The following is a 130,912-nucleotide window of genomic DNA, read 5'->3' on the forward strand; positions in this document are numbered from 1 at the left end:
ATGCACTAAAGTATTTAAAAATTAAAAAATAAAACCTGAGTAAGGTGGCTATGCTTGCTGTTAAGTGTCAAATCTGGAATCGGTCAACATGCTGATTTCTGCCAATATTACAAACCAATATTTATTTAGTAAACATGTAAAAACATCAACCCTAAGTCGAAGTTGTGTATTTAGTTCGTCGTGTAAATATTATCTGTAAATAATTTATTTGAGAAAAAAAAAAAAAAAGTCATTCCCCCAATAGTAGTTGGCAACTGTCACCATACATAGATTCTGCTCTGTTGGACACATGAGGGTCCATGTACACGCACTTATTGTCTGGAAGAGCAGTTTGTTCAAAAGTAGCCTGCTGACAGCTTCAGCTGTCTCTGTGGATCACGTGACCTGGCCTTGCAGCCGTCCACCAAATGTCTTTCACCCTGACTTTGAGTGTGGCCATTGCGACAGATAGTAAAACATTTGCCTGTAGACGTGATCAGACGCAGCTGCATTTCTGTGTTGTCTCTGCATCTGCAGCAGCCCTGTTGTTTCTTCTACCTGACAGACTCTCAGTTTCTGCCCCATTACCCCTGATTAACGGCCCATAGCCAGCCGAAATGGTGGAGTCGGGGCACAAGGTTGACTCAGGCCTGCTGGGGTCCTCCACAGGGTGTGAGGATCAAACTGGATCAACAAGAGCGAACTGTAGAGGGATAACGCAGCAGAACTTAATTTAGTCCCTTTTGTCTGTTTCAGTGCATGGGGTTTTAATATGAAACAGATCAACACTGTCTCATTTGTGGAAGCACAGGTGGCGAAAGTGCAACACATCCATCATCTTTCCGTTCAAGAAGCACACATATCTGCGAATTTAAAAAAAAAGAAAAAGTTCTCGGCAAGGCGCTATCACATAAATAGGATGGCTTTTCCTGCAAGCTCCTAAGAATTGTAAACTAGATGTCTGGATTGTAATTTTCTTTTCACCAGAGAATCAATAGATTCTGCAGCGTGCCTGACTGAACCTGCTGAAGCATGCCTCTCAGCCTAATGGACCCACAAGTTCCCATCTGTTAGTGAAAGAGATCTCAGCGGGTCCTCTCCCCTCGCCGTGTCCAAACACAGGATACCCAGCACAGACAAAAATCTGATGACTTTTATTGGAATTCCAAGAGTCGGCTGGAAAACAAGTGCAGGACGAGCGTGTGGCCGTTAACCTTCGACAGCGAGGAGCAGAGAAACAGTTTTACAAGCAAATGTTACCAGATGTTTTGTCACTGTGTTGACTTGTTCTCTTTGTCGCGACCTTGCTGTGTCCAACTCAAATACCACACCTGTCATCACTATAGTTTGAGCATCAGGGTGCCATCCCTTTCCTCTGTCGCATTTTTCTCTTTTGCCTGGCCACAAAACACCAGGGGAATTTATCAAGCAGATTAGTGGGTTAGCTGGCTGTCTCCCGGCATGACTCAGGTTCCCCAGGATTGCCTCAGTGACTCAAATTTAACCATAATGGATCAGGGGCAACGCATTCTGCATGGCTAATCTGGTCCAGAGCAAAATAAAACCATACCAGTTGAATCCTCCTTACAGCCTGCCAATCTACCAATCCAATAACAGGGAAAACTGAGTCCTCACACCTACAGGATCCTGACATGGACCAAAAATATTGATTTTACAATAGAGTGACATGATGAGCAATAGAGACATTACAGATAAGTAGAACCACTTTGTTTAATTTTTTCAGACAGAGGACACATTTTTTTTACACCCACAAATGTCCACTCTGGGTTTGAAACAGGACTTCTGACAAACAGAGCATAAATGGTGATTGTGTTTGCATATTTTATGCACATAATATCAATTAGTTCAGTAAATTATGAATGCATCTTTTTGATTAAGAGCTCACTGAGTGATCGCCAATGTTAAGGCCCAGACTGACCAAACAGAATTTAAAGAAATTTAAAAAACAAGTGGTAGCTCTGCACCTCTGTGGGAGGAGATAACTCTCCACAGCAGCAGGCTGCAGTAGTCTTGTCATTAAAAAGGGACACCAGAAGACTGACAGGATGGATTCAGTATGCTAGATAACCAGTTTGCACATTGACACACAACCTCAGGGTTTCCCACACATTAATTTATTTCTGGCAGCCTGCCACAATCAAAACATCTGCTGCCATGTATTGATTTTTAATTTTTGGAGCTGAACTGTTCATTAGGAGTGCTATTAGAATATAAATATCATTCAGTTATTTAGCTTGGTGTGGCACGGCCTTTAAGATCAGTGAAGCCAGAGAGACAGACAATGGTGAACTAAGTTATATAGCCCCCTTAGTTTGTACATTTGTTTTGCTTTTCAATCTCCATCAAACATTTAGGGGCCCCAAAAAATTACTGCATGAATTAACATACCATCTCAGGTAACAGAGAGCTGCTGTGACAGTTCAGCTTAATTTGACCTATTACAACCTGTGAAGCAACTGTGACATAATTCAATCCTGTTGCATTTAGAGAGGCCCTGTCAAGGTTTGATTATTTACACAGGAGGCGCAAAACTGAACCTGTCCATCATTTAGCAGCAAACCTCTGAACAGAGCAGAGCTGCTTTATATCAGGTGTCTCCCGTCACACAATCTGTATCCATATCCTTTAAATGACTGTGGTAACTCTGGCAGCCAACAGCTTTGTAGAAATTCTTTGAAGGTCTACAGCAGTGATACTCAACTTACGGCCCACAGGTTGAATCTGGCCCTGGATAGGGTGCAGGGTGGCTCCCCAACCATTTTCTAATTCACAATATAAATGAAGTAATTCACACTGGGAATTGTTTTTGTACTTTTACGATACATAATGTGCCAGAGTGCATAAAACAGAATCAAAATAGAACTTGTTTATAAAAGAAATGCTAATGAAGGATGTCCCACACCACATAACAGAGGTCCTTGCTAAGATCCTGATGTCCTAAAATCCTGGAAAAGTCCTGAATTTCAAGAAATGTCAAAAATCCTGGACACATATTCAAATCCCAGAAATGTCATAAAATCCAAGAAAGGTCCAGAATTTCATGAATATCCAAAAATGTGACAAATGTCCTAAAATCTAAGAAATGTCCTAAATCCTATAAATGTCCTAAAATTAAAAAAATACAACTATACTGTCAATCCTATCTTAAAATCTTAGAAATGCCCTCAAATCCCAAACATGTCCTAAAATCCAAGAGTTCTCCTGAAATCTGAAAACTGTCCTAAAATCCAAGAAATGTCCTGAAATCCTAGAAACATGTATGGGGTTGCTGCAACTGGCACCTGGCCTCCTGCGGTTTTGCAAAAATGGCCCCCAACCAAAGGACGTATCCTTGGTCTACAGCATTTATTTTCCTTTGACCTTTGTCTATCATCGCCAAACACAAACCATTCCCGACACATTTTCCTCTGAGCTGCATTAAAAACATCCCGCGATGGTGCATTATGAAACACTGCTCCTCAGCGAGATGGAATATCCCTCTGTGATCGGGCTAATGTGTTGTTGTCTGCTGCTCCCTCTCTCCTCTCCGCCTCCTCCCCAGCCTCTCCTCTGTGTAAATTATGAATGCTTCCCTTCTCCCGGAGAGCAACAGCTTTAACCAGAGTACTGGTATTTAACTGAACATTTAAAACATTAGCCAGATACTTGGAGCGTTATGCCATCAGTGACAGAGGAGGATAGATTGAAGAAGGGAAACAGGAAAAAGGGAGGCAGAGGAGAGAGGATAGACATGGGAAATACGTTGCGGTTGCTCATAAAATGGTGAAAGCAGGAAAGAAAACATGCTCCCTATGACCGCAAAGGGCTTTGATGGCACTTGATGAACTCTTGTGTGTGGGCGTGGGACAGAGACAGATTCAGGGACGGGGAGAGAGGTAGGCACCACAAGGACTTTGGCTAAAATTCATCACCCACATAGATTAATTCAGTGTGTTGTTTGGCGGCTGCTTTCATTCATCAGTCTGCTCTTAGTCCTGCTGACTAACACCACCATCAAAAGCAGCAGTCAGCGGGAAGACAGTCTCTGCACTATTTGGTTGAAATCTTATTTTCACTCTTTCCAGTTTGCTATCAGCCATCACTCACTGCCAGAGCTCTTTCACATGCTTCATGCTCTTATTCTGCAATTAAAATTACGATGAAATGGCAGATGAGGCTTCCACAACATGACATATTTTGAGCACTGAAAACTACAGTGATGTGGAGCCACAGAGGGCCCACATATCTCTCACCTGTATTGTTAAATCAGGATATGGACAACAAAGCAGAAACAAGCAAATCAACCCACGACAAGTGACTGATTTCAAAAACACACACTTTTGGGATATTGCTCCACAACACATAGGAGAGAAAAAACATTTAAAGGACCAGTGCGTAGGATTTAGGCAGATATATTAGCAGAGGGTGAATATGATATAAAAAGTTCTCTTTACTGTATAATCCAGCCTGTTCTCACTACAAACTATTCAAATAGTGCTGCTCTCAGTGTTTTCAACATACAACCACGACACCAAAAGCCACATTTCACATCAAACCAGAACGTGGCTAGACAGCGTCAGATGAGAACGCACTTTAGACAGAACCAATGGCGTTGTTATTATACGCCAGATGGCCAGACAGCACCGGACACATCCAAATGCAACGCACAAGGGCAGCGTCACTTGAGAACATAGCCAGTAATGTAATATAAGGAGTGCGAGTGTCCAGAGTTGCCTTATCCTAACCATCATTACAGTCATGTTTGTTATCATGTGCTGTTGTGTAAAGATAAGGACCATGCAACGTCATCCCACCATGTGCATTTGCTGACATGACCTATCGCTTCATAATGAATTGGCACCTGGCAGGGACAATCGGGTTTTTGTGTCTGCCACCATAATTAGCATCCTCAGTGTCTCTGATCAACACAGCCTAGGATATGTCAATCATTAACAGCAAAGTTGTTTTTTATACAGTATCATTTTTTGTGCAGTGTCAAATACTCACACTCATACCACTCTGCATACAAAATGCACTTTTCAAAATCAGGCTATAAAAATATTATACATAAATAAGGTTTTCTGTTTTCATTGAGTTTAACTAATATCAGTCCTAATGATAAATATGAAATATTCTGAATTTTCTTTCTTTAAATGCCAGGTTTTTGTCATGCTGATACCATGATTTCAGATGGAAAAAAACCTAAATAAATTATTTTTTTTGTTGTTGTTTGTTTTGTTTTGTTTTGATTGTCACAGCCTGGCATACCTATATCTATGATTTGCAGCAACACTGATTGCGATAGTGCACCTAGTGGAAACAGCATGTGCTTACTTCATATGCCAAATATGGTAAAATTAGTCATCAGGTTTAAAATGGTAAAAAATTACAAATTCCAAGACAAAAGCCCAAAATAACATCCAGAAATAATACAATGGATGCGTTTATGCTCTGATGGCTGAGGGATCAGCTCATGCAACTTTGAAGAGTAAAGTCGACCATAACAAGCAAAGCCAAAGGAAAACCAACCAGACCTAAACATACTAAGAGAAAAAACACGCCCTCACAGAAGCAGAAAATCTTTAACTGAAGCTGTAAATGCAAAGCTAACACATAAACAATCTCAAGTCTCTGCAGCGCTCAAACAGAGATCCTATCATATTCATTATCAGCATCCCCAGCGGGCTTTAAAGTAGCGTTATCACTCACCGTGGATGGCTTGTTTTCATCAGGGTGCAGGCTGCAAAGCTTGAAGTTGGACGAGATGGGATCCAAAACAGATATTTCGTAACGTGCTCGCGGTAAAACCGAGTTCGCGTGACTTGTTGCTCGCGCTAGCTATCAAATCCGCAGTTCCTGCTTCCACCGAGTTAGCTTCGCTTAAGCTAGCTGATTAGCCAAATCCTCACTTGTTTTGTGGACTTCCTCCTCCTCCGACTGTGGTTTCTTTAAATATCTTGCTTTGGATATTTCCTTTGACATATTACTTATATGACGTAATAGCTGACTTTTTTATATTTAAGCGCAAAGTCGGCATATTTATAAACCACAGGACTTGTTGAAGCAGTTGACCACAGCTAACTTCACTGCAGAGAGCAGAGATTTGACGCAAGCGTCAATTTTAGCCCCGCCCACACTCATATTCCAGAGCTTTGATTGGTCAGAATACACGAATGACATCTCCAGGAACAAATCATGTTCACAACCGTTAAAAACACTAACAGGCCTGGGCCAATCAGGAGTGAGAAAGAAGTAAAATTAATATTCAAATACTAAAACTAGATAAAAAAAAAATAATAAAAAATCATTGTTTGCTAAATATATCTGTATTGACTACAATGAAAGACTTATAACTCAGATTCATAGAAATAAAATGAAAAGAAATCTAAATTTTATTTAGCAGTAGTAGTATTTAGTAGTGTTTTTAGTATTTTATTACATATGTAACTGTAACTCCTGCTCCTCTTATCTGAACCGTAATTTACACAGTCCATTGGACCTATCCATCCGACAAAATGTTGTCATAAAAAGAAAAAAACATGCATGATTTCATTTGTGTTAGCAATATCAAATACACAGATAAGACCTATTTTTGTCCAAACTTTAATTGTGGATCCAGCCAACTGATTTTGGATTAAGCAGGACAGTCAACCATCAGGTCTTGCAGACTCAGACATAACTGTGAGATTTAGGATGACATGTAAGGTCAAGGGGTTAAACGTGTGATATAAACTGTTATGATTGCAGATTTGCGTACTAACAGTATGAAAGTATGTGTCACAAAACTATTAGAGTTTGCAGAGGTGGTTAAACTCAGGCTTATGTGTTTATATTGTGGGATTTTGGTGGAATTAATCAGCTTTACTTCAGCAGCATTCTTGCATTGGTTCATTGGTTCGTTTGCATTGGGAAATGTTTGTGCTGCACTCTGATGCAGACATCGAGGGAGTGAGGGTTTTTTTTCTGTTGAAGTTTGTGTTTGTGATTAGCAAATTTGAAATTTGTTTTGTATCAAAATTATACTGTGGCATTGCCTGCCATATGAGTTTTCTTGTTACACAGTGGTACTGGCATTTTTCCACATTTTCAAACAGGTTTTACCTCCAAACCTCCTGGAAAAACTGGATGAAAATTGATCTATATTTCACTTATAATTAGAAAAGAGTGATTAATGCAATTATTAAGACAAAGCATTCAAACTTTTTTCCATTTCAAGCTATATTTTTGTCCACTTGGGGGCAGCGCAGCAAGCTGTAAAACAGAGAACTGACATATTTTCAACTTGTAAAGCAGATATGGCAAAGCAAAAAAACTTTCCATATCTAGCAGACACAGACCACTGTCCTTTTTTTTAGTTGAGTTGTGTGTCTTTCCTCTTGATAAATCCTGAATCCTGTAATCACTCCCCTGTAAGCTTTGGTTTGATCTTCACTAACTGTGTGTTTGTGGGGCTTTAAAAAATAGACATTTAAAATAAATACTTTTATTACTTACAAATACACTTTGTCTACTGCTTCCACTTGATGCCTCGGGGCCCGACAGACCCCTCACCTCTGCTCTGTGTTGTAATGAGACACAAGTTCCAGTTTATTTGCACAAAGCTCTGCAAACAGGAAGAGCTATGAATCAGCAAATAAGATAACTTGTCACAGATGTGCTGGTGGGCAGGTTTGATGGTCAATTAATTAGAGGACATAAAAAGCCACTTCCTGCAGGTTTCAGGGAGGAGGGGGTCATTGTTGTAATGGGATCAACCTCTCCATAGAGTTGGTCGAATTACTTGAGTTTAATTTGATTTGGGTGTGTCTGGCCTTAGCATGAGACTCCGAAATAACCTCTGCACTTATCACAACTACTGTAAAGAGCCTGCATAACTTTTCATTTGGTCTGAATCTCCTGTTTCTACAGTAGGTAACTGATATTCTATTATTCCTCCTTGACCTTTAAATTTGGGACTGCTCCTCAAGTAAACACAGTAATCAGGTTTCCCGGCCCTCGGCTGAGCCTAATTGAAGATACTCGACTGAGAACTCAATTGTGTAAGTGTGATTTAGTTAGTGCTTGGCCTAATTAAAGTCCTGGAAATGACCTCCAAAGTTCTGTGTGGCATTAATCAGCTAAGACACCTCATCAGCCACCAGAGGAAGGTCTGCAAGAGCCTGCACACGGCATTAAGTCCGCGTGTGTGTGTGCTGTGAGACTGATTTCCTAGTCTTTAACCTCCGACTCAGCTCTGACAGGATCAGCCACACTGTGCTCTATTGACAGCCCTAATCCTACCTCCGTGTTCAAACCTCCATCGCCTGCCACTATCCTGATACTGCACACGTTCCTCATTTCCCCCCGACATGTGGTCCATGCACAGGGACCCGGGTTGTTTTTAGAGTCACACCCCGCCATCATGCCCCTCGCTTCAGAGACAGAACTGGCTTCCCGCTCACCTCCTGCTCTGCAAACGTTTGCCTGGCTCCGCCGAGGTAATGCATGCGAGTTTTGATTAAAGCGCTCCCTTATGTGTTTTGGCTCTGAGTTGCTCAACCATTAACGCCTGTGCCATGAACAAATGGATTGTGCTGCAGTGCCAGGGCCCTGCCTCTCAGCCTGCTCCGACTCTCCTCCATCCACACACACGTTCAAAACTGCACCTTTTAATGCTTCCTAATGTTCTTCTTGCCTTCGCTTGACCTCCATGACCATATGTTCACTTGGAGAACTTTTGAGATATTTAGCAGCTCTTTGGCCATTAAGTGATACTTTGGGATAACTTCAGGAAGACTCTTATTCCGAAAAGTTCCAGCACAGATTAATTCAAATGCCTTTTTAAGGACAGCACAGGTGGAAGCATGGTTGAAAAGATTATAACTTTTATGGAGATTGTCCTCAAAAGAACGACAGCATGGACAAATGATGTACTTTGTTGGTGAATTTGGAGGATGTGTTGTTTCTTCATTAGATTTAGATCTCTTAGGAGGAGGTTAATGTGTTGTTGGTCTGAAATTTCTGGGAGAGAAAAAGAAGGTTGTTTAATTCTTCCATGCCACAGATCACCTGAGTCACCAAGAGAAAATGTTGGCATTGTACATGTCTGCAAAGCACAAAAATGTTTTGCAGACATGTAAACATGTCTGTACATGCAAAAATGCGTTTTTTTATATGTATCATATCAACATTTCTTAAGTAATGTAGTATATGATCTTTGTCATCTGTCAAACTGCAGCCTACAGTTCAAGACCAACAAACAACAAAAGCAGCTTTGATTTTGTGAGTCATTGCTGTGTTTCCAGCAAATCTTTAGACACCCAACGTGGGTGTTTTGTAGCGACCCATTGCTGTTTTTCCGGTGGCAATCTAGACACGAAAAGCAACTGTTTTTTACAGAGACATTGCTGCTTTCTTGCCAGGATAGTAGCACAAAAAGTAGTTTTCTACCAAGGCATTGCTGCTTTTTCTGTAGGGATATTGTCACAAAAGCAGATTTTTTTTACAGAGACAGTTCTGCTTTTCCCGTTGAGACCGTGGTGTGAAAAGTGATTGTTTTTTCATGGTTATAGTTATTTTTATATGGACATCACAGTATTATTAGAAATGTTATATGTAATTTATGAACAAGAACCAGCTGCCCTGTGTTTAGTGTTTGTAGCGAAATGCTCATTTACAACAAGTATCCACTGTGGGCGTTTTGAAAAGAAATAAAATATTAAAAAGAGAAAAAAAGCATCCACAAACACATATATAGAAACTGATACATTGCAGGTTTTCCTTGCTGTATCCAAACTTAACCACATGTTAACCACAGCATGGTTGAAACATAGAGTTTCAACATATCTGCAATAATAACATGCAAATGTAATAAATCCATTGTTTGCACAAAACGTACAATGCCAAAAAAATTTCTGGCAATTTGGGTGCATAGATTTATATCATATTTCATGTGTGTCTTGTAGAATTTACTGTAAAAACATGAGTGAAGAGATGCATCAAAATACTTATTTCAAAAACATGCCAAGACAACTCTACGTCTCTGTGCCAGAGCTTTGTTTTCTTACACCTTGAAGGTTGCCAGTTGTGAAAAACATCTGGATCTTAATAGTAAGCAGGTTAATTTCCATTGACATAATCAACATATATCATTTTAAATCAAACATTTTATAAAATGTTCTACATTTTTTGTCCAATTTAGTTCCTGACACACCTCACAGACTCAATCTGTCAAGAGTTAAACCCAGAGAGGTCTGTCTTTCTACCTTCCTTTGTGCCCCGGTGCTTAGCTCACTCGTTTTGTCTTATCGCATTTTCACACAGTCCCCTCTGCAGCTTTGACAATTTCGAAATGCTGCTTTTGTTCGTCGAACTTGAAAAGAGAGAATGAGAGGAACGAGGCCTCAGAGAATCACAGTACCATCAGCGTTAATGCAGGCGCTCTCCATCTGCTGCGGAAAGCATGTGACGCATGCCAAGGAGGCACTGGGCACCGCACACGAAACCCTCTACACTGAAAGTTACATGTGTTTATATGTGTGTGTGTGTGTGTGTGTGTGTGTGTGTGTGTGTGTGTGTGTGTGTGTGTGTGTGAGCACATGCGTGTAGGTGTTCTGGACTTGATAAGAGCTTACACCATTGCTTCGCTCAGTGGAATCATGTCCAAAAACAAATCAAATCAGAGGCGGGAAGTCGTCAGATTTAACCACCAGTTGGCTCTTTATGGTTTGAAGCAGCGTTTCCATCCAACTGAGCAGGAGCTGCAGTAAACTACCAGAGATGTACACAAGGGATACTCAACTGGCTTTGCTTGGGGGGCACTTTTGCAAAATGACAGGAGGCCAGGGGCCAGCATACATGCTTCCAGGATTTTGGGACGTTTCTAGAATTTTAAGACAGTTCTCAGATTTCTGTACATTTCTAGGATTTCAGGATGTTTCTGGAATTTTTGAAGATTTTAGGACATTTAAGGAGGTTTTTAAGGTTGGGTTTTAAGACTTTTCAAGGATTTTAGGAGATTTCTTGAACTTTTTGGATATTTTTAGGATTAAGGTTTTTTTTCTAGGATTTTAGGACATTTTTCAGATTTTAGAATATTTCAGGTATTTTTGGAAGTTTCTAGGATGTAAAGATCTTTCTAGGATGTAAAGACCTTTCTAGGATTTTATGACTTCTCCAGGAATTTAGGATTATTCTTGGATTTTCGGACAGCAGGGGCTTAGCTCTCTTTCAGGCACTTTTGATAAACAAGCTTTTTTTGATTTTGATGCTCTGCTCCTCTGGTGTTCAGGTAAAGACGAGACAGATTGACAGATATGACTTGTGATTTTATTGGCAGTGTTTCTGATAGTGAGTGACTAGAGGGAGAAAGAAGGTGAAAAAAGTGGGAAGAGAGAAAACAGGGATGGAGATGATGAAGAGGGTGCGAGGAAAAGGAACATTAAATCATCAACGGTCTTCTCGCACTACTTTAACAGGACTTCTTAGATTTCTTTTTCTTGCTTTCATGCATGACACCGATTCATAAAGAGGGTGCTGCTAATATGTTATGTCATAGGAGACATGGAAAAACTGCAGAGCAAAGTGTTTCCACAGCTGGCTTCATGCTGGGGGCTCCACGAGGTGGACTGTGGCCACACCACAGGATCCACCATCAGTCACTAACTACACATGCCAATCATACGCTCTGCTGCCTCCTCTGTGCCAATCACAGATTTGATCTCCTGCCCTCATTTCTATCTTTCTCTTTTTAACATAAAGCTGCAAGCAGCCCCAGCCCAGTCGCCAGAAGGATATGTTGGCATTGCACATTTCTGCAAACAATAAATATGTTAAATTTGTACTTTTCTACATAAAATCATAGTTTCTAAAGTGACAGGGAATGTACGCTGACTTTGTCATCAGGAGGTGTAGGGATGGTATGTCACCTAGTCAAGACCATCATTACTGCATTGCTTTTTACGGGGACATTGATGCGTTTTCCAAAAGCCAGTGGTGGCTCCTCCGATAGGTGAATAGGGGGCTGCAGAGGGTGTGCCACCCAAAGGGGGGAAACCATAATCCCCCCAAACCCTCTGCCCCCAATCCAAATAAAAAATGACAAGACAAAAACCATCCAGGACGCAGCATAAAAAAAGGAAAAAAAGAAAACGAAATATGCAAATTTGTAAAAATGTTTATACTTTCATTGTTCTTTATTAATTATTATGATTTGTTAGCTAAGTTGTTTATTTGTGTTTAATTCTCATGATCTCTTGTTCTTGTTAGTAATAAATAATATACTATGAGATAAATACTTTATTAATAAATAAATATGATTAATGTAAGGACAAATACTTGATGAAATATCAAATATAGAGCCAGTATTCTAAACTACGCATGTCTCATATGGACCCTGTTATGGAAAATGCTGTCTATCCATCACTATAGTTTGAGCCTAATGTATAAAAATCTTAAACTGTTCACTTGTAGACTATGCATTCGCATATTTTTTACTTTATGAAAATGGTCTGACATCTGCAGAGTAGAGATTAGTTCATGAGGAAATAACATGAATATCATCTTCAGTAGAAACACTCCTCTGTGCCTAAACAGTGAGGTAAAAAGAAAGTATGGTACTGAAAGTGCTGAGTGTAGCACAAGCTAAATGTTAAACACCACATTATCTTTTGGGACCAAACATGTCTAAAACAGAAGCATTAATATTTATGAGTCCGCACTAAAGGCTCTGCTCTTTATCTCTAAGTATTCACTAAGTTCTGGTATTGATCCTGAGCAGAGTGCTATCTGCAGAGGTCACAGCGACTGTTCAGACCTGAGAGGTCACTGCTGACAAATTAGTGTGTCGATGGGTCAGTGAGAGGGGTCGTGAGTCCGCAAGAGCAGGTCAGGGGTCAAGTTTGTGCAAACATAAACTCAGTGTGGTGCAGCTACTGTCAGGAGCTGTGCACACTTCAGTTGTCTTACATAGTGGTGAATAAAGAGATGACTAAAATATGAAAATAAGGCACTTTTTCAAATGTGATGCTGCCTCGAAATTTTATCTATTTATTAGCGTCCAGGTTGGCCCATAAAAACGTCCCTGCAGCAATGTATGACAGGGAAGAGGAGGTCTTGGCCCAGATATGTGCTTGCTACATTGGTTCTCCTTAAATATTGGCTGATGTTTCCAGAGGCTTGTCGTTGAATGGTCTGCTTACTCACAGACATGTCACCCACTGAGCATGTTTGGGCTGCTCTGGATCGACTGTGTGTCCCAGTTTCTGCCAGTATCCAGCAACTTCACCAAGCCATTGAAAAGGATCAACTCAACATGGAGATGTGTTGCACCACATGAGGCCAACAGTGATAGCAACAGATACTTTCTGAGGTATCTGTGACAAAGAAAGCATCTCTGTCGCAGTAGTCTTGTGGAATCTTGATTAATGTCTTTTTTTGAGATGAGACTGCACATTTTAGAGTGTCCTTTGTATTGTGACCATCCCAAGGCACACCTGTGTACTACTGATGGTCTTTAATCAGCATCTTGATATGCCACACCTTTCAGGTGGATGGATTATCTCTGAAAAGATGAAGCAATCACTAATTTTGACATATTTGTGATCAAAACTTTGAAAGAAACATATCTATTGAATACATCAAAAAGTCTTTGACAACCTGTGAAAAATGGAAGAAAAAGAAAAATTATGTTAAAAGTTTTGTTCAGAGAATTTATTTCATTTTTTTTTATTTACAGAAGAAAATGACAATTACACACCATATCTACTCTCTACTACACCATTAAAAAAAAATCTTATCCATCTCCAGTTCTTTTACACTTCATCAATAAATGTCATCTAGCTCCACTTTTGTTTTCCTGAATAAAAAGCGGTGTAAGTCTTTGCTTGTCTTACTTTGTGAGGTTGTAATACAGTGTGTAAATTGGGTTGTGCAAAAGAGAAAGCTGCTTAAATCTACAGTGCGAGCCGGCAGTGTGCAGATATTTTCTATCGCTCCATTACCTTCCTATTGATTGAGGGGCTGGATTTGATGTGTTAATCCGCTCTCCCTGGTGAAAGATTCCTGTCTATAGAGACACTAAACACACACACACACACACACACACACACACACACACACACACACACACACACACGCTCCTGCGCTGACTGAAAAAAGTAATCAACTGAGAATTCTACAAGGCTCCTCATTCACCTCGCAGTCGTCTGAAAGCCTTTGATCAAGAAGTGCTTAGGTTTCACATAAACGGTTGGATACCTTTCAGAGACCACGCTAAGCACACAGCTACTTGGGGGATTTAGCCTACTTTAATGCCTGTTTTCAGAGCTTCTCTGTGGTATTTGAGCCAACACGTTAGCCGAGGTGCACGGCGAGTTATGAACCGCCACACAAGTCGATATCGTAGAGGCCAACAAATGTTGTCATGAAATATTGGCGAAACCTAAAAGGCTACTCTTTGTTGGTCGCCAACAGAGCAGCGCGCCATCAAGTGCCTTTTGTCAGCTCTTCTTGATGTCATGGCTCGTCGCATTAAAGCATGCGGAAAGGTGAGTCGTGGAACCAAATGTATTGAAGCTAAGCATCACAAATGAGATCAATACGTTCTGTAAGATCCTCTGTTTTCTTAACAGTATAATAATATAAAATGAAATCAAGAAGCTTGCAGGTATAAAACATTTCAGTCACTGATGCTGCATCAATTGAAAAAAAGAGATAAAAATAGTTATTGGTTCAAAATACATCCTGTTAAGTTTCTTATCTATGTGCCCTTTAATTGTCTTGTGAAGATTATACACTTGATGAATTAAAGACCAACAAATCCTTTATGTGTGAAATCATGGATGGATTACATTACAGGCCTATCAGGCACAGGCCGAGGGGCCCAAAGTCCTTTACCCGCAAAATGACACCCAAATTAACACATAACAACCAGGAAGAGACGCAAAAAGAAAAAGAGATGTAAAGGAACCGTAAAGAGACACTAAAGAGCACTGAAAAGGGACAAAACAAGCCAAAAGAGACACAAAATGACCACAAAAAGACACACAATAACCTTAAGATACATAAAATGAATACAAAAGAAGCAAAACCACAAAGAGACACAAAATGACAATATATTGACACAAACCAACCAAGAGAGACACAAAATGACCTCAAAGAGACACAAAATGACTAAAATGGTGGACAAAACGACCAGAAATGTCCAGAAATGACCCTAAAGATACACAAAATAACTACTAAAGGAGGCACACAACCAAAAAAGAGACACAAAGGTCGATATAAAGACACAAAAAATGACCAAAAAAGACTTAAAATAGAGACACACACTGAAAGACCCAAAATGAACCCAACAAGCCACAACACAACCAAAAAGAGTCAACTAACCAAAAAAGACACTATGACAAGACATAAAATGACTACAATAAATTCAGCGGCAAACTCTTCATACAGTCAGTGTGTGTCTTCCCAGTCCCTATGAAGTAGGGGTGGTGGGGCCTTTTTACATGTCTGTGCCCCAGGGCTCAGTGTCTCACAATCCGCCCGTGTGTCCTGTGACAAATGCCCTTCATTTCCAGACACTGTGTCCCATATTTGAGCCGTCTTACGTACTGACGAGACATCTTTGTTTGGAAACAAGTCCTGAGACGCTGTGAGTGAAATGAACCGTTTTGAAAACTTATCAAATAATCATGTTTGTGAGTTCGTCTGCATGTACTTTATGCTTGTATGTGTGTGTGTGTGTGTGTGTGTGTGTGTGTATGAGACCGTACAAAATCCCTCACTGACGTCTGAAACTCTTTGTCTTCTCATTTACTTGCAAGTTCATGAATATGTGTCCCCATAATGTGTTGACACGGCTGTGATTAAAACAAATGCAATTTTTAGTGTACACATTGTCGAGCACAGTTGCGTGTAGCGTTGATTAATTTATTTCTTCTGAGCATCCCGTCTCCTTTATTTAGTTTAACACTAAATTTCCAAACTGCAGAAGTGCAAACATTTGACTCCTATTTCTGCTGTTAACATACAGCAGGCTTTCTTTAACCCTTTAACTTCTGGATCGACATCAGTATAGCTGCTTCATTTAAACCTCTGACACCTGAGAAAACTGGGTTGATTTCTTTCCAAAGTATGGGAATGACATAATTAGCAACTTCGCAAGAAATCTGCAAATCACCCAAAAAAGTCTGTAGAAGGTGGCAAAAAATTCCATGCTTTTCTCCGGACAGAGGGAATCCCTTCACTTACAGCAAGACAACATCAGAGTTATCTCTTTGCCAAAATGCACCGCTTTTCCAGTGGCCGGTGCAGTATTGACCAAAAAAAAAGCAACACTCAACATGAGAGCTTCGCCGCCCCCATGAATCAAAGCGCAGAGCAGCGAAAGGTTAAAAGCTCCTGGGGCCTGCAGACACATTTTTCAGGGGGGCGGGTAATAGGATCAGGGCTTCCATAACTCCCCAGAACAGCCAATCCTCCCTCGTTTCTGCCCGTTTAGCCTTCAAAGAGAAAGTTTGTGTGTCTGTGACGGCTGGTCAGGGGGTTAAGAGGAAAGTGCATTTTTTTGGTCACAAACTCAATTTCCTTGGTGAGCTGAAGAGGCCATGCTTTAAAACCCGGAGCATAAAGCCTGTTTAATTTGTCCCACATACAGTATCCTCCTGAACCTCTCGCTCTGCTACACAGTCCTGATTGCACGAGCCGAGGAACCGGCAGCAGAAGAATATCTATCCGGCTATTTCTCTCTGAGTCTTGACCCTTTGTAACTATAATAATAACACACTCTGTATTCTTTCATGCTTTGGTGTCATCCTGTCTTCATGTTGTTATCTTAATGTGGAAAATTTGTCAGCGGAGGAAATGAGGCCAAACAAATTAACCCTGTTTCTCATTGTTAGCAACTATGTTATTTTACATGACAGCACTTAACAGTTCCCATACATGCTGTGTTTTACGGCACACGCACTAATCTGTAGTGTTAGGTTAACGGAGAGGAGGGAGCCAAGAAAATAAGCAAAACAAACAAATAATTAATAAACTGACTAACCATCCCACACCCACAGGGATGTCATATGTTGTAAAGCTCTCTGAGGCAAATTATGATATGTGATAAATAAAATTGAATTGTATTGAATCTAACTGAATTTACGTATAAAACTGATCTCTGAACAATGCCTGCTGACAAGCCAGCAACCCAAAATAAAAGGCTATGGGCCCTGCAATGCAGGTACAGCTCCTTTTTAGGAAGTAGTTTTCTGGTTTCATAACACAAGCCTCATATTTCAGCTGTTCTCACTCCGAACTCATCAAATTCGTCTGCTCTGACGATGCTTTCAGAGTACGAGCATGATGCTTTAAGCCACCTTCTGCGTCCAACCTGAACGCAGCTGGATGGCGTGAGATGGGAGTGCGTCTGGACAGAACTGGTAGCGCTTGAGGTTCAGTATCTTGCCCAAAGATACCTAAACATGTTGACTGGAGGAGCTGGGGATCGAACCACCGGCCTTCACAGCAGGTGACCCACTCTACTTTCTACCCCCTACCTACCTTTGCCTGTCTTGTGTCGTTGTCTTAAGCTTGGGAGGATTTCTGATTTCAAGACACAAAAAGTTGAGCCTATGTCGTGGTATTTGATGTTCTGTATATCGCCATAGATGACGTAGTTATAAGTGTCTAGTAACTTGTATGCTTGTAGTTTCTTGGGTGTGTAAACGCACAGTTGCTCCACCCAATCTGAATATTTGTCCACTTGCTCACGTCTTCTACACACTCACTTAATGGTAAACCAATTACAAATGTGGTCACCACTTGTCAAAGTCAGTTTTTTGGTAGCATTTGTGATCATCGGTGGTTAATGTCCTTGTATAGCCTGATGAATTATTGCACTCTGCCATACTTCTGCATGCTCACACTTATGTGTCTCAACAAAATTTGCAAACTGTAAAAGGTTCTGTGGGACTAGAGAGAACGAGATGGGAATACACACAAAACAAGTTAACAGACCACAGCAGATCCCAGGAGAGGTGTGTTGAGTGTAGCGGTACATTACTTGAATGTTTGAGGACCTCTTTCTTTTACAGCCAGCCTTAGTCATACCTTAGTTTTCCAATTTCCCAAAATCCACTTTATAATACTGTAACTGTTAAAGAAACAGTGCTGGGAAATACGTTTCATTCCGAGAAGATCAACAATTTCTGTGTGTGTGTGAGAGGCGGAGCTGGATTCAGGATGTGTGTAACAAAAAAAGACACAAAATGGTCGGAAAAAGCAGAATCAACTCAAAAAGACACAAAATAACTACAAAAGGAGTAAAACAATCACATACAGACACAAAATTACCAAAAAATACACAAAGTGAACTCAAAAGAGTTGTTGTTAAATAGTTCACTTTGTCAAAAAAGACACAAAATGACCTCAAAGAAAAACAAAATAAGAACAAAAAATCAAGAAGGTGCAAAACAAGGTGCAAAAAACAACCAAAAAGGAGACACAAAACATTAAAAAATGATTAACCCCCCCACAAAATGACTTTATAGACCCCCCCCCTCTCTGCTGAGACCTGAGGAAGTATTTTATCTGCATGAGGCTTTGACACTGTGGTGATCTGGGCTAAAAGTAACACAACTCAGCGTGGCCTTTGTGTCGCATACACGCCTCCACAATGTGATCAATTATCACCGTGCCTGCGAGGCTACATGCCCGAGTGCCTGAACTGCTCGTCTCATGACGGGGGCAAAAACATTTTAGCCGTCATCACTTGAGCGAGGACACTGTCCCGGATAATTAAAAGAGCTCCATTGTCATGCGGCAGAGCTGCTGTTCCGATGCATGCAGAGCTCGGATCAGATGACGATGACAGGCCGAGTGTGGAGCCGAGCCCGGGAGGAGGTGGCGAGGGGGCAGGGTCCCTGAGGGTGACCTCGGCCGGGCTTCGCTCACCAGCTGCTGCCTGAAACGGGACACCTGAGCCCCTCTGCTGCCATCCACCTGGATCACTTACCTGACGCACACATATACACTGTGCTGCACACACAGATGCAAATGCCAACAGTATTCCTTTCTCTTACTGTACAGTACAGTCATTACGATTGTGATGTGTTTAAATTGTTTTTAATGACATTATTGCACGTCCGTCCATCCTGAAAGAGGGATCCCTCCTCAGTCGCTCTTCCTGAGGTTTCTACCATTGTTTTTCCCCAGTTATAGGGTTTTTTTGGGGGGAGTTTTTCCTTAGTTGGTGTGAGGGTCTAAGGACAGAGGGATGTCGTATGCTGTAAGGCCCTCTGAGGCAAACTGTGATTTGTAATAATGGACTTTATAAATGAAATTGACTTGACTGCAAAATTTTAAGAAAAAAATCAGAATTTCCGAGACTGATGTCACAAATTTAGTAAAAGTAAAAGTACTGTGAGGTGACTATGTGGTTCTTTGGCCCCCCAAAAAACAAAATAACCCCCACAATTTTTCTGACTTTTGTTCTAAATAATTTGCAACTTTATAGACTCAGAGCATATGCCTCTGAGACCGCCTCTGAAAGTGCTGTGTTTGTGCAATTGGATCTCAAGTTGCGTTGATGTATTTGGTGCATTCACACCTGCACTTTTCACATCACACATGTTAATACCATATGTAACACACTCCAGTAAAATGACTGCTGTTGGTTCCCTCAGTGTGGTTTCAGTGGTTGCAAAGAAGTTGAACCATCTTAAACTCAGACAGCGGAGAAAATATCCACGTTTACATTGGAAACAATGGAGGTGGCTGCGGTTACAGCTGCTCGCTTCCTAAAAATCACTTTTACAGCATCAAAGACGACAATCCTCACTGGCTTCACACCAGTAAATATGACCAAATGCATGCTGGTTTGCACAACCAAACTCTGTTATAGTCTGCTCTAACCACTTTTACAATTTCTTACATTTTATGTGTCTCTCAGTGTTATTGCACAGCCAGGAAACACTTGAGAAAGCCATTTTTTATTCCCTCTAAGGTTTTCTAAATAGGGGGTGTGGTAGGACCCAATTGCAGCACAACAGAGCAGGTGAGTAGTTGGTAATGACCTTATTTTTGGGAGGTTGAATGGAGCAAAGGTGAGTATATGATAGATTGATTTAATTGTATTATTGTGTCATGCATAAACAATATGCCCAACACAAAACAAACCATCCTGACGTTTCTTCAAGGCTTTAGTGACAAAAGTGGCCAATTTATAAACATTAAAAGTAAACAACAATACAGTTGAAAAGGTTAAATGTCGTGGACCAGCATCACCACAAAGCACGGTGAGAAAAGAGCAGCAACGTCCACAAAGTTTATGACTGGTTTTAAAGGCCAGGCGGCATTGTGGGCAGCAATGCATCACACTCAAACAAACCTCGCAGCAGTCAGAGAGAGGTGAAGTACTTGACGGCACATGTAAATGATCCTCGCTGATTACTGTGGCATCCCCAGAAACAAATCCATCACCTGATTACACCCAAACCCTCTATGGCAACACACAAACTGCCATACATGTCGTAGTTATGAGTGCGAGGGTTTCTGTTTGCGTACATACTTCACACAGTGACCCCCACGGCACTCTCATTTGTCACAGCAACACAAACCTTAACCAAAGTGAAGGAGTGCAGAAACCCCCCGAGCCGGGTGGGGAGTGACAGAATGGGGAGCGACGCTACATAAACACACGCAGGGCCTTTCCCAAACCGGACCCGCCGCACTCCCGCTCCGTCTCCGAATGTCAGTCTGTTGGTAGTCACCTTCACAGTTGGATGAAGCTTCCTCCATCAGGGCGTAAGGTAACTACAAGCTTTGAGGCAAACTTCCCTCTCTGTGGAGGAAAAAGAGCTGTTGTAATATTTCATAACCATGCAGAAAAATAAAGCTTGTTCCCATTTTATTTTCTTTTTAAAAATTTGATCTGATATTTTTTTACTGGAATATACTATTCCTTTGCGCTTGGAATTAATGAATGGATAAATAAGTAAATAAATTAATACATTAAAAAAAACATACAAATAGGATTTCATAGTCCTGAGATTTGTCAGTCCTGAGCAGTTTCTGTATCACTTTAACCCTTTGTAAGCTGAATCAACATCAGTTTTCATGTGTTGCGTTCAGACGCCTTTCACAAGCTATTTGACCCCTTGAAACCTGAGCAAATGAAATGTCACACATATGCAAGGAATTAGTAAAATGCAACAAGAAATTTTCTTAAAAAAATGTTTTAAAAAAAGAGTGGACATCAGAAAATAATCCCCCAAAAAGGAAAATGTTCTGAAACTATATTTATAATTATAATATTTTTATTTTTCTAAAAAAATATATATTTAAAACAAATCCTTTTCTTTTCTTTTTTTTTTTTAAATTTTCTTTTCAGGTAATTTTCTTGTGATTTTTTTCATCTTTTTTTTTTTTTTTATTTTTGTGCCATACATGTTTTGTCTTACTTTTCTTTTTCTTTTGACTCATTTTCAGATAATTTTCTCTCAACTTTTTTTTGCTAATTTTTGGGCCATTTCTTTTTAAGTTGCTCGTTGCTTTCTTCACATGTTTTTGGAGGAAATCAAGCCAGTTTGCTCAGGTTTCAAAGGGTTGACGTGGTGGAGACACAGAGTGAAAGGGAGAGGGTATGGGGTGGTTTGGGAAAGGCCCACAGTGTTTTATGTCATAAACAACCCCACTCCCAAAAAAGGTTGAAAAGCAAAAATGCAGTTGACCAAAGACACAAAGTCACCAATAACTCAGATTTCCCATCATGCTCTGCTATCCTTACATCAATCCCGAGTGCGCTATGACCTGCTCCACCAAAACACACAGTCTGAGAGGCGACACTGAATCAGTATGTATCCCCTCATAAAGGCTCTCCTCGAGGCGACTTCATCACGTTGGCTCCCTGCAGTAACGCTTTGCCTCCGCAGCCTTGGGTGATAAATAATTACTCGTCGCAGCCTCGACTTTTCTTCTGTGGTGTTTGCATGCTGCCCCTTCGCTCAGCACTGTGGCACTCTGACAGCGTCAATTATTAACGAGCTGCTTTTTGCCTCAGTGTGTACTCTGTGTGTGTGTTTGTTTCTGTGAGAATAAAAAAACGTCAGGTTGCACGTGTGAATGTGGGCTGACAGATGATAACACTCAAATCACTTCCTGTTTGTTGTTTGTATGAAGTCTTTGTGTTTGAGTGTCAGTCGAGGTTTCTGAAGGAGAGGAAAGTGAGCCAAAGTGTGAAGAGGTGGGTGAGTTTTTCTGCATGAAAACAGCCAGTGTGTGTGTGTGTGTGTGTGTGTGTGTGTGTGTGTGTGTGTGTGTGTGTGTGTGTGTGTGTGAGGACCTCTGAGCATGATGGGCCAGTGTCTGTAATGAGTGGGAGGTAAACAGGGCGAGCTCTCATTTATTCATAAGGCAAACAGAGACAGTGTGCAGTGAATGGGAATAAGTGTGTGATGATTTATTTAAAGCTATTTGTTTCAGGCCACACAGGCTAATTTCCCTCTACAACAACTAAAACTCTTTGTACAACTCTGTCCCTCTGTGTCTCTGGTTATACTCCTTTGTACTGTGTCACAGTAACAATTGTACCATTTCACTCTGGCTACCATATTTTAATGTTAATAATGTAAACTCGGATTGGCAATAATTGTTGCACAACGACCCAAAAAATCAATCATTGCAACAAAAATAGAAAGAAGTATAGAGCCTTCATACTTAAAGGGACAGTTCACCCCGAGTTGCCGAGTGTTGGAGATATCAGCCATCGAGAAGTCTGCATACTCTCCATAATGAAACTAGAGCTATTACTGTGGTCCACTAATTCTGTGTACATTTAGTCTCTTTTATATTGTTATACAAGATGGTATATCATTTTATCATTTTCAACATATTTATCTTTTCATCTACTCTGTGCTGTTATCCTTTTATTGACCTTTTATCTACAGTTTAGAATATTTTATTTATTTTATTTTATTTTATTATTATTATTATTATTAGTAGCAGTAGTAGTAGTAGTAGTATTTTATTTATTTATTTATTTATTTATTTATTTATTTATTTATTTATTTATATAACTGATGTTGCAGGATCACGGACAAATGTGATTTCGTTTTTTAAACTGTTTAAGAAAATGACAAATAAAATTTCCCCTCTATCTTCTTCTTATACCTTATTTATTTATTTCTTTGTATCAATAGGCTTTATCCTTCCTCTGGTGTTGACTCACTCGTGCTAATGTTTCCTCAGTTCCTGCTTTTAATGATGAATCTTATGCCAGTGCTTTACTTAATTACAAAGTCTCTTCCAGTTTATTAGAAGTTACCCATGGCATATTTGTGTTTCGGAAAAGCAGAATAACATTTGTGTACGTGCAAACGCATTAACATGACTCCCCAAAAATCCTACATACTATCCGTGCATGACTGTGTGACTAAAAGGTTCCAGCGCTGAGTGGCAGGGCTGACAGAGCCTCCACTAACAGGGCAAACTTCTCCTCCCCCGAGGACGCTCGGTCTCTACCCCTCAGACGATCTGGCCGTCTTGTTTAGAGTTCTGTCACCCTGCTTTTCATCCAGGAGAAGGAAAATTTGAGCTTAACATGAACACATCTTTAATCATGTGTCAGGATCAATTATCACCCTTTTGAAAAGCAGCAGCTCTTTTGAAGAAGGCCCTCTTAAGGAGAGATGCGTGAAAGCTTCGAAAGTCAAAACACACATGTCTGGAAAGAGTCCTGCTCCCAGACAATCTTAATTGCTAATTTTGTGTGTTGTCTGCTGTACTCTGGGCACAGAAGTGACAGTTCAAAGAGCGGTCCCTCGCTTTATTACTAGCATGCAAACCATTGGTGAAATGCCTTTTCATCACGGACAAACAATTGGTCATTTTCATGAGAATGTCTTTAAACTTAAAACCAACAATTTTGCTGCAGCATGGCTAAACATTTCTTTCTGTATGTGCATTTTTTTGCAGGCCGCAATCCGTCTGTTCTGTCACAACGAGGAAAATCTGCAGTGTGGTTCAAAAATAAAGTACATCAATGAAAAGTGCCGCAGGAAAAAAGTTTCCCCATTTGAATCAATGAATCAAACTGTTCACGCGTGTTATGTTGTATGTTTAAATGCATGTATGTTTACAGGCCTTGGGACTGAAACACAGGTTTCTTGGCAACATCTGGCCAAAGATAACACCCGAAACTCTGCTTTGAAGTATCAAGATCTCTCTTTAAGATACAGAATCCGTGGTAGATAATGCAAACTTGAAACTGAAAGTGCGACTCGGTCACCCCCTCGGCTGTTTTGATTAAGGCTGTGTGTGGAGCGTGCCTGCCGGAGATATTTGCTCAGACTTGGCCGGGGATTAAGGGCTTCTCTTGTGGGATCCAGAGAAAACAGAGGTTTGATCCCCTCCATGTCCCTCCGCGGGGCACATGTGGGTGGCGACTGTGTTCATGTGTGCGAGCGATTTCGTAAGACAGAGTGTGAAGCCGAGCCTCCATGCATGTATGAAAGGTTTCACTCAAAGGTTCTGTATGTAGGTTTTTATCCGTATTAATAATAATTCTTTATTGCCTATGGATGAACAGTTTGTAAGGTAACCTAGAAACGGAGACTTTTTCCGACTGTTTCGGTTGCCTCGAACTAACGTCAGCAAATGACCTGCACCTGACACAACACAGAGTTCACACGTGCTGTTTTCTGTTTCTTTGCAAGTGGTGACGGATCATCACTTAGCTCCCTGTAGCAACTCAAACTCAGCAAGAGCAAGACCAGACGCTTGAGTGCTCCGACTCCCCGTGTGAACCTCGGGGTTGGTGTTTGCTTTGGCTAAATTCGAGTTGCTCTTTTCCAATGTTCCCAACTTGACAACTTTGTCACTATATTTAGGCCATGTTAAGACGAGAACGGCCCTACTAAAAACAGAAAAGTCTTTCCTTTATGTTTTTTAAAAAATGTGTTCACATGGTAACATTGTGAAAACGATCTTTGTGTACTTGGATCCGCAAAAACAACTGAAAACGCTATAGTATGCATGCCAGGCCAGTAGTTGGCGGTGTGACTTTTCAATGACACACAAGAGAAGAACATCACTTGCATGGGTTCAGGGGTGAAGTGCGACCCCGACATCACTGTTCTCACTGGATCCACGTGTTTACACGGCGACAGAAGGAGTTACGTTACAAAAGATTACACTCTGAAACCTGGTTTCAAAAGTTTGCGTTTTCAAAATTATCATAATTATAAATTTTTAGATTATGTTGAGATGCTCAAACGATTCAAACGCTCTAACTGCCTCCTTCTTCTTCTTCAAAGCAGCCTCTCTGATCCCTTCACTTCACTTTTCATGACCTATATGATGCTCATGGCACTTCACATGCAAGCTCACACACACACACACACACACACACACACACACACACACACACACACACACACACACACACACGCTCAGAGCCGTGTTTTCCTACAGCGCTGGCGGTTTGTTATTGCACAGCCCTCCCATCTTTTGCCACGCTCCTGTTAACGTCTGTGTGTGCAAAAACAGGCTCAGAGTTGCGTGTGTGGAGAAGGGGGTCTGGATGAGAGGAGGTTTTGGTGGCTTAGTTAACGTTAAAGGGGGGGGGGTCGAGCTAATTGTGCACAGGTGACTCCACACAGGTGCTGCTGCGTCTACACGTGTGTTTGCGAGGACTAAAAAGAAGCATAAAGGGGGAAATATAAGAAGAAAGAAGAAGCAGATCAAAGAGATTTGCGAGGCTACCAGAAATGCCTGTCTTTCTGCAGCAGCTCGCCCCGCCCTCAGAAACCCACCACATGCGGTCAGCTGTTTTTCAATAGACAGACTTCAAGTCCTCTGCAGGTCCGTGCCATTGATATTGAGCTGAATGCTCTCTGACAGGGGTGGTCTGCACGCCGTCCCGCAGCAGATGTTGCCGTTCCATTTTCTCTTTCATACTTAGCTGCCCTTCAGAGGATTGAGCGGGAGGATGAAAACTGTCTCTGTTTATTACTGTGAGGAGCCCGTCGCTGAAGAGGCCCCGCTGACCCACTCAGGAAGGAATAACAAGCAAATTGAACAAGTCAACAAATGGACATCAACCTCCCCCGCGTCCCTCCGCTCCCACGACTCGGTTAAAGTCACAACATCATCTCTGTACGCCGACGATCAGCATGAATACGCTTCAGATATTTGTCGACTTTCAACAGGTTCCCCTCCTCTCATCGTGGTTCGCCCGCTAAGTGCCTGTCAGGGCAATTTCTCAAATCAGTCAGCGGGCTGCGGGAGGGAGAGGGCCCGAGAGATTCTTTCGGCAAAGAAAAACATACAGGTGCAGAGGAGGAGGGAAGAAGAGATGGAGACGGAGGAGAAGAGGACAGTTGTGTTTGGGGAGTAGAGACATAATTACAGAAAAATACATAAAGAGAGAACTCGTCCCTTCAGGCCGAAGCGGTGATTGATGCTCTGTAACGTCACATAAAGACTACAGTTTGGCATGTTTGCTGTTTCAAGCTGTCAGTTTTACTTTGAAACCATCATCAGGAGGAGGTGAAGGGTAATATGTCAGATACGCGTCTGGCTGACTGCTGAGTAAGATTCCTCAGTTTGTCAGATTAACCCTCTGAGACCTGGATTGACCTCTGTTTTCTTGTGCTGCACATCTTTAACAAAATAATCGACCCTTTGAAACGTGAACAAATTGCAAGAAATTAGCAAAAACAAATATATATATGAAATAAATAATTTATATTTTTTTAATTTTTTAGCATTTTTAAGGTCATCAACTTTTTTTGTTTGCTAGTTTTATGGGGGGGTTATCTTCAGAAAATTTTCTTTTAACTTTTTTTGGCAAATTTTTCAGTCATGTCTCGTCAAGTTGCTTGTTGAATGAAATCAAACCAGTTTGCTTATGTTTCAAAGGGTTAAATATCAACATATACATACAGTACTAATGTATCAGCACCTAAACAACCTAATTTTTCAGAAAAATTGACGCGGTTGTATTTAAGAAGGGTTTGTATCTGTAAATAGCAACATTTATGTTGACGCTGATCAGGTAAAGCACACTTTAAACCTTAATCTGATCTAACATGACACTTTTTAGATTTGAAATTTAGTTCGGAGTGGGTGGCAATGTGTGATTAACACCTTAGTCAGTGAACTCACTGGCTCTACAGAGCGTCTTTTGCGTGTTTACGTTACGAGGTCACCGAAGGTTTTCTAAATGGTTGGAACGGGTAAGCACTCGGTTGCAGCTCGATGCCACTAAATCCTGCTCACTGCACGTTTAAGTCGTGGAATATCTGAATATTTGCTTTGTTTTTCTCAGTATTATTGTAGATTGTGCATAAATGATCCTCTTTTATGTTTAATTACACATATTAGCAAGGAATTACTGCATTTCAGAACCAAAAGACTCAGGAGTGCCACTTGAACTTTTCTTGACATTGTCCCCCCAAAAAGCTGCGTCTTTAAGCTTCCAGGAGGACACCTAAAATACTGTAAGGCTCCAAGATTGGGAGCATCTTTTAAAACCCTCAGTGCCTCCTGTGGCGCTCCGCCCCGGAGGCTGGACGGAGATTAGCAGAGACAATATGTGAAGGTGAACAGTGGAGATATGAGACGGAGCGAGGGAGCGCTCTTGTGATTCTGCAGGAGGGAAAGCAGCGTCGTGGATATCCTGTCACGCTGTATATGTGCATTTTTGAGGTGGAAAAGAAAAAAATATGAATGCCAGTGTAAATAAAACATTTACTTTTGGATATATACATATATGATAGTCCTGTTAATATTAGTATCTGGGCAAGATGCGTACATTTTTTTTTTTCCAAATCATTCATCTTTTTGTCATACTTCTTTGCTTTTCTAACCATTTTAAAACATTTTAAATATTTTTTTATTTTAAAATGTTTTTTAATTATATGACCTTGACATCAAAAGTCATTCTAAGCCAGCTGAGGTAGGGAAGGGTGAGGAGGGTATTTATGATTTATTATTACATTAAAAAATTTGATCACAAGAAAAACATTTACATATAACATCTTTATTTCAAGGAGTGCCTTAAAAATCCAACATTTTTAAGAAAACAACAGCACAATTAGATTGGTAATATAATCCCCCCCCCAAAAAAAAATCTATATTAGGTTCCTTTCTGATGCTCACACCAAAAAAACATATTGTGTCTTTTGAGGCACATCTGCTTTCAGAAAGTGGCTCACAATACAAGTAGACAGAAATTAGGAACACAACTCAGCCATTGTTCTCATGCTCCCTGGGTTTTAAAAAACACACGTACACACACACGCGCGCACACACACTCACTCACACACACACACTCACACATCGCCTCGAGGCAAGGAAGGCCAGTGACATCAAGTGTATTCAATTCACAAGGAGGCATGTTGAGGAAATTTGAGTCACAGTTTGGGCAGCAGGTCTTTTCCTTCCACCAGAGTCGCTGTTGCTTGAATAACAGCGGGTGCTATCTTTGCCTGTAACTTCATTAACTGAAGGCGGAGAAAACCAACCCCGAAATAACACAACTCTGGCACTGAACGCCGAGCGGAGACAAGCGTTCCCACACTGAATATTAGAACGGATGACCTGAAATTAAATTGAACATAACATGTTTTTAGTATAAAACTAAAGGCATGGGGCGCATAATAATAATAATAATAATAATGAGAGCAAATAATCACTGAGGAGTTATTCAAAATACATACATACTGCTTGTGTACTTCTTGAATAAATACATTTCAAAAATACATATATTTTTATCTTTTCATATTTGCTAGAAAAATGTTAAATTTTGAAAGCAGCTATGTACTTTTAAATATGGCATTAAATCACTTTTATCAAAAAGCCCCCGGACACAATGTGATTTCACCCACCTTCTTAAAGAAGCACTGCATACAACGTTTCTGTGTCGCAGCCGACAACTTCGAACTGACAGAAAAAAAAGAAAACTTCAGATAGTGCAGGGAGATATGACTCAAATCCTTCAACAACTCAATATGTTTTTGGAGGAAATATTTCCATGATTGTGGATTAGAGGCAGCTCTGATGATGAGAAATGTAACAGTGAAATATTGCATATCTGAGGGGAGGCCGGGCGTCTTTCTCTCCTGGGACAGCCACATATTGCTTATTTAGGGTTAGTGCTGAGGACGGAGTGTAAGCGAACACTGTTTTGGGAAAAAAATAAAAGATTCACAGAATAAAGTCAAAATATAATGAGAGCAAAGTCATATTTCAAAATCACAATATTATAGGAAAATGTAATATTTTGGCAAATAAAGTTTCTATAGTTTTAGAATAATTTATAGAATAATCCAATACTTGTTACATTCTGGATGTTATTTACTCAAACAAGTGAAGCACCGTTTTATCAGCAGAAAGAGGCGTCAACGTTCAGTGGTGGCAGCGGCCGATGTTTTTCTTGCACCTCGTCCATGTTGAAATCATGGATTAATAATTACTGGATTCTGGAGCCTAAGATGTTGCATATTTATTCCAGTTGCTTGCCTGGTGCATACGCCACAAAAAGTTTTTGGCTTTTGGTTTTACTACTTATAAAATAGATACTAGAGAGGGAATTATGGCATATTATTTACAGGAAAAAGGCTTTTTAAAAATGTTTTTCAACGTAAAACAGTTCAGTTACTGTTTCGAGTATAGATTTTTTTTGCGGCACAAAAGGGAAAATAAATAACAACAACAAATTAAACAACAAAGGCGATTAGCCTAATTATTATTTTAAATATCTGTATCAGCCAAGTTCTTTATAATCAGTGCATCCCAATCTCAAATATATTATATTTTTTTATTTATAATATACATTTATATATTTTGAGAGCTATGTCGTACATTTAAAACAAACAAAATAAATAAAAGTCACTGTTATAAATACTCTATGAAGTTTATGAGAAAACACCGAAATGTTAGGAGAATAAAGTTAGAATTTTTATGTGCTTATGTTTCTATATAACAATTAAAGTTTATATTATTTAGGATAGATTACATCAGATTAGATGTAATCGTTTTATTACCTGGCTCTCCATAAATACTCTAAAAACTTTTGTTGCAGGAATGAGATTTTAGGTTAAATTCAAGATATTTTTCGTAAATCTTTCTTTTTAAAATCATAACTTTTTTGTAATGTTAGACTTGTGCTATTATGACTTTTCTCAAAATATTCGGACTTTCTTCTCTATTTTTTCCTAAACAGGGTGCTCCTTATACTCCGTTGCGGTATTTCGGACAGTCCTCAGAGCAAAACCACATTCAGTCATCCCAGCCAAAAAAACGTCCCGTCATCTGGTAGAACTTCATGTTGAAGGGCCTGTAGAAGTCCCGTAGCCTCTGCACCACCTCAGGGTCAATGTTCGGATGGGTCCGCCCTTTGGTTTTGCCCAGGCAGTGCGGCTTGCTGCTGCCCTCCGCCTTCTTGAGGCACGGGAAACCCTTGGTCTGGTTGAAGTAAAAGTGTTTGTCCGTGATGATCCTCTTGAGCCCCAGGAAGTCCTGCACGCGGCCCAGCTCTCCGGCCGGGTCGGTGATCAGACGCTCGCCGCTCACGAACAGGATCTGCTCCATGGGGAAGTACTGCAGCCAGTTGTCCAGGTGCTTGGCGTAGATGCCGATCTGGATGGCGCTCCACGAGGTGTCGATGAGCCCCGTAGTCCTGTTTTTGAAGGTGAGGCTCTCGAAAGAGGGAATGTCGGGCTTCTTGGACAGAGTCTGAGTGTAGTCCGAGATAGCCCTGGTGACGGGGTCCCTCACCACCACGATCAGCTTGGTGTCCCGGGACATGGCGGATATCCTGGCCGGAGCCTCTCTGGTCACAAAGTAGCTGGGGGTTTTCTCCATGGTTATCTGGCCCTCCAGGGTTTTGGGCATCAGCTCCCTGCAGAAAAAAAAGACAAAAAGGAAGTGAGATATTAGTTTGACCTTCTCAATCGAGGCGACCGTCACTAGGCGGGTTTCCATTACAGATTCATGCAAAACTTCAGTGATATTTTCGAAATGTTGATAAAACACAATTTCGAGATGACTGTGTTTCCACTGAGTGATGTTATGTGATAAAATTTGAGAAGCATGACGACGGATATTCAAAACATTAGCAGGTTTAGGTCTGTTGCAGCCACTGCGCTCGCCGTCGTTATTTCCAATCGCAGGCGACGTAGGCGTGTTATGCAAGCGATAATGGAAAGGCCAGCCCCTTATACGTTGGCGATGTACGAGGGATTTCTGGGAGCTGATAGTCCACGATTCCACAGAGGGATTGTGGATTCAAAACTTTCAGATGATCCGCTCAACTTTTGGAGAGTTTTGTGATGCAATAACGGCTCTCGTAGCTCCTGCTGCATCATGCCCGAGGACGCCAGCTCCTACCGACAAGCGCATAGCCATAGCGTCATGTGACCTATAAAAGTGAAAAAAGTGTTTCCATTGCAGTTTTAACAAATTATGGCTTATGGTCACGCCAGGGTAAAAACGTTATTGCAATAAATGGTAGTTTTTTCAAACCTGACATGTTTCCATTAGTCATAATTCATATTTGCAATTTCATTTGCACAATTTAAGGGTTAATAGAAACCTGCCTACAGTTATACAACCGTTCTTATTACAATAAACATCACAGATCAGGCTCAAAAACTTCAAACCCAATCAATCAATCAAAGACAACAACAAACACCCGTTTGTTTGCGTTTGTCTTGAGACAGTTTGTTTGCGGCTGTTAATTTAACCTCGATCGGGTGTCTTTTTCCTCTGAGCTTCAGCAGCTCTCGTGAGGTGTGACCAAACGTCGATGTGCAGTCACTCTGGAGGTGAAAGTATGCAGATGCTTCCTCACGTGTTTCTTAATGCAGCCTGAGGGCTTCTGAAATCAAGAACTCCCCCGGGTCCGTTTGAACGGGGGTATTCTTCACTGTCATATGGCGCTACAGGAGGAATGTCAATCTCTATACGCGCACTATGATAGTGCTGCTTTATAAAATATTGATATTTGAGGCGGAAGGCCCTCCCAGCATAATTGATCACGTTCCCGTCTTTCATTTTGTGCAAATGGGAGACGAACATTCAGAATTCTTCACTGGTGGATAGAACGAAATGTTCTTTAGCTGATTGAACTGAAGCGCAATTCGAGGATTTTCTCCGTTTTTTGATTTAATTTGGTATTTTAAAGGTCCAGCGTGTGGCATTTAGGGGAATATAGTGGCAGAAATTGTATATATAACAACAGCTTTGTTTTCGTTACCTGAGAATGAGCCGTTTATATCGACATATGGAGCGAGTCCTCGTCTACGGAGACAAACCAAACACTGGCTCAACATAGCGCCATTCGTGTTTTCGTGTAGACAACCGTAGGTAGCAGCATCCTCGCAATGAGAGCGTTAGAAAAGACACATTTTTCAATGTGAGACTTACTATTCAGTGATTTTTTAAAGTAAAGGCTCATTTATTCTCCCTTTATGTACAAATATTTCTTTAAATGGAGGCAGCGTTTACATATCCACATGTGGCCAGAGCTGTTTCCATTAATTTCCCCTTTATTATTATTTATTATCCATTCCTTCTGTCATTTCTTCTTCCTCTTGTTGGCTGTATCTTGTTTGAAGTACACTAAACACTGAGATCCTCGATGGTACTGCTTCATTTCATCCGTCTGTGAACGTGCTCAAATATGATGAACTGATCGGAGCATATAAACAAAATCAGCCCTTAAAATCACCTGGTCAGCATGTTTCACAGAGGAGGAGGCCTCTGCTGATCGGTCGGCTCCTGTTACCTCCTGAACATCTGGGGTCTCTTAAGTATGACACCTGGGGCTTAATTTCTCCTTAGCTGAGGGGCTCACTTAAGGGTGTTACACAGAATACCTTAAAAGGTTGCCTTAAGAGGGAAAAACATTAAGGCATTTAGTGCATCAGGAAAGATTTTAAAGTGTTAAAATGTTTGCTTGCACTCATGATACCTGAGGTCTTTTGTGCCGATTTTTAAAAACATTTCTTAAGAACAAGACCGTGATAAGAACACCTTAAATTTAAGATCCTACTTATTTTCATGGACACATTTCAAACTATATCCATGACATCTCAAGGATTCATAATAATTCTTTTTTTTTTTTGCCAAACTTGCATGGTGTTTTTAAAACCGGAAGAAAATGAGGAAATAAATGAGATAATTAAAACATTCTCAAACATTAATGTGTATTAAAGCTACGTTTGGTCAACAGGTAAAGAAAATAAATTTGCTGTCAAATTACAGTAAGTTTCATCTGCACAAAAACATTCCATGACTATTCCAAAACTTTCAATGATTTTTACTTTTCTATGACTCTTCAAAGCCTGGGAAATGTGACTGTAAAATTGGGAACCCTGTTAAGAAACCTTAAGACTTAAGGCTGTTTTGTGCAATAGGAAACCTTAGTGCTGACTTTAAGGAAAATCTATCTAATCACCTCCTAGTGATGAAAGTAAACTCATAAGCCCCACCTCAAATATTTATACCAGTGAAGTTCATAGACGTAACCTCGGGTTCTAGCATTTATTCAGCAAAATTTCCTCATGTGTGTCTGAGCCCTTTCCGTCACAAAAGCGATGGGAAACCAGCTAATCCGTTCGGCCACGCCGCCCCTCTTCTCCCGCTCCTCTCTGTGCGCTTTCCTTCTGCCCGGCTGCCTGCAGGACAGTGACCTTAAGCAAAGCGGGTAAAAGCAGCCCATGAATGATTAACGCGCCCTCCCTCTGCCATTTAGAGCCTCTGCAGAATTCAGCTTTAAAATTCACCAAAGTACAGCATGCAGGCGTTAATTATTCATCTGCTTGGCTGCTGCTGCTTAAAGCGAAGACTGCCGCTGACAAAGTGGCCCAGGCTGCTCCCGGGGTAGACGCCGTTTGCCGCCCGTGACAGAACTACCGAGACCCTGCGGGAGGGAGGTCCTCGGAAATTTCTGAAGAGCGCTCAACACTTCAGTCAGTTGTAGTGCGGGAACATGCGGTGGAGAGTTCGAGCATGCGTGATCAAAGTACAGCGTCTGAGTGTCTCTTTCTGATGTGATGGGCTCCGTTTTTTTCTCGCGGAAAGAAGCTGGTAAACAATCATGCTCCGTTTAACACACACAGAGTGAGATGAGACGGAGGGCACCCAGATCTTTGCAGAGGACAAGCTTTACACAAACACAGCATTTCTGTCAGGATAAATGTGACGGCTGGTTTCACTAAACGCCTTTCAGTCCTCAAAATTAAACAACAGAGTACAGTTTTTAATTATCCTGCAGAATGAGACATACAAGCATTTTCTGTTGTGACGCTGCTTTGTTTGAAATGATTTGTAAAATGTTTGGGAACGACTGTTGTGTCTGTTTCAGATCACTTCACCTTCTGCCCTTGTGTGTGTTTTCCTGCCAGTTTTTTTGTCTGTCCCGCCCTGATTAGTTTCACCTGTCCCTCATTAGACCTGCAGTACTTTACCTCCTGCTCACCTGTTCTCATTTCCCCAATTAGTAATCCCTCTCTCACCCCTGCTCTGTTACTTTAACCTCATCTTTACTTTGCCTGTTACTCTCTAACCTGAAATAATTTTTAAAGAATATTTGAATTCATCTCGCTGCCTACTCATCCGTTATCTTCATTTTTTGGTTCCAACAATATCATATTCTTCCAAAAACTTCAAGATAACTCCAGGTGTCATTTGAGTATAAACCTATAGCTTTTCGACTTTTTTTCAGTAAATGCCGCAAAATTGTATTTGTTAAGCCTTAAGCACTTTTCGCACAAACCTAGTGTTATCTGGGGATCTTTGGCAATTTGCTACAATTGCAGAGGTTGTTTGTGATCTTAATACTGTGCAAATCTATCCATAATTTGTCAAGTAAAAAAATGTTATCTTGCCAAACATATAGGTCATGTTATAATATTCAGTCTTCATGTATGATATCTAATGAATTAGTTTCCCTACAGGTTAGTTTAGGTTTAAAAACAAAAAAATCACGGTTGAACCTCATCAAGTTACGTACTTAATGTAAAGTACATACTCAGAGTGAAGTTACCTATTTGGAGTTAAGTTACATACTTAAAGAGAAGTTACATATTTGGAGTAAAGTTACATATTTGCTATTTAGTTACATACTAAAGTGAAGTCAGGGATTTGGAGTAAAGTTATGTACTAAGAGTGAACTTACATCCTAAGAATAAAGAAACATACTTGGAATAAAGTTATGTACTTCGACTGAAGCTACGTTCTGTACTTAGAGTGAAGTTACATACTTAATGTGATATCACACCTTAAAATTATTCAAAGCTTACTTGGTTTCACTTTGGACACAAACACCGGTCTTTTGAGGCAAAGTCCTGTGTTTGTTTGACCCATCTACAAACCTCAGCCTGCCTCCTTACGTGGACTTTAGCTTTTTATATTACCTCCTTTTTGACTACTGTTAGTGATTTGGCCACATGAATGCAGCCCATCCATTATCTGTTATTTTGGTTCATATTTATGTTTTTTTTTTTGCAGGGACAATTAAAATGGAAGTTCTGACCCTACTTTTGGTGCAAAGGGCTCAACTCACTACAAGCATGGAAACCAGTGTGCAGAAAAAGCAAGCTCAAACCCATCGTTAAAACAAAGTTTTGAAAGATAATGAGATAGATAACGTGACAGTGACTTGGTTCTATTTGTTTAACCTACAATAATTTACAAAAAAGTAAAAAAGGTGGTTAACACCATACGTCACTGCAATTATTACATCATATCTAGGAGATAATGTCAGTAAATTTTGACTTCTAAATAACATTTGGTCTCCTGGTAATACTAGTTCAGTGGGAATACTGCATTACAAAGAACAGATGCATGATGCAAACAAAACATTTTGATAAAACTATATTTAGGACCGATATGGAAGGAAGTCCATGATCGTTCCAAAATATAAAACTAAAAGTATGTCTGTTGAACAGTCCTGATTACTGAGGTGACATGTCACGTGCATCTTTGCCTGTTTTCCTTGCGGTTGCTTCGGGCTTTAAAACAGCTGCCGGTTGAGCTCAGCGCATGAAGTGAAACGGATCTAAAAGCCATAAGTCAATACCTCCAGGCCAATGTCAAAACACATCCGCGCTACATGTCTGAGTGGATCCTCTCTGTGAGGTCAGCACAGGAAGCGGTCGATAAGAGCAAGAGCGGCAACACAGGTGCTCTGATGTCTCGACATCCGCCTGCAACATTGACCGTCGCCTGACCTCCAGAGTCCTCTCAGTGTCTCCGACCTCTCATTCAGCTGTGTAAAGAGCAACACGGACAAGGTTCCTTTCCTCTCACATTAGCTCTGCCTCATCGCCCCAAAAGTCCAGAGCGAGACCATATAATGGTGCCTTAAAACAAACCCAATGCCACCTGGGACAGCAGCGGCTGCTCAGCTGACACGGCGAGAACACCGAGACTAATTATCGATAAATGGGAAATCCCAGACCCTAGCACATAAGAAGCCTTTCTGAACGTCTTCCTGCCAATACTAGACGTCCGAAACAGCCTTTACAGTGGCACAACTTTATGATGCAAAGGCGAACATTATTGTTTTATGAAAAAGAAATGAGCCTGTACTAAAGAAAGCATCCATATTTGATGGCGTGCGTCGAGCTTGTTCTGTGGTCGATGCACTCACAGCGGTGTGTCAGGGCACTCTGGGGGGGGGCTCTCGGGGTCAGAGAGTTATGTGGGATGGTGTGCAACATGAAGACAGCCATGTCGGTGAGTCCAAGTATGGTCGTAAGTCACGAAGCACTCATGTATTCAAGGTTGATGTAAATTTTATGGTTATTGGGACAATGGTTCAGGTTCATGTGTGGAGTTCAGTCACATGAAACAGACACTGGTTAAAGGACAATTTGTTCTGTGTCTTAGGTAAGTGACATTTAAACATGCACAAGCTGATTATTAGATAGCAAAATAGCAGAGGGTGAAAAAAGGAGTCCACAAACCAATGGGTGACATTACCGTCGTTATGTCAAATATTTTTATGCAATAGCGGCTAATGTAGCTTTTCAGTCTTTATCCTCGAGCAGAGATCTGTTCCCTCCACACACACACATTTGTCCACTTTCAAACATGTAGTTTTCAGTTACTTTACTTGAGAAAATGTATCAGATTTTCTACATTTTCCTCAAAAGCCTTCATACAACTTTTCACATATGCAGCAGGCTGTTACTCCCAAAGACTTGAAAACAGACTTTGATGTGTAAAAGCAGCATTTCCATTTTCATAATCAGAGTCAAAAATGAGTAAAACCCATCACAAGTTTTCAGAGCCCGGGGTGACGTCTTCATACTCATTTTTTCCACCCAAAGATATGAAATAGAGAAAATGAGCAAATTAGAGCTCCACTTAGTTCCTAGCGTATATGAGCCAACCTGAGACTTGAGTCCGTCTTATCAGATAGTGTTTGGTGTTTTTGGGTCGACCACATTTTGGTTTAGGTGTATTTATCTTTGGGTCCCTTTCAAATCAGGTCTTAGTTACTCATAAAACAAATTCATGCATGTTGATGTTGGGCTTTAAAAGACTTCCAAAGCAAATCCTGAAGTTTTAGGACTGGGAACCAGTTAATTTTGGGCATTTTTTCCTGACAAATGATATTTAATGCTCTGTCCATAAATGAATTAAATGACAAATGCATACTAATGTTTTAGAGGTTAAAAACTTAAATACTCAACTTTTTAGTTTCAGTTGGGCAAAAGAGCAAGGAACACTTTTTACGGTTTTACAGTAAGTGAACGACACTGGGGTATTTCTTTCCATTCTGCAGCAGAAGCATGCAGCGCTCTCTAATGAAACTTTATTGGCAGGCTAGGTGATGTAACAGATGACAAACCGTCCAAGTGCTTGATATTTACTGCAGCTCCAGATCCCTCTTTGATGTCTTCATCGTGCTGCTAAAATACGACTCCCTCTGCACACTGATGCATGAAACACAGGCAGCGGGATCCACTCATGAAACAAGACGCAGACCCAAAACCGAAATAAGAAACACAACGCATGAACCCGGGACTCGCTTTAAATCAAATTCACTGCTTTGGCGTGCATTTAGGAACAAGAAAAAAACTATTTAGGATGACTTAAGAACATCACAAACAGCTTGTGTACATCACAGAACGTAACACATGTTGTAATTATACGTCATTCTTCTCATATGGAACTAACTATCTGCAGAAAGACGCTGTTCAGGCAGCTCGGTTCCCTATTAAAAACCAAATCCAATGTACACTGCAATGTGCAGTACATCACTCAAAGCGTCCTTTGTAGGCTCGTCTGTAAAGTAACCACTTTGGAATAAAGGGCCTGACGCATCACTGCTTTCGTTTCCCCCGCTGAACGAATTTTACTCAAACTACAGGCTGTGACTCATGTCTGCCTGTTATATAAACGCCAAAAAAAGAGTCTTATTTACTGTAAAACTGCATAATATGACAACATGACATATGAATTAGGCAGAAATAAAAACTAACAAGAGATCACCTCTAAAAGGGTCGTTTCCTGGCGTTATTCGTGCTTGGATCTGAGCCAGTGTCTGTCAATTGACGGCAGTTGTAAAGACACAGAGGAGAGTGGGCATGAGTGCTGTCCACTTCTCCCCCACAAGCCTTTGATTCATTTTTCCTCCTCCGGCAGGGAGCCCTGGCAGGCATAACTACACTCCCACAGTGCTCCCCTGCCACTACCACCAGATAATAATCTTGTAATTGGCTCAATATTTCTGCTGTTTGCAGGCGAAGCAAAGGCCAGCGCTGCTCATGGTGGCTCGGACTCACCAGATATTTTCCAGGTCAGTGGATGCTGGCGGAGGTCAGAGAGAGAAGAGGAGGTGGAGGAAGAGGGGGGTGATTTGGAGTAATGGCTGCTGTGCGGGGAGGTGAAGGCCCACTCCTCTGAGCTCGGAGCTCTGCTCTGCCAGCCGTGTGCAACAACAGCCCCTAACCTGCCCTGCGGGCTGCAGACGCCGGCAGCGCTGCTGCACCTAAACGACTATTAGAGGAAACATACAGCGTGTTGAGGGATGTTGCCGTTTAACAGTCTCCAGAAATTATTCTGGGATTCAACACTAATAAACGACAAAATGACATGTTTGCTAATCTCCTCCCTTTGTTTTCACTTTTTTTTTGGCAATGGGGAGTGTAACAGTGTCCAAATTTTTGATTTTGATAGCTACCTGTTGAAACCTGGATCAACATTAGTTTTTAACGAGCTATTTGACCCTATTAAACCTGAAAGAGAAAATGAAGAAATGAGCCCAAAAGGAGTTAAAAAGTGTGGGGGGGGGGGGCTTGAGGTTGGGTATTAGTAGTAATCGCACTTCCACAGTGAGCAGTAAGCAGCTCCCGTTTGGTCTGCAGTTCAGTAAACTAAAGAGTAGCAAAATTAACCTATATTTATATTTAACCTTATATTTATCTCTAATAAAAAAAGTCATTTTATGCCACCAGAGCCAATTTTCTCCATTGTATTGAGAATTATCGATATTTTTCAAGGTACGGTATCAAAGTAAAACATGACAACACTACAGTGCAGTGTGGCGTTCATCATCAGCTGCGGCTGGATGCTGAGAGATCAGGTGGTAGTTGGAGGGGATTACAGGTGTGAGCCTCCCAGCTGCAGTTAGTCTCGGCCAGGATAATCGTCCGTTTTACGGCCCTGACAGTCTCAGTCCTCCAAGATCAGCCAACCTGTGTCACCTTTGCTTGCACACCTGCACTTTACAGCTCTAAATCCTCCCCCCTCCTGGACAGTTAAGCACTGCTCCAACGAGGCTGCTCAGGATTACTGACGTCTGAATCACACAGCTGCCGTAACAGAGTGTCCTGGGTTTTTCCTGTTGTGAGGATGTTTAAAAATCAAATCAGGGACAAACGGTGTGAGGATTTCATTCTCAGCCCAGAGGCTACGTGTTGTGATTTTGCTGCCTGGTTGAAGTTGTGTCAATCATTGAAATCACCTGTTGTTGCCTCTGAGTGTAATTAAAGCTCTCAGCTGCTCTTGGTTCATGAGTAGAGAGCTCTGTTTTAACAACCCAATCATCAGAAGCAATGGTGGCACTGTATGTTTCTGCAAAGCACGGATACATAACATTCGTAAAGTTTTATGTAGTGGAAATGTTGAAACTTCATGTTTCTTTACTTTTTAGTGACACTGTGGTTAATGTGTGGTTATGTTTAGCACAAAAGCCATTTGGTTTAATGTGGAATTTATCGTTTTTTGCAGAGTTCCTGCAGTTTAAAGCAAATTTGATTTTTTTTTAAAGGGCACTCGCAATGAAATTGAAGACCAATTTTACAACAACCATAACTGAACAATTTTAGTGTTTATTTAAACACGGAATATGAATTTCTTATATCTTCTGACTTTTCTTCTGCATGTGGGATTTCACTGTCTATACTCCCATCATACCAGGTTTGATAAAACTTTTTGCATAAAATAGACAGCGTCTCATATGTATTACCTTCATCCAAGCTACACAATCTTGGTTAAATAGCAGGTTTTGTTGAATTTGCACTTCCCAGTGTGGACAGTGACAGCACTCACTGCATCACTGCACATTGCATGTTGAAACTTCATGTTTCAACATAAGGATCTTACTTCCCATGTTGTAGCATTTTTAAGACTTCAAAGAATGATTCAAGACATTTCATTACTAATTCAGGCCCTTTTTTTTGGATTATTGAATCCAATTCCTTTTAAGACTTTTATAGATTAGCGGGGATCCTGTTTTGGATTAAAATACCCAGTTTTGGTGGCACGACTGCTGCTGGAAATGCCGACATTGTAATGCTAAGAAACGTTTGGTTTAGTTTGTTGGTCTTGAACAGCGATCTTCAGTTCATCAGCTGTCTCACCTAACTGTCAGACCATCCACCAGCCCTTCAACCCCCGGCTGACAAAGTTATCTCAAACGCATAATCAGAATGAAGTCTCTTCAGAAACATTGATATGATCTAAAACATACAAATGTAACATATCTATGGTTTGCAGAAATGCACAATGCCAAGCTCAAACTGAAGTCTATTTCTCAATATTTTTTGGCACACTGATGAATTCTGACCTAATTTTGACTTCACTTTACTTGAAAGTACAAAGATTTTGCACAGTTTGGTCCAAATGTGGCTAATTGGTCCAAATAACATAAAAGAAACCTTAAAAACTCAAATTATTAATGTTTGCTTTGTACTCAAACCTGATATCTATAAATCAGCAACAGTTTCGATCCAACCTGGGGTATTGTTTATGGGTTTCTTCCCACAGTTTACTCGACACGATTTGATAACATGATGACGGGGATGTTGCCTAAAAAATAAAATAGCTGGAGTCATGCTTTGTTAAGAATACAGAACCGTATTTTTTTTTATTAATTGAAGCAAAAGAAAACTTTAAAGCAATTTGAGTTTAACTGAGGTGGGGTGTTGTAATAACGAGGGAAATCAGAGAGGGAACTGTAGGGGGTCGGAAGCAATTTTGAGAGACACACAATTACCAGATAAGAGAGCCGTCTATTCTTGGAAAACAAAATGGGAGGACAGAGTCTCCTGTTGTCCTCTGGGAAAAGACATGAGTTTGATAAGTAGGAAAGGAAAGAAACCCTGCACAACATCGAGGAAACATAAGATAACAGTGTCACAGCGGAAGAAAAACTTTTGAAAATGTCAGCTCTTAAATAACAGGAAATTCACAGTCAGATTGATGATTGGGCGTGTTTCAAATTAGACGAAAAAAAAGGATGTTTGAAAAGCTCGCGGTGGTTCTGTCTGGCAGGCGAGCAGGAAATTAGACTGAAAATGGAAAACTTGTTTAAACCTCAGCGTCATTAATAAAACAACTTTGTTCAAAAAAACTTCCTGGTGATTTTAAAAGACAGAGACAAGTGGGGAACTTTGTGGAGGACAGAGCGTGCTGTCCTCCCCAGATGGAGGGAAAAACAATAAAGAAAGTTAATCTACAACACAAGAGTAGATTGGGGAAAAGAAACGTTTGGAAATGCTACAAAGCCCGACACAGTCTATTCTCATTTGTCTTTAGTCACACTGGCTGTTAGCTGATGAAAGCATTCAAACACGCTTGAAAAACAGCGCTGGCCTGTCGCCATTTGTAATTTATCTCGGTTGGCTACACTTGGAAAATTTCTATTTTCTTGATATACACTCAAATAATACTGAGCTCATAAATAACGTCTGGAAAGAAAAAAATAATCAGACCTATGTGATTTGTTACAGAGCGAACTTGATTATAAATGGAGTACAAGAATAATATCGTATCATACACTGTAGTAAAAACAGTCTTGTATAAATAAATCTCCCTGCTGGACACTGAGCATCGACTTTTTCCTCCCCTTTTTTTCTTTCCATACAACAACCTCTATGCGATTTAGTAAAACATTTATAGAGTTAGCTTTGCAGTATGTTCTTATAAATTTATCAGCAGTGTTTTTAACAGAATACTTCTCGTTTTTGCTTGAGTGTAAGTCCCCGGTTTATTGCATAAGGGGGAAAAAATAAGCTTTATCTTTATGGCAACTTGCTTGTGAATTATTCACCCTCTCTGACTGAAGAGAGAGTGACGGAGAAAAGGGGCTGCAGGACGCAGGCAAGCCTTTTAGACAGAAACTAGCCGAGGTCCAGACTGCATATCAGCAGAGAGGACAGGGGGGTGAGGTGTGGAGTGGGTGAGATGGGTGAAAGTGAGAGAGACAGAGAGACTTAAAATAGAAAGAAAAAAGAAAACAGACAGCCTGAAATATCCCTGTTACAACTGGCGTTTTCTACGAGAAGTAGAGAAACAATATGAAAATTTCATATTGCGATTTATAGTGACCAACATGCTTTTGGTTGTCAGTATTCACAATATTCATAGTGTTAAAATGTGCTGAAAATGTCCAAAAAGTTCTGATACACACTGAAATTGTTTGATTAAGTTTTATAAGCCCTTAAAGTCCTTTAAAATGTTTTTTTTTTTTTTTTAAATTGTGAGCACAAGATTCATACTTCTGACTTTTAAAAATATCACAAGAGGCTCCATAACTTCATGTCTGCATAAATATTACAATAATAACATGGCCAACGCCTTATATAAACATGAAAATCTAATTAAATGTGTATTAACATTAAAGACAGAGTGTGTGTTTCACAGTACATGAGGGACCAGTAGCATCACTGGGTTTGTCTGCTGTATGTCCACCACCTGCTGCACCTGTATTCAGAGGATTGTTGCTTTTGTTGATTCTGGATAGTAATAACTATGAGTTTTTTTCAAAGCGCAGTGATCAGATGTGGATTTAATGATTGAAACAATAATACTAAAAATTAATATTCACATTTACCTGCTTCATTTTGAAACCAGTAACCACATTAACCCCAGTATGTAATAATTTTTTAAAGATCGGATGATTTTAGGGAGTGGTCAAAGGTCAGGAAGAGAGAATCCAATGTTTGTTGGTCCCAGTGAGACGTTATATCACTATCTGTCAAATATGGCCTGCTTCAGTTGCTTTGCAAACCAGCTCAGGTCTTTGATTAAAGATCTTCATATTTCTTCCGAAAGTATACAACGGCAGTTAAATTAAGTCATGACACTTGGTTTCACACAGGACATGAACCTCAGTCTCCTGGGTGAAAGTCCTGTGTTTGTTTGACCCTAAAAGTTGTTGTGATATTTCAGTCTAAAGTGGAGGACAGAAAGCAGCCAATTAACCAACAGTGTCATCACTTAAGCGAGTTTATTGGTACTGTGGCTTAAAAACAACAATTACACTACGTGCAAAATTTGCCAAATCTAATTGCTATGTATGATAGGTAAATATCCAAATCTAAGAATAATTTTAAACCATTTTCTTATATACTAGCAAACTCAAACATTGTAACATGTTCACTGAATCTTCATTTATTCTCTGGTTCTGAGTCTATATAGGTCTCTTATCGCCTGAGGCTGTCGATTTCCTCTAAAATTCTGCTCTGATTTATTCAAAACTGAGCACTGATTATCTGTAACATCATTGGTGATCTGAGTGAATTATAAAAACACATGTGGCTTGGAGAAAACGCTCTATTTCACACCTCCCCCGGGTGGTTTGTGCAATTTAATTTTAATTTGTCCACAATGTGGCTTTGGTGCTTTCACACCTGGATTTTTTACGTGGATCTGTGCAATTACACTGACATGTGATGAAGATGCATTTCAACAGCAGGTGTAAAACACTACGTCGGGTAAATTTCTGAGTCTGAATTAGCAGAGACGTGAAACTGATTCTGATTATTGCCTGGAGAGTCTGAAAAACCCACACAAACTGAGAGCGTGCCAGCAGAGACGAGGCTATATTTTGCATTTAGTGATTCATGTCCCATTAAACCAAATTACTACAACCGCTAAATATAACCCAAACTGTAGCTCTGTATTGTATCTTAATGCCATCGGATGTGTCTGTGTGTGCGTTTGTGTGTGTGTATCTCTGAGCGGATTCACATTACTTTTTCATATTTCTCTGACCCACTTGTTCAGAGTTACATGGAGTCTGAGACCAAGCATGTGGAGACGACACTTCAGCGGGATCGGCTTTGGCAGCGGCTCAACGCTATTTTTCTTTCTGCCAAGTCAGTTTTTAGGGTCTCAACAGCTCTTGGGAGATAAGACACCTTAACTTGGGGTTTAATACCAAAGCTCATTTTCAAGGTATTGTGTTTCTTGAATGTTCGCTCATAGACTTCATTAGAAAATTTCAAGTGGCCGCCCTCCTTCTCCTTTCTCTATAGTTTCTAGCATTGAAATAATCTGAGGAGGGAAAAAAGAACCACTTGCCTCGAACGGAAACCATTTCAATGGGTATTTAAATTCTACATTAAGCCTGATTTGAATACAAAAAAATAAAAAAAGGCCTGTGTCAAATGCATGAGAGCAAAAATTAAATGTGAATTTGTTCAGAGCCAAATGGAAGGCTTTGAGGAGGACTGCTCTGCGATAATTACCCGTGACAAAAGGCTAGGGCTTTTGTCTTTGGGACCATTACCATGGTGATTTTCAAGCTGCTGAAACATTCAATATAAACATTTCAGTCTGCTGAATATGCCACATAGACTGCCGCTAAAAAGATATCTGCTATGAGCCACATTTCTGCTGGCACGGATCCCGCCTGCGTGCCTCCGCTGCTGCTGCTCTTGTTGTTGGAGAGAAGCTGCGAATATTAGAGCTCAGAAAAAAAGAGTGATTTAAAAAAATATAAAGGCTAAAGTCTGATAACTAAAGCCTGGTTTTTAAGATCCTTCTGCGAGCGCAAAATGATGGGCTGGCAAAAAGACAATCCCTTCCCCCACTTCTCTCTTTGTAAACTGGCACCAGCATTCCTCAACATTTCTCCTCCGCTCCGTGTGGTGGTATTGATTTCACCAGCAAACACTTAAACCACTTGACATTTTCTTTTTATTGGGGTGATAACTCCCAAATGTTCAGCCTGTTGAGTACTTTCATTTTTCTCCTTAAAGATTTTTTTTGGGATCTTCAATCAAGGAATAGTCCCAAGAGGACATGATGGAGTTTTTTCCTTTTCCCTCGTGCTGTTTCTGCTGTATCGCTCAGCTCTTTGTATTCTGATAGCCGGTTGATTAAACACAGTCTTAGTAAATCAGAGATGATTCAATATCAGTGCGAGGACACGTGAACAGATTGAAAAAGACGTCTCATTCATACAAAAAGCAGCAGTGTTCAAAACAAGCAGCGACTTCCAAGGCTTAAAAATGAAGCCAACGTGAGAGCGCCAAAAACTGCAGATCCTCTAATGGCCACTTGAGGCTGGCTCCAGAAGTGAGTCGATCCACCATGTTAAATAACAACATGCTCTCATCCAAACTTGTCAACTATTGCCGCTTTGCAGTGGACTTTCCGAAAAGTAGACAAAATGCATCTAGTGCACCGATACGACACAGCGGTAATCATGCAGAAACACGCATGTCTGTTATCATTCTTTTTGTCGGTGTATGTCCTTATCAAGCATTGATCCATTAACCTATACCGCTATAAACACCCTGAGACATTGGGAGTAATGATAAACTGCATCTTATTTCAAATTCGGATCCACTTTAATCCTCAAATGGTTTTCGCCTGCATCTGTTTTCCATTACACTAGAAGAGGCATGGCTGTAGGACCTGCTACGGCTTGTGTTTCAACAGAGCGGTCGACGAGCGTCCAGCGGGGAAACTCCTGTAAAAATGTCAGCGTCACGGTTACCTGAAGGGAGGAGCATATAAGTAGTTTTCCCCCGTTGTGTATCATTTACAGTCAAGATAAAGCTGCAAATATTTTCTTTCGACAGCAAATCCCATGAAAAGACCAAAACCAGTATGCTAGTCTGTCTTTCAACACTATCTGACTTCCTACTCTGTGGTTTCTATGGAGACATAAACGGGAGAAAGTAATGCATTGTTTGGGGACTATTTTCAGCCGTGGATTAATACCCATTTGGTGCTCTGGTAAGAGTTCACAACAGCAGCACAGTAAATGTAGGATTGATTTTAGGTAAACTACAGTCACCATGTTGATCGCAACATGTCACCATATTTGGCCTCTGCCCGCCGATCTGTGACCAGGTCCACTTGAAAAGTTGGTCTTGAGAACGGTTCAAGTGCACTCGGTTAGTTTGCATCGCGTTAAAACCAACTGTACTAAACACAGAATTAGACGATGCTGCTGGTCTCCTCTGACATCTGCAAATCCTCTGAACTGTATGCCCAGGCGAGAAGGTCGTTTTTGACACTAGTGACTTTTACACAGAGATGGCGCTATAGGGCCGCAACAAAGTCCCCGCTTTATACCGCCTCTGCACTTTTATACAGGACCAAATGATGGCGGCGTCATTCTGCTCCACTGTGTAATTACACACTGCATCGCGGCATTACGGGATCAAAACAGGCATGGCGGGCATGACGTTTAACACACCAGCATCCGCCTCTAATGTGACAAATAATAGATGCTGGCAGCGCTTTATTAACAATAACAAAGGTATACAATCTCAATCACAATAATTTACCTTCACTGTTACAACTCTTTTCAAAATGTACACATTCACTGGGCAAATATGTAAACTACTTTAACTTAGACTTCGTGTAAAACATGCCATATTTATTTTAATGCATCAAAACTGTAAAATACATCCTCCTTTAACAGGCTTGAATAATGTTCTCCCTGAGACAATAGTCACAATATGGATGAATTTGCCCTTTTTTGTTGCAAAATGAAAGTGTCATCTTATTGGCCTGTCATGTTGACAGAAATGTTAATTTTGGGTTGATGCGGATATTTTAATTTACAGCTTTTTATGCTGATACCAATGACATGCTGGTATAACTATGCATAACTTATACAAAGTAATTGTTCCACGAAAACACCCTGAGACACATCAGACTCTGGATGCACAGATGTTTTATTGCTGTTGTTGTTTTTTTAAATGAAGTTTGTTGACAGTATGAAAAATATAGAAAATTGCTCGCCTTACTTTTTAACCGAAGGTGAAGAGGGACAGAAGTTAATATGAAAACAAACAATAAAAGATATATTTGGGGATTCAATGGAGGGAAGTGAGAAAAGGAAGGACTGAGGAGGAGCTGGATGACTGTACCGTGTGTGTGTGTGTGTGTGTGTGTGTGTGTGTGTGTGTGTGTGTGTGTTGCTGCTACATTATAAATCAGACACGTTTCCACAAGATGAAAAGCTTGTGGACATGATGTCATGTGCATCCTCAAAACCCAGATCTTTATGCCTGCTTTAGTCTCCACTGATATTTCCATCTCAGACCCACAGCACGGCACAGGTAGGCATATCAATGTACTGATTTAATACGGTAGACTCAAAATCAAACCGCACTGTACCACATGCACAATTAAAGTACGAAGTTGACAGGTTGAAAGCCCGAGTCTGAGTCTTTCTGGCGTGCTTCTGAGCGCTCTGACTGTAAACCGCCTGGGATTTTCTAAAATAGAACAACTTCTGAAAGGGAGTCATTGTCCCGTTCAAATATAAGCATATATAGAGAAGCCAAAATTAGTCAGGTAGTATCTTAGCCAACAGACGGGCTGGCAGATCTCCTCACTGTGAACTCAGAACATCATTTATGTTTCACTCTCAGACACTGTGGACTACCTCACAGCGGAGAGCCGGTGTCAGTTTCAGCTGCCATCATGTTGAATTGCATTAGTTTTTTTTTAACCTTACAGTACTTTGTCTCAAGACCTGTAAGTAGCAGAGGGCAAGAGGCTGTAAAACATATTTCCATATGAAATTCGATAGCTGTAACATGATGGAAGCCAGATATATGAAGTTTAACCAGGTTTTTAGGAGCACATGAAGCTTTAAGTTAACAAGATGGCAAAACAGTGGTGCACATGTAGGGATGTCAGGTTCGGTTAATATTGATTTCGATAGCCCAAAACCCAATAACTGGTTAATTTTTAAGAAAAAAAAAGCTAAAGGATGTGAAATACATGAGGCCTTCTCTTTTAGTTCGGTGCTCCACTGACTCTGAGTTCAGGCGTCACATTTCAAAGCATTATTCATTTAGAGGTGGTGAAACTGTAATGTTTTGTGATGTTGTTTTGCAGAATAACAGGAGTCTGAGAGAGATTTCTAGGATTTTAGGACATTTCTTAGATTTTAGGCAATTTCTAACAATTGAGGGCAGTTCTAGGATATTTCGACATTTCTCCGATTTTAGGACATTTCTAGTATTTTAGCAGCTTTCTAGGATTTTAGGCCATTTCTTGTATTTAAGGACATTTCTAGTATTTTAGCATCTTTTAAGGGTTTTAAGACATTTTAGGATTTTAGGACATTAGAGGCTTAGTTAGGACCTCTGCTGGCACTTTTTTTTGACAAACAAGCTCTATTTTGATGTTGTTTTATGCACTCTGGTACCTTATGTAAACCAAATGAACAAAACAGCTTCCCAGTGTGAATCACTTTATTTTTATTGTGAACTAGAAAATGGCTGGGCGGGCAGATTTGGCCCGTGGACCGTAAGTTGAGTATTACTGGCTTAGACCAACATGCGGAAACGGTCAAAAATATTTTCAGGGGTTAAGCGATGACATCTCTTATACATACTAAACCTGAGAGCAGAAGTTTCTGCTCAGGCTGCGTAAAAAGCGAGAGGCAGATAGACAGTGTGAGATATTGGTAGAGGAGGGTGCAGAGAAAGCTGAGGATAAGAGTCAAGCGTCAGGCGTACGGCAGTATCTGGGAGTGTAAAAGTGATTACACTGTCTCCATGCTCTCTTCCTCTCTGTCTACTGCCTCCCCCCCATTTCATTTTCTCCCTCCTCCTTCCTCCCTCCATCCTTCTACTCCCAGGCTCAGAATACAAAGCGCCTGGCACCATCACATCGCTCTCCCTCATCTTCGTGCCAAGCCACAGCAGAGCACACCAGCGAGCTCGCACCCTCTGTGCCGGCCTGCCACCACAGGAGAAGCAGAGAGGGGGCAGAGATTAGCATGTATGAATGCTCCCTCTTATCTCCTCTTTTGACGTAAACTCATTACAAACAGGCTCGCTCAATCTCTCTGGGTTTTTTATTTCCTCGACTGTAGTGCCAGAGAGACGCAGATGAAGATTATGTTCCTTAACTCACATCTAGGAGCTTTAAATATTTGATAGGATTTTTTGCTTCTCCTTAAAGATCCTGGAGAATTAATAATGAGCTTGGTAATAACAAGTTACCGAAAATGATTTATGCTCACTGGGGATGAGAATGAATGCAGTTTGGGGGAGGCAGGCAGGGAGGAGTCGGGGTTAAAGACATGGTCGAATGCGTGATTTCCATTTTGCGTCCCTTGCATTATCCATTAAATAAATAGCCCGGGGAAAATGGAACTCCGTTCGGCTCGTTTCTGCCGAGGCAGCAGCACCGTGCATAACGAACAGGTGATGTCTGGGTGTGTGAGGTCGCCGTGCTATCAGCACCAGTTGCACAATCTCACGGATTGATTGCAAGCAGCGCCAGCGAGGTGGGGCGCGATGGAGAACAGGTTGTCGCTGAAAGAAAAGGTGAAAAATTACCCACAATGTCACGGGGGCTAAAACCCCACAGAATGGCTAGAGCGGAGCCAGCGGTTGCCTGGGGCTGGGCTGTGACCCAGAATTCAACAGACCCCCAGTGAGAAACCCGGAGGCCCCATGACGGCTGAGCTAAACTGGCCCGCGCGACAGGAAAACACCTCCTCTTCCTCCCCAGACTGCAGAGAGGTAACCCCATCTGGGGAGCTGGATTGAGGGAGCGAGATAATATGAAGTGTAACGGAGAACTGCGGCGTCTGAGGAGCCGCTGACAACGTGCTAATGTTTTAGGCTGTCAGCTCTCTGCGAGCAAAGACGGATGGTTTTAGAAATAGAATGTAATTACAGGGCAGAGCCTCATTGTCGGGGTTAGGACAATGCGAATAGTGTATTGGAGGTTGCTTTTCTCTCGCTGCTAAAAAAAGGCGCTCTGGCGAAGCCTCAAAAGTGAGTCTGAGCACAAAGACAAAAAGTCAACAATGCAAATGTGAAACATCAGATTTGGCTATGAGAGGGTTTATGCTATCACCCTATGCAGGTATACAGAACGACCAGTAAGAACTACTGGTGCAGCAACAAGGTTGTGAATCCTCACTGGCTTCTCACCTTGTCAACTTTCGAAGGCTGCAAATGACCATTATTTTTATTCTCAGCTAATTATTTTCTCTGTTAATTGATTGAACTATAACGTGTCAGCAAATCATACAAAATAATGGTTAGACTGTTAAAACTCATGACGCCAAACCAAACCCATCCTGCAAAACTCTGCAAACGACTGCATACAATCGGCCCTGTATTTGTTTGTTTTCAGTCGTTTGGTCTGTTTTTTAAGTATCATTATGCTTATTATTGTTGTTACTTTCTTACTTTTATCCAATATCCAATCTAATACCATCACTTTGACTTTGTATTTGGTTATACATATGCACCAAATGATGAAAAGGGGTTTTAAAAACAAATTATAAACCATAACTGAGTATTTGAGTACTTCAAAATGTATCTAGAGAGGGATCTAAACCACTTTATTTTGGAGTTTTGGTTCAGCACAGGTTAAGAGATGGTTCTTGTGCAAAGGATGAAATTCTTTGACCATCACTTTAAGAATTTTGTCTGTGATTTTGCATACAATAGACATATCTATACAATGATACCAGAAAATCCCCTTATTAATATCGAGACAAGGATTTCAACTATATCGCTCAGCTCTAATCATGAAAGACAATGAAAAACAGAGAAAACATGACACACAAAAGCCAGATATTTTACCTAATGCCATGGTTTCCTGATGAATTTTGCAGAACTGATGCCTCAGTTACCTCCAGAGTTAAACTGGTAAAGCCCTGGAGCTCAGCTCGAAGCCTGACTGAAAGGCTCTCACACTGGAGCAGCTATAGATTAACAGTTATCTCCGTGAGGGATGTTGCACTTCATTCTTTTACGAGCAGGTCTGCGGTGTATTTATGAACGGCATTACAGAGGCATCGCCCGTGCAGCTGTTTGCTTGTATCAGTCCAATAACGAATGTTCTAATTCTCGCCAAAAGCCCGTCTGACTACTGAGCCGGCACCATAACCCGATCTCATGTGAGCGTTTGATGGCATGTCGGCAGCATGTTGCCACGGAGATGGTAAATGAGGTGTTCAAGGGGGAGGGGACATGGGCCTGATGATTCATGTTATCAATCAGAAGGTTATTTTTCTGTATTTCACATTGATGTAATCGTCCTAAAAACACATTAACATTGAGGGAGTACTCCGACGAGAGATAATGGCTGGATATTTGCACTGTTATTGAGTCAAACTCTACCAGGCTTGAATGACGGATGTGCCTCACATGCAGATAGAGGCTGTGGCGTGGATAAATGCAGTCCGTCCGAATCACAATTAGAAAATAAATAAATAGAGTGTAAAGACAATGACGAGGAGGGGCCGGGTGTGAGCAATCGTTCAGGAGAACACATCTACGACGAAAAGAAGCAAAGCAAAACGAAATGCATATTAGTGCCATTCATATTCATGACAGTTGAATGGAGGTCATTATGAACCACTTTCAATCACATTTGCATTTACATTAGGGGTCTGTAATGTAACTGTAAACCTACGAACAAATGGTGCTGAAGCAAAAGTAGAATGTGCTGCAAACAACTAGCACGGGAACAAGTTGCTGCTCCAGTGAACACCTGTATGTGTGTGCATAGGTAAAAAATGTATCTAATACAAAGACATTTGGGCTGCATCGAACAGTTTAAATCTTCAAAGCTTGATTCAAAACCTTGACATTTAAGTGCTTTGTTGCATGTCCCTCCATTCTGTTTAAAGGCGTTTTTTTCTGCACAGTTAAGATTAGGCTACAGTAAATTATTAGTATTACAGTATTTGTAGGTTGTCACTGTTCTGAACATAGACTTTATATAAAGATGGATGACATGACTGCTCCCTAAAAGTGAAACCAAAACATCTTGATTGCCCCCTGGTGGCTGGCTGCAGTATAGACCGTAAACCCCGCCCCTTCCATATTACTGCATGGGACATGGGCCATACTGAAAAGGTCAAAGTACACATCAAATGAATTTATTTATTTGACATTTATTACTCTTATATTTGTTGAAGTGTTCATTTCTCTCATAAGTTTTGAGCTTTTTTGAGTTATTTGATGCTATAAAAAAAATTTTTTTGACATCATGATTGACAGCTGTGTAAGCCAATCAGTGTCCATCTATCCATTTTAGAGGTGCCCAGGAGGCATCCTCAAGAAAAATAGTGCATCTTGAGACTGGTTGGACGGCAAGTACTTAACACTGCTGAGATCGCTCCAGTAGTCGCATTAACACTGCCTGTTCGAGGTGGGAATATCATGGCGTTACGCTGCCTCGTAGTTCTGTATGTAATAGGAAGGGCATAGTTGTCTCGGCTCTGAGCTGGGAAGGTATGTATTAACGGTGCTGTAATGAGGTCTGTGTAAAACGTAAAGCCAGAAAGACGTGACCATGGGCGTCACGAGTGTGATGTTTTTGACGAAGTGTTTATGCGTGCAACCCACTACACGAAATTTAAAAAGCAGCTGTTAGCATGACTAACTCAAAGAAGAAGAACAATGGTCGTAAATGTCTGCAAAAAACAATGAGATTCGGGAACTCCTCACCTTCAGAGCAGAGGATGAGCTCAGCTGTCATATGACAGAGATGGTAAAAGATTATGATTGAGATGTTATGCCTTTGTTATTGTTTAGAAAGTGTTTCCAATGCATTTGTTTTATGTCATGCTATAGGCGGACCCTTGTGTGTTAAATGTCATGCTGGTCATGCCTCTTTTGATCATGGGATGCTGTGATGCAGCGTATAGTCACACACAGGAGTGGACTGATGCTGACGTAGGTTGGTTCTGTGTAAAAGTGCAGGGGCGGGATAAAGGGGGGACTTGTTGTTCTGTAATGCAATCTCTGTGACTTCTATTTATGTCACCAGCACAAAACATACTTGCCAACCCTTACGCTTTTCCAGAGATTTCTGTTTTTATTCCCTCCAGAATTTACAGATTTATGACAAATTTTTCCACATTTTTTTTCCTTTGTGTTATCATAACCTGTCTCTGACACTGTTCAGTGTCTATAGGTCCTATACTGTTTCCTATCGATTGGCGCTTCCCCCCGTCTCCTTCCTCGTCCGACCCTCTGGTGCTGGAGAGAGGCGTCACTGGAGCCCACAGTCGGGCGCGGCCGTTGGTGGATACCTTGTCTCCGTTCTGACCGCATTATGTGTGTGGGGATTTGAGGGGGGACCCGGCTTGCCTTTCTCTGCTGTGGCGGGGTACACAGCTTTCTTCCAGAGACCATGAGCCTCTAGTTCCACCTCAATGAGGCATCCAGGACCCAGGGTTGTGTGGGCCAGGGAGGACAGCCAGCTGTGGGTCCCTGGTGGCGGCCAAGCCTACAACCTGGCCTCCCTCCCTCCTCCTGGTACCCTGTTGGAGTACCAGGAGCATGACCCAAAAATTAAACCTAATGCAGTGTACTTATTATTTTATTATTTCAGTCCTTAAAAGTTGCCACAATACAAAAGACAAAGTCTATGTATCTCAAGACCCAACGCTTTGGTTTCAAAATCCTAATATTGATATTCTGGCTGCATTTTTTTTGGTACATCTTTATATAAAGTCACTGGTTCCAACTCCCGTTATCTAAACATTTCCAGTAACTCCAGAGTGTTGTGATGTCCAAAACTCATAAGTTATTGACAAAACACAGATGCAAACATTTCCAAAATTCACAACATATTTTTAGCGAATTAAATATTCCGCTTCAATGCATACTTGTTAGCCTTTTAAAAATAACGTTTTCACTGTGGTCGAAAAAATTGTTAGCTCTCCCGACTGCATAACATAAAAGGAGGCACGCAGCTATATTAACACAGTGGTCTAGCAGATATTTAACAACACTCTATATTAAATTTATTCTTTAAAGAAAGTTAATTTAATAAAAAAAAGACTTACTTAATATGATGAATCACTTTATTCAAGTTGAGGATTTGGTTTAATTTACTTTGGGATGACATCTTAAAATATGACGACATATCCAAAGCTTCATTGGAAAACCTCAATAGAAGCTTCAAATGTCAAATCTGATACCAACCTAATTTACAGTGTGTGCGTGTTCGTGTGCCAAAGCGCCTTGAATGTTTATGAAGGTACGTCTTCTTGAGTGTCTGCATGTGCGTGTTCATACATGCACCTAGAGACTCAAAAGAGCGCTTCTAAAGGGCCACTTTTTTGCTATAATGTGCATCCAAGAGTTCATCAGGGAGAGCTAGAAATGCACACTGGCACTCGATTGCTAGAAGTAAAAAGCTTTGTGGGTGAGGGGGGGAAATCCCTCCTGCTGGATTTACGCCTCGCCACAGCCGACCGTGTTTAAAAGCCAGTTGGATACGAGAAAGAGGGAAGAAACATAAGAGCAAAAACAGGGCGGTGAAAGAGAATATTCACCGCTGCTGCTGCTGGCCTGAGCGGAAAATAATATGATGTAATAAATGGTATGTCAGAAACAGACCTGCCCACGACAGCCACCAAGTCTGTGTGTTTGTGTGTGTGTGCGCATTCCTGTGCATGTGTGTTACGGCCTCTCCATTAGCCCTCACACAACATGAGTGCAGAATCATCAATGAGGACGAGGCGATAGTGGGGTGAGCCCTTGACAATATGAGCCTAATTACACACAGTTGTCTCTGAAGAGCCATAAATCAATGCTCGTAGTGAATCCTAAACAGCAAAATCGATACAGTTGCGTCTCAATGGCCATAATGAGAATGTGGTTGAGGGAAAGGATTTTAAATCAGCCACATATCGGCTGCTTCCAGGATCAGCAAGGTGTGAAACGCATGTTCAATTACAGTATGATGATTCAAACACAGCAGGCACTCTGACATTTTGAATCAGAATCAAATAACATTTTGATTAATAGAGTCATAATTAAAATATTTTTCTTGCTACTGTCTGTTGTGATAGGGAGTGGTTATTAATGACACAAAGGAGTCGATGTAGAGAAAAGATCCTGAATGTGTTCGAACAACACGTAAATCGGCGGGAGCCCTGAACTCTCATTTGTGTTAATCAAACTTCTCTAAATTGTTTGTGTAATGAAATTATGGCTGTCAGGGAGACCTGGGGGACATCAATTACACAGACAAGCAAATGAAAATAAATCACTTTTTATCAAATGTGCGGCCGCCCGCCCGTGTGTCCAGTAAACACGGGGGAAAACAGGAAGTGATTTTGTTCAGAGATTTGAGGCTCCATAAATCGCAGTGACAAGCAATCAGGATCAGCGCTGTGTTCGCAGCACTGTGGGAAACAGAGGGAGGACAGCAAAAACATGACTTCCTATCACAGCTAAAGATAGAAGGCATAATACGGGTTCATTTTCATGTAATGTCAATTTTGGCACGTGGCTTGTAGTCATTTGACAAAAATTAGTATTAGTTTCAGTCAAATTTCAGTATTTTCACTATTAGTTTTAACTGCTGTCACCATCTCTAATGTTGACATTTATCATGGTTACAGGTGTTATTCTTGACTATCACCATGTTAGCACAAAAAGGCACTGTTTATTCAAGACCGTCAGTTCAAATAAACACAGATTGTCAGATCCTGTGATGTCAAATATGTTCCTTTTTCCAGAGATTTTTCCACATATATTTATTCCTTTGTGGTGGAGTGCATAAAACAAAATATCTGCCGCCACATACTGATTTTATATGATTGGAGCTGGACCGTTTATTAGCTATTGGAATACTGTTCGGTTATGCATTGCACCGCACTCTCGGAGCGCAGGGCATACTCTGGGCACAGACGGAGCAGCAGAATGCCAGGTGCAGTGAAAGCTAAACGAGGCTTTCTTTCAATAGTTTCCTTTGATGAAATGAACAATGTAATGATAACACAAATATGAATAAGAAATATATGAACATTTAAGAAATTAAAGCAATTCTGACCAACATAAAGGCGCTTATGACAGAAGTTTCACTACTGCTTTTACTATGTCGGGAAAACTTGGTATGTGCAGCAGCTGAAAAGAAAAAGAAAATGATAATGGAGCAGTACATGACTGTGCTGGAAACAGTATTCGGTGGTCAGATGTACATCGGGTATAGGGGACTGCGGGCTGTGCAAGTGCCACATGGGAGAGCAACAATGAGGCGAGGCAGCGCTGTTAATGGATTTGATCACAGCTTCCTGGTGAATAATGTAGCCCTGCTAATTGGCTGGATTAATAATTGATGGGGGCGTGTTCGAGGAGGCGGAGGTGGGAGCTGCAGCGGATAAAGAACATGTTAGAGAAGACTCTGAATGCTACATGTTGTACATCTGTCTGTTTCCTCCTCCTATTGATGATAGGGGGGGAGGATGTGACCATGCGAGACGAAGATGTCAGAATAAACAATCGTCCTGACAACATAATGACATAATGAGCCGCAGCCCCGCCACATGTTTGACGGTTAAAATGACTTGGGCTCATGTCAAGTCCCACAGGCTCCACAATGTTGTTACACCCTTAGTCCAAACTGACCGTGGCTGACCCACAACTAGCCAGCTGCGTAAATAAAAATGACTGCAATAACGCAAAAATGAGACATAAGGTATTGATATAACACAGTCGGGTTTTACAAACGTTTGGCCCTAGATCTGGTGATCGAGGTCGAACTGACTGACATTGATGGTGTTCAGAGGGGGGGAGAACATGAGCTGATGAGAAGAAATAGGTGTGGCAGCAGAATGGGACATAGGAGGGTAAGAAAAATAGATTTTACTGTAAACTTGATTTATTCGTCGTTCTCGAGGTGTCCAGTTTCCAGAAGACGCATAAAACCAGCCCATAAAGAAGTCTTGTCTTCTCGGGTTAACACCTTTAAACCACTGTTGTGGTCTTACAGGAAACAATGGGATCAATATCGCAGGGTGTATTCAAAGGATTTCTGACAACCCAAAAATCGTTTGTGTTCGGTTCAATGGGCGCTGGACACAAAAGAACGGAAAAACAATGACCTGGTCTGATCACAGAAGGCAATAAAGACTACACCTGTGTTTGTTTGCAGTGCAGAGAAGCATGAATGTGAGGATCTGGGAGTGTGGGATTCAGCTCTGGTTTGAGAATTGGGGCACAAAAATGTACCATCAATTTGTAGCCTTAAAGTAATATTACTTCACTTTGCTTTCTTGTATAGAGTTTGATGAGAAGATTTTTCACTCTTGTGTCTGTACATTAAATATGAACCTTTAACTAAAAGACAAAAGACTGAAAGCACGGGGAAACAGCTGGCCTGGCTCCATCTAAAATCTGCCCAGCAGCACCTCTAAACCACTAATTAACAATTTATGTCGTGCTTCACTCCATAAAAAAACAGCAGAGGAGAAAGAGATAGTCAAGCACATAAGCCCCAGTAAAACCACAAGTTGTCATTTTTATACTTTTGTATTCGAGTGGTTAAAACAGATGAGATAAAATGTGTTAATCAGTGAGCTTTAGGGGTGCTGGAAGGCAGATTTTGATACCTTTGCATGGAGCGAGGCTGGCTGTTTTCCCTTATTTCCAGACTTTATGGTAAGCTAAAGCTACATTTCCAATGATAAGTGTAAAAACAATCTCTGTACACACAAATTTTAGCACTATTTCAGAAATGATCTCCGTTCATATACTAACATGTCTGAAATATTACATAACTATTTATGTGCACTGGTTATGTGCAAGCCAATATAAACATGAAGTAGCAATCCTATTGACAGCGTGGATGCAAACAAAAAAATCCCTTGAAGGTATGCAGTTCTCTTCCAGTGGGCAGTTTGATTCAGTGAGACCACAAAACTATTCAAGTCAGAAAAGTGAATTGATTGGGACTCAATGCAAAGCAGATATGGCAAAATATTAGAGCAGAGCCAGGAGCATTATTCAATGCCAGGGGAAGCCATGGCAATGGGAACAGAGTACCCACACAGGAAGGATGAAATCACAAAAAGTATGTAGACCTAGCTAAGTTTTGGCTCAGCATGTTGTGAATGACAAAGCTCAAACTGAAGGCGAACGTGGGTGTCTGATTCTCTGAGGTTCTCAATTCCACCTGACCAGGTTTTCTCATTTCAAACTAAAATGGTGCAGCAGCATTGTCAAAGGTCCCAGTTTTATGGATTCAGAAATGCCACAGCAGTGTGGACAATAGGTGGAAACATTGTAAACGCTGTGTTTTCATCAAGAAATTTGTGCAATTTATGTTCATACAAGGAATTAGCGTCCCACAAATGGCATAACCACTTTATGTACTTAACGTAAAGTTATGTTCTTAACAAAGAAGTTACATAGATACGGTTTAGGAAAGGAAACGTGTTAACGATGACCTTAATATAGCTTAAAGTTCACTTGGTTTCATACGGGACAAAAACAGCGGTCTCCTGGTGGAAAGTCCTGTGCTTGTTTGAACCATTCACCACCCCAGCCAGCCTCCTCACGCTTCATACTACTTTTTTCTTCTCTAAAATCTGCATATTAGTCACATGATCACAGCCTTCTCGATTACATCGGCTATATTCAAATTCTGGTGCATCACTTTGATAGATGTACATACGCACAGTGAATGAGAACAGCCTGATCATTGTGAATGCACCCTAAGATAACCAGCTGCTGGCTTTAGCTTCAAATTTAACGAACAGACATGAGAGTGGTATGCATCTTCTCATTTTATTCTTGGCAGCAAAAGGAATATGCATATTCCTACAAATTGACAGTTTCTTCACAGATGATTACATAACTTCATTGCCAGAATGTGTCTTCTTAAAACGGCAGCAAAAAGCTTCTCCTAGATTTTGCATCCGTAATTTCCCTGCCACGATTCATCTCTCACTTCTCTCTTTACCGGGTCCATAACTGAGGAAATCTGTTCAGCTGCTCCTCACATTAACATGCAAATCCTCATCTTTAGGAGAATAGTCAAAAAAAAGAAGAAGAAGCCCTTTTGTGACACTCTTGAGCACTTAGGATGTTCCTTCCTGCTTCTATTAGCCGGACATGTTCATCTGACAGCAATCTCCCTCCTGTCTAACGTACAGTCAGACCTAGTTACAGTAGCAATTACTAGTGTTCAGGTTAAGATTAATTGAATTACTGGGTGGCTTCCCTGCACTCCTCTGTGGGCATATCAATCACGGCCTGCGTGTTACACGGACCCTTTATCACCCTCTTCCATCTTTATGCAAAAAGACGCGGGCTGTGCTGTTGCACTCAATCTATCAATAAACGAGTCTGGGGTGGCAAACTCATTTTCTAACACATTCCTCTCTTTAATCAAGCAGCCCGGCATTCGGAGATAGTTAGTAAAAGCTGTCCACCGTCAAATGAATAAGAGAAAATTAAAAATAGAGCAGCTGGGATTGCAACGACCCTTTTGAGAAATAGAGTTCATAGAACAGTGATACTCAACTTATGGCCCGCGGACCAAAGCTGGCCCCTGACAGGGCACTGGGTGGCCCCACAACCATTTTCTAAATCACAATAAAAAGTAACATTTTTGATTCACACTGGGAATTGTTTTTGTACTTTTAGTATACATAAGGTGCCAGAGTGCATAAAGCAGCATCAAAACAGATCCTGTTTATCAAAAAAAGTGCCAGTTGAGGATCCATTGCATCCCCAGACAGGGGTCCTAGCTAAGCCCTTAATGTGCTCAAATCCTGGAAACGTCTTCAAGTCCTAGAAATGTCCTAAAATCCGAGAAATGTCCTCAAATCCTAGAAATGTCCTAAAATCTTGGAAACGGCCCAAAATCCAAGAAACATCCTTAAATCCCACGAATATCTTAAAATCTAAGAAACATCCTTTAATCATAGAATTGTCCTAAAATCCTAGAAATGTCCTAGAATCCAACAAATACTCTAAAATCCAAGAAACATGCAAAACATTCTAGAAATACCCTAAAATCCTAAAAATGTCTGAAAATCCGAGAAACATCCCAAAGTCCTAGAAATGTCTTTAATCCTTGAAACACCCTACATTCTCGAAACGTCCTTAAATCCTTTAAATGTTTGGGTCTGCTGCAACTGGCCCCTGGCCTCCTGTTATTTTGCAAAAGTGGCCCCCAAGCAACGCAAGCTGAGGATCATCATTGTCATAGAATATTTGTGATACATTTTAATTGATGATTTGTAAAGAGAAATCCCACTATAGAGCGCTTTGAATGGCTCTTTTGTGCAACCTTTTATATGTAAAACACAATAGACTGAATGTTTGAACAGCTGGATTTCTACTTGAGGAACCAGGTAGCTTTTCAAAAACCGCAAGTGCAACGGATCCGCGGTGCTTCTGTTTGAATAAAATAGCTCTCAAGGCAGATTAAATGCCACTCTGTCATTCTCCCTCCATTCACCACCTCCATTATTAGCTATTTTAAAAAACTGTGCAGGATTTCTGGTCACAGTCTGTACTGCTGCCAAACCCTAATCTTCAGCATGTTTTATTTCCCTCATCACTACCATGCGACTCTTTGTTCGTCATCGAGAAGGAATATACAGAACACACTGGATGTAGAAGTGCTGAAAGCTTGAAAATAACATCTGAAGGAAATACTGTGCCAAAAAAATGCCAATCCCTCATTTCAGATGGACTCCAGCAGCCACACACACTTGCGCCTCAAGCTTAGCTATAATTCTGTGTTTTGCATGGAGACAGAGGTTGGGCAGTCAAATAGAGGTTGTGCCGGAGGCCGTCTGGCGCTGCCTCTGCCCATGTCTGCGAGGCGGACCCTGCCAAGGCGACTGGCACCGGCCATGCCCCCGTGGAACAAGAGAAAAAGGATGTTTGGTGCCATCCTATCACCACACAGGCAGCTGCAGATAGCACACATGGCAAGTGTGTCAGAGTCCGTGCCTTTAAGCACAGAAGCAAAGAGGGAAACGGTCCAATGTTTGGCCAGTAAGCCTAAAAAAGACTCTTGAAATAAGTGAAAGATTTTCCTGCTGAGTGAACGGAAGTAAAAAGGCTGGAAAGAAGAACTTCCCCGAGTAGTAAACACTTGACTGTTTTTTTTAATTTTACAGGGAATTGAAATACAGGATGTGCCAGAATAAAAATGAATATGTGGCGAAAGTATTTTAAAGAAAAACATTACAGTTGGAACGGAAAATGGAGGACCCAAGAGGAGAGGGCTTCCTTCTTTTTATTGGTTCCCAGGCTTTCCACAGCTCTGGTTCTCCCTCTTGCTCTGTCTGTCTCTGTCTTTTTGTCTCTGGTGGAAAATATGGAGGGCTCCCCGTCCTGTGATAAAGCTGTTGCCTGCGAGATGGGAAAGAGAGATCCATCACGTCGAAGGCGTTGGTTTACCCTGCCAATCCTGCACCACTGAGGGCCGTACATGCTCCATCCATGCATCATTTACCGAGCCCTTCTGCGCCCAAATAACATGGGTTTGGCTGCACGTTTGTAAAATCCTAAAGCACTCTGGCAAATCCTCTGAAAGTCTCACTATGCATGAATTCTGGAGGTTGTTTTGCGGTTTGTTTAGTTCGCTTCTTCGAAAAAGAAGAGAGCCGAAACAGTCTCGTCCAAAGCCCCCTTGACTCTCGGGTGCCAAATGATAGGGTTACAGTCTCTCTTTGTTTGTGGAAGGATAACACTTAACTTCCATCAACCTTGGACTGCCAAGAAGAAGAAAAAAGAAACATTGAGGAACAGAAATACAGTACAGGAAGAAAATTGCAAACATGATTCTTTCTTTTTTCATTACAGTCGTACTGCTTGTGAAGCGCCTGAAGGCAGACGGCTGTGATGTTAGAAAACATTACCTGGAAGGTTTCCCTGGAGTTCAAGGAAAATAAACATCGCTGACATTCATGGACATTGCTTGAGAACCACGAAACTAGTAAAAAGGCTTCAGGTATATAACAAGAAAATGGAACTGCAACGTCTTAAAAAGGTCAAACATCTCAACTTCAGAAACAATAGAAACGATTATGGTGCAGGTATACTGACAAAAACTAAACATTTTTGTTTTTGCTTCCTTTTTCACAAGATTAAACTGAAGATCTTCGACTTTTTATGCATTCAACAGATATATCACACAAATTTTGAACACAAATTTGTTAAAGTCTATTTTAGTGAGAACTTCTCCTTCCAAGATAATCCATCCAGATGACAGGTGTGGCAAATCAAGATGCTGATAAACCTTTTGAAACATGAGCAAACTGGCTTTATTTCTTACAAAAACATGGTAAGATGGCAATAAGCAACTTGAGAAAAAAATTACTTCAAAATTAGCAAAACGTTAGCAGAAAGTACAAAAAAAAATACTTCAAAATTAGTAGAAAAAAAAAAAGAAAAAGAAAGGAGAAAGGAGAGAAATCCCCAAAACAAACAAGGAAATTACAAGAAAATGACTTGTAATATCATTTTCAATACATAATTATGATAATTTGAAATAAAATTGTTTTTGGACATTTTCCCCAGCTTATTTTAATACATTTTTAAATAAACAAATTTATTGCAATTTGCAGGACATTTCTTGCCAACTGCCTTCTCCACATGTTTTTGTAAGAAATCAAGCCAATTTGCTCAGAAAAGTGGTGTCGATCCAGGTCTCAAAGGGTTAACCAGCATAATTTATTACACAGGTTTGCATTGTAATGATTGCAATAAAAAGGTGACTCTAAAATGAGCAGGTTTATAAAACAACACAATAGCAAGTTTTGAGGAAGTGTGCCATTGGCGTGCTGACTGTAGGAAAGTCCACCAAAGCTGTTGCCCGTGAACTGAACATCCACTTCACGATCATAAACCATCTCCAATGTTGTTTCTGTGTATATGGCAGTAAATTAAACCAGACTCACTAATGCACACCACCAGCTAAGGAGCTCCACATGCAGCTTCTTCACCTGCAAGATCATTTGCACATTTTAGAGCAGCCTTTTACTACAACCTGTCCAAAGCACACCTGTGTACTAATGATGCTGTTTAATCAGCACCTTGATATGCCACACCTGCTTGTGACCAAAATTTAAGAAAAATCAAACTATTGCGAGCATGAAAAAAAGTCTTACATTCTTAACTCAAACCTGTGAAAAATGGGAACAAAAATAAAAGTGTTGTTCAGAGTATTTTTGTTCAGCCAAGGAAAATAAAAAGTGACCTCCTCTTGAAATGTGAAGCTTTATAATGTACGGGCTAATACCTCATAAAAACTCCAACAGCTGCAAAGCTGAATGAGCCCGAGATACGACGACGGGGTCAAACAGGTTGCTGACGAGTGTACACAGGAACCCAAAAGTGAACAAACAACAGAATCCTAGAAACAATGTAACCCGACCTTAATGTTACAGTACCATCTGCTGGCATCGTGAACTCTGAGGGTGGCACATTCTCCGAGTGACCCCCCTGACCGTGATCAATCACACGCCCTTTCTGCACATGTTCGCCAAAGCCCCTGGAGTTCCTGATCCCTGAGGCCAGGAGTACTTACATGAAAGTAACCATCCTGTTAAAATAGGGTGTCCAAATTTTTTGAAGGGGGGGCAGATTAGATCATGTGAAAACACCTGGGGGACAGCAGCTTCTCACATCATACAGACTACTAAGACAAAAAAAAAAAGACATAGAAAAAGGACAGTCTAAACTGTTTCATCTTGCAGAGAAAAAGTTTGTAACTTTCCACTGTTCCCGAAAGCGGCGTCCCTTGCTGTCGACTTTATGCTTTGTGCCAAGGCCATGTCTTGTCCTAAGTAACGGTTTGTTTGCTTGTTTACTGTTTGTTTATGAAAAGTTATTTGTTCCTCCTGCATAGTTCCTACATGGTCCATGTCTGTGATTTGTCACAGCTGGCATCCGACGTCAATATGACATCAAAAAGATGTTGGACTCTGATGTTGGACAGACATGAGAATGAAAATTAGGTGGATGATATTTTAAATGTTTAATGATGTCAGAATTTTACATTGTGTGGACATAAACACTGTGACTTTTTGTAGACATTAAGTTTTGTTCTCCACCCCTTTCGACTAAATGTTTTTTTTTAACCTGAAGATAATGTCAGCATTGGCCATTTGAATGACGCAGCCTAAAAACAGCAAAACATCATATGTCGCCAGTATTCCCCGTCAAATTAACGTTGGTATTGGATGTTGTTCTGACATTTAATTTTGGTAATTTTTTGGTCAACGACACAACCTCTGTCTAATCCTCCGAAACCTGAGCAATTGGGCTTGATGTCTTTAGGAACAGAGTGATGAGCAATTAACAACTTCAAAATGGCCCAAAAATTAGCAAGAAACAAAAAAAAAAGAAATGTTATAATAAAAAATTACCTATGAATAGCACCAAAACAAGACAAGAAATTTAAAAAAGTAAAAAACCAAATAAACAAACAAAAACAAGAAATTTACATCAAGAATGTTCTAAAATTGTTTTTTTTCTGTAATATAATTTTAGAGTTTATAATGTTCTAATAATTTCCTGCACCAAATTTTCAGATCATTTCCTTGTCATCTTTTACTTAATTTAATTTTTTTCCAGTTTGCAGGACATTTCTTGGCAAGTTGCTGATTATGTTTTTGAAAAAAAAAAAACAAATCAATTTTCTCAGGTTTCAGATGTTTAAATGCTTATGAATACAGTGAATACAGTACAAAAAACTGATCCCTATCAAAGTCTAACGAAATTGGTGGACAGCTGGGTTATTATAGTGTTGTCACTTTGAGATTAAGAAATACTGTTTTGCACGTCCCATATAGTACATTTAGCGGTACCATATAGCTAGCCGGACTTTGAACATGCCTGTGCTACGAAGTCAACAAACAGCTCTTATTTTAGGCGTGTCAGGTGAATGCATCAGGTGTGAGCGTCTGGTGGAGATCCAGGTGGTGTCTGCGGAGCACCCTGCACCTGCTGCCTGTCCTCACTCACCCATCGGGGGGCAGATTCCCCGGATGCCAGAGGGCAGCTGCTGACAGGCACTACTTTGGACAGTCCCCTCGCTTCTATCTGCTGCCCCTGCATGGGGCCTCCTGGGGTCAGCTGCTAAGGGCATGCAAAGATGTCGGAGGGGGTGGCGGAGGTCAAGGAGTTGGCAGAGGGTGGGGTGGGGGGGCGACTACAGTCATGGGTGGGTTGCATGCCTTCAGCAGGAGGTGAGCGTCCCTGTTTTACAATTATACTCCCCAATAATCACTTTCACAATCCAGCTCGGAGCTCATGCTCAGGAGGGCTCTGGTGATCACGTTACCTCCGCTATGTGAGCCCTCTACAACCCCGACCGTGACCCCTACACCCACCACCGCCAGTCCTCCACACCCCACCTGCCATCGGCAAACCTGCGCCTATGTCAGCAGATTTAAAAAAAAAAAAAAAAAAAGAGCCTCAATACTTAATTATTTAAAAACTGCTCCTAACCCTTGAACTCCTGGATCATCAGATTTTTTGGGCCATCCTGATGGCTTTGCTAGCATTTAACCCTCTGAAACCTGAGAAAACTGGCTGAATTTCTTTCAAAAACACCGGAAAAAACATAATGAGCAACTTAACAAGAAATATCCCATTAACTGGAAAAAAAAATATAAAAATTAATTTATTTCAAACACGCAGAAAATAAAAAAGGGGAAATTACCATATAAATAATATATATTATATTTATATATAATAATATTTACAGATAATGAAAAGCATGAAACAAAAAAAAGTCAAATTCTTGATTTACATATTCAAACGTTACAAAGAAAACAAGCATTTCCTATAATATTGAACTTCTCCCTCAAATTCACACTGTGTATGACTGAATGAAGGTGTATTAAATGGTGAAATTTACCAGTGACCAGAGTCATGCAGCTAATCTAGCTATATATTTAGCATTTCCTTAATTATATATCAAAAATTATGTTACACAAAAAAGAACTTTTTAGCACTTTCTAGGGGCCATTTTCTTGTTTTGTTTGGGTTTTTTAAAATTTTCTTTCTGTTTTTAACTTATGTTCAGGTAATTTTATTACATTCTCATAATTTTTTTTTAAATAATTTCATGCCATTTTCTTGTTGTTAGTTGCTCATCACCCTCTTCCCAACGATATCAAGACAGCTTGGCCAGGATTTAAAGGGTTAACTGCTTTTTCATATCACCACTTTACTCCAAAAACATGCATTTTAGTTTACTTTAACATTCATACCCTCTTCCAAAGTTTTTACAATTTTTGGCCGAATAAAAATTAATGAGTGCACAGATCTCACCCAGCTAAAGGTGGTTTATTTTGGAAAGGACTTTATTTAAAACTTGAAGGTAGACCTGCAGGTTTTATGTACTGGGTAGTATATAAAACCTCTCCCTTCCGAAATAAGTCCCACTCCCACATCCTGTTTCATGACGAAGCATGTCTAACTACATTAGAAAATCAATATGTAAAGACGTTTCTCAGGACCATGAAGAATATGTCCTTTCTGCTCTGCAAATATTTTCCAGTAGCATCAAAAAAAGTCTTAAAAAAATCAATCAATGGGTTAAATCTGTTTTAAAAATCTTGAGAAATGCTTGAAAGCCTCAAAAGAGAGTCCACGGAGATACATTTTCAAGTGTTTTCACACACAGACACATAACACCAGCATTAGAAAAAAAAAATCCTCATATTTTTGGCTGATATGGTTATATAAATCCAGACAGCCCAGTGAGATATTATAGCGTTGGTAGAAAATGTGGTGCAAAGGGAGCGAGGAGTGAAACTATTTACAACTCTATCGTTGTATTTAAAACTCGGAGGAACATGTCATTCCTGTATTCGGGGCCGGGTTACATCCAACGGCAGCAGCAAGCGAGCGCCAAAAGTACACACACATACGCACGGTTAAATCTGACCTCTCGTTGCAGCTGGTGCAGCTTCACAATAAATAATGTACACATGTATGGTAAAACTGTTTGTGTTGATGTTTGTGCTTTGGTTAAATCTGGCACCCGATACGGGCACTAGGTGGTCCCCCAAACATGTTCCAATTCACAAAATAAATGATTCACACTGTTTTTTTTTTTTTTAACTTTTGCTGAAAATAAAATGTCTGTGTGCATATAAAACATCAAAAGATGCTTTTATCAAACAAAGTGCCAAGGGAGGAACCCTAATGTCCTCAAATCCCCAAAATGTCCCGCGTAGCCATGACTACATGCTGGTGAGACATTTTGCAAAAGTGGCCGTCGGGCAAAGAAGGCTGAGTATCCCCGATCTACAGTTTAGTTTTTGCTTCTCTTCAGTTTACTGCATTGTGCACCAGTTGGGCTAATGGGAGCTAACTAGCGGAGAAAACTAATTTGAAAATTACAGCTAGTAACGCCGTCCTGACCCAACAACGCTGCTGAATCTGAATCTCAAAAACTTTATTGATCCCCGGGGGGAAATTGTGGTTCGTCTGATGCCAGCATAGAGTATTATCACAAGTAGAAATAAGAACCAGCACAAGTATATAACACAAAATACAAATACAGTGAGAGTAAACAATTAGCACTGTATGTAATATTTAAAACAGAGAGTGCACAGTATGCTGAGTATGTAAGTGTATCAAAATATAAATGTAAGAAATACAGTGATAGACATTGGAGGTAATATGTGAATATTTAAATTACAATATGCTCACTGAGTTAATGGCATTAAAAGGCCTCTTGTATTTTACGTCATATTGCATTTTTTTCTTAAAAATTACCCGAGAATTTACAAGTTTTTGGGTGTCAGAGTATTCAAAGCAAAATTAACCAAACTTACAGCCCTAGTTTGATGGCCAAAATTTGCCACCCACGGTCCTGAAAGACACACAACTGAAGAGGTCCACAGTAATTCCTTCACTATTAAAATCCAGCCGCTCCCATTTGGAGTTATGTCATGCTTTCCACCGCTGCTCCAAACCTCTCCTCACTCAGAATGACAAGTGAAATGTCAGACTGCAGCGAACAAGGCCAGAGTTTAAACTCTGCCACCCAATTAATTGGAACACACACTCTAAACACAGCCAACATACAGTATGAGAAACTTGGACGTCGGCCTCGTTTCGGACGCTGGGAATTCAGCAGCTTTTCAACGTCAGCACTTGACAAATGTGACTTTATTTTCTTAAACTTCTTTTTTTCTTAATGGTCTTGTTGGATCAACAAACCCAAGCCTAATGTAGGGAAAAATGCTAATCACTAACGTAAAAAAAAAAAAAAGGCATTCATGGAATTTAAACACATTATTATTATTCCATACATTAACATCTGGATCTTGATTTGTAGTAACAGAAAGAAGCTGCCACACAGACTGCTGTAACAGAAATACGGATCAGGAAATCCAGATCATATCGACACCGCTGCTTTCTAACACAAATCCCCACTGGGTCACTGCTTTTATGATCAAGAGCCATTTTTTATTACCATTACAGAACGTCCTTTTAAACAAGGCCAGTTTTATGAAGAGGGAAACCCCTAATTTAATGTGATTTTTCAGTTTTTCTAGCCGAGCAGACTCTTTTTATTTGCCCTCTCATGGTTTTAACTCTTTGAGTTAAAAAATTGGTTTGATTTCTTTCAGAAACATGGGGAGAAGGCAAGGAGCAAGTTAACAACACATGGCCCAAAACATAGCATAGAAATTTGTAAAAAAAAAAAAAGCTACAAGAAAATTACTTGAAAATATGCATCAATAAATAAAGAAATAAAATAATATAAAAGTTATAAAACTAAAAACAAACCAGAAAATTACCTCAAACAAAGAAGGGAGGATTTTTAGAAAAATTAGGAAAAGAGTCCATTTATAATTTAAATTATTTTATATTTAAATTTATGTTACAGACAAAATCTAATAAAATACATAAAATAAACATTTTTTTTTTTTAATTTTGAGCATTTAAAAAAAAGTCATTCTCTTGTTTGCTTTAGATTTTTACTTTTATTTTCCTTTGTCTATTTGAATTTGTTTCTGTAACAAAAAATATTATAAATATAAATGTAGCATTGTGGACATTTTTCCCTATTTTTTGGACAATTTTCTACTTATCGTCCTGTCATTTTTAAATACTATTTTTTTTCAGTTATATTCCTCTAAACCTATACCGATGTGCTGCAAAATTGTGGGATATTTCTTGCCAAGTATGTCACTGCCGTTTTGCCCCATGTTTTTGAAAGAAATCACACCAGTTTGCTCAGGTTTCAAAGGGTAAAATGCTTGTGAAAGGCGTCTGAACGCAGCACAAGAACACTGATATGGATCCAGGTTTCAAAGTATCAAAGAAACACATTTAAGGAGAAGCCACAAACTCAACTTTACGCAAAAGATTTTCTGATACATTTGATACTTTTTTATTTCCTCGATTTTTACTTGTTTTTTTTTCCAAAGCTGCGGACCACATGAAAAGCCTCGTTGCGTGTGCTGAATGCAATCATGTTTGTTTGTATCTGGATAAATATGCGTGTGGCCGAGTTGGCGACACATAACCCCTGTGTTTAACAGGTCACACATGTTTTTACGGAGGATAATTAACCCATTAAGGGATCTGGTGAGGGCTAATCTAACCGGTCTACAGACATCAAACAGGAACTGCGGCCTGGTCTAGACAGGTGAAAGCGGGGCGTTCGGTAACCCGAGTAGCCCCAAAACATAATACGGACTCCTCTGTAGTGTGGACCTTTGCTTTAGTCCACAGTGTTTGTGCTTGACCTCCTTGTTCACTCCGAGTGTCCATTTCCACAACAAAAGCCTAACAGGTTGTATGTGATTATACGGATACACCGCTGAGAAATGTGCAGTGAAATGTAACACTGACTGACGGGGCGATTGGGTTGTTGGGTGTCAGTTTCCTGTTTAACAAAAGGTACCGAATTCACAGAGAGTCTCCGGCACAAAAAAGTGAGAGACATTTTTTTCAAGGAGCTAAAATAATGTTCAAAGCTAAACGTACAACACCACAAAAAAAAAAGAGTTAAAAATGAATATATAAAGTTGTTACCAAGTTTTGAATAAATGCAGATGGTGTGGCAGAACTTTTTGGAGGTCTTAGGACACATAAAAGTGAAGTTTAAAGCTACCAATGTTTCATGCTCTGACAGCCATGGTGCTGTCAAAACTGGAAATTTTATCCCCCTCAATAAATCACAGATTTTTGCATCATAGCTTAGGGTGTGATGGAAATTCCCACAACGGGCCAGTATAATTTTGTTGGAAAAAAAAAAAAGTGAAGGAGATGTTGCCACGTCACATTAAGAGCTTAGAGGTGTTACAGTACACATTCCCATAGGGACACGGAGACGAGTGATTCATGCCGAGGACACATATCAGCCTCGACAATAAACAAAGAGTCTCCAGAGACGGAAGCTTCTGCGATTTAAGTATTCACTGCAGCTAATGAATGGAATCGCATAATTCAAGCAAATTGGACACAGTGATTAGTCACAGAAAATCTGTCCTTGTTTTGCACAAACACCAACATTTTTTTTTTTATTTTTAAAGGATGAATTACTGAGTATTCAACATGTAGTGGAAGCTCTGAGCTGCTTCTGAGCATCTGGGAATTTGTTCTTGACACATTTCAAATTGTGTGTTTCAAACAGGGTTCTCACACATTTTTACCAGTGAATTTTCAAACCTTTTCCGCAGTTTTACCATAAAATTTCACCCCACTTTCATGACTTCAAGAAGTATTTCAATGAGGGCTCTCTATAAAACTAGATACAGCAGAAAGACATAAATACAGTACTATTGAAATTGGTGCTTCATGACCACAGAAAACATTGAAAAGAGGTAGAAAACCTACAATTACCAGAATGCACTGCACTATACCTGCTAGTGGGTGACTTAATGTGGAATGGTCCGTGCAAAACAATAGCGGTTTGCGGGAAGCAAACAGTCTGGTGTTATAGCTTAACAGTACATTTCTGAAAACATTTGAGGCAAGAAATAGGCAACTCAGTGACAGAATCTTGGTTCATATTTGACCAGCGCTGCTTAGTTTTACTTTTTCCATCTCCATTTTTTCAGCCTTTGTTTTCACTGTGGCAGTATGACCCCCGCTTCCTGTTCAAAAACTCTCATCATTATGGTGCAACATGGCATTAAAATACATTTCTGAAAAAAAATGGGGAAGAAATAGGCAGTTCAGTGATATTATTTTGATTTATTTTTGATCAGCACTGCCTAGTTTCACAGTTTCAGTCCAACTCCGAGAGACTCAGGGCGGGGTCCGTCTCTTGATCTGTGTCTACACTCTTTGTTTCTGTGGTGGCAGGCAATGCGGAAATGCATTAGCGCAGCCTGTAGTTCAAGCAACAGCCCGAGAGCCAGTGAAACTCTGCCAGATTAGCTGTTTTGTATCAATTTGTGTCATAAATCAGAGTTTAGCCAGGGGTAGGAGGGATATCTAGCCACTAGTTTAATGACCAGGAAGTTTACCTTGCGCATCTAAACAGACTTCTCTGACTGTTTATTCAGAGCTGGTTGAAGTAGTTTAAAATGTGTGTGTGGGCCTACATACCAATACATCTGTATTTAAAGAATGCGTACTTCCCCCATGTTTTCAGATAAGCACACTGCTACCGCTTGCTAAAGTTACTCTGTCTTTAGTCATCCCACTGTCAACTCGCTGCATATGCCAACAGGCCAGACCAGCACATATGGGTATTTTGCAAAATGCCAAGGCCACGCCCCTTTTGGGGGGATAGAAAACAAAGATCCTGTAGCTGTCAGTGTCATTTGCCATGTGTTTGGGTTTTAATTTTATACAAGTTTGAAGGGTTTCCCACATTTTCATTTATTTGTGGCGGGCTGCCAGGTTTAAAACACCTACTGCCACAAAAAGATGTTCTACTTTTCAAACTGGAGTGTTCTTCAAGTACTAATCATTTGGTTATTTAAAGCACCACACTCTCAGAGCGCAGAGCGTACTCTAGGCACAGACAGAGCAGCAAAACATCAGGAGCCATGAAAGTGAAACTTAACCGTTCATTGCGCTGGTTCTAAAAGTTTGCATTCACTCTCTCTGCACTCTGCTTCTCCTCTCATCCAATTGTCTGATCAGCCCTGACCGGATCAACTGATCAGTTATCAATACCGCAACTCAAACTGCTGTTGAGGGATAAAAATAACTCATGATGAGCTTCACCTGTGCTGTTTTTACAGACCAGCATAAAAAATGTCACAATTAAGAGAGGGGGCACAGAATGAAAACATCACAACAACAGCTGACACCATCCACCCCTGCCCCCTGTATTTCACACAACACTAGACATGTTTGGGGACATTCTGTTAATTTCAAACTATTTCCAGGCCTGGAAAACAGTTTTTCTAATTTAATTACTTTTCCAGAAATTTCATGACCATTAGACTCCTTTTTTAAACATTTGCGCAACATTGAAATCTTCACCAGCACACTAACTGTGGCTCAGATCCAAGATTGCTGCCACGTTTGACGACGGGCCGTTTCAAGCCTTATTTCCTGGTTTTGACAAGCACAAAAACAACCCGACAGTACACGACCTCGAGCCAGCAACTTCAAATGAACGCGACTCAATCAAAAACTACCACAAAAGCCGTCAACAGGAAGACGTTGTCGAGGAGAGCTGACGAGATGAACCCCTGCAGATCGGGCCGCGCTGTTGTAACAGTTATTTATTCCTCTTTTCAATTCAAGGGTGCCTCTGTTTTAAAACGGACAGCATTAAGGGGAACCGGCACTAAGGTCCGTCCTTGGAGGCACGGTCCAAATTCCAGAGAATCTTGGCAACTCCTCGGGATAGATGGGACCCTCATGGATATAAAACCCCACAATGGATGAATAGGTAAACAGAAGGGTGTGAAAGAGTGATGGCGAAAAGAGAATGTTCACTCTCAGAGAGGCACAAAGAGGGAGGTGTGTGAGCGGGAGATGGGAGAGAGCCAGAGTGTTTGGGGAGGAGGGGGAGGAGGGCACGGAGGGAGTTGTCAGTTAGGGAGAGTAAAAGTTTTGTCTCCAGGCTTTTAGAGGGTGCTGTGTGTAGTGTTAACTCAATCAAAAGGTGAATTATACCTCCCGAGACACTCAGGTAACCTTTCATTATGGCCCTAATCCTTCTTAATAACAGAGCTGCAATGTCGGCAATGCCCCATTAGACAGAGAACCACTGAGAGGGAGAGCCATTATTCCCCACAGGCCCGGTGGAAATGTGAACACACAGCGCTCACTCACACACACTCGCCGTGACAGATGAAATCAATCACAAATTCGAGTTGAGCGAGGAAAACGCAGCATACACTTCTCCATACGGAGATAGAGACGGCAAATGTGTCTTTATGTGAGTTCCTGTAAAGTTTCACCTCTGTCAGGCCAAGCTGAAACTGAAGCTATAAAAGCAGATTCAGACTAATACTGATATTTGGAAAAAGGGATCAAAAAGACTGTAAACTTGTTTTCTTAACCCTAAAAAGTGTGTTAAAAACACACTTGATATAAAGCTTTGATGTACTCATTTTGATTTCAGTGCAGTTTACTCATAACACAATGAAATATTGTTGAAAATCTATCCTGTTGCAGTATAATATTTATTTTGAAAAAAATAAGTATTTTGCACTTACTTAACCTCTTAACACCTATTTCCTTTCATTTTTGCTGTCAAGTAGGAGACATATTCATTATTTTGTTTCAGCTTATTTATTTATATATATTATATATATTATTTATTAACTGAAAACAAATTACACTGTATAAATTACAGTATTTGGCTGCACTGAATGACTTTTTTATGACTGACACAGCATGGGTTTGAACAGACTAGAGACGGCACATATTTGCATTAAGTTTGGCTTTCTGATTGTGATTTTCCATGACTTTTCCAGGTTTTCCATGACCGTGGGAACCCTGAATTAAGACATTCAGTGTATTATTTATGTGCATAAACTGTGTTATCAATTAAATTATTTATTTGTATAAGCAAGTAAAATTGAGGTCTGAGTTTAATGGTTTAGTTTTCAATAATTTTTTTTCAAGAAAGTAATTAAATGTTATAAAAAACTTCTCCAAAAGTTACAAAGTGAAAAATGACTATTTACTGAAAAAACACTCATCACAGAGATTACAGGGTTCTTTAGCAAAGTACTAACAGTCAAATAAATAAAATTAGTTCTAAGTAGTTATATGAGGCATTATTTTAAAAGAAAGAAAATGTGTTGCAACTTGGTTAAAATCCTTAATACTGAGGAATTATCCTTGTCTCGTTTCCCAGCCTAATCAACCTACAAACCGTGACTCCACCATGGCCCTGACCAACTTAAAGGCAGTCAACCCTAAAATGTACAACAAAATGAGCAGCCCGATAACATCTAATGAAAACAGGCCTAATGTAGTGTAATAAATCAACAGGCTGTCCAAATAACTTCATCCAGCAGCAACAACTCGGCTGCTTAAAGTCGAGATGTTAAATAAAGATTTTGTGGGCTGTGTGGACTAATCTTTATCAGTGATGAAGTAGCAGTCTGGATCAAAAGTTGGATAAACACAATATATCATCATGGCGATGTAATGACTAATAACAATATACAGAAGTTGCACCTTAGAGGGGTATGAATTAATTTTAATTTCTCCACTTTAACTTACTTCAGTTTTAGTATTATTTTATGCTTAATAGTTTTGTCTTTGTTAAAAAAGTGTTTTAATTTTGTTTTGTTTGGCACGTTTTATCTCCCATATATAGGCAGGAGTGGAATGTCACTAAGTACATTTACTCAAGTACTCTACTTAAGTACAAATTTGAGATACTTGTAAAAGTTTATACAAGTACAGCTGCAACAAACAGTCGATTATCAATTAGTCCACTGACAGAAAATTGATTGCCAGCTTTTGTAATAATTAAGTATTTTTCATTTACATAATTTTTAAATTTTTTCTGAGTTTTTTTTCTTTTTTTGGGGGGGGGGGGTTATTATTTTGTGTTTGATAGTTTTAAGTTTTTTTTTGTCTTTTAAATAATTTTGAGTTTATTGGGCGTTTTGCTTGTTTTTTAAGATTTTTTTTTCTGAATTGGGTTCTTTCTATACTTTTAGTCATGTTCCTCATTATTCCCACTCTTACTCAATTAACATTTTCACTGCAGGACTTTGACTTGCAGCAAATTATTTTCAAAGGGTTCTAACTGTACTTTTACTTTAGTAAAGAAACGGCACACTTTATCTGCCACTGTGTTGGGTGATGTCAGTTAATTTGGGACATCAGGTAAAATGGGACAAATAAGGTTTCCCATCTTGGGCTTTTAAAATATCAGCAGCCAAACATATTCTTGAGTTGCAGCTAAAATTGCACTTTAAATTAAACAGTACTTTTATTGGTTTGAGGTAACTCTTATGGCCAAGGCGGAGAGTCAAATATACATTAATCCACTTGCAAGAAAGACATGTGGAATGATGATTTTGTCATGTTGGCAAAAGGAGTACTGCTAAAATAGTACGGGCAGGCTATAACAACAAAAATAATTGTAGAGTGTTGCTCTTTACTTATCAATATATACTTTGCAACAATGATGATTGATGATTGAGTAATTATTGCATTTAGGTGAAATAGGGCAAAAAATTAAGATTAAAAAAAAAAAAAATTGGACATTTTTCTGCAGTGAAAACATGTTTTTAGGCTACCAGATGCCATCAAATTATAATTTACGCTACTTTGTGCCACATTTTGGGTGTTTTTATCACTTGAAAATATTAATTGTAATGCTGTACGTCTTAATCCATAGTCTAAATTTCCCAGTTTCTAAATTATTTTACTTATCAACATTTTTTTTCAAAGAAATATAGCAATGGCGAGTTATAAAAGTAAAGAACTGTGCAGAATTTTCAGGGGGTTTTCTTCGTTACCTACCAAATTAGTGTCACAAGTCACCTGACTTAAGCATTTAGGTTTACTTACCTGTACCACTCCAGTCCGTAGTCGTAGTTGCGGTCGAAGAAGTGTGGCTCCGCTCCCACGGCTCTAATGTCCGGATGAACCCGGAGAAACTCCAGCAGAGCCCGGGTGCCTCCTTTCTTCACCCCGATGATGAGAGCCTGGGGCAGCTTCTTGCTCCCCTCCCCGAGCGGACTCACTTTACCTGCGAACCTCGGCGACACTTTTCTGGACGCGACCAAATCCGGAGGCGGCAACATGAAAGACTCCAAAACCTGCCCCGCGCGCTCATCCGCGAGGACCCGCGAGGAGCCCCTGGCGGCCCCGTAGCCCTCGAGCTCCGACCCGGCGGTCCATTCGTACGCGACTCTTTTACTCCTCAGCGACCTAAAGTCCTCGGAGAACCGGCTGGAGGACGCCTTGACCGGGGAGGAGGTGCTGCAGCGGTCGGTGAGGCAGTGCAGGAGGAGAAGAGAGGTGAGGAGGGAACACAGCATGACCGCCGCTCGCCTGGAGGTGCCCCGGGAGTCCAGTTTACGGATGCGGCTAAAAGCCATACCAGTCCCTGGGTGGTTGGTGAAGGAGCCGCAGCCATGCTAGGCACACATTACCGAGTCTTTTGGCCATGAAGAAACCGAGTCATCCACAGTGGGGCTGCTGTGGATAACACCTGTCTCCTCCCAAAAAAAGAAAGGTAAATAGGCTAATACCTGCTGCACACAGGTGAGCACGCCCGAACTGACCGAAAAGAGCCGAAATTACGGCCCACAGGTGCTTCCCGACGGTGTGGCAACGATTTATGCACCCAGGTAACACAGTTCCCTCTTTCTTCTTCTGTGCAGGATGCTTCCACGAGCCCTGATGTACCACCCGCACGTGTATAGAGTTGTAAACTTGTCTCGCATGTCAGGTTGGTTGACAGGCACCTCCCTGACCAATGAGATGGAGAGAGAAGCACACAGGAGCCAATTATATTACAGGTGGGCGGGGACACTCAGACACTCATTTCAGCTAAGCAAGAGGGAATTTTCTTGCAAAAATTAAAGTTGCAGAGTACGAATTTTGGGGCCACACCGAGGAAAAAAAACTTTTTTGAATGAAGTCGAAATATTATGAGAAAAAATCGTAATATTTTGAGGAAAAAAAGTAGAAATATTATGAGAATATACTATACTATAATTTTATGAGAAAAAAATAACTTTATTTATTTTGTTTTTTTTACATGATTTAACTTTAACGTTAAATCGAGTGTACCCAAAACACTTCTATTAGGCCAACAGTACCCAAAAAGGCTAAAAATAGTTTACCCAAAGTGCACCTTAACAGACACTATCCGTTTCTTTCTAGCACTGTCTTTTAACCCCATAGCTTCTGTGGGGTCAGAGAGCGTATCCCACTGAATAACAGCTTGAAAATAAAGAAGTACAATCTGTAGTTTAAGTAACACTCATGAATCGATAAAGAGAACTGGATACAGTGTTTGAGAGGGGGCCTTGTTCAGAAAGTTGCTCAGTGGCGCACAAAGCCAAAAACTTTCAACTGCCGTGAATAAATTACCCAAATGACCAGCACTGCTTATGTATAACTGGGCCCATAGAGCCCATAACTGGAATAGGAATGCATTGATTTAATCCTGCGGCTCTTTTAGATATCCAAATGTTATTGAACCAAATGGATCAGATCCTGATGGGTTGTGATGGGGTTACATCAGTTCTTTTACGACCCACATTGTTATAATAAAAGCTGGTTGAAAATCTGTAAACTATCCCTTTAAATACACAATAATGAATAAGGAGACACCATACAAACACTTTTAAACTTGCAATGTAGACAAATATACATATTTAAATACATTTTTAAAAAATCTTTTATTTAATTGGCATTCTCCTTGAGATCAACTTCTCTTATTTTAATCACGACTTGCACGCAAGAGTGAACATATACAGTATAAGTATAGACACTGACTTTACACACAATACAGTACATCAAAAATATGCTAAAAATCATGCTTAGACGTGCTAAAAACCAAACACACAGCACTTACAAACAAACAGACAGAAGCTGCCGTCAAGCTCAATTGTTATTTTTTTTATAGATATGTTTGTTTAGTGCATCATCCCCAGATTTTTCCACTGTAGCAGCTTGTTTTTAAACGCCAGAATTATTCCTCAGATCTACAAAACACTCGAGGGACCGTTTCTCCACATGCAGCTGAACGCAGGCCACCAAAGAAGACGCCCCTCCACCGTGAACCCTTTTTTTATGACACGCAGAAGAACAAAAAAAAGCGAAATAATGATAAGGGGGCACATTATTTCTTTACAAGTGAACAAGAACAGAACCAAATGTTTCACATCTGCTCCTTGCCTTTTGGGTATTAGCATGAGAATGTGCAGGCAGTGCTTCAATGCTGCACAGCTCACTGCCCGAGAAAGAGGATGGAGACCTCAACACTGGGCTGGACTACCAGTGCCAGATGTCCCCCCGTGTTTTCGAAACAATGCAAGGGGTCGTCCCCGCATTTAACAAATCACACCCCGTGACTTTTCTGTGTCTTGTGGCACTGGAGAGATGCTCGACCCCCTCAAACACACTGTGATGACACCCAGCATTCCCTCACAGAGGTCAAATGGCTTCACAGTCGCGTCTTATCAAATACAGACAGAATCATGGTGCTTAAAGAAGTTACCTTGTTGTTTTTTGTCTTCACAAATTGAATGCTAAAACTTCCTAGAATCTCTGTCGGCACACTTTATTTATTTATGTATTTAAACAGTTATGAAAGGGACAATCTGACTGCATAGCTACAAAGAGGTTCCCAACCTCCTGGTCTGGGCCCCTGCAGAGGTCATAAGATGAATCCGAGGGGTCAGACATGATTAACGTGAAAGGGCAGAATCCAAAACAAATTTCTTATTTTCCCAGATTTCTCTGGTCATTCCTTTAAAAGTGGAATAAAAAGTTTAATAAGCACTCAGGTCTTTTACTTAACCCTTTGAAACCTGGATCGACTTATTCGACGTTCAGACACCTTTCAAGCATTTAAACCTTTGAGCCCCTGAGCATGTTAGTTTTATTTCTTCTTCAAAAACATGGAATTGAAGCAATGGGAAACATAGTAACAATGGTTCCACAAACTGCAAGATTTTTTAGATTTCCAACATTATTTTTAAAAAAGCTAAGGAATAAAATAAAAAGAAAACTATACTTCTAATTATCATAGTTGCATATTTAACATTATGTTTCAGAAACTTTATTACTTTTAAGCACTTTTCCCAGTAATTTTCCTATTTGGGTTTTTTTCTTTTTTTGTTTCTTTTCTTTTTTTGTTCCTGATTTTCAATTTTTGTGTGTCTTTTTATCAGTTTCTTGCTAAATTTTGGGTAATTTCTTTTTAAGTTGCTAGGTGCCTTCTTTCCATGTTTTTGAAAGAAATCAATTTGCTCAGGTTTCAAAGGGTTACGCCAAAGGTGTAATGCTATAGTACAAAAATACTCATTAAAACGCAGCCGGCCACCAACACAGTTACACATTGATGTTTGGTTGAATTTATGACGTCGAGTGACCAAAATGTCAGAACGTCTAATGCCAGCGGCAGTTTGACGTAGAATAGTGAAGATAGATGAGGTTATTTTGTTGGTGTTTAGTTGTGTTGTTATATATATATATATATATATATATATATATATATATATATATATATATATATATATATATATATATATATTTTTTTTTGATAGAAAGTTTATATGTAGAATAAACTTTCATTCTGTTGTTTTGCATCTTTTCACTAAGCAGGAATTCCAGCTGCAATTTTTACGGACATTTTTCAGCTTTATTGCTGAAAACGTTTGTCAGAAAAGAAATCAAAAAGCAGTCAAATGTAATAAATAGTGTTGGAAAGTAACTAGTTACAGTAACTAAATTACAAAATAAATGTAATATTATTCATTTACAGACGCTGAGATAAAATATGTCATGAATTACAGTTACTAATCAAAATGTTGGTGATTGCAAAGAGGTTACATCTGAATATATTCTTTTTGCCCTAAAGCTTAGATGGCAAATAAAACTTTCATTGTGTCGCTTTGCACTCAGGGAGGTCTTATTTCGGCAAAGCCTATTTTTCAGCTTTACTCCCCAATTTAAAACATTTGTTTGAAAAGTAATCAAATGTCATAAGTACAATTGTTTTTATATTTTAAAAGGGTAACTAATAAGTATTCTAAGTATTGTATTTTTATAATTTTTTGTGATTTTTTTACTTATTGACAGTACAGCTGAGGAGAGACAGGAATGTTGAGAGACGGAGGACAAATTACATGCAGCAAACGGCCGCAAGTCGAAAATGAACCCGGGGCCGCTGCAAAGGACTGAGCCTGTAAGAGACGCACACTCGACCAGGTGAGATTGAAGTCGCGCCGTAAAACTGTTTTTTTACAAGTTAAAGTTCTTCATTTAAAAATTTCACTGATGAAAAGTGTAAAAGTATTCATTATGCAGAAAGGCCACTGTTATATTGAGTGTTATATTACTATACATTCTGTTTTATATAATTAGATCATTTTATTGATGCATTATTAGTACTCCCTTCCTCACCACCCTGTGAGTGTGATACTATTATTTATTAGAAATATTTGATTCATTTTATTGATACATCAGTACATCAGCAGTATTTAAATGTTGCAGCTGGTCAAGGTGAAGCCACTTTTACCTGCTTTTTATATTCTTTGGTAGTTTAATCTTCAAGTAGTGTATCATATTTAATAAAATTATGATCAGTGCCGAGGGTTCAGGCATGTCCTGACTGAAGTGAAGTGCTATTATTGGCATGATGTTATGGTCGAATGAATAAGAAACCTTTATTGCCCCGAGGGAAAATTACTTTGGACAAGGGAGCATAAAAGAGTGTTAAAAACAATCACTATTATTAAAAATCCCACATAACATGAAAAGAAACATCAAAAAAACATAAATAAAATTTGATTTAAAAAAAGCATAATGACAGGAAAAATGATAAATTAATTGATACTAAGTATAATATTAAATTTTTGATCAATAACAGACAGAATTTTGCATAACATTGTGAAAAGATAAGCATTAGGATAATAATATTGTTTGTATAACATAAGTATGGATGACTGTTGTAACAATTTTATAATTTATATTTTTTATCAATATATTGGGGAGATGAGCTACTTTCTCATCTGATTGTTCCCATCGAGGCCTCTAAAACTGATTTAAATGAGACAATCTGAGAAGAGACACTGATATTACATTGCTGATGAGCGACCGCTGATAAACGCCATTGATTATTATAACAGCGCTGTTGTCATTAGTGGCGTCTGAGTAGGTACTCTCAGTCTCAAGCATGCTTTGTGCAACGTACCATTTTCAGCCTGGTCCAGTGTTTGTGCAGCAACACACACTTCCTTAAAAAAAAAAACAGCATTTAGTGTGTAATTACACACCCAGACATTTGTGCTTTTAGAAAAATGTGCAAGCAGTCTAGAAGGCATGTAAAAACGTAATTCGGCTTTCATCTTCGCCGTTTACCCAAATTGCAGCACTATGGTTACACTGACGCAGCCTTTTTGGAATCTTGGATGCCGAGTTGGGGTTTTACGTTTAAAGGGAGCGCAAACACAAACTGTTTATTATCCTTTTGAATATAATCTTGCATTTACTTAGCATAAACTCTCAGGGCATGCCATGGGAAAGTGAGCGCGTGCCAAGGCGAAACCAAATAAGGGACGGCTGAATTATCTGTGTCTGATTGTTGCTGCACAGAAATGTATAAACCATACCTAGACTTGTGCATTCGCTCTCTCAAATGCACCATCAACAGCGAGAATATAGTCATGCAGGAACTGTTTCCACTGCTGAGCTGGCCAAGTAGTTAGACTGCGTGTCTCAGCCATGCACATAATCTCTAGACAGGTTTATGAACTGAGGTTTGGGAGCTGTCAGTTTGGAGGAGACATCTTTACTGCCAATATAATGGCTTTACGTTTCTCGACCTGAAATCCGTGGCGATAAAATATTTTTATTTTCGGGACAATATTCATCTTCAGCTTTGGACAACTGGCCTGTTTTAATGGCATATAAATTTAATAAAATTCATGTTGAAATATTGCCAGAAAAAAGGTATGACGCTCCACAGGGCAAACATGGTTAGAAACAGATGCAGCTAGTAAAAAAAAGATTTATAAGTGGAAATTGTATGGATGTAATTTACGACATGTTCCGTGCCTGAACTAAGATCAGCGTCACAAATTTCCGCACAAGTCGGCAGGCAGCTCCTTGGCTCCAGAAGTTCATCTCCTAAAACTTCCTCATTGTGAGTAAAATTGAAATTGCATCACCCACTTGAGAGCTTAATAAGATATGTTTGTAAAAACTTAAGAAAACTGAAAAAATACAGTAAAATGTCTTCAAACTAAATGATTGTAGTACATTTTTATCTTTTTAAGGTACTCACTTGTTAAACAACCCCATAGTTTTTTAAAAATATAGGCCTCAAACAGTTGAGATATCACTGCATGGTATTTGTAAAACAGAAAGAAAAAATCTAAATTAAGAACCTTTTACTATTGTACTGTTGTAATGCTTGTAATATGTTAAAATACCAACATATTTTGATGTGAGAACATGGAATTATAACCTATCATAACTAGTATTATTTCCACAGAGTAATTCTATATATTTACCCATATAGTTTGTAGTATATAGTTTTACAAGTTTGAAAACATCTCAGAAATGGAGAAAAATCATACTATTTTTTAATCAAATATATAACATTAAATATATGGTGTTTACAAAAGGGAATATTTATTCTTTTTTATCTTAGATAAGTTGTGAGTTTATTATTTTTGCATCAATACCTTTATCATAACCGTTTGGACTAGCATGGCTTTAGACAGTAAATAATCATACTTACAGAATTATTTCAGAATATATATAATGGATACAATTAAATCTATCATTTCACACTAATGTATGATCAGTTTTTCATGTTTTTTTTGTAGCAAATAGTTAATTTTAATTACATTAGCTTAGCTTCACTACATTAACCAAAAAAAATGACAAACCAGCCATTTGGTAGAGCATTTTTCAAAAAATTATTTTACTCTGTTTTAGGTTTATTTATCCTCCCACAAAGTACGAAAATATATACGTCCATTTCAAACTTTGTCAACGTCTTCATCCTCCCATGTGTCCTTTATGACGGTATATATACAGCCAATAAATCGCACTTTAACGGTTACAGTGTGTTCGAATGTTCTGTACGTTCCCACATGTGGACGGAGAAATCTTTTCACTATTTTTCACCTTTTATTACTATATATTATTATATATCACTGATTTCTCTGTTTCATCATTATTTAAATTTCTTTATCATCTCCTATACTATTATGTGGCTTGAACTGCGCTACACTGCCTCCATGATCTCCAGTGGTACCGTTCCATTTAGTTTGTATGTGTTAGCTTGGAAAAGACGTGCACAAATATGGACGAAATGGCTCCATCACACTCTGTGTGTGTGTTGTTGACCACGTATGAGACCTTAGGCTTTTATTTTTTGTATTAAGTTATATAAAAAGGTTAGTGAGACCTCTGAAACTATACTACTACTGTGCTAGTAATGCCTCAATAAGATTAACTTCAACACGTTTATTTATGATATAGTGACTTCAAATGTGGTTTACCAAACAGTTGAGCAGAACATTAAATGGTTAAAAATGCTTTTTTATACTTTATAGTTATATAGAAAAGATTTTAACGATAACAGAGAGCACATGCAAATTTTAAACTAACTCATGTGTTTGGTGTGTGAGCCATGACTCCATGTTTTACTGAAACAGGGTGTTTTTTTTCACCATGAGAGGAAATGTACTCGTTCTATATACACAGCTGTTGGCCATTCATCGAGGTCGGGTTCTTCTGCCTCATTGGCAGGCCGCTCGCCCGACAGGAAGGGTTTCTATTGAGCACGGAAACCCAAATAAATTGTGCTCTTAATCAGATTAATGCTCATCTGAAGTGGGCTGTTTCTCTAAATCGTCTCGAAATGTCAACATACAACCAATTTGAATTAAGCACACAAGCAATTACGCTCCATTTATCAATGCTTTGTCTGGAGATTTGTGTGTGTGCTGGTGTTTTCCATAAGCAGAGGGGGAGGAGATACCAAGTATTTATGGATTTTCTGTCTTAAATCGGAATATGTTATAATTGTTTACATATAATTCATGCACAGTCCTACAAATCTAAAGCCACTGAAAATGCTTCAAATCATCATATGTGGAGGTGATGAATTAAAGCTTAAACCATCTTTTCGGACAGTGCGTATGATGAAATCTGTATCTGAAATGAGTGTCACAGCAGCTTGTATGTGTTAGATTTTGTGTCGCATTCCTTCCTCCATGCGGCAGCAGGTGATTATGAGAGAGTCAGGCCGGGTGTGTGGGTGAGGAGGGAGGGCAGGAGGCGTTGTTCCAGCTGGAAGATTGCGTGGCTTTATGTCCATCTCTACAGGCCAGCAATCAGGTTTAAAGACAAGCTAGTGTCGGCACATAAAAGGTTAATGGCACATATGTTGTGGCAAAACCAGCAGAACAATCGCCCAGTTTAATTTCCAAATGCACTTGGCACCAGGAGAATAATGTCATGGTGACTTTGAGTCAAGTTAAAGTATGAGACTCCACATGGGAAATAAATATCATGGAGCTAAAAATCTGGATTGTTTCAACACGAGATGAATATTTAATGCTTAAAACCCCCAAAATACTTGGCTTCAAGTCTTAAGTATTTCTCAAAAATATTAATTATTCATGACTGAATGAGCAACAAAGTTAAAGTTCAGAAAAAAAATCCTCCAGAGGTTTTGATTTATGAGCTAAACTGCTTCATCAGGACTGTGTGGGTGTGGCAGTGGCCTCGCAGCTAAACATATAACTCCAACCATTGTCATCAAATTTTGATTTAAATATTGCTAACACCCTGATTGGTGCACATTTTAAACCAGTAAGAAGTGCAAAGACTAAAATGCAAAACATGCCGTAGCGTCATGTGACCTATAAAAGTGAAAAAAAATGTTTCCATTGCAGTCTCACAAAATACAATTTTTTCGAATTGACTGAAATACCACCTCATGCAGGTGAAAAAAGTATTTTGCAATAATTTTTTGCAAAATTGATGTGTTTCCATTTGCGCAATTTGAGGGTTAATGGAAACTTGCCTACTTTAGAGCTTGAGAAACATGTAGTGACAACAAAATGAGGCAAAGAAGAATGAAAATTTGACAGAAAGAGGGATAAATGCTGGAGTATTGTGACACTGGGAGGAAACCGAAAAGGGGAATCAAAACCATGAGTCTCTCAGGATAAACGGGAGGGTTGGCAAGTATGTTGCTCCACTGAGCTCTGGCTGTTTCCTCTTCGCAGATAATGCAGCGGGAGTTCTGCATCCCGCTGATAGTACACGGGACAGTGTAGCGTACCGACATTTTCAGAGCAAAAAAGAACAGGCTGAAGTGTTTAGAGTCTTTGTTGCAATCGATGGAGTTAAAAAAAAATAGCAGGTTGGAGTCCTTGTCAAGCTAAAGTGACGATTCTGTTTTGACAAATAAATGGACTGCAGTTTTTCTAGCTCCACTGCTTTGTATTGGATTAGTCTGTTTGATAGAGGGGTAATGATAAAACAGGACAGAATGAAGTGGTTCTCTTGGTATCACATGCAACTTTTCACAAAGGAAACACGAAAGTAACCGTTCTAATATGTAACAAACATAACTGAAACAGATGGTTTGGTGGAAAAGAGGATATACTGTCCTTTCTGGAAGACTTAGCCCATAGTATAACCCTGCAAAACCAGGCTGCAGGAAGAGATGATAGCATCATTACACAAAGAGCCACAGAGTCCAAGAACAAATGCACCCCATGTTGACCTTTTGCCCCTGATTCATGCCTGGGACAAGTCCAAACCGTGGAGATGGTGTTGGGTGATAGGGGATTGATATTGGCGCCCAAATGACCAGCGCAGATGATGCGTCACATGTGAGCCCATTAGAGCAGCGTTGGACTGCGGAGTGCATGTGTTCATTAAAAAGCAATATGTGGAAGTCTGATCTGCCATTTCCTGCAGATAAGTATCTGCTCATACATCTAAAGAAGACAGCCAGGCTGTGGGTTGTTTTAGCCACCACAGGGCAGGGTAATCACAAAGCATAGATCCTCCGACTGTGAGTTCGAATTAACCGTGTTGCTAACTGAGCCTGAAATTGCTTGGGATTGAGGGCCAGGGCCCGCGATCTGGCCAGGATATCTTCACGCTGTTTGCAGCCGTAATGCGATGATGGAGCCCAAGCAGAATCGATTAAAGCAATCATTTGTTGAATCAGGTGTTTTTCTGCCTGGATGCAAAAACCGTATGACGTTTCTGCGGCGTTCTGCCGGATAGCCTCGGCCTGACGGAGTGCAGCACATGCAGAGCGGCAGCAGTCTTTGTTTTGGCAAATGACCATGTCTCATGTCAAATAACTGACAAAATGCAGTATCACAGACCATATGGAAATTATATTAACTGTAGCACTGAATATGTGATGTTGTGGTTTTAAGGCATGTTGCACAACCACAACTGGGACTTAAATCACTTCTTTGATGATATCATTGCAATCAGACCCATTTAAAGCAGCTTTTCAGAGTGTGATGTCGCACGGTTAATTCACATCACACCTCGGCAAAATCACGTCGCCCCGCTCACCTGTTTTCTTTGAAAGCAATATCAATCCCGGGCATGACACCTCAGACCCTAAACGAGCTCTGTGTGGTCTTTGGCCCCCTCTGAGGCGCGAGTCGCCTCCCCGGCTTCCACACACATTGATGGACATGCGAGAGTCGGAGCGCCGTCCAAGACAAACAGTTTGTGTGATTATTGTGCATAGTTAGAATAATTCTGGGTGAAAGCAGGAAACGTGACGGTGTGCAGCATGATGTATGGACAGAGGCTGCTTTTTTGGGGATCCTAGCCGCCCCTCCTTCCCATTAATGAACTCCCTAATGGGTATATGAGCAGAGATGCAGCGATAGACAAGACTGTGGTGCTGGCTGTGGCGGATATTGCCTTACCTCTGCAGAGGGCTCTGTAGCTTATGACAAATGGACAGTTGAAGTGACTGGAAAAAGATTGATCTCTTTACATTTAACCTCACACATATTCCATCTTTTCCTGGACCGTCTATGAGGTGTGCTGTGATATTAACTCCAACCTTTTTATGGCTGTCAGATTGAAGGTATTTTTTGTTCTCAGGTGCACCCAGGCTGGAAACCACACACTGTGCAAACACCTGAGATTGATCCCCCCGTCAAAGAGGTCATGAGAACTAGGATGACTGGCAACGAGAGCGTGCCTGTGAGTATGTTTGGGGTGATTCTTAAAGGGGTCATGTTTCATCTGATGTCACCACCAGACATCCTGAGGGGCATGAGGAGGACGAATACACACTATGGTTCAATCTCAATATCTTCCTTACCCCTGCCACATAACCATATACCCACATCGACCCACGTCCATATACAGGCCAACTGGAAGTTCATTAATTCCTATGAGAACCTTTATGATCTCTGATGTATTTGCAAAATTTCTCCTTCTCTTATTATTATTATTTTTGGTCCAGAACTGGATTCAGTTTCTTTAAAATTATAGATTTTTTGCAGCAGATTTCGTACAAACCGTATGCAATGTGCCACAGGAAGTTAGCATGAATGTAATGCAGTTTTATTTATATATTTGTTCTTTCAAAACTAACTGAAATACGGCATCTTTTTGAAGACTGACCAATTGAATAATGAGAGTTGAAAAATGTTGCTTTGGTAGAAACACGTCTAAACACCAGAAATTGTCAGACCAATGATATTTCGGATTTCGGATGGACAAGAGCATATTGACCAACCAGTCGACCAACCGTTTAGACACGAGGCATTACTGCTCTGTTTTTGTACTCCTCTGACATTGTAATTGCTGACTTGTGCATCGCAGTCCTTCATTTTGACATATTTCCATGTCACATTTCCCTTCTTTTGCTTTGAGGTTGTCTTGGCTGGGAACAGATGCATCCCTGAAAAGGTGCAGAGAATTTGCACCATTTTTGCACCTCTAGCTGAACTGAATTCATAAATTTGGCATCAGAATTACCCAAATACATGCAGTGACTTGAATCCTAAATGCAGTAAGTGCTACTTGTTGCTGAGTATGTCTCCTGAAAGTCTTGCTGTAGTTTCTACGGCTCCTCTAATATCAGTGCAGACTGGCAGGGTAGGAGCACGGGTTGTGAACATGAGCCTCTAGTGGCTTGATAATGAGGCAGTGTTCTATTTGATCAATTCTTTGTGTGAAACTTAAGTTGTAAATGAATTGCAAGCATCCATTCTTTTCTATCTCTATCAGATAAATGGCAAATGTGATAATAGCCTACCATTATTGTCAGTTTGACCTTTTCTTTTTTGGTAAATGCCATAAATGACGATACTGATGATGCTTTAGGGTCTTGAAGGGTGGTGCCATTTTAGAGGGGAGGATTTTAACCCCTTCCCCATGTAACTCTGTTCTGAGGGGCAAAGGGACCTTCAAAAGTGAGGGGTAAAGAAAATGGTTTGTGGCCAAAGCAATTTGTCAGCAGTGCTGATAACAGCAAGCAACAGGCAACATATCATTCTCTGAGTCTCAATTATTTTAAAAAGATTTATCCTAATTATCAAAGCAACAACTTGAAGGCAGCTATTTGACCATTTTACCACAGTAGATCTGATAAGTTTAGGGAGGCAAGTTTGTCTAAATATTTCATATAACTCCTGTTTGAAGCTACATCACTGAACAGGGCTGATGAGGAGGAAATGATGCTCCGAGGTGATTTTTCTTTGTCAGCTGGACAATAAACTCGCCATCTCTCACTGCTGATAAGCCCACTTTTTTCATCCTTCATGTGGAGGTGAGGCGCTAACCTCTCGCCCCGCCAAAGCAATATTTACATCAGAGAGGATCTCGCCCGGTCACATGGAAAATATGTAATGAAGACTATTTGTTAATGTCAGCGTCCGGCCCGGTAGTACCTCCTGAAATAATCGGAGCCCTCGGCCGCACATCAGAAGTCTAATTAAATTTCTGCCTTGGATGAGTCGTTAATAAGAAATGAAGCGTGGATGATGCCTCGTTAGCTTTGGCACATAATCAAAAAGCAGAGACATGTTTGTGTTTGCATGCAGCTGCCCTGTGTCTTTTTCTAACCTCTTCCTCAAAATGATTGTTTTGGCTTGAAAAAATACAGCAATCGTCTGTCGGAGGACTATTAAAGTCTCACAGCTGAAAGTAACACATCAGACCTTTAGTTATGTTGGATATGGAAACTCTATAATTGCTCTCTTTTAAGAAGTCGTAATTTCAGCATGCATCAGGTTGACTGATTCACCTAAAAACAGGTTTCAAGATGAAGGTTAGATACAGTATTTTAAGTGTGGGGCCAATTAGCTCGCCCAGACTTCAGTTGCATGTTTGAGCAAGAGACTCAGGAAGCTGCTTGAATGCAGCATCATCATTTACATTCCTGCAGACGTGTGCAGCTTCCAAAATTTACAAAAATTATACACTGGCATACTTAAACACACTACCACAGACCCCCAAAAATCTTCAGATAGAACTGGTAAGACATACAGTATGATCCAGTGTGTGTGAAGACACAAATGAACACGTCATTCAACCTAGAAATGTCTAAAAATATGAATTAGCTTTTCTATTTAAAACATTAGATTTAATTCATGATAGAATTTACAAAACAATAAAGAGGTTAACTCCAGCAGCATTTGATTTTAATCCCACAATCTAATCCCAGATCAGTAACATCTTTCACCAGTCTTTGTCTGCAGAGCAGCTCACTTTAGACTTGATGACATCATATGTTTGAGTTTCAGCACTCTAATTTTAAATTTGGGAAAGTTGTTAATGTTTTCTAATATTTTGGACTGTATCGTCCATAGGAATGTAATGTATGAATTTTGAAAAAATGGGCATAGTTCCTCTTCAATGTCAATTTGTGTCAATAATTTTGCACATTATAAGAGCATAAAAATAGTCAGAATAAATACATTATCAGGAGGACAATATGATACTTTACGAAGACTGGGGGTTACTTTTGATACCCACCAAAGGACACTGTACTCCCCCACAGCTCAAGGGATTTAGTGTTGCAATCCTGTGAAGCTGGGAGGCTCACAACAGATGGACGTTTATTTAAAAATGAATCCTCAAAATCTGCGCAGCAGAAGCGAGATAGTCCAACTTTAGTCCAAGTACAGGTCATGCTCCAAAAAACTTTGTCAAACTGACAAATATAAGTTATAACAGATTTACTTTTAGGAATTTTTAGTTCCCAAACTGAAGCGGAGATAACTCTGATGATGTCATTATTATTTTAGACTTGACAAAGCTCCTCCAGAGCCACAGAAGACATGATACAACTGTTTTCTCAGGCTGAGAGGAGCTGATATGACCTGTGACTTTAAGGTGAAAAATTGGAGGAGTTCCTGTTAAAATCCATCAATTTATCATATTTAAGGGAGGGGTCAGTGGTGGGATTCTGCCATATATCACGCAACAGCAAGTTGCTTGTAGCAAAGTAACAATAAAAAACAGCAGCTTGTTTAACCCCTTGAAACCTGGAGTGACATCACTTTTGTTGTGCTGCATTCAGACACCTTTCACATGCATTTAAACCTCCGAAACCTGAGCATCGGGTTTGATTTCTTGGCAAGAAATTACCTTCAAAGTGGAAGAAATTAGGAAAAGAAAATGACCTGAAATTAGTTTTAAAAGAGACAAAAAAACTGTCCAGACAACTATATTTTTATTATTATTAATTCATTATTATTAGAAGTAGTAGTCGTATTTATTTATCAATTGTATTATCATTTTTTCCTTCTTTTTGCCATATTTTTACTATTTACAGCGTAATAGTGTATACTGTGTAGATGTGTGTGCACATATATTTATATAGTTATACGGGTACATTTTACATTTTATATACTTATATTTCATATTTTAGGGATTTTTTTTATACATTATACATTTATATATGTATATACTTTTTTAATACTGTTTTTAGATAAGCCATTTTGCACATCATACGGTTTGAAATGTTTATTATACATTTCATATAGTTTGTATTGCTTTATCAGTACAACTTGGGTTCCTTTAGTAATTTTTTTTTTTTTTAGCTTTTGTGCTTAGTTTTTTAGATGTGAATGTTCTATGTTTAGATGTAATTGTTAAAGTAGCTGCCATATAAAGTAATTTCCCATAAGGGTCAATAAACTATCTAAAAGTAACTAGTACCTTCTTCCTGTGATTTTGGATTTGCTCTGGTTTCAAAGAGTTAAAAAACACTTTAAAAGATGTTATTGTGTCCTTATTGCTCTTAAAGTTTGAAGACGCCTGTGGCCAATGTCCAAACTTCAAATGCACCAATCAGTCAAAGCTGTAATTCAGTCTGTTTGGACCTCTTTTAGGTTGCTTCAGCACAGCCTTCAACTGTGAGTCTTAAACGTCTATCTTTACAACAAAGTCACTTAAAGTTAATTACTGCGGAGTGAACACAGTCATCAAAGCCATAAACGTTGCTCAACTGTTGGAACCGTAACTACCGCGGGCCTCGCTGAAGTCAGGTGGACCGTCACTGGGCGAAACTGCTAAAGCTATTAAGGGATGAGAGTCCCAGTGCTGCAGAACATTAACTGAGATCCATCAGCACCAGCGAGCATGCAGACAAATAGTGTACACACAGACAGACACATATACACAGACACGTATGCTGGGAAACTGACACACACCGACATATTTATACACAGTTATACACATGGAGACACCCACACACACTGATCTCAGAGCCCAGACAGATGTGACTGCTCTGACAGTCGAAACAGGACCACATCTGGGCAAACAGTTAGACATGGATGTGTCCCAGGAGTGTTCCCCTCTGTACCCTTAAAGTATTGCTCTCTCCGTCCACCCACACGGGGCTGAAGACGCAGCACCGATGTGTTGCGTATGTACGAGTGTAGGTGTCTTCTCGCCCTGCTCAAAGTGCTACATTCCAGACACACACCTTACCGCAAAGTCTGACCGAAAAAAGAGATCGTCTCTCAATCTTATGAGCTGCCAGAGGAGGAGGAAATGAGAATAAAACATGGTGTCGTAATGCAACCTTTCATATCACTTTTACTGCTGACAGAGAGGGATAAAATCAAAGTCTGGCCAAGGTTGTGTCACCTCTCCGCCGTACGAAATGAAGCTGAGGGATAAATTTTGGCATTGTAAATTTCTGCAAGCTATGCATACGCTACATTTGCACCTTCCATGCATTTCATAGAAACGTTTCTAAAGTGGCATATTTAAGATTATATGGATATGAGCTGAGTTTCTCATCAGGAGGAGGAGGAGATGGTGGATGGCGTGAGGCAAGATAGCAGCCAAGCAGTAGACCGCTGTGGTGACCAGCTGTGTTTATTAACCACACGTTGACATTTCCAACTGTGTTTTTGGCAACAAACCGGGTATTTTTAAGGTGACGCCACACAGTTTGCTGGTTCCGGTGCTTGAATTTTGTCCTTTTTACATGAACTTGAATCATGTAGTGCTGTGTATTTCCTGCTGTTTGTTTTTATGGTATCTATTTTTGTAGATTGTCTGTTTTAGTATGCTATGGACCTTATAAAGTCATTATTATTATTATAATATTATTTCCAGCAGTGATTGTTGCGAAAACAGGGTATTTTATGGTTATGTCACCACATTGTTGTTAAAAAAGCATTGTGTATTTTTTACATTAGATCAGAAATGTCCATCAGTGGTTTTTGAGACAACTGGGTATTTTTTAGGGTGAATAATTTTCTGTGATGGTTGTTGCAACAACTAGGTATTTTTAAGGTGACATTGGCACATTTCCAACGGTGGTTGTGCCAACAGCAACTGGGTATTTTTAGGGCAACATTGGCACATTAACAATAACGGTTGGTTATTGCGTCAATAACTGTGTTTTTTTGGGTGTTGCCAGCACATATCCAGCTGTGATTGCTGCAACAACCAGGTCATTTTTAAAGTGAAATTGGAACATTTCTAGGGGTGGTTTATCCGAAAACAGCCCCTAATTTTTAAAGCAACTATGGCACATTTCCAGTGGTGATGGGGTATTTTTAAGGGGAAGTTGGCACATTTATGGCAACAATACCGCCTATTTAGAGCCAAAACATGATCTTTTATTAACCATAACCAAGTGTTTTTTTGCCTTAACCTAACCAAAACATAAAATTGAAAAAACAAATTTTAGATATTTGTGGTTTTCAGAATTCTGGTGACTGGGTTGAGAATGCAGATGCATGAGAGGAAGCAGTCTTGTTGCTTTAAAATGCATACTTTACTTACTGAGAGGATTTGGAGCTTTGGCACCCAGAAAAAAAGAGTGAAATAGATATCAACGATGTTTCAGGTATTTCTTTTTTTTCAGATTAGCCCCTCCACATCAGTTGGCACTGAGGTATTGTAACCCCTACTCTTTTAATTGATACCCAAGAACTGTGTGAAAGTCTATTTTACATAGAGACTGAAAAGGCTATCATTTAATGGGGAAAGAAATCCAGGGTTGCTGAGCTTCCTGCTGCTGCATGAGCCTCGCCTCTGCACCCCCCCCAACCACAATGTCAGCGCAACCTCATTTCGATGTACAGATAGAAAAGATACGGCCAACACTTCTGCCGCCACAATTTGACACAACTAATTTAGAACTGGTCTTTTATGGAAGCCTGGAATATATTACCTTTCCAGAACATAATAATAATGGAGAAGCATCAATCAAGCAGCTCCTGTGCATACATTGTGCAATAAAGCTTATCTCTGGGTGACACAGTCCGTCTGACTCAGCCTGCCAGCCAGAACGAAACTGTATGTGAGCTCTGCCATCAGGCGCCGGTTAACACTGCATAAATATGCAGTTTAGGAGTCAATGACATTTTAATAAGGTAAAGCTGACAGCTTACGGCTCGCACACAAACACCCAGTTGTTTTCCAGACTCCCAGAATCAAAAAATAGACAAGCTAGGAGTCCGTGTCTACACAGTCACGCTGTGAGAAAGAATGTTGTTTCTTTGAATATGTATACCCCCCTCAGCTGTCATCACACGCACACACACCCCTCCAAATTGTCAGACCTTAGTGTGTTCCCTCCGCCCCTCCCACCCCCTTTCAAATGTTTCTATAATTTTTTCCAGGCGTTAACTGGATTCAGCTGCTTGTGAACTGCTTTGGCTCTCATCTCCACTTTTCCATATTATTTAGAAGGGGCCTTTTTGTTGATGTATGGCGCTGAGCTTGTTTTGCTGACTGTTCTCACAGGCAACCTCTCAAAGTCCCCATTGTGTCCCCGTGTGATGTCATGGCTCCCAAACACCTGGGAAATCCTGGAGTTTGTGTCAGAGTCTGTTTGGATGAGGACTTTCATAGGCGTCTTGCATGCCCGATGCATTTGGGACAGCACAGTGTTTGTTACTCAGCCATGATTAATGGCAGTAATGGGTGGACATACGGATTATAGATGGAGACAGGGCTGTCTGATTTGTTAGCCGCGTGCATTAATAACACCAACGGTTGAGCTAATATAATTTCTACATTTACATAAACTGATTATGCAGCAAAGTCGCTAGAAGAAAATGTGGCATTGTACTTTTCTGTAAACCACAAATATGTTACAGTTCTGTGTTTTAAACGTTTCATATCAATGTTTTAAAAGTGAAACAGTATTTGAGCTGACTTTGTCATGGGGAGGTGAAGGGGATGGTGGATGGTGTGTCACCTAGGCGAGATGCCTGCCAAGCAGCAGAACACTATTCCTATATACTATTAAAGACCGACAAACAAAAAACACAGTTATGATTTGTCGAGTCATTGCTGTTTTTTCAGGGGCTTTTTAGGCATCTGATGTGGGTTTTTTGTAGTGACCTGTCTCTGTTTCCCGATGCTTCTTAGGCAACAAAAATGGAGTTTTGTATCACCTGTAACTGTGTTTCCAGCGGCTTTTTAGGCACAAAACATACTTGTTTTGTAGCAACCCGTTGCTGTGTTTCCAGTGGCTTTTTATGCACTAAACAAGTGTGCTTTCTGGCAACCCATCAATGTTTTTTCCAGCAGCTTTTTATGCAGCAAACTCATTTTTTTGTAGGGGCCCGTAGACATGTTTCCAGTGACTTTTCAGGCACTAAATGTGGGTGTTTAGTAGAGACCAATTTCTGTGTTTTCAGAGACTTTTTAGTCTTAAAAAATTGTTGTTTTGTATCAGCCCCCTGCTGTGTTTCCAGCAACTGTGTGTGTGTTTTTTTGTTGAGACCTGTCGTTGTTTGCCAGCAGTATTTTTGGCACCAGACATGGATGTTTTGTAGCAAGCTGTCACTGGATTTCCACTGTCACTTTAGACTCAAGACATGGGTGTTTTGTCGCACACTGCTGCATTTTAAGCTACTTTTTTGGCACTAAACATAGGTGTTCTGGAGCGACCAGTCACCAAATAAAAGTGTTTTATATCTATCTGCTGCTGCGTTTCCGGCAGATTTTAAGGTACCAAACATGTTTTGTAGCGACCCATCACTATTTTCAGGGGGAATTTTTAGGCGCAAAATGTGGGCGTTTTGTAGCTACCCATCATTGTTTTTCCAGCAGCTTCTAGGCATCAAAAGTGGTTGTTTTGTAGCATCCCATTGCTGCTTTTCCAGCTACATTTTATGCACTGAACTTGAGTGTTATGTTGTGACCTATCACTGTTTTTCAAGGGGGATGTTGGCATGAAAAGCAGCTGTTTTTAACCAAGACATTGCTGCTTTTCTAATGGGGTTGTCCCCTTAAAACCCAGTAAAGCAAGCCAAAACATTATCTTTTCGTAGCCATAAGTGATTGGTTTTTCATCACAGAGTTGTTAAAACAAAATTTAAACATATCAGCTACAGGACAACGTGCAAATATGTCCATAGTTTGCAGAAATATATTATGCCAACATTTTTTCCTGGCAACTGGGTTGGATTTGTCACAATAAAACTGCTATTAGTCTCTGAATGTCTCTGAAATGTGTTTGTTTGCTTCTGTGACATATCCAACAAGCTCCTGAACTGTTTATGTATTTGTTTCATAAAAACCCAGACAGTGTGATCCAAAGTTCAAGACTTTGTTATTTCACTCCCCAGCTTCCACTCCACCTTGTCAATCAAAAGTAATGTCTGCTGTCATTGCGTCACGGTTGCAGACAGCCACCCGTTTCACGACAGAGGTCAACAGACAGGACTACGACGGCTCCAGATGGGCTGGAAAAACATCAGCTTCACAAACACACACACGTTTTCCACTCTTTAAGCAACGCCGATTAGGGCTCTTCACTCTTTCGGGCATTTTGTATCAAGTGGGATCTCGCTGCAGTTGGCGGCGTCTCTCTGTTTAGTCCTTTCGTCTTTGGAAAGAATGCCCTTCAACGTCAGTCATCCGAAAACTGCAACACACATGCTGCAGCCTTTATTCTTTATTTGGATCCCCATTAGATCCTGTTGTAGAGGGTGCTAATAACGTATTTGGTAGCCTCTGTTTACCAGCCGGCACCCTAATGCATCACATTTAGCATAACCTATCACCCTTTGACACCCGGCCCACAGAGGAATGTGGAGATGAATACGGGCAGAATGAGGGCTAATGGGGATGATCCTTTGAATGTGGACAGTCGCTCATTGTCACCGTGGTTTGGGCATTCTTGGCATTAGGAAGATCAGTGTGAGGACATGGCTCATTGGACGCCAAACGTTTGTAGTCCTGCTTCCTCCCTTTGTAATGAGTGAGCTCAAAGTGATGTCAATGACATAGATCTTAGCTGTTTCTTGATGCAAGAAGTGACGATAAAAATGCAAAATCTGAAGCATTAACTAGGTGTTTTTACTCAGTGCAGCTTCAAAGTTAGCAAATCAACACTGAGATAGTGAGATCACTTAACCCTGAGCAAAATGGTTTGATTTCTTTTAAAAACATGGGAAGCAGGCAATGAGCATCAAAAGAGAAATTAGTTAGAAATAACTTGTTTTGTAAAAGTACTAAGAAAACTACCTGAAAATTATGGGGGGAAAAAAGACTAAAAAACAATTATAACAACTTTGTGACATAAAAAAGAAATTAAACAACAAAAGAAAAATAAAATATAGGTAAGTAAGAAAAATAAAATAAAGTAAAGCAGACCAAAAAATCAATGCAAACAAGATGTGGAAAAAAAGACAACTTAAAGACAACTAATTCTGGAACATAAAAAAGAAAAAAATAAATAAATAAAAATTAAGTAAAGAAACAAACTCACAATGCAAACAAGATGTGAAAAAAAATGACTTAAACAATTGCAATAATTCTGTAACATAAAAAGAAAGACAAACAAAAAGGAAAAAAAAGTAACAAGGCAAAACAGACTTAGTGAAACATTTCTAATAATTTTGTAACATGATTTTAAATGTATAATTCTGGTAATTATAGATGTATTTTTTCCCTACCTTTTTTCTTTGTTTCCTAATTTTTTTTCCCTAGATTTTTACATTTTTTTATTTGTAAATCTACTATTTTTTTGCAGTTTGTCGAACATTTCTTACCAAGTTGCTCATTGCCTTTCTCCCCATGTTTTTGACAGAAATCGCACCAATTTCATCAGGTTTCAAAGGTGTAAATACATATAGAAGAAGCCTGAAAGCAGCACAAGAAAAGCGATCCAGGTTTGAAAGGGTTAAACATTGTTATGGAGAGACTTTGAACTCGTCTAGACAAATAATTGGTTATTCACGTGTTTTCTGTCCACCACATTTTAAATGCAGGGTTGCTTGATATCTCATTAGGGGGCAGCCAGTCCGGTGATAAGCTGCAGTCAGACAGGATGAATCCCTGTCTCGTCTGCAGACGGACACACCCAGCCAGAGATGCACACATACATGATGACACACGAGCAAATATAAACCTCTGCACATACAGTTCATAAATGCACACACATCCTCAGCTGTCACAGTCTTCACAGCTGATTTACCGTCTTGCCTTTGAAAATGTGCGCTGCCATATACTTACCGAGCAGCAGGGCGCAGGAAGGGTAAGGCTTTTTTTTTTAGGGTGGTCGTGTATCACCTTCGGTTGTAAAAATAACTTTTATCCGTGCTGGTGATGCGCTATAACATCTAATTGCTTCATGCTATATTCTCCTGTGAGGATTTGTACCGTTTACTGCGCTGCCGTTGAAGACGACGTAGCACATATTGTTTTGACATATGAAGCCTCTGTGACTCAATTTGCAGTTTGAAATCGAGCCACTTAGGAGAAGCTTTTAGCTCTGATTCTAACTTGTTTTGACAACTCATTCACTCGAGTACCAACAGAGACAGCAACACACGATATTCTGCCTCACACACAGCAGTATGCTTTCTAAGTTAAAAGGCCTACTGGGTCCAAAGCCAAGTTTTTTTTTTTACAATTTTTTTAAATCAAATTAGTTTTTGTTTTTTTTTTGTTTTTTTTTTAGCTTTGATAGTTGTGTGGCTCCACCATCAGGCCACCATGACCTTCACATTTGTGGTTTTAAGTGTCTTGACAACCATTGGACATCTTGCTATGATTATTTGCCACTGACAGGAAGAAATTTATAACGTTGGTGACTCCCTGACTTCTCCAAAATCCACAAATCCTTTTTCTTTTTTCTTTTTTTTAGACAGTTCTTTTCTTGAGTAAATTGAGTGATCATGGTTTGAACACAGAACATTTCATTTTCACCGTGTTACATAACCATATATAATATCATCTATCTGTCTATCTATCTATTGCTCATTGCCTTTTATTTATTTATGTATTGGTTAATATTGGCAACAGCTACATCAATATATTATACCAAAAACATGTCTCACATATAAAAAATAAAGTTAGAACAAAGGTAAATGTCATAGCAAAACCATAATGAGCCTTCACTTCCTATCAGATATAATAACATTGTCACAAAGTAACAAGTCACTGAGGACAGAAAACACAGTTAAGACAGATTTTGAAATGCTAAGGTTTTTTGTCCCATCTGACTTTGTGAGCGACGTCACCATATTTCCAGATATCAGCAATTAACTACGAAAATAAGACCCAGATTGCGATAAAATGCAATTATAATTTAATTAACATGCCTGACATGCTCAAACACAGTATGTTTGCTTTAAAAACGAATGTTATGTGTTCACACCAAGTCATTATAACTATGTGGAGCATGAACTGCTGATTGCTTAAATTGTTAAATAGTCATATATAATAAAATTAGAGGCCCATTCTTGCATCATGTGATAAAACAAACATGTTGGGGGATGGACATCTTTGCAGGCAGAGGATGTGTTTTAGTGCACATTTGTGTGTTATGATTCAGCTATGCTGTGTACACTTGGGATATATTTTCTTTTTAGCTCGTGTTTACATTGTGCCCTCACCATATAACAGTTTATATTACACTTAAATCAATCTTTATTACTTGCACGAGTGTGCAGCGATGCAGGCAGATGGAACATCTCCAAATGCTGCAATATGGCAAGTTCTCGAGATGTCAGCTCTCCCTAAACAAACCTGAAGGCTTTCCACTGGGGCTGCCTCATGTCGTGCACAGCTCGAACTCGTCAATGTCAACCCGAAACGCTTCTCCGCTCCTCCTCTGCTGTCCTCTAGAGAACTTAATTACAAGTCACGTATTAGGACGTAACTTTGATCCAGACACATTTTCTGTGCCAAACCAGTGTATTGAGCCGACTAATCCCTGTCATGCTAAATGAGTACCTGCTTTGCTAACCTTTGATCTGCTGGGGTTAGGACACGCACTGGTCCAATTACAGTCAAGCTTTTATGAGAGGGCAACAACGTGCTCTTTCAAAACCACCGGGATTTAAGCTTTTTTTATTACAAAGTGAGGCTTGTTTCTCAGACAGAAACCCAAAGTATTAAGGATTAGACACGAGGGGAGAAAATTGAGTTGGCCAGTATTTTATTAATGTACAGCAACACTCTGGCTTGTTACATGGTTTAATTCTAACCCCTGGCCCTTGAGGACCCTAAAAACTCACCACAGCCACTGCTAGGATTTCAGCCACACTGTTTGAGGTTAATGATTTCTTGGCAAAAGGAGAACAGTTTTGACTGTGAAATTAAGTTGTTAGATACAGCCTGCATAATGGAAATATGCATTGTGTTGTAGGATGATTGAGATTTTGCTTCGGTCAGCTCCGAAATCATTTTGAGGTTTGAGAAATTGGCCAATACGAGCAGTTTTTAAATATGTTGTTAGCGATAGCAGATACATAGAACTATAATATTAAAGGAGCAATGTGTAAGATTTAGCAGGATTTAGTGGCATCTATCAATGAGGTTTGCAGAACAGATGAAACTTCTCCTGGTTAGAATTATCTCAGTGTTCATTTTTCAGGAGGTTTTTACCGGGAGACGAATTATTAATCTCCTCCTCCAAAACAAGCGGACCCAGTGATGTCACTGCTATAAACATTGAATAAAGCAGTTTCACACTGTAAATCAAACCAGCACTGTTTGGCATGTCGGAGATGGTCCATAAGTCCAGCCCCTAGTGCCAACCTGTACTCACTTTTTTATGCCCCTGCACGGTTGATAGCCCTGACTGGAGGCTTTATGTTTATGGGTTGTCCGTCTGTTTGGGATCTCAAGGACGCCTCAACGGAATATCTTCAAATTTGGCACAAATGTCCACTTGGATTCATGGATGAAGTGATTAGATTTTGGTGGCCATACGTCAAAGATCAAGATCGCTTTGGCTTTCTTGTCTCATTCTTGTGAACATGATATCTCAAGAACAGGTTTTTTTTTTCTTCAAATTTGGCACAAAGGTCCACTTGGACTCAGTGATTACATTTAGGTGATCATACGTCAAAGATCAAGGTCAATTTGGCTTGCTTGTCTTATTCTTGTGAACATGATATCACAAGAACTGTTTTGTTTTGTTTGTTTTTTTTTTTAATTTGGCACAAACATCCACTTGGACTTAAAGATGAACTGATTAGATTTTGATCATTAAAACCATATTTACACCTGATGAATTATATTTTAGGATGTCCATTCATTCGCCCACCAGTCCCATTCTTGTGAACATGTTATCTTAAGAACATTTCTTTGAATTTGGCACAAACATCCACTTGGACTCAGCAATGAACTGATTATATTTTGCTGGTATAAGGGTCAAGGTCACTGTCACCTTGTTTGTCTTATTTTTGTAAATCTGATATCTCAAGAAAACCATGAGGTGTTCGTTTCTTTAAATTTGGCACAAACATCCACTTGGACTTAAAGATAAATTGATTAGATTTTGGAGGTCAAAGTTCAAAGGTCAAGGACCCCATCACCTTAAAAAATAGGTTTTGGTAGTTTGTTAGTAGATAGTTTTTTTTTTAATGATAAAGTGATAACATTTTGTATCCAAAAGTCCAAAGGTCAACTTCATTGTGACATCATAATGCTCTGCAAGACACAGAATTTGTGACACTAATCTTCGGTTTCTACTGTGCTGATTGTTTAGTACATCTGTGCTGCCAGGAGGAAGATGCGTGTGAAGTCTGTTTTCACAGACATGGATGTAAACTGTTTGTGTAACTTGACTGGTTCATGCAGACATACAGCCACAAGGCGATAACTTACTCTGTGCTCACCTTATTTCTGATCAGGAGGTTTTTACTGGCAGCCACCACATCTGCAGAGGTCTCGTCTCAGAAAGATGTGATTTAAACCAGCAAAACTACTGAATAAAGCAGTTTCATGTTACAAATCAGTGTTTCTTCTATGCTGTTTGGCTTGTCATGGAGGGGCTGTTAACAAGCTGATGTGAAAACAGGAATATCTCTATCCTGAGTCAGTGTTTGGTTTGTTTGTTCTGGGCGAACTGTCGAAACATGGCGATCTCCGTGTACAAGGACCAGCTCTCTATGTAGATAAAACCAAAAACACAATGATTCCTGTTTTCAGGTGATTATGCACTTATAAAAAAAGCACATATTATATTATATTCCATTTCTGCCAATTCATACCCCCAAATTCCACATACTGGATCTTTAAATACAATATCTACCATATGCTTTGATTGTTTCAGCAGGCTGTATCATACACACCTCAGCGTCTTTGTATTTTTCTGCAGAAGCAAGCAGCAACAGTTTCAGACCTCTGGTTAGGAGCCCCAAGGGAACACTGAGCTGAAATGGACAGAAAACTGATGAAACCTCCCTGCGCTGACAGCCCAGTGTTTAGGCGTTGTATGTTGTGTATAGGGCGGCTGCTTGTGTGTGTGTGTGTGTGTGTGTGTGCAGCAAGTGTATGGATAACTGCTCACTGGGGTCTTATAGTCAGAGGGTAATTCTAATAAGAAACCTCTCCATCCTCTCTGTTCACCATTTCAAGCCACCCCTGCTTAACTGGTCACATTGGCAGAGATTAAAAAAAAAAAAGAAGATCCAAAGGACCAATTTCATTTCAAAACTCAATCCGCTACTGCGTGGGATTTGCATAGCTAATTAGAGGCTGTCTTACCCTTTTTTTTCCTACGCTCCTGTCCCCCTCTCCTCCTCCTCCGAGCTCGGCTTTGTACTGACAGCAAAGGGAGGCTGAGCCCCACGCAAAGACCTCTGAACCGAGCTTATCGGGCTGAATGAAACACCATGTTACTAATGTAAACTATTTTGTAGCACATCGCCGAGTCTCAGTGTCAGCTCGGGCTGCTTCGAGCGCTTTATTCGCTTTAAGTATGGAGACATTAACACTTATGACTGGCCTAGTTTCACTTTTCAAGCAAAGGAAGGTTGTTGTTCTTTATGGATTTATTTAGCATGTGTACTATTCTTTCCTAGGATGTTCAATACATTTTTAGTGACTTGCGGCTGTGTTTCCTGCTGCTTTACAGCCCCCTAACGTGGGTATTTTTTGAGGAACCCGTTGCTGTTTTTTCTGCAGCTCTTTAGCTCCCAAATGTGGCCATTTTTTAGATCCATCACCGTGTTTCTTTTGACTTTGCAGCTAGCAAATGTCTGTTTTTTAGAAAATTATCTGCTTTTCCTGCAGCCTTTCTAACTCCCAAACTTTCGGGATCTGTCACTGTTTTTCTAGTGACTTTTCAGCTCCCAAATGGGTGTTCTTGAAGGACTCATCACTGTTTTTCAAGCGGCTTTTCAGCCCCGAAATGTGGGTGTTTTTAGGGACTCCTGGCTTTTTTCTAGCGGCTTTCAGCTCCAAAACATGGGTGTTTTCCTGTGGTTTCATACCCCCCATGCGCGGATGTTTTTTGTGACACATTGCTGCATTTCCAGTAGCTTTTCAGACCCCAAATGTGGGTGTTTTTTTACCACTCATGACTGTGTTTCATGCGGCTTTTCAGTCCTCCAAGGTGTGTGTTTTTTGCGTCCTGTGGCTGTTTATCCAGCGGCTTTTCGGGCCCCAAATGTGAGTGTATTTTAGTGACCCCTGGCTGTATTTTTATTGGCTTTTCAGCCCCCAAATGTAGGTTGTTACTGTGTTACCAGAAGATTTTTAGCCAACAAGCGTGGGTGTTTTTTTAGCAACCCATAGTTGTTTTTCCTGAGGCTTTATAGTCCCCAATCGTAAGTGTTTCTCTGGGAGGTTGTTGTCCTTTCTGGCTTCATTTTGCTTGTGTATTGCTATTCTCTTAGCATGTTTAATAGGATTAGTGGTGTGCAGTAGATTAGGGTATTTTACCCTCGATATAGTGACAAAGGGTGATTAGGAGACATGAGGGATGGGTGTTGCATTGACTTCCCATTGCAGCAGATCTCACCCTCGGAGAAATTTTAAACTTGTAATGACCATTTTTCTTTGCTGTTTTCCTCTCTTCCTTTGTCTCAGACTCTATCAGTCATTCTGTCTCCCGCTCCTCCTCCTCTCCTCTCATATCTCGGAGCCCGTACACATCGGAGAGGGGCTATTAAAACCAAAGGAGTCACTGGAGGCAGGTTAAATCAGCATACGCGATGAAATGCATTGTTCTTTCTCAGTGACTGAGTAATAACGAGGGGCGGGTAAAGACGGAGAAATTGAGACGGGCACAGAAAGTGATAGGGAGAAAAACCACACTAATATGCAACTTCATGTAATACTGAGAAGTCAAATGGGTATCGCTCCTTATAAGGCATTTATTTCTGCAAAGCTTTACACCTAATTACCCCTAAGTGCTCTTCAGGGCGGATGTGAGGCGGGAGTCTCATAATCATAATAGAAATAATACCAGTCTGATGCATATGTAAATGATCAGAGAGGAGAATGATATTTTGGACGGAGTGGAAATGGATAATGAGGGTTCAGGAGTTCAGTGGGAGCATTAGAAAATAAAAATGTCTGCGTGCTTACACTGCAGCTACCATTCCAGATGAACAATGGCTTTCCTATTGATTCTCAATATTGGATCCAATGGCATTTTAATGATTCGAGGATTAGATGAAGATAAATATTTGCCTTTAATCTATCTCACTATGTTAACAGAAATCAAGCACAAATTCCTAATAATCATGTGGCCTCTGTGAGTGTCTCCATCTTGGTAATCACTACAGACTGTATAAAATAGTGGACAAAGCCACTATGATGTCACCCATTGGTTTGCAGACTTGAGTTTGGCATTTGGCTGTTGCCATATTGGATATTTGGAGCCATAATTGAACATATTTGGATGAGAGGCTGGAGCTAACGCCAGCACTAGCTGCTGGTTTGGGGAGCACAGTGCTTTAAAAGCTACAGTTAACTGTGACAGTGCTGATACTAATTTTGCTAAAACACAACGTGCTTCCCGAAAAAACTGAACATCCCACTTTGTAGAGATGTGGTGGGACCAATTCATTGTTTTGCAAGTCACAAGTAAGTCTAAAGTCAACAAATGTCAGCAAACAAATGTACATACATAATCGCACTTGGCAACCAACTTGGACCCTCACGATGATAAGAATTAGGCAAAAGAGCCACATGGTAAGATGTAAGATGCCACTGGACGCAGAAGGTGACTTTTGGCGTCACGCTCGTACGCTGAATCACTGACAGAGATGCATGTTACGAGTTCGGAGTGAGAATAGGCTGTTATTTCTGCTGTAAAGTTGACTATTTTAACGTGGGAGTCTTAGGGGAATTTAATCTCTTTTGAAGGCAGCCTCAAGTGGCCATTTGAGGAACTGCAGTTTTTGACTCTTAAGCATTGTTTTCATTTTTTTTAGCCCACATGGGAATCTCCCACAATGAATATAAGCAACACTTCTTCACTCCAAGTCTTTTAGTTCAGGTTTGTTGTCTCTGTGTGTTCTCTTTCTATTCACTTTCAGTGTCTCCTCTCCGGTGCTCTCTCTCCCCTCTGAATCTCTCGTGTCGCTGAGAGTCTTTACACTGTGTGTTTTCTTAATCATGTGCAAATTAGCCCCTCGTCGCCGATAAAATCCTCAAATCCCTCTCGGCTTCCATCTCCATCGCCTCATCCAGCCGCGAGCGAGGCTTGAGAGCGAGCGCTGCTGGAAACTCTGCCTCACCGTCGTCATTTATTTTCACTACGCGAGAGGAAAATATGCACTGTTTGTGTTTGTGGATGTGTTAAAGGCCCACAACGTTTTGGTTGTAAACCCTCTCTCTGCTAAGGCTGTTAATTCCAAGTATAACATCTTGTCTGCTTTTCTACGTGTGTATGTATGTACGCTGCAGCTGAGTTTGTACAGTGGCTGCGCTGGTTTGTGTGTGGGCCTCCCCTCTCTGTGTCTCACACATCAGAGCTGCTGCTTGTTTCATGGTGAGGCAGATCGGTTGAAATAAATCACAGGCGGTTTTAATCAGAGTGAAGCAGCGCAGGCCAGGCCTATAAATGATGGGCCAAACTTAGTTCAACTTCTTCCTCTCCTCTCCCCTCTCCTCCATCTGTCTCCATTCTTCTGCCTGCTCACTCTCTTTTAACAAGCCCTTTATCTTCCCCGCTTTCCCACTATCCCTTTGCCTCCTCCTCCCCTCGCTATCTCACTTTTTCTCACTCACTATCTCTCCGTGTCCTTGACTGCCGGGCTCCTCCTGTAAACAAGCCGGGGAATCACATTTTGGCATTCCTGAAACTACTCTGGATTTGATTTTACAACCCAATTAAAGTCGAGCAGTAAATCAGCGGGGCCTAAGAACACTTCTTTATTCTTTCTTTTCTTTTTCTCAGTGGGCACCTCGGGAAAAATTTAGGACTCCCTCGAGCTACAAACAAATATGTGAACGGGTTACTAGAAATAAGGCAGAGGACAGGAGTTTACAGAGCAGAGGTGACTGATATTCGCCCGGTCCTATAGAAGAAAATGTTGCCAATGTACATTTCTGCCAAACACAAAGATGTTTAATTTGGCCATTTAATACGAACATCTCTACAGTGATGTAATGCATGAGCTCACTTTGTCATGGGGGGTGGAGGAGATGGTGGATAGCGTGGTCAGTTGCAGTAAAGAGCAGACTGCTGTTCGAAACCAACAAACAACAAAAACGATTGCTTTTTAGTGAGTTATTGCTGTATATCCAGTTCAGCATCCAAAAGTGGGTGTTTTTCTAGCAACATGTGGCTGTGTTTCCAGTGGAATTTGGGTATTTTTTGGGACTAATTTCTGTTTTTCCTGCTGCCTTTTAGCTTCCAAACAAGGGTGTTTTTCAGAGAATCGTTGTATTTCCAGCGGCCTTTTAGCCACCAAACAAGGCTTTTTTTAGCAAGTCATTGCTCTGTTTTTACCTGCGTTTAATCCCCCAATATGGGTATTTTTAGTGATCCATTGTTGCGTTTCAAGCAGCTTTTCAGCCCCTGCACATTAGTGTTTTTTAGCGCACGTCACTGTATTTCCTGCGGCTTTTTAGCCCTCAAATTTGGGTATCATTGAGGACCCCCTCGTGGTTTCCCGTGCAGCTTTTTTGAGTGACCGCTGGCTCTATTTCACTGTGGCAGTTTAGCCCCAAAACATGTTTCTTAGGGATCTGTCACTGTGTTTCCAGCAGCTTTTTAGTACCCAAATGTGAGTGTTTTCTGGCAACATGTGGCCCTTTTTCTAGTTGCTCTCCAGTCCCCAATTTTTTTTTTTACAGGATCCATTGCTGTTTTTTCATGCAGCTTTTTAGCTCTCAAATGTGGGTGTTTTTTTATCATTGTGTGGCTGTTTTTTAATGCTGGGATAGTTCCACAAAACACTGTTTTATTTTTACAGACAACGCTGTGTTTCCTGCAGGGATTGTGGCACTTTTGAGCCAAAACATGATCTTTTCCGAACCACAGCCAGGTGGTTTTTGTGCCTAAACATTACCACAATAACCACGGTATTGTTGAAAGTTTGAACATATCAGCTAAATATCAATGTCCAAGTATAACGTATCCATGGTCTGCAGAAATGAACAATGTCAACATTTATTCTGGCGATTGGGCAGCCTATCTTGGTGAGGAATGTCAACACACACATGCACATCCATGGACACACACACACACACACAGTCATATAATCATTCATTTGCACTGTAGCTACCATCTCCCTTCCTTTTTATACATTTCTCCCTCACACACACACACACACACACAAAACCCTGCAGCAGACCTGACTAGATATACGGTAAACCTGTCACTAAAACGGAGGCATTTGATTCATCAGAAAAAAATCAATAGTGGAATATTCTCTACTCTACCAGTGTCCCATTAATCTGCCAGTAGATTAAAATGTCACACAGAGTGGCGGACGGCAGCCGCAGCGGAGCTGTTTTTCATGCCGCTCTACGGCCCAGACAGTAATTGCATACGCTAATCAATCAAAGGGATGTGCTCGATTGTCATTTTTCATTACAGAGACAACAGGTTACGACAGCCTGTCAACTTTACTGGAGAAATGTGTGCTAATGACTTATCAATAATGGGCTGCGGCCGCTGTGACGTGCTGTGATTTGAGCAAAAGATAATTTGGAAAAAAAAATATTCAAAAGGAGATGATAAAGTAGCTAGAAACCTTCTTTTCACTGTTTAACTCGTCGCCTGACTCATTGTGAAACATCTCCTGGCAAATCGAGATACTTTGTTAAACACATTTGTAAACTGTTTGCACGGAGGTCTGATTGGAAAGCGCTGCAGACAGGGAAGCCATCAGGGGAATTCTCACTGTGGCTTTAGATGAGCTGAATAAACGATTCTGCTCATTACATCAGTAGCTCCCTTTCTGAGGAAAGAAAACACAATCAAAGCCATGTTAATGTAAAACGCCCGTGTGCAAACAGTATTTTTGGCGCGCATGTCCGTGCTGCTAAGTGATAAATGCAGCAAGCACCTTACAAAGACTGGATGACAAAGTTAATTTGGCCCCAGCAGACACGTCAGACCGATGAAGTTCCATATTACTGCCACTGCCTCACAAAGGCACCATTATACTGGCGGCGAGACGTCGTTCATCCACCGAGCTGCTTTACATGAAGGCTCCCAGCTCCTTTATTAACTCCGTGGAACTCCTGCTGCAAAGTTGGAGGCATTACAGAAAGAGGTATGAGACTAATCAGACTCCAGCTCGACTCCCCCTGCCAAACAACTGCCACGGCGCTTTGACAAATAAAGGACGCGGCCTTGAGAAGTACACGGGCGAAATTCGCACCGTATCTGTCTTATTGCTTTGTTTGGGGCCGAACAGCAGAGGGAGAAATTAGAAATGGCAATTAGCGAAATAGAATGAGCACATATGGGTCTGCCATGCATCAGGGTTTTGGTACCAGTGCTGAAAATTACCTCAAATACTAAATGATGTGTCTTGCTCCATGGCATGCGTGTTGAGAAAGGAATCCCCTGCCAAGGTCAGTTTTACTTGGTCATTATGTCATGCTTCTTTACCGTTAGCCTGGTCTGACAGTCGTCCTCAGGCCACACTCTGGATAACAGAGAGGGAGTGGAGTGGATAATACCAGCGGGGTCAAAAGGCAAGAGGCACCAGAGACTCTCATGATTACGCAGGTATCTCAACAATGTGCCGCTTTGTCTCCGCTGAGGGGTATGAAGTCAAAATAAGGTCACTTTTTTGGGGCGTGAATTAAAAGATGGATGTCCATCAAAGGAGGCTGATTCCAAAAAAAACCCTCTAAACCAGGGATAGTCAGCGTGCTTTGCTTGGGGGCCACTTTTGCTAAATTACTGTGGGCCAGGGGCCAGTCGCTGCAGCCCCATGTTTCTATGGGTTTCTATGGGATGTTTCTGGGTTTCTGGGTTTGTTGTAAAATTTTAGAACATTTGTAGGGTTTTAGGGTTAGGGTTTTTTAGGATTTTTGAAGTCGTTTTAGGATCTCGGATATAAGGATGTTTCTAGGATTTTAAGATGTTTCAGGGATTTTAGGGCATTTCTCAGATTTTAGGACGTTTCAAGGATTTTTGCATGTTTCTAGGATTTTAGGATGATTCTCAGATTTTAGGATGTTTCTAGGATTTAAGAACATCTCTTGGATTGTAGGATATTTCCAAGACTTTAGGATGATTCCCTAATTTTATCGTGTTTCTCGTATTTCAGTTTCCAGGATTTTTGGACATTTCTCGGATTTAAGGACATTTCTAGGATTTTAGGACATTGGGGTCTTAGATATAAAACATTTCCAACATATAAAAACATAACATATAAAAACATTTCCCAGTGTGAATCACTTTTGTTTTTTATGATTTTGCCGCGGGCTGTAAGCTGACCATCACTGCTCTACACTATTGAATACTCTTAATAAGCCAGTGAAAGGATATTTTGTGTGCTTTGCAAATCCAGTGCTGTCAAACATGTGTAAGACACTCCATCTATCACGTGTTTGATGTGTTTTCTCAGCTGCGGCCTTCAGAATATTTCCACAAAGTAAACTTTAGGTGAGAGGAATCCCACCTGTGAGAGTGAGAGTGAGGCCATTAACAATGAAGGCTTGAAAAGTTTTACACTCTGTGATTAAGTCCATTGCAGCTGTGTGAGGAAGCCAGCAATCATCTTTTTGCAGGAGATGACCAGAAACTTTAGATCCGCACTGAAGATTTCTAAAGGTTGCATCACTGTTGCGGATTGGGATAACAACCATTGCTGTTGTAAATATTGTATTGAGCTGCTTTTTTATCTGCACATTTCCCTTTTCTGCTGGCTTTGACCAATAACTCACCCATCTACTGGAAGACACTCGTCAGATATGAGCTGGACTTTTCTGAAAATGGGTTGAATAAATGCAAACAGCACATCATTTAGGGTTGTTAGCAGTTTTGCCTAAATACAGTTTTACTGATACCACTTTTCAGCAAGATTATCTCTGGTTCTTGAGCTGGTTCTGTTTGGTGCTATCTAGAAAACCAGCCTGCATCCACTCGGGGTGTATATAACCAGTTTCATTACGATTCTTCAGACAATAATACTATATCTGCCATTATTACAACGTCTACCGTTGTTCTGCCATCGCTTTGATTTTTGCTTTTGGCCATAAAAGATAAAACATCACATAAATAATTTTGTAACTGGTTAAGTGCAGTAAAGTTTACTTTAAATTAAAGATACTACAAACAAGCAGACAGACAAAAATAATATTTACAAACAATAAAAAAACCATAAAGCAAAAGAAACGGTCAAACTCAGGAGGACATGATTACAAAAGAAGTGACAAGAAGCAAAAACTTATTTAATCCCACACATTCTCCGTCAGTCATTGAATTTTAATTAACCAGCTTCCTTATGAATTTAAACCTTTACTCTAATTAATGAAAAATATAAACACATGCACAGACATACCTAAAATCAATTTAATAATTATTCACAGAGGAAGATAAACTAGGAGAAAATAAACATTAAGAAATCAAATAAATAAACAGTAACCCCTGTAAACACCTGCTGATTGTCAAACCCGCTCTTCATTCCTGTACCTCGTCACAGTCATGTGATCAAGGACACGTCCTCAACGGAGGGGAAATACACAAAGCACGGGGCCCCGCCATTGTTCTGAAAGTCCATATTCAAAAGAGTATTGGATGGAATTGGAAATTTGCGTTTTCTTTGACGATTTTCTGAAAATTCGGTTAAAATTGGTGCTTTGTTTGGATGAAAAACCCGACTAATGACTGAGTCGATGCAGTGGGCAGAAAAACCAAAGCACAATGATGAGTCAGTGGTTTAAACTTAGCAACAAACCTCAAGACCTGAAATATAAGTGAGAAAGAGAGAATGAACAGTAATAAATAACTCAAAGCGCTGCGGTTTTGGCTCGTGATGAAAACACATGGCAGCTATACGACAGTCTCCTAACATCCCCCTGATGCCCTCTCCAGCTGTACCTGCCCAGTGGTGGTGGGACCTCCGTGCAGCATGTGGAGGCGGTGACTCATCAAGGGGTGGCCTTTCTCTCTGCGGTCATTATTAAGGGTTGTAACTCAGCGGTTTCTGCCGTTGGTGGCACTAAAATGTTCTGATTGCTGCGTGAAATGAAATTTGTGGGGAGAGCAGACGCGGTAGTGGGTCCACAGAGGCTGTAAAGAAAAGAAGAACTTATTGTACAGGGTCTGTAATGGGGCTCGATGTGGTGGAGAAGGGGCTTCCCAGGGCTCATCACACACATGCTGCTCTCACTTTGTGATCTCTCAAAACCACCCACAGATGCACACTTTCTCCCCAGCTCCCTTATCATCTTGAATGTGTGTGCAGAAAGTGGGAGAGAAAAAGCAGAAATGTCTTAGATATAAGCAAGTTTTTAGGAGTATGGTTTAAGAAGAGCTTTAAAAGTAGACATCAATCTGGCTAACCTAATCTCCCGGCCTAGTCGATGTATATGAGCCGAGTTTGTCATCAGGAGAAAAAAACACACAAAACTTTTTTTTTAGCCAGATATCAGCTGCATTTGTAGCAGCAATTGTGACACCAAAACTAGGTGTTTTTAAGAGAAACATTGGCAGCATGGGTAACTGGGTACCAAAGTGGGTGTTTCTTTTTTCCAAGACAAAGACATCAGCAGCATTACCGGCCATGATTGTGGCACCAAAAGTGGGTGTTTTTTAGCGAGATATTGAAGGCATTTCCAGTGGCGATCGCCCCACCGAAACTTGGTGTTTATTTGCTATACATTAACAGCATTTCCAGCAGTGATTGTGCTACCAAACTGCTGTTCTTGTGAGACGTTGGCCGCACTTCCAGCATAGATTGTGCCCCAAAACCGGATGTTGTTTTTAGCGGACATCAGCAGTGTTTCCAGCTGCGAGACATCAGCGACAGTTTTGATAGTGCTCAAGCAAAAATGTGATCTTGTCCTGACCATAACTAAAGTGTTTCTTGTGCCTAAATATAACCACAGTGTTGCGGAAATGCAAAGAAATGTAAAATTTAAGCATATCTGCTACACAAATGTTACATATCTTTGGTTTGCAGAAAAGTACAACGTCAACATTTACTTTGGCGATTGGGCCGAATCTCCTCAGCGCCATATGCTCGAGCTCAATGACTCTCTGAAAAGGGAATTTAGTGTTGAAGTGTGTTTTCTAAAGGGAAATGAAGAGGACCCATGGGAGATGTTTTGGGCCTGTGAGAGGGAAGAGAAAAGGGCAAACTGAACGACGGATGCCGTCTGTGATGAAGGGCATTTCAGTAGCAGAGCGTCAATAAAGTTGGCGGTGCCATTAGGTAGCTACTGTTTATTACACTTAGCACCTAAATGGGTTGTTGAGCACTGAGTACACAACTTAAAAATCTAAGCCTTGTATTAACAGCGTTTAAATCCTCCTCTTTCTCTGCTCTAATCCTTGCTTAGTTTGTGCCTGTGGAGGTTTAGGAGAACAACTTCTTTGTTAGTATAACATGGGATTAATGTGAGCGTGAAGCTGCTAAACCCGTGGGATTACAAAGTTTACTCTGCCATAATTCACAGTGATAAGCAACACTGGACACAGTTTTCTGTCTTTTCTAAAAGATCCTCATCCACAGTTTAATGAGTTAAACTAAACACAGGGCAGAGGGAGTAAAATAAGTTTCTTTTTTATGACACTTTTTCTATTTTTGTCCAGTTATTTTCTTGTCAAAATGTTGACACGGCCGAGGTTCAGTTTCAAAGACGGAGCTGTTTCTGATCTTCTACAATTTATTCTCAGAAGATGTATTCCTGTGATATCCTGTGTTTTTTTGACTGTCACGGTGGACAGCAAACAGGGCTTTTTGAAAAATACAGAAAGCACAAAATACTGTAATTACTCTCCGCTGGGAATTCTCGCTCTGTTCAAAGTCTTGCAGCAAAGTGACTTTCATAGCAGCGTCAACAATGGAAGGAATGTGAAGAAATAGAAAAAAAGGAATAACTCAGGCTGTTTTAAAATAAAAAACGTGCAGCTAAGTGTCAACTCAAATACTACTTACTGCAGTGGAATATGGGAAACCACGGTCTAAATATTATGCCAAGGCATCTGCTGGCAATGCCGCTCTGGCATTCCATCAGGAATACCAGCAAAACGGTGTTATCAAAACAGCGGTCCCATGGGAAAATGCCCAGTCATTACTAATCCTCCACAGACAGGAGGGAAACAGAAAATGACATTTTCTCTCCCTTTTTATTCACTGCTGCATAAAAACCTGAGCTCTCGGTGCTACACCACAAGCATTTTCAGCCATGTGACTGATGTGACTCTAGTTTCACAACGTCAGTGAGACGGTCACTTTGTCAACCATTGTGGTCCAAAGTGGAATATTGGGAAGAGCGGGGGGTAATTGTACAATATTTGGTTATGATTTCATTACTCCAAAACCTCCAGAAGTACTTGGATACAATTGTTGGTTCTGTAAATTACATTTATGTTCTACATATGAACAGTAATCAAACATTTTACAAGCAATGTTAGAGTCATAATATTGATTGAAACATTAGAAGTCGAATGTGACATCTGCCCCAAAGTGCAGGGCCAGTTGTAACATCACAGAACAGACTGATCCATCACAATTCAGTGGTTTGCAATGTAATTTTTTACAGATATTCACAACCCAAAAATGACTCGTTTCACTATCTGGATTTGATCCACTCTGTCCGATAACATTTGAAAAATGTAGAAGAGCTGCAGGTTTATTTTATATGCAACATTTTGGCTTCATGCACCACTGAGCAACTTTCATAGGAGTGAACAGGGTCCCATCTCCAGTATCCAGGTCTCATTATACATCCATGGGAGGGGCAAAGTTTGAATGTTGTGTTTACAAACAGTAAGGAGGGATTCCTGCATAGTATGACTTATCCTATGAGGTTCTAGGTATCCCTCACGCGTCAACCTAGAGTTCAGAGTGAGAATAGATTGGGTATCCATATAAGCTGAGGAGTGCGACTGCCCCACAAACAATGGACTTTTGTGCAGGAGTCCGGAGTTTGCGTCCCGTGTGTGTTTCCCACAACTTACCATGTGCCTCCTTTCGGTAAACCTAACAATCTGTGACTTTTGTGCCTAATCCCAACCATCGTGACAATCTGTGCTGTCGCGTGGAACATGCATTTGTTGACATCACTGTAGCTGCATCCCGAAACGTCACAGGTCGACGCTGCAAGGATAACTACATTGTCATAGGTTGACGTGGAAGGTCACTGACCGAGCGTCACCATGTGATGAGTTTGGAGTGAGACTGTGTTGTGAAAGTGTGCCTAACGACACCCCGTGCAGAGCTGCGAGCATGGCTGCAGACTCTTAGTCTTGGTTTCTTTACCATCGCTTCTTTATGCTTCTAGGTTTAGACATTTCGGGTTTTCCGGCCAGGACCACACACATTCACCAAATGGTTACTCTTGTTTTTGTGATCATGCCATTAAGGAATTGTTTCTTTTAAACAGTCTTGCATCGGGAATATTGTCTGGCAGCTGTGGAAAGTGAGCATTAAAGCCACAGGGGGCACAGAGGACCTCCTTCAGTCATCCCACACTCGCAAACCCATAGGAAGGAATAATTGGTCGCACTCCTTCCGAAAACACACACAGAGGAAATGGGCAGCATGCCAACTCCCTCGGGCGTGATGCTCCTTGACCACAAAACCCACACTTAACACCTCACCCCACTGAGCACACCCTCAACACACCCTCAACAAAGACAAAGAACAACTGATCTGCCCCCTTTTCCTGCCAGTTTGCTCGTATCTGTCACTCCTCTCTGCCGGTCCCTCCTTCTCCTGTCTGCTCTTGAGAAAGGAACAAAATGATGATTAATGTCATGTTAATGTACTCGTATTAATATACAGCTGTAGATTGGAAAGAACAGACTTGTTTCTCCAAAGGGATTTGGAGGGTGTGTGTGTGTGTGTGAGGATGCTAAAGGGGGAGTTTGGTGAGGCTGTGTGAGGCAGACAGGTGGTGCTGATGGGGCTACGTGATTCACTTTGCTCCTTATTTGCATACATATGACAACCATCTGTGCTAATAGGCCTCTGCGATGTCTCTATTAGGCTCAATGCCACGCTGTTTTGCCTGAGGACCGCGGCGTTGTACCAACATTGTGCTCATGTCTGTCGGCTTTATGCAACACACCAGCTGATGCCGTCGAGCGAATGGGGATAGGATGGGATGCTCTGATTTTTGGTGGGAAACAAGTGCAGCAGTGAACCATATGGGCTCCAAACTGAGGTCAAACGGTGTATTTTTAGCATTTGTTTAGAACAGCTTGTAGCAGCGGATAAGTTCTGCACAGGAAATGGCTATAACTGACAAAGGTTTTAAAAGTCGCAGCGGCTCTTCTTGACATAAGAAAAGACCTCTGCGATGATTCATACATAAAATATTCTTTACGCTTTATGAAGACATACAGTATATAAAGCAGAGAGCCTTTTTTAAGTATAATTCAGTGTGCATGCTGCGTCAGCTGCCGAGAAAGAGCATCGTCTTGCATCACTGCCTCACAAATACTTTAATTCACCAGGAAAAGAAGAGTCTATAGTGAAAGTACAATGGCAGATGCGCCATGCAACCCCACGCAATAACCCATTACTCTCCGGAAATTGACGTGGAATTGTCTGTGGTGTTGTTTCAGCAGCTCCAGGGTGCTCAAGTGCATGACAATTCAGCTGAATGTGTCAGAATGGTTATGCTTTTTCAAGGTTTTCACGGAAAGTGCTGTATTATTTTTCCCTTAAAGCACAGTGCGGGAACATGATGGAGACGCTGACTGAAGAATACACACACACACACACACACACACACACACACACACACACAGTTCACACGGTTAATATTGAGAAGTACAGTGCTGTTCGTGATTATGGTTGATTAGTTTTCCTCATCAGGTATTGTGAACAGTGTGTTTTTTGATTGTTGTTAATTTACCAGAATTTGTCAAATTTAAATGTGTGTTTTATTTGATTTTTGAAGTTTGAAAATGTATCATTAATATAATAATATGATGTCAAGCTAGAAAAAATCAGTTTCATAGTGAATGGCTCCCTTTTGCATGATGTGGGACCCCTCTTTCAAAGAAATACGAGAGCTGGACTTTCCAAATATTCCTGAATGATAAACTGTGTATTTTAGGGGCTTTAAATTGTGATATGACAGGCGGTTGTCCAACCAATAACTATTATATTATGTTGTAATATTTTATGTTTCTTTTACCGTTATACACATATATTTATATTGCTTCTATTTCATTTAATACTGACGCTTTTGTTTCATCTCCACTGGACTGATGAATTATCACTGTCTTTTTTAACAGAAAACACAGAAAAATTCAATAAAAAGATTGTCGAAAAATGTAACAATATGTAAAATGTAAAAAAATGTAAAATTATGGGTTTTTGTGTGCCTAAATCTAAAAAAAAAAAAATTAAGAGCGCCATAGTTAGCATGTGAAAATCAAAAGAAATACAGTGTCATTTTGCTAAGTACTACTTGTCAGTATGGTTTCAGTATTTTGTGTGTCCCTTTTTTATCATTGTGTGTCCCCTCTCTAAATTTAGATGTTTTTGCAGGTGGAACTCACCACGACTTCTTTGTTTCTCAGCAGCACATTGTGGAGTCACTGGGTTGATAATTGATCCCTCGAGCCGGTCGGACCTGATCAGATTGATGGATGAGGGGAGCAGCTGCAGCAGAGGTAAGTGAAAGCAAACTTTTATACCCCTGCAGAATGAAACAACGAAGTTTCTCTTTCACTGCGCCTGGCGCTCTGCCGCTCTTGTGTTTCTGTCTCGAGTACACTCCTTTCTCATTAAAATATGTTGCAAATTTTAATGAGAAAGGACATGCATTCAACAAACTCTTTAGGCTTTCAAGATACCCGCTATGCATTTTAGAAAAAGTTAATAAACAGAGATCAACAGAAATGAGACCTTAATACTGTAAATTAGCTAACATTTCAGCACGCCTGGTTACTTTGTCTCAGAGGTAACAGGATTTTTGAATGGGCTTTTGGTTGGAAGCCTGAAATAAGGTCTGTGGTTAACACAAGCTTAAGAGACTTTAACATTTTTGTTTAATGACATAAAATACGTCAGTAAATAACCCACTCTTGAAATCTGATGCTTTTAGGTGTCTTCAAAAAGGCAGTTGCTAACAAGTGGCTAAATGAGACTACAGAACGTCATCACATCGATCACAACTTTACAGCCTCACTGTGGTGGCGACAGTAAATCATTTGGCCATAGTGTAGTTTGTTTATAGCCTAACCTTAGCTTTTTACTTGTTCTGATTGCATTAACTTTTCAAAAATCATAAAAGTGATCATTTGTGAAGATAGTCTTGCCGCTGTGAGTACCATACATGTTTGTTTGTCTCAGAGTTTATTTTCTGCAATAATCGAAAAGTTAACGGAAAAATCCAATTGGATGGGATTAGAGGGACCAGGGGGAAGCGAACTTCTGACTCAGCCTAAAAAAAAAAGTCATCCCTGCAGCACGCTATGTACAAGAAAACATATAAATACAAAGCACCACAGCAGAGATGGTCCTGATAGATGCCACAGAAGTGAGGAAATGAACGGTGCTACTCACCTCGGACTAAGTGGACCTGGCGAACAATGGATCCTCTTACAGAGAAACCTAATCCAGCAGACAGTGAACATATTAGGCAGTGAACAAGATTGGTAGAGAAAAGGAAACAGCAGACAGAGAGGGAGAGAAAGAGAGACAGAGTACCCCATAAGGGAAGACTGCCAACATCAGCACTCTATTTTATTGTAGAATCCGAGCTATTTTTCTTAGATTTTCCTCCAGCATGTATAGAGGAAACTCCGAACTGTATGTCTTGGAGATACATAAAAGTGCTGAACTTGTTGAGTTGCTGCGGCGCCTGCAGAGCAGTCGGCGCGGCCTTTTGAACATCTGTCTGCGTCTGCTCCATAAATTTACTAATAAGGGAAGAGAAAGCAAAAGGGGCAAATTAAATCACGCTTGTTTTCTGCCGTGACTCCTCCATCTGACTCCCCAGTGCAGAGAATTGATACCAGAACATTTGTGATATCTGATCCTGCCTGTACAGTGCACGCTGTTACAATATGGCTTTTCACATGCTACTTGGCAACACTGTTGAATTGTCGTTCGTTGAGTACCTAACTTGATTTAAATGTCACGTAAATCACGCCATCTCTCTTTTTTAACCTTAATTACTTCCTCTTAGTACTTGCCCCCCTACAGTCCAACCCAAAACCAATATGACATCCTGACATTTTCATTATGAAGACAAATGAACACGATTGTTTTACACACACTTCCCCCAACCTGCTGCTGTTCAGACAGCGTCACAAAAATTGTGTTTTTATTCAATTTTTAGTTCATAAGAGTGGGCTAAATCTTCCTGTTTGATTCATTTTATACTCGTGTTAATCAATAGTAAAAAAGCAGAAAATTTGCAAGGCTCCCAGTCACAGGAAAGGTTCATCCCCTCTTAAGTGTGCCAGTACGACCTGAGAAATTGATGCTTTTGTCTAAATGTGAGAATCATATGTTACGTTGTTGGATTATAATCACTGATACATTGAATGTACATTCCAGCTGGAAAAGGTTGAACTAATTTTAATTCCTTTATATACTGTTGATTATCTTTATCAATAATAATACATCTGTCAGATTGATGTGGTGGACTTGAAAGTACAATATTTGCCCCCAAAGTAAAATTGTAAAACAACATAAAATGAAAATATTCAGTATACATGCACCCCGTTATTATACTTGAGTAAATGTACTTAGTTACATTCCACCACTGCTAATTGTATCATCAGCAGAGTGGAGTCATAGTGATGTGTATAGAAACAACAGATACTAAACTAAACAAACACCGTGGACATTTTTTCTTCCATTCCTCCTGCTTTCATTTCTTCTCCTCCCCGACTCCGACCATTTAGTTCTTCCTCTTGCTGAAGACTAAAAGCTTGCGTAGGTGTGATGAGTTCAAACACAATGGAGCCATCCCCTAATGTAATTCTCTTCCTCGTGATTCCTCCTCCTCTCTCTGCCCTCCCCTCCTGTATTTCCTCCTCCGTCTCACTCTTTAATTCCACCTTCCTCCTCCTTTGTCCTCCTCTGACAGTAGGTGTGATTAGTTCAAATCTAGTGAACCTGTTCTCTTTTACACCTTCTCTTTTCTTCCTTTTTTCACTTTCTTCTTCCATCTCCTCCTCTTCCTCCTCCTTTTGATGAGTGACAGCTTGTAGAGGTGGGATGAGCTCTGTCTGCAGCTGCTCCGTTGGCCCCCTCCATCAGTGGTTTGGTCCAGACAGCAGACTCCCAAGGCGGTAATGACCACTGAACAGATGATGATAATAGCAGCCAGGCTAAGGACACCTCATAGCTCATCCTCTTCTCAGTTTCACTTCTCTCCTTCTCTTCCTCCTTTCTCTGCCTGTATTTCTACCTCCATCAAATGGATGGATTACTGAGGGGGGCTTCTGTGCCTAGACCCAGGGGCCCAAAGTGTCAGGGGCCACCTGGCCTTTACCTGAAAAATGTGACTTGAACTAACACATACTGAACAGGAAGGGGCTTAAATGACCACAGAAAGATGCAAAGGAACTTCAATGAGACACAAAACAACTACAGAAAGAGGAAAAAAGACACAAAACAACCAAAAAGAGACACATAATGACCAAAAAATATGCATAATGACCCCAGAGAGACACAAAATGATTACAAAAAGCAAAACAACCTAAGAAGATGCAAAAAAGATGACCTCAAAGAGATACAAATTGCAAAAAAAAAGAAAATCAAAATGTTTTCAAAGAGATGACAAAATCAGGCAAAACAACCAAAAAGTAATGACTACAAAAACGGGCAAATAATGAAAAGAGATACAAAACTACAACAAAGAGACACAAAATGACAAAGAGACAAAGAGTGTCTCTTGATTTCAAGAGACACAAAATAACTACAAAGGGCAAAACTGCCAAAAAGAGACAAAGAACGACTACAAAGAGACACAAAATAACAACAAAGAAACAAAAAATGAACAAAAAAGGCATGGGCATTTTGCATGTCTTATCACCCTCCCAGACTCTTAACATGTTAATGGCTCTGAAGTAACAGGAGAAAACTTGGTCTAGCATGTTTTCCTCTCCCAAAATAAGCACAGTTATTGAACACAAGAAGCTGATAAACCACCTGCAACTTTGTTCTCATACTCACAAACTTTATTTTCTGCTGTGCACCCACGATGCACATGAAACAGAAAAAAAATTAAAGACAGAATATTATTAACAACTCCCGCCAAACTCCACTCTGCCGAGGAGAGATTTAATTGGAGGTCTCCCCACCTACAACCGCAAGCGCCCCCGGGCCTCTCGTTGGCCCTAATCCTGTTGCGTAATGTTTTCTCGACGTCGTGCCTGGCTGAAAATCAATTAGCGAGCGCTGCAATCGCAGAGTGCAGGAAGAATTCTGGACGCCGTCCAAGCCACTTAATTTGTTCCTGAATGGACAAGAATTATACTGTGCTTGTAGTCCAGTGTGATGTTTTGAATAGGCACTGGTTTCATCGAATACCAAAAATGTTTTTCTGACCCTCTCACCTCGATGAGCTAATCAATGCTCAGTTTCCTCGTCCTGCTCTTCTCACTTGACATATTCCATCCCTCTGACGCCTCATACGTCTCTCATCTCTACAATCTGCTCCTCCTTTTCATACTTTTGTTTCACCGAGCGAATGCTGAACCAAAAGACTAAGAGTGATACTCAACTTACAACCTACGGGCCAAATCTGGCCTCCAAGAGAGTTCACAGTAAAAATAAGGTGATTCATACTGGGAACTGTTTTTATAGTTTTAGTATGCATCAGGTGCCAGAGTGCATAAAACAGCATCATAATAGAGCTTGTTTTTCAAAAACAGGGCCAGTGGAGGATCCCCTGCATCCCCAGACAGAGGTCCTAGTTAAGCCCCTAATGTCCTAAAATCCTAGAAATGTCTTACAATCCCAGAAACATCCTGAAATCCTGGAAACATCCTAAAGTCATAGAAATGTCCTAAAATAAGAGAAAAATCATAAAAATGCTACAAATGTCCTAAAATCAGAGAAATACTCTAAAATCCTAAAATTGTCTTAAAATCCTAGAAATGTCCCAAAATCCTGGAAATGTTTTAAATCCTCAAAGTGCCTTAAAATCCTAGAAAGGTCCTAAAACCAAAGAAACATCCTAAAATCCTAAAAATGTCCTAAAATCTTAGAAACATGTATGGGGCTGCTACAACAAGCCCCTGCCCTCCGGTCATTTTGCAAAAGTGTCCCCTAAGCAAAGCAAGTTGAGTCACTAGACTAAGAGAAAAAGGCGTTTCAGGGAAAAATCAGCTCAAATCCTCAGTTCAGTGTGTCGTTCCGTTACTGCAGAGTGAAGGACAGACTGGAGATAAATCATATCACCCAGCGGATTAATATGGGTCTATCTAGATGAGAGCAGCAGACAAGGACGTGCGCATTTCCTCAGATTTAGTCATCGTGGAGGCTCTGTTGGGAAAAGCTCATGTTTTCTTATTTTAATGGAAATATGACAAATGAGCGTTTGCTGTATGCAAATTAGGGATTAAATAAGCAAAGCAGAGCGGTGCGTAATGCACTGCAATACAGAGCATCATAACACTTACCAGAAGAGAAACACACACACACAGGGAGCCACCCAGTGCCACTGATGAGTCGAATGACCTCGCTGCCACGGGGGTGCTTATCTTGGAAGTGTCACTTTTATGAGCGAAGGGATGCGGCCATTAATAAAAGCAAGTGCCAGTGTCTCATTAGAGTCCCGGTCCCCGTGCCAGCTCGGCAGAGCGAGGGCAGCCATGCACAGGAGCTAACAGGCTCATCAAACTACGTGAGGACTCAGCCCTGACACGACGGGCAAACGCCCGCAATAACGTCTGCACCCAGGCAGAGGCCCAGCTGCTTAGCTTTCACAGCTGTTCCTCGATGCAATCTCCTCCGTGACAACATTTGTATCTGATGACAGTTTGAGAGAGTAAACATGAAACTTCAAGGGCAACACGACCAAGTTTGTATCAAAATATTTGTCTCCCCGAGGACAGTTTGTGTCAGTCATATCCAGAAAAAGAGAGATTTGTTCTGCTTCTCCATTTGTGAGAGAAAAGATGAGCCCATGGATGTCTTTTAGTTTGATTTTTTTGTAGTGTGAAATTGTTTGCTGGTTCTTTGTATTATTGTGGGTTAAAGGTTAAAAGCTGTTTTTAGATATTCTCTTTGGCGTCTGGTCAGAGGCGTAAATATTAACAGAGCAGGCAGTGTGGTTGCACGAGCTGGTGGTAGTGGTGGATTTTTTTGGAGAATAATTAGTGTCGATAACAAAATTCTATGATTATTCTCCATAAACTTTAAAAACTATAAATAAACTACACAAAATTTTCAGTTTTTAAATGAATAGTTTATTTTCTTTGGTATTTTTGTCACATATAGATAAGTAATGATGATTTCTGGGTAATTCATATGTTGATTTCGTCCAATATCAAGTCTCTATTTGATGATATGACGAGACGTGCTTCATAAGTGTGCGCAAAGACGACTTTTAGTCTGCATAATAGCATTTATTAGGGTCCATTGTAACTATCTTTATGAGTCAAATCTAAATTTGACTTATTAACACAGAGTGTCTTGTTTGTTTAGTCCATACACCAACAGAGATGTGAAAATGACACTTGTTAAAGGGTGAAAGTTGCTACAACAATTTCTTGTCTCATGTTGACGTCGCGTCTCTAACTTGCTCATTAAATCCTTTGTGGATTTGAAAAACATGATACAGTGTGTATGAATGTTGTGTGTTAATGGGTGAATGTGGAAAGTAGTGTGAAGGGTCAATCAACTAGAAAAGTGCTCTACAAGTGCAAGTCCGTTTAACGTGTGGTTAGGTTTAGGCATAAAATCCACTTGTTTATGGTGAAGAAAACCTCGATTTTTGGCCAAAAATACTCATTTTTGTTGCAAACAGAGCTGGATATGTCCTGAGCTGCTGTGTTTTTGTTGGTCTCGCACAGTGGTTCTGCTGCTTGGCCGCTGTCTCACTGAAGTGTCACGACATCCACCTACCCCTCCTCCTCCTGAAGAGAAATCCAGCTCATATACATGAGATGAGATGACATCATATGTATTAATGTAACATAATCATGGCTGGCAGAAATGTACAATGCCAACATTTTATTCTGGCGACTGTGTGCTGTGAGTCCATTATACAGCAGCTCTGTGTATCACCGAGAGTGAGTCTGATGCATTTGGAAAGCCCCTGCCTGCCTAATGTTTGGATTAATTAGGGAATCTCATCCCCTGGCGTCCTCTAGGAGGACACACTTTATCACCCCAGCCTGTGTCTGTTTACCAAAAGAAGACTAAGCAATCCAAGCTGACAAAAATGTCCTCTCCTTCTCTCCTTCCTTTAGCTTTTCACTCGAGTAATTGAGCAATTAAGCGTGATTGATTGATTGGGGAAGAGTGAGAAGAAGGGAAATCTGCCTGGGGACATCGCAGGGATCCATACAGTAGCTTTAAATTAGTGAGAGAAATGGCAGCCAGGCATCTGACTGCAGTGTGGCTGGGGAGGTGCAGCGGCCCCGGCTTAGAAGACAGATAAGGAAAATAAGACAGTGTTTAACACCCTGTGTGTGTGTGTGTGTGTGTGTGTGTGTGTGTGTGTGTGTGTGTGTGTGTGTGTGAACTTGTGCATGTAACTGCCCATGAGATGAATGTGTGGTTTGGAAAAGAGGAAGGAGGCGGGCTGGGATGGGGGATCGAAAGTGTAATTAGCCTCTGAGTGATAGCAAAGTGGCGTCCAGCCCTCGCTGTGTTTTCCCAGGAATATTACAAACACAGTGTACATTTCAGGGAGATACCGCAGTTACATGTTAAATCCATGTGATAGCAGATCAAAAAGACAACTGGGAGGAGGCTGCTTCCTTCCTGCGCATTCGACTGTAGGCTGCCAACCGCGGACTTTCTGAGGTCGTAAATGATGAGCCACGACAGATTTACAGCTCTGTTCATTTTTTTATTTCTCACTTTCATTTTCTTTCCACATGTGTAACTGAATCAGGTCCACACATGTCAGATAAGATGGAGTTTCATTACCATAAACATAGTGGAGATATAGAAAAGTAGCGTATCTATTTAAAGGAACAGTGTGCAAGATTTAGTGGGATTTTGCAGCATCTAGTGGAGGTTTCCTCTTCTCCAAAACACTGAATAAAGCAGTTTCATGTTAAAATATCAGTGTGCAACATGGCAATCTTCAGACTGTTCTCATGCACAGTTTGTATGTTTTCATACAAACACCAGCACCAAAATATTTGCATGTCCCACAGAATCATTAACCAGTAATTCGTATACAGTCCAGGTATATGGAGGGCTGCAATCATGTGACCAATGTGTTTTCAGTGAACTTGAACTTTTCAGTAAACTTGAACTAAACGCAGTAACTTCAGGTTAAGGGTGTAACATTGTTCGTGTGACGCTAATTCATAGGATATCATCAACCGTTGTGTGTGCATTTTCGCAGGATATTGAACGAACCTTTGTGGATGCATTTTTGTAGGATATCGTACCAACCATTGTTGAGGATATGTTGTAATTTTTGTGTATGAAGGCCAGCCCCCTATGTAGATGTAAATGGCTCAGTCTAAGGTAACCAAAACAATTCTTATTTTCAGGTGTTTATACACTAAAGAAAACATACTTATTATATTATAATCCATTTCTGCTGATATATCCCCCTAATTCTACACACTGGACCTTTTAGGACATCTTGACTTCTAAATAACTCCCATTATTTCCAGTCGTAGCTATTTGTCCGTTGGGTGAAAGGTCAAACGGTAATAAACAATCTCATTGACTTCATGCGCAGTATAGTGGCGCCATGTGGTGCAGAGTAATGTTGGCTATTTTATCGTTGCCCCAAAGAGATCCAACAGACTCCTGGTAAATGGGCTTTTAAATGTACACAAGATTATCTTCAGGGATCTCTCTGAGCCCTTCCTGCACATATGGCTCCTTCCTGTTCCTTTCCAGCCAATTATTGATATATGAGGGTATTAAATATGACACCTGTGTCACAGACAAATCCCCCGTACTGGGGTTCAACCATCGTTTAACCGGCGCTAGTTTATCCGCCACTGGTGGCAGCTGCGTGACAGAGATTACCTCTAGGTCTTCAGGCCACCCAAGCAGAACAATATCTGACTGCAGACACACACACACGGAGCATGCACACATACTCATGCACACGTGAAGACAAATGTTAACACCATATTTTAATCTTATAATGTTCCTTTTTTGAAATGAAGCCAAAAGCAATTTTTGTAGGATTTCACCCAACTTTCCACCTTCCACAGTACATGAATATGAGAGGGGAGGTTATTCTACAACAACATGTGTCTGCGCTTGTGGAAACACACACAAGCACTTTCACACAAACCAATTAGATCTAATATAACATGATTCCAGTCAGCCAGCAGAACGAGCAGGTAGGAATTCCCACTGCTGACAAAGTTGTTTCGTAACGATCACACTTGCAGCAACACTTCATTTTCTCTCAAAGTGGTGATAAAAGTGTAATAAAAGCAATGGGCAGTTGGCATAAAGCATGTGTCAACAGCTTTGTCTGAGACTGAATTAAACATGAGAAAAAGTGGCTGAGTTATTCATGAGCTGGATGGAAGAAGCGGGTGGTGGTTGAGACTCCGTGGCGAGAGTATGTGCTGAGTGTTTAGCATGCATGCGATGTCTTTAGAGCATAATCGATATCTGACACAGTCAGCTCAAACGCAGATGCACGAATCCTGAATGTGGAGGGAAATCTTGTGAAATCTGTGGTGTGTTTTTTTGCATTTTTTTTATAAATGGAGACCCCTCAACTTGTTACCGGGGGTGTTGACAGTTGGTAGAAAGCTCATACGGATTTTAAGCTGCGTTAATTGTTTTTTTTTTTTACTACTTGAAGGAAGCAGAGCAAGCTGAAAATGCAATATTTACACGTTTTAACCTATGAAGTTGTTATGGCTAACATGTTAGCAAACACCTACTGATATCTAGATTTTGGCTTTAGTGGGAAAGGTTACAACCAGCAACCATTTCCAGGACAAACCACAGGTAATCATCTGCTCCAGCTCTAATCAGCAGTAACTTCTTTGATCGTCATCTAAGGCACAAAGTCCGCACATCTTCATCTAAGCAGCGCTCGAACATGAAACTTAAAAATAAACTTCCATCAAAAGCTTACTTCGTTTTAGGTTTACTTCTGCAGAGTTGAAAGATAATTCTCTGTTGGTTTGTTGAATGAGCAACCCCTATCACATTACACATAGAAATGCGATCAATTGTTGATTTGAAACCATTGCTCAGTGCAGCTTTAAATGAAAAAGATCATGTTTGTTGTGATTGATTTTGGAGCTAATGGACATTTTCAAGCCTGCAGAACTTCATTGCAAAGGAAAAACAATAATGTTTTCCTCCTCTGTATTTGAAAATTATCACTGGCATGTACTGTAAATGAGAGAGAGAGAGCCTGAATAATTGGCACAAGCTTCAAAAAGCCATCCCGGTCTTGTCAATATTATACTTTCAAGTAGATTTCCTCCCTAAAGGCAATAACACTTTACGCAAGCAAGATACCAGCGTGGGGGGGCTTCCGGTTCCGGTTCAGAGGGGATGGCAGCTTAGCAAGAGAGCTCTCGACAAGAGTGAGTTAAATTTGCCCCAAAGAGAATTAATTACTCTGTAAAGTGCACGACAGCGAGAGATAAGGGGAACAGATGACGTCCAAAAAGAATAGGAGAGGGAAAAAGTTAACTTCCGCACATGATGAAGACGACGAGATGCAGCTAGCAGAAGAAGCTAACGCTAGCCCTCCCGGGGCTGGCCGGGGGGCTTCCCCCGCCCCCAGCTATGACTGCTCAGGGTCGGAGAACGAGGATGAACCGGTCAACTTGATGAGGATACTGAAAGAGTTAAGAGGCGTCGGGAAAGAAGTAAAAGAATTCCGTAAAGATACCAAAAAACAACTACAAGACATAAGGGAAGAACAGGACAAAATTAACGCGAGGCTGAACGACGTGGAAACCAGGGTCGCAGGGCATGAGGATATGCTCCAGTGCACAGACGAGGTATTAGCTGAGATGATAACAACACAGGAGAAACTCCAACTTAAACTGACGTCGCTGGAGGCCTGCACTCGAGGAGGAGACGCGCAGGCTATACGGGATACCAGAGGGAGCGGAGTCGGGATCACAATCCATGATCCACTTCGTGGAGAAATTACTGCGTGAGAATTTAAACATCCCCGAGTCAACAGCACTACAAATCCAGAGGGCGCACAGAACATTATCACCCCCCGCACCAAACGGCTCCCAGCCCAGATCGATCCTGGTAAAGTTTCTGTGTTTCACTGTCAAAGAAGAAGTGCTGAGATTAGCATGGCAGAAGAGAGGTTTTATGTGGAATAATAACAAGGTAAACCTCGACCACGACTACCCTCCTGAAATCATGGCTATGAGGAAGGAGTATGCAGAGGCACGGAGGATTCTGAAAGAAAAGAACCTGCGGTTCCGAACCCTCTACCCAGCCCGACTCAAAGTGTTCTCACGAGGAAGGAGCGAAAATTTACAACACTGTGGAAGAGGCAACGGCGGATCTGGCGAGCCGGGGCCTCCCAGTGAAAGTGATTAAACCACCTGCGACTCCCAGGGAGAAACTACAGAGATGGTCGTCGTGGCGGGGGGCGGCCCGGGCGCCGCTGCAGAGCCAAGGAGCTGCAGGATACAAGGAGAGAGACTGCGCATACAGACGGGACGAGAACTAATAATATGTTAAGATATGGACGATGCTGTGAAATGCTATTATTGTTTAGCTAGAAAGGGAGGGGTTTTCTTTATTGCGGGTGTCATCACAGTGGAAGGCCCCTATCTCAGGAATATATAGGGGTATTCCTTCAAAGACTAAGGGAAGCAGTGGTAGGGACTCACTGCTGGAAGTTTGGTTAGGAGTTCTTATGTTTCAGGTTTTCACAATACAGTTCTGTGTGTTTTTTGTCTATTTTATTTGTTGGTTTTTAGGGGGGACCTGCCTGTTGCTGCCAGGGGTATGTTGTGCGGTCAGCTAATAATACTACATGCAAATTGAGCCAGTGAAAATAATTTCTTTTAATGTTAATGGGGTTCTGAATATGATTAAGATGAATAAGATTTTATCTAAATTAAAGAAGGTAGGGCGCACAGATCGCATTGCTCCAAGAGACACACATGAACCAAACAGATCATTTGAGGTTGAAGAGAAGGGGTTTTAAACATGTCTTTTCCTCTTCTGACAAAGTTAAACACAAGAGGGGCGTGGCTATACTCATCTCTGGCTCACTCCAATTGAACATCTCTTAGAAACCAGCGATGAGGAGGGCAGATTTATCAGAGTAACAGGAAGGATAGAGGGATCTGAAATCACAATTTTAAATGTATATGCCCCACCAGGCAGTGATTGGCTATTCTATAGGAATATTTTTGATTTAATGGTGGATTCTCAGGGCACAGTTGTCTGTGGGGGGGACTTTAACTTTAGACTTGATCCCAAACTAGACTCATCTAACCCGACTAATTATTCTATCCCACTCATAAGGAAAGTCAACACCTACATGACAGAAATGGGGATAATAGACGTGTGGCGAGAGCTTTCCCCATCTAGTAGAGATTACACACACTACTCTGGCTCATTTAAAGTCTACGCCAGATTGGATTATTTCTTTATGTTTAAGCTGGACAGATTTAGGATCAAAGACTGCAGTATACTAACGAGGGACCTATCCCGATCATAATCCTATCTCTCTATCCCTGCAGGTGGAGAGGAAAAACGAACCACTCTGTGGAAACTCAATTCACACATATTAAATGACCCTGCCATAGTCTCTAAAATAAAGGAAGACATAAAAGAATTTTTTAGAAACCAACGACACAGGAGAGGTATCAGCAATAATGTTATGGGATACGCTTAAAGCGGTACTGAGAGGTAAACTAATTTCTATCACTTGCCATCTAAAAAAGATCCAAAGGACAAAAACTATCTGATCTACAAATGAGGTTAAAATTGAAGCAACATGAAGACATTAACAATCCAAACCCTGCTGCAAAGCAGGAAATTAAAAAATTGCAGGGGGAAATCGATGATATTTACACACAGGAGGTTCAGAAGAATCTAACCTTCCTAAGACAAAAATATTATGAGATAGGAGGGAAATCAACAAAATACCTGGCGTATAAACTACGGAAGCAACAGGAGGACAGTACAATTTTTAAAATTAAGAATCCCAAAACTAACATTGTGGAAACTAAATTAGAAAGGATTCAGGAATGTTTTGAGATCTTTTATAGGATTTATACTCACAACCGGATGCTGCGGGGAGGTTCGCATTGATGCTTTTCTCAACAATTTAGACTTACCTTCACTCTCAGATGTTGAAAATGAGAACCTAACTAAACCGATCTCAACAGAGGAAATTAATGCAGCTATCACCAGATTAAAATTGGGAAAGGCAGTAGGACCAGATGGATACAATTCTCAATGGTATCGTGATTTTAAGAACAGAACTAGTCCCACTACTGTTGAAGACATTTAACCACACCCTCCGGGAGGGAGAAATCCGCCTCTTGGAGGGAGGCCACTATTTCAGTTATCCCAAGGAGGGAAAGATAGTCGAGATTGCGGGAATTACCGACCAATTAGTGTCCTCAATTTAGATTATAAACTGTTTACTTCTATCCTTGCTCGCAGACTGGAGAAGGTGCTGCCAGACCTCATTAATTTAGATCAGACTGGTTTTACACATCACAGGCAAACAACAGATAATACCAGAAGAATACTGCACATCCTAGGACAAATAAAAAATGATAAAACTCAAGCAATTATAGGGAGCTTGGATGCTGAGAAAGCCTTCGACTCCGTCAGATGGGCATTCTTATACAAGACACTGGGTAAATTTGGATTCCAGAATAAATTTATTAGAATAATTCAGGCATT

General features: G+C 40.4%; 1 protein-coding gene and 1 long non-coding RNA gene across 3 annotated transcripts; one reads left to right on the forward strand and one right to left on the reverse strand.

Annotated features, from left to right (window-relative positions):
- Window positions 1-27,969: 27,969 nt before the first annotated feature.
- On the reverse strand, window positions 27,970-77,224 carry LOC121959188 (heparan sulfate glucosamine 3-O-sulfotransferase 3A1-like). Of its 2 annotated transcripts, XR_015775002.1 has the most exons (3): window positions 76,398-77,224; window positions 28,833-30,847; window positions 27,970-28,545 (listed from the first exon to the last, which is right to left on the reverse strand). XR_015775002.1 is itself a non-coding variant. In XM_088070122.1 (2 exons), the coding sequence occupies exons 1-2, from the start codon at window positions 76,928-76,930 to the stop codon at window positions 30,226-30,228; spliced, it is 1,155 nt and encodes a 384-aa protein (XP_087926248.1). In that variant the 5' UTR covers window positions 76,931-77,224; the 3' UTR covers window positions 27,970-30,225. The 2 variants fall into 2 exon arrangements, 1 of the variants encoding a protein (XP_087926248.1); XM_088070122.1 differs by having other exon boundaries at window positions 27,970-30,847.
- On the forward strand, window positions 77,214-117,539 carry LOC148186292 (uncharacterized). The gene is made up of 4 exons (XR_015775003.1): window positions 77,214-77,353; window positions 80,649-80,777; window positions 87,684-87,785; window positions 117,448-117,539. It is a non-coding gene; the product is annotated as an uncharacterized LOC148186292 (long non-coding RNA).
- Window positions 117,540-130,912: the final 13,373 nt, after the last annotated feature.

The sequence above is a fragment of the Plectropomus leopardus genome, chromosome 19, assembly GCF_026936395.1.
Source record: "Plectropomus leopardus strain MGB_pleo_1.0 chromosome 19, ASM2693639v1, whole genome shotgun sequence".
NCBI lineage: Eukaryota > Metazoa > Chordata > Actinopteri > Perciformes > Serranidae > Plectropomus > Plectropomus leopardus.

Bases quoted from the DNA above. Each gene is read 5' to 3' on its own strand.
- LOC121959188 (XM_088070122.1), bottom strand. From the start codon at position 76,930: ATGGCTTTTAGCCGCATCCGTAAACTGGACTCCCGGGGCACCTCCAGG. The intron at 30,848-76,397 runs GTAAGTAAACCT...TTTTTTCTGCAG, and splicing joins TACGGACTGGAGTGGTACAG to GGAGCTGATGCCCAAAACCC.